The 125,810-nt window shown below is 43.0% G+C and overlaps 2 protein-coding genes across 3 annotated transcripts; one reads left to right on the top strand and one right to left on the bottom strand.

The window, feature by feature from the left end:
- Positions 1-5,718: 5,718 nt before the first annotated feature.
- Positions 5,719-42,552, bottom strand: DEPDC4 (DEP domain containing 4). The gene is made up of 9 exons (XM_082256608.1): positions 42,468-42,552; positions 38,876-39,266; positions 35,690-35,838; positions 33,875-34,055; positions 29,670-29,890; positions 23,024-23,166; positions 19,638-19,763; positions 16,299-16,377; positions 5,719-6,115 (listed from the first exon to the last, which is right to left on the bottom strand). Exons 1-9 carry the CDS (start codon positions 42,541-42,543, stop codon positions 5,922-5,924), a joined length of 1,560 nt encoding a protein of 519 aa, XP_082112734.1. The 5' UTR covers positions 42,544-42,552; the 3' UTR covers positions 5,719-5,921.
- A 552-nt stretch (positions 42,553-43,104) lies between these two features.
- Positions 43,105-120,836, top strand: SCYL2 (SCY1 like pseudokinase 2). Of its 2 annotated transcripts, XM_082254088.1 has the most exons (19): positions 43,105-43,299; positions 66,698-66,884; positions 67,647-67,804; positions 70,767-70,911; positions 72,493-72,642; positions 77,150-77,371; positions 79,003-79,119; positions 80,388-80,513; positions 80,621-80,797; positions 84,453-84,464; positions 84,556-84,678; positions 86,056-86,169; positions 91,431-91,563; positions 93,010-93,128; positions 101,289-101,389; positions 111,398-111,464; positions 115,979-116,068; positions 119,350-119,469; positions 119,794-120,836. In XM_082254088.1, the coding sequence occupies exons 2-19, from the start codon at positions 66,708-66,710 to the stop codon at positions 120,448-120,450; spliced, it is 2,808 nt and encodes a 935-aa protein (XP_082110214.1). In that variant the 5' UTR covers positions 43,105-43,299; positions 66,698-66,707; the 3' UTR covers positions 120,451-120,836. The 2 variants fall into 2 exon arrangements, with proteins under 2 accessions (XP_082110214.1, XP_082110215.1); XM_082254089.1 differs by lacking the exon at positions 84,453-84,464 and having other exon boundaries at positions 43,106-43,299.
- The last annotated feature ends 4,974 nt before the right edge of the window (positions 120,837-125,810 follow it).

The raw sequence follows: 125,810 nt of genomic DNA, 5'->3' as shown, positions 1-125,810 counted from the left end.
CTGGGGCCTGTGGTTCTGTCTTTTGGGAGTCCAGCTGGGGTGTTTCATGCTTGGGAGGTGGTTTGTGCACTGTGGAGATTGTTTATAGCAGTGGTCCTCAGGGCCCACTAACAGGCCAGATTTTAAGTAGTACCTTGGGGAGATTTAGACTAGAGTACTGCAACCACTGAGCAGCAAATTATATCACCTGGGATGTATTTCAGTTATCTTGCAAACCTGGCCTGTTAGTGGGCCCTGAGGACCACTGGTTTATAGGACCTTTCGGTCTGGACTCGTAGGTTTTGACAGACAAAGGCCAACGGAAAATTTCAAATCCTCTACTCTCTCCAAAAAGAAGTATTTCCCCCCCCCCCCTGCAATCGTACCCTTAAAGACTCTTGGTCTAAACCTTTGTGCAAAACATGCATCTTCAACCTGGTTAGACAAGAGTCTTCTTTCCAGTGTAGGGAGGTGGAAACTTTTCCCCTCTATGATGGCTAGTTTCCCAGCAATAGACCTACACTGAGCATGTTATTTTATTCAATCCTCTGCTGTCCACCTCTGCTGCGGAAGAGGAAGGCAGTATTAAGTCTTACTTTCACAAAGGCTCGTGGAAAAGAAATCAAGATACAAATTGTCATAGAAGGTAGACAACTAAAGGCAAATCGGCATTACCGTTGAAATACGGGAAGATAAGTTGTCATTGCATGATTGGATGTTCCAAGAACTGGATGAGGTAAAAGGTTGAGTTTTTCCAGTACAGAAGGTTTTTTTTTCCTGGACAGTAAGAGTGTGAAAAGATCTGTCTAAACCAGGGACTGTTTTTTCCGAAATCTATAAGATGATGATTTCCTTTTGATAAAGATAAATCTATGGTCTGGAACAGAGCTACATATAGCTTTTTCGCAAGTTTCCAAGAATACTGATTTAGCGTTTGAGGATATGGGTGTATTTAAAAATGCTATGGCTAGAAGAGATGATTCCCTTCTGAAAAAAGCTTCGGAGTGTATTTTGTCCAATTTACAACCAGCTATGGCCTCAACAGTGGTGGTCAAAAACCTGGAAAATTAGCTTTGCCAATTAAAAGACCAACTTGAGGCAGGCACCTCTAGAGAAGAATTGTTGGAAACATTCCTACACTTTTGAAAGCAGTAGGGTATAGGGCAGATTCCTCAGTCAAGTTTAAAAGGATATCACACACCTGTGTAAAGATCAGTAAAACAGAGTTTTAAATTTCAGTGCATACTCATGTTTACACGAGTATACAGCATTTTACAAAAGTGAGTACACCCCTTACATTTTTGTAAATATTTAATTATGCCTTTTCATGTGACAACACTGAAGAAATGACACTTTGCTACAATGTAAAGTAGTGAGTGTACGGCTTGTATAACAGTGTAAATTTGCTGTCCCCTCAAAATAACTCAACACACAGCCGTTAATGCAGTGTTAATTTCGTCGACTAAAACCGACTAAAACGTTTTCGTCGACTAACACAATTCAGATGACTAAAATGCGACTAAAACTAAAATGGCATTTTAGTCAAAAGACTATAACTAAAACTAAATCAAAATTTGCTGCCAAAAATTAACACTGGTGCATGCTCAAAGCATAAATAATAACATATTAGATTTTTCACTCCAGGACCAGCAGTAGTATATAATGAGTTTGGAAATTGTAGAGAAATGCTTAAATAATGCATTACAAATTACAATTGAACTACACCCATTTGATTATAGATGACTAAAATTAGTTTTAGTCGACTAAAATGTAGGGCGTTTTAGTCGACTAAAATATACTGGAGTTTTAGTCGATTAAATACGACTAAAACTAAAACACTGGCAGAAGACTAAAATGGGACTAAAACTAAAATGCCATTTTAGTCCTAAGACTAAGACTAAAACTAAATTGAAATTTGCTGCCAAAATTAACACTGCGTTAATGTCTAAACCGCTGGCAACAAAAGTGAGTACACCCCTAAGTGAAAATGCCCAAAGTGTCAATATTTTGTGTGGCCACCATTATTTTACAGCACTGCCTTAACCCTCTTGGGCATGGAGTTCACCAGAGCTTCACAGTTTGCCACTTACTCCTCCAAGACGACATCACGGAGCTGGTTGATATTAGAGACCTTAAGCTCCTCCACCTTCCGTTTGAGGATGCCCCACAGATGCTCAATAGGGTTTGGGTCTGGAGACATGCTTGGCCAGTCCATCATCTTTACTCTCAGCTTCTTTAGCAAGGCAGTGGTCGTCTTGGAGGTGTGTTTGGGGTCGTTATCTTGGAATACTGCCCAGCAGGCCAGTCTCCGAAGGAAAGGGATCATGCTCTGCTTCAGTAGGTCATAGTACATGTTGGCAGTCATGGTATACTCACTAGGGGTATATTTCACTTAGGGGTATACTCACTCACTCATTGGACCAGTGGTAATCACTGGTCCAATGCTTTCCAGGCTCCCAAATCAAAAAAAATAATAAATGCGCATTTTTTTTACCTGCAAAAAAAATGTGCATTTATTATTTTTTTTCAAAAGGTGAACTTATCCTTTAAGTATATCATATAGTAAATAATACATCTTAAAAATCACGTTGGGCTGGCTAGCACACAAACAAGTATGATGGAAACATTATCATGGGTTGGTTATCAAGTTTGCGATTGCTAAAATTCCTAACGACACGATGTTCACAATATATATATATATATATATATATATATATATATATATATATAAAAGATATATATGGGGGGCTTTTACTGTTGACCTTCAAAATCTACTAGTTTACCTTGCTGCTGTCGTGCTGATCCAATGGTTTTAGATCAGAAAAAGTTAGAACGGTTGTAATGAACAGTGCGTTTGTTTTGGGTCACTGATTCACAGTATAAGTGCCGGTTCACACTAATGCGATCACAGACATTGCATGTAATTCGGAGCGCACTGCTCCTAAAATCACATGCGATGTCTGTGCGGTGCAAATTCAGCCACACAGTTTGTATGGCTGAATTTGCACCGCAATCGCAGTGAACTTGCACAGGACCCTTTTTTTTTGGTCCACAACAGAATCGGATCGCATGGTGGTTTTCGGTAAGATTGCACTGCGATATGCAATCTGATCTGGGGGTGTCGTTAACTTTGAATTAACACCCCCAGCGTATCGCATATGGCAGTGTGAACTGCCTGTGCTGCGGATGCGATGTGGGAACACGCAGTCAATTTGCTATTTGCAGTGTTCCCGCATTGCATCATTGTGAACCGGCACTAAAGCAAGATGGTTAGAATAACAGGCAGCTAGATTTTACGTAAGGAGAGCTCAATATACTTGCAGCCTTTACTTTGTCACAACAGGTTTCCTTTAAGAAAACCTGTGGGGTGATGACTTTTGTAAAGAAGGCATTTCCAGGTGGCTACAATTTTTTATTTTTGTAATGGGAATTCCCTGGTGCTCCAAAAAAAGTGACCAGATGTAATGGGTCTGCGGTCCCATGCCTCACATCTAAAAAGGAGGGGAGCGCAAGAATCAAAGTGACCGCTATTTGCAATACAAGAACATCACGTCTTCCTGGCTTATATGGGTGTCAAAATCTGAGAGGACATACAGGAACCTGCATTTGCCTTCTTCAAAATGTGGCAAAAGTTTTCAGCTTATAGGTCCATCATAATGTCACCCGAAGAAGATATTTAGCTTTTAGTGTCTACTAAAGTGAAACATATTGTATTTTCCTATGTCTTTTGAAATACTAAATCCCAAAACCGACCATAGACTGTTCGAATCAGGGACTGCCCGAGATTCGAACCATGTATGGGCAAGGCTGATAGTACCTAGGTTGATCAATGTAGGTACAAGCCAGCCTGTTGGATTTTTCATGTGACTATTGCCATCTACAGCCACCAGCAATAATCACTGTTTTCTCTCTGCCAGGATGGGGTTGGCGATGGCTTCCCCCATGTTCACCACATAATCACAGTTTCTTCAATCCACTTAGGATGATTCATAATTAACATTGTAAAAAAAAAAAAAATCGACATATTAAATACTAAAGTACAATGATACAAATATTAAAGTGGTCAGGATCTCACAGTTACAATACATAAACAGTCAAATTACAGCTTGCTACATTTAGTTCTGTGATTAAAAATAAATTTACAGACCCTAGTTAAAGGAGTTGTAAAGTCAGGAATGTTTAACTTAATGCATTCTATGCATTAATATAAAAAGCCTTCTGTGTGTAGCAGCCCCCTCAGCACCCCCTAATACTTACCTGTGCACCATCTCTGTTCAGCGATGTCCACGAGCCCCTCGGCCATCCTGGGACTCTCCCTCCTGATTAACTGAGATACAGCCGCAGCTGTCAAAGTCAGTGAGCCAATAAGGAGAGAGAGAGGGGTGGGGGCCGAATGGCAGCTCCGTGTCTGAATGGAAAGACGGAGCTGCAGCTCGGTTCGGGGGGCCCCCGTAGCAAGATGCTTGCTGTGGGGGCACTCAATAGGAGGGAGGGGCCAGAAATAGCGATGAGGGACCCGAGAAGAGGGGGATCCGGCTGCTATGTGCAAAACCACTTCACAGTGGAGGCAAGTAGGACTTTTTTTTTTTTTTTTTTTAAATAAACAACACATGAGGCTTTACAATCACTTTAACTTATGCTACATTTGAAATTGTGGTAAACTATTTTCACATTAAAAAATGCCTACATCAATAAAATAGATTGCACTAAATCCCTTGAATTTTTAAAGAATATAAATTAATGCAAATTTTTCCTATTTCAGAACAGCTAAAATTGACATCAATAATAAAAGAAATCATGAGCAGTGTAGTTTGTTTTCTGCTTAGGCTGTGCGCCTCTAGTCTCCTCTTCCGCACCCCCCCCCCCCACCCCAGCTAGAAACGCTAAACCATCTACAATCCTTTTATTTTGTGGTTCAGTAATAATTCAGATATTTTTAGATTTTTCACAGAAAAATATAGAGTTTTAATTTGTAAGTTGCTGCAGTCTTGATTTGATTTTTACATCGCATAGCGAATTGATGCCTTCAATAGAATTAGGAACTTGCGTGGACATTTAACAGGCTACCTAGCCCAACCTACTTCAGACAATTCAGCTTGACTTTTGGAGGGATTAGGTGGCCTCTTAAAATGACCATCAACAGCCCTTTAAGGCAGCCAATTGCTGAATTGTCTTGCCTACTCTATTTAATACATCATTTTATTATGTTGAAAGAAAAACCTGTATTGGGTAAAATAATGATTTTAAACATTACCAATCACTGAAAAGAAGCAGTTTTGCTTGTACATGATTGGATAATGGAAGTCAGCACAGCTTCATCGCACTAAATCAGCCCGTAAAGTATTTGTTGATCTTGCCTTCCACTATGGGGTGGACACAATGATTACGGCTAGCGGCAGTAATCGCATGTAAAAAAAATTAGGCTGGTAGTATGCAAGTGGATCGATCGAATCTTGGCCGGTTTCTGCTGAACCAGCCGAAATTCGATACATGTATGGCCAGCTTAAAGTGAAAAGCATATTTGCTTGTAGTAAATCAACCCCAATATGTTCCATTCACCATAACCATCTTTAGAATCCATTTGTACAGATTTATTTTCACCAATTACCTAATTTCTGCTCAGAGATCACAAGCCATGTGTTAGTACCAAGCATTCATGCATACTTAGCCAACACCAGAATTAGAAATGAATCCCCTAACAAAAAAAAAAAAAAAAAAAAACTAACTATGAGCCCTCACAGATTAGTAGTTGCCAAATTAGAACCTGGGAAAACTATCCCACAAGCACTATAACAAATTATATATCCCCTATATCAGTGTGTGCAAAAAGCAGATAATGGAAAGTAAATGAGCAGGGGGAATTTCTGCATCTTTCCTTTAAGGTGAACATGAGCCTAACATCTTACAATTAAAGTGCATAGAAATTCACCACTTCAATTGGATCATTTTAGGACTGGGCCATTGAAAGCTGAAGGATGATACTTCTGGAATTCTTTCATCATTTTCTTTTTCTTCTTATCTGGAATGGCACAATTCCTGTCCACCACTGTCTTTAACTGCTGGATTTCCCTTATTGTGTACGAAAACCTCCCCCTTTCATATTCTTCAGGCGTTAAACGCTCACAGAATGTAAAGCCTGTCAGACACAAACACATGAAGTGATAAAATTCCACTATTTTTCACAAAAATATTTTGACATACAAAATCCCAGTATTTCAAGATGTTGATGGGGAAACCCAGGCAAATGGTAGATGCAATTGAAATACAAACACGTTCGTTGTTTCATCTTCCAAAGGATTTTTAGTTTTCTTTGATAGTTTGACATCTGGTACACACTTCTTTCTATGTTCAGGGATTCAGCAAAGCGTTACCAGGACCATCTTATGGGCCACAGAAACCAGTCAAAAATAGTTTCATTTTCAAACCTGGACTGCAGAATTAACAGTAGGATGCTGATTGGTTGCCATGGGCAACAAGATTTCTTAAAATACATTTTTAAAATAGCAGGTGTATAGTTCTCACTTATGTGCTGCTATATGACATCAGAACACTCATGCTGAACATACAGTATCTTACAAAAGTGAGTATGTCCCTAACATTTTTGGAAAATATTTTATTATATCTTTTCATGTGACAACACCGAAGAAATGACACACTGCTTTAATGTAAATGTAGCAGGTTTTCCAGGCATTGGGCCCGATGTGGGTCTGCCATGGTTACCGGTGACACCTTCAGCCCATTTAAGCTGAATACCCAAGTGTGAGAGTTGAGACAATGACCATTCCGGCATCTTTGTTTTGTTTATTTAAAAATGGGGATGGAAGAAGGGAATGAGTGGGATACTCCTCTGGCTCAACTAGGTACAACTGGGACACTTTACAGAAAAAATGCCTGTTAGCGCTGTCAGGACGTCAGCTGGATGCCGACCAACGTGTACGGACGCTTGAAAATTGCTTTATTACTGAACTGTGCTAGAACTTGACTTGTAACCCTCTGGTTAACTCAAAAGATCCTGGACTGTAGTGAGACTTGACTCTTGACACTCTGTTAAGCTCAAAAGTCCTGTGAACAGCTCCCTCACTGACTGAAGTAGCTCCTTGTAACTGCTTGTGCTGCTGCAACTCTCAACACTGTACACTGCACACATTAACTCTTCAGGGTCCTAAAGCTAGCTACCCCTCTGACATGTTAGTGTCCTCTCACTAGGCACCCCCTCTGACACGTCAGGGTCCTCTCACTAGGCACCCCCTCTGACACGTCAGGGTCCTCTCACTAGGTCCCCCCTCTGACACGTCAGGGTCCTCTCACTAGGCCCCCCCTCTGACGTCAGGGTCCTCTCACTAGGCCCCCCCTCTGACACGTCAGGGTCCTCTCACTAGGCACCCCCTCTGACACGTCAGGGTCCTCTCACTAGGCACCCCCTCTGACACGTCAGGGTCCTCTCACTAGGCACCCCCTCTGACACGTCAGGGTCCTCTCACTAGGCACCCCCTCTGACACGTCAGGGTCCTCTCACTAGGCACCCCCTCTGACACTTCAGGGTCCTCTCACTAGGCACCCCCTTTACCGCTAGCTCCTGGATCCCTTGGACCTTCACCGGAGCGGTCCCCTCTCAGCTAGGCAGACCCCCAGGGGCAGTTACAGTACGCACGAACTTGGAATGCCTTCCTGAAACTGGGCACCCTCAACTCCGCTGGTGCTCGGCGCACCGGATCCTCTCTGCAGCTCAGCTCTCTCTGTACCCTCAGGCAAGCCGCCCGAGGCACCCGATCCTTCTGACAGGAGGACAGCCAGCAATACTCTCCCTCCTGGGACTCTGCTTCCTGCCAAAGACGCTGCGTCATGCGCTCCCCTCAAACTTATACCCACTCCCAGAATCCTGTGCAGCAGAATCTGCCTTTCTAGTGTAGATACAGACCTGAATGTGCCACTGATTGGGTTTCCTCCACTGCCCATCGAGAACCCTTCTCATGGAGCCAGTGGGAAGACTCCCCCAGTCTCAATAGTAACACCTGGGAGACATAACAGCCCAGCTGAAAATCATGGCCCTGCTGTTAGGCAGCCAAGGCCCACTATACTTTGCCTAGCACCTACCTTGTAGGGTGCTACATAAAGTAGTGACTGTACAGCTTGTATAACAGTATAAATTTGCTGTCCCCTCAAAATAACAATGCACAGCAATTATTGTCGAAACCGCTGGCAACAAAAGTGAGTACACCCCTAAGTGAAAATGTTCGAATTGGGCCCAAAGTGTCAATATTTTATGTGGCCACCATTATTTTCCAGCACTGCCTTAACCCTCTTGGGCATGGAGTTCACCAGAACTTCACAGGTTGCCACTGGAGTCCTCTTCCACTCCTCCATGACGACATCGCGGAGCTGGTGGATGTTCGAGACCTTGCGCTTCTCCACCTTCCGTTTGAGGATGCCCCACAGATGCTCAATAGAGTTTAGGTCTGGAGACATACTTTGCCAGTCCATCACCTTTACCCTCAGCTTATTTAGCAAGGCAGTGGTCGTCTTGGAGGTGTGTTTGGGGTCATTATGTTGTAATACAGCCCAGTCTCCGAAGGGAGGGGGGAATCATGCTCTGCTTCAGTATGTCACAGTACAAGTTGGCATTCATGGTTCCCTCAATGAACTGTATCTCCCCAGTGCCGGCAGCCCTCATGCAGCCCCAAATCATGACACTCCCACTACCATGCTTGACTGTAGGCAAGACACTTGTCTTTGTACTCCTCACCTGGTTGCCACCACACACGCTTGACACCATCTGAACCAAATAAGTTTATCTTAGTCTCATCAGACCACAGGACATGGTTCCAGTAATCCATGTCCTTAGTCTGCTTGTCTTCAGCAAACTGTTTGCGCGCTTTCTTGTGCATCATCTTTAGAAGAGGCTTCCTTCTGGGACTACAGCCATGCAGACCAATTGGATGCAGTGTGTGGAGTATGGTCTGAGCACTGACAGGCTGAACCCCCACCCCTTCAACCTCTGCAGCATTGCTGGCAGCACTCATACGTCTACTTCCCAAAGACAACCTCTGGATATGACGCTGAGCACGTGCTCTCAACTTCTTTGGTCAACCATGGAGAGGTCTGTTCTGAGTGGAACCTGTCCTGTTAAACCACTGTATGGTCTTGGCCACTGTGCTGGAGCTCAGTTTCAGGGTCTTGGCAATCTTCTTGTAGCCTAGGCCATCTTTATGTTCTTTGCCATGAGGTGCCATGTTGAACTTCCAGGGACCAGTATGAGAAAGAGCGATAACACAAAATTTAACACACCTGCTCCCCATTCACACTTGAGACCTTGTAACACTAACGAATCACATGGCATTGGGGAGGGAAAATGGCTAATTGGGCCCAATTTGGACATTTTCACTTAGGGGTGTACTCACTTTTGTTGCCAGCGGTTTAGACATTAAATGGAGTTATTCTGAGGGGATAGCAAATTTACACTGTTATACAAGCTGTACACTCACTACTTTACTTTGTAGCAAAGTGTCATTCCTTCAGTATCACATGAAAAGATAAAATATTTACAAAAATGTGAGGGGTGTACTCACATTTGTGGGACACTGGATGTAGTCCCGCACAGAGAACTTTGCAGCCAAAGGAGGCATCCGCCGATGCCAGAACATCAATTTTGTAAAATTTTGAAAAGGTGTGCACTGATGACCAAGTCGCAGCCTTACACACCTGGGCCACCGAAGCCTGATGCCGGAGAGCCCAGGATGTACTCACCGCTCTAGTAGAGTGCGCCTTAACAGGGAAGGGCGGAACCCGTTCCTTCAACAAATAGGCCTGAACAATTGTCTGTCTGATCCATTTTGAAATGGTCGCCGCAGACGCAGCCATACCCTTCCGAGGTCCCTCAGTAAGGACAAAAAGAGAATCCGATTTCCGAAAGGATTCAGTTGACGACAGGTAAACCCTGATTGCCCTGACAACATCCAAGGAATGCAAAGCAACTTCCTTAGGATGCTTAGGCTTCGCACAGAGCAAAGGCAAAACAATGTCCTCATTAAGGTGAAAATCAGAAACAACCTTTGGAAGAAAGGACGGGTTTAGGTCGCAAGACCACCTTATCCCTATGAACCACCAGGTAAGGGGAGCGGCAAGACAAAGCCGCTACTCCGACACTCTGCGAGCAGAAGTGATCGCCACAAGAAAGGCAACCTTTTTTGACAGCAGAGGTAACGAGATTTCCCTGAGGTTTTCAAACGGGTAAGTTGTAACACGGACAGAACCAAGTTCAAGTCGCATGGAGGTAAGGGCACCCTTCGAGGAGGGGCCATGTGACGCACACCTTGAATGAAGGTGCGAATCAAAGAATTAGACGCCACTGGGCGCTGGAAAAGGACAGCCAGTGCAGATACTTGGCCCTTAATCGTGGCCAGCGCAAGGCGTTGGTCCACACCAGATTGAAGGAAAGCCAACACTCTCGCCACCGAGTATGAACGAGGAGAGAAGCCCCTGGACTCACACCAGGCAAAATAAGCTTTCCATGTACGGTAATAAATCTTACCAGATGAGGCTTTTCTAGCCTTGATTAAGGTAGGAATGACCTCTGAGGAGAGACCCCCTGTCTCTCAGGACCTAGCTTTCAACAGTCATGCCGTTAAAGCCAGCGATTGTAAAGCAGGATGGAAGATCGGTCCCTGAGACAGTAGATCTTCTCGCATTGGCAGCCGCCATGGAGGCTCGACGGCCAGGTGAACGATGTCCGCGTACCAGGACCAGCGTGGCCAGTCCGGCGCCACCAGAATCACCAATGTTGGTTCCGAGGCCAACCTGCGAAGGAACCTGGACAGCAACTGAATCGGAGGAAAGGCGTATATCAGACGATACCGACGCCAAGGCACCACCAGCGCATCCGAGGCGTCTGCCAGAGGATCGCGCGTTCTTGCCACAAACCTTTCCACCTTGTTGTTTAGCCGAGACGCAAACAGATCCACATCCGGGGATCCCCATTTCGCACACAGCATTTGAAATACCTCCAGGTGCAGGGACCATTCCCCCTGGTCCAGGGTCTGGCGGCTCAGATAATCAGCCTGCCAATTCTCTACACCCGGAATGTGAACTGCTGATATCGCCGGGACACGAGTCTCGGCCCAAGACAGAATACTTGCCACTTTCTGGGCTGCCCGGGCACTCCTGGTGCCCCCTTGGTGGTTGATGTAAGCCACCTCAGTGGCATTGTCCGTCTGCACCCGTACAGGACAGCCCTGAAGACGATCCGACCAGTGAAGCAGGCACAGCCTGATCGCTCTCAATTCCAATAAGTTTATCGGAAGGGAGGATTTCTCCTCTGACCAAGTGCCCTGGGCAGACAGGTTGCCCAGGACGCCACCCCAGCCCGACAGGCTGGCATCTGTGTTAATCACAGTAACGGCCGGAAGGATTTTCCCTCCGACAAAGCCGGGGACTGAAGCCACCACAAGAGATCCATTCTGGTTTGGCGACTCAGACACTCACTCTCAGGTCCAAGGACTGAGGTAGTCTGTCCCACCTGGCCAGGATCTCCGCTCGGAGAGATCGTGTGTGAAACTGTGCAAATGGTATCGCCTCGAAGGCCGACACCATCAACCCCAGGGACCGCATGCAGGTCCTGAGTGACGAGGATTCGTTATCCCTGAGGGACCTGAGCTTGGACTGCAGGGTCTGGAGCTTGTCCTTCGGTAAGAACACCTTTGCTTGAGCAGAGTCCAGAACCATTCCCAAATATGGGAGACGAACCGATGGAGAAGAGGTCTACTTCTGAACATAGATGGTCCATCCGAACTCCTGGAGTGTCTGGACCGTGGTGGTCAGACCGTGCAACAGGCTCTGACTGGCACTCGATCTTAACAGGAGATCGTCCAGATATCCCAAGACCGCAATGCCCTGTGCCCGCAGCAGGCCCAGAACAGGCGCCAACACTTTGGTAAAGACCCTTGGAGCCGAGGCGAGACCGAAAGGCAATGCCACAAACTGATAATGATCCTCCGCGGAGGTATCTCTGATGACCCTCGAAAATGGGGATGTGTAGATACGCATCTTTCACGTCGATAGAGGCCAGGAATTCTCCTGGACTCAGGGAGGCCACCACCGAGCGGAGCGATTCCACGCGGAACTTCCGAACTCGCACAAAGCGGTTCAGAGCTTTTAAGTCCAAAATCAGACGCACCTTGCCCTCCTTTCTGGGAACAGTGAACAGATTCAAGTAAAACCCCCGAAATCTGTCCCGATGAGGCATCGGGACGATCACCCCCTGGGCGAGGAGGTCCTGTACTGCTTGATGCAGGTCTTGTAACCGCCCTGGGGTCAAATGAAAATTTGAGGGAAGGAATCTGTCCGCTGGCCGCAAAAGAAATTTGATCTTGTACCCGATCGAATGATTTCCTGAACCCACCTGTCCGGAATTCAGAGCAGCCAAGGTTGGAGGAAACCTCGCAAACGTCCTACCACCCCTGAAATGGGTGAGGGCGTCCCTTCAGGCAGAGGCGGATTTTGGTTTGCCGGCCCAGGGCTTTCTCTGGCCACCCTGGCCCTTGAAGGGTTTTTACCCTTGTTCTGTGCCTTGAAGGCACCAAAGGACCTCTGATTTGGTTTAAAGGCGGGACCCCGCTTGCAGCGGAAAAACTTGCCCTTTGGATTCTGGGGCAGCAGAGTGCTCTTGCCCCCAGTGACTCCTTTAACCAATTTATCCAGGGATTCTCCAAAAAGGCGAGAACCCGCATAAGGAATGCCAGCCACCGTCTTTCTGGACTTCTGGTCAGTCGACCAGCTTTTCAACCAGATCAGTCGACGGTTAAGTACCGCGACACTGGACAGACGCGCAGCTAACGGGGCCTCATTTAAGGCCGCATCGCACAAATACATGACCCCTTGATAAACCTGGTCCACCATCTCCAAGGTAGTAGGGGGGCAGAATCAGCCACAAGGGTGCGTCTTATCTCCTTGGTCCAATCCGCCACAGCCTGAGCCACCATGACAGAGCCAAAAATAGGTTTTAGCATGGAACCCGCCACCATGTAAGCATGGCGGGCAAGTGATTCCAGCCTCCTATCCGTAGGATCCCTAAATACCGGAGAATCTTCGGTAGGAACCAGAGTAGCCTTGTTCAATCTGGCCGCAGTGTGATCCACTTGAGGAGCCACACACCAGTGCAAAACCGTAGGAGACGCAAAAGGGTAAAGAAGTTGAAACCTTTTTGGCACCGTGGAGGTGTGTTTTAAACTGCGCCATTGCTCATTCACTGTGGGATGAAACTCAGCGGGGCAAGGAAAACCCTGCGCCGTCTTGCGGGTCCTGTGTGTGCCAAAAGATGACACAATGCCCGGAGGATTGGGCTCATCCTCTAAATGTAGCGTTTCTTTCTTGTACAAAAGTTTTTATTTTGAAAAAAAAAAGGCATTAACATACATCAAAAACACGATACAAGTGTACAATTGGATAAGAAAAACTGGAACGCAGAGAACTAGATATTGGCAGAACATGTTACAGACACAGTACGTGCGCCAACCGGGAAACAACACGGACCAAATAATGAATATCGTCAGGAAAAGGTTCATTACGTTCCAACGAGCAAACAAAGGCTGAACCTGAGAGTACCAAGCCAGAAAGGAAAACATCAGTACGAGACAAAGAAAAGGAAAAAAGGGAAGAGTGTGAAGGTGGGACAAACAATAAGAGAGACGACAAAGAGAGAAGCTAAGGAAACGATGGGGAAGAGGAAGGGGGGGGGGGAAATAGGTCCTGCGGGGTGCGCGCCCAGGAGGCATTCAAAGAGAGAGAAGGGTGGTCTGGAATCTAGAAGGGGCCACGGTCAAGATCCAGGGGTCCATGTAGTGTTTCTTTCATGGCAAGAATCAGCGCATCCATAGCTGCGCGTTCTTCAGGCGTCCCAGGGGGGGGAATCATCCACCCCTGCAACCTCCGCCTCCCCCTCAGACTGAGAAGAGTGAGACCCTTCAAGGGGTACGCTGCCTACAGCAACCATGTCACATTCAGAATCAGAAGACAAAGAAATCCTAGGCCTTTTTTCTAGCAGCACATTCAGTCATCAGCACATCCATTTTGGACACCAAAGTCGCCACTACAGCAGCCAAATGTCCTGAGATTCCATTGCAAAAAAAAACAATTTTTTTTTTACTTTGGTACTGGCCCTTTAAGCGCACCGCGGATCCTTGAAGCACACCGCTACAAAGACTGTGGAACACAGACCCCCCGCAGGGACAAACTGAAAGTCAGGAAGAAGTACAAGTACGAGTAAAAGGAGGACAGCAGAACAGAGCCCCACAAGTGTGTTACCACCGCTGTCGGTCGCTCCTGAGTGAAAGAAGGAAGTGATGTCACCGCCAGAGACTGAACTGAGGCTGCAGGCTAAGGGAAAATGGTTGCCTATAGAGAGTAATGGGAGGCTTTGGTAAAATGGCCGCCGACATGTGCTCAGAACGATCGTTTGCCACACACAAGATGGCGCCGCAAGGCGCCAAAATACACTACATTTTATGCTGTATAAGCGCCCATAGTGAAGCCAGACATGCTGCCCACACCTAAAATGGCGGACAGGCGGTTTTTAACCCCCGCAGCGGTCGCCACACGTGTCTGTACCTCCAAGCACCCTAAAGTGACACAGGAGAGGGACCCCCAAAAACCCCACACAGCGCTGGCTGTGAGAGAAAAACCCCCACAGGGACCGGGATCAGGGAGCCCAAAACGCACAGACATAGGGGACACCACAGACACACAGGACTGCCAGCCCCAGACAGAGGCCCCACACAGAGTGTACTTACCTGTACTCGATGGCGTGGGGTGCCTCATATCAACGGGAAACCACCCACCCTCAGATGGCAGGGGGTGCCGTCAGCCAAAAAACGCAGGACACCAGTAGCGCACGGGCGAACCGTAGCTGTGTCCGGTGAGGTAGCCACCTCACAGGCTGCATCCGTGAGGACAGGGATGGGTCGTTTGTGAGGCCAGGGCGAACACATAGCCTATCAAACGCTCGATGTCGGGCTGGGATTCCATCTGACCCTCTGTCCTGGAGAACCAGGACGATCAGTCCGACTCCCAGCTCCGCAAACGCCGTCTTCATCCGAAGAACCGACTAACTAACACTGACAAAATAAACAGCTAGTAATGCAAAGAAAAAACACATTTGTAGAAAATAAAATCATAAAATACAAGAAGAAGGCTGAGACTGTAGCCCCAGCACAGGGAAGCCTATCTACTCCTTAACTAGGCAGAAGACAAACTGAGTTGGGATGGCTGATGCAGGGGGTATTGGACCAGTGGGACAGCCCCCATAGGTGTGTCTATGTAAATGCTTTGTTTTTTAACAAGTCTTGTGCCTAGTTACTCCTGTGGAGATTAAGTCAATACCCCATTGGTGAAGACTGTATGAGTGGGCGGCGACTGTCGGAGCACGTAAGAGAAATACATTTTTGTGCACACAGATACCATGTCAGGATTTAAAACATTGTGCATGCCTGAAATGGAGACAAACTACCTTAGCTAAAATTGCCCAGAGGTGATGCTTTAAAAGCCTTTACAGGTTACTAGTTTAGAGTTAATCCCGAATTATGGCCCTAGATTTATTGCTCTCACGCAAACCTTTGCAGCAATACCTCCTACGTGTGGTGCAATAGCTTTTGTGTGTATGCACAGGTTGATGGGGTGCTTTTAATTTTTTCTTAAATTACATTTAAATATATTTATTTTTTTGTTTACACTTTTTTTTTACCCCATTTAACTTTATTGCTATCACAAGGAGGTTAATAAGCACTTGTGACAGCTTTGGGTAGGCGACAGGTAAGTACTCTTTAGGGAGATATCAGAGGTCTCCCCTGCCCACCACAGCAGCTAAGCACAGTTCATACTTGGTTAGCTTCTTCCTTTACTGTAACAACCAGGGAGTGAGCTCTAAAACTGAAAGTGACCAAATCTTCATCACTACCAGGTTAAGCTGCTATGGAGTTATGGAGTTGGGGAATGGATCTACATCTCCTTCGTGTGAAGCTGTCCTGGCTGCCTATGGCTGTCCTGGACTCTCTAGAGGAATGGCATAGCCTGGGAACCACTACAGCGGTGGTAGGTTGGGGAGGGGGGGGGACTTTTCACAGCCCTGATCACTGATATGAAACAGCCAATCATCTGAAAAAAAGAAAAGAACAGTACCAAGATCATGGCTGCAGTTGCAGCTATAGTCTTGTACTAACCACTTGCTCACAGGACTTATATACTGTATGTATGTCGGTCAGCATGTGGTTAACAAATTTTTGTTACTTTGCATTTAAGTTCATAGACTGAATATACTGACAAAGTTAACATACCTGCATGGTCATCTGGATCCAATCCATTCTGTAAACTTCTTAATTTTGTGCTTACAAGATCCAACAACTCCATCGGAGTCTACAAAATTAAGTATTTTACTTATATACTGATTTTAAAGTACATTTACTGTTTATCACAGCTTTTATGATGCACATTCAAATTTCAAAAGAAACGTATGGAGGAAAGGTAATGTAATGGACATTTGAATTACCTACAAAACCCTTTACTTGGAGCATAATATAGGACGCAGACCTATCAAGACCACCTTCAGAGGACAGCACTTGAAAACAAAGTTGTTAGGACAGCCCATGTAACCCCTCACTCTCCCTGGGATCTTTTTTTTTTTTTTTTTTTTTTAGCAAGTCTTGTACTGTACACCAAGAAAAGAACTTTACAGGCAAATCAAAAATGCTTATTTCTAAAGCACACAGTACTGGACACTGGCTTCCATTATTACCATGAGACATCCCCAAACAATACAGCTAGATGGTGAGCAACACAGCAAACCATGCCAAAAGACCCAAGATGAGGGAATCATATTACCAAACTCAGAGTGCCTTTAAAGCACCTTCCAATCAAATCTGGTGTTAGAGACTTGCAAGAAGTCAATTTCCTAGAGTTAGGCAGCATAGGAATGTCAGAGGTTCCTTAGGACTTGGACTTCAACAGCCAAGCTGTCAACACCAGAGATTGTAAAGCAGAATAGTAGATTGATGCTTGAGACGGCAGGCTGGGTCGGTCGAAAAGTGCACACCGAGTGCATCTCAGGAGCAGAGAATGCCTTAGTACCAAGCCCCCCTGGGCCAGTTGGTGCCACCAGGATCACCACATGGCCTCCATCCCGAACCTGTGAAACAGTCGAGGAAGAATCCATAGCAGGGGAAAGTCATAGATTAGCTGGAACTGATCCCACCGGGTTGCCACTGTGAATGTCTGGAATCCCTGATCCTGGCCACAAACCTATCCTCCTTATTAAAAGCAGGATGCCAACAGATCCGCATCTGGCATCCCCCAATGGTGACAGATGTTTTTTGCATTCAGGTGATGAATAGTCCACCTGGCAACCATTTACTCTGGGAATATGGACTGCAGACAAGACTAGAAATATACCTTTTGGTGCTGCCCTGATAATTTTTGTAAGCCATGGCTGTGACACTGTCTGACTGAACCCTCTTCGGTCCTCCCCAAAGCTGGTCAGGCCATCATATCAGATAAAAAAGGTAAATGGCCCATAGCTCAGGAAAGTTGATAAAAGTCTAGACTGCATCAAGAAACACATCCTTTGGGCCATTTCTGTCCCAAGGACTTCTCTCCAGCTCAAAAGGCTGAAATCTGTTGTGAAAACTATCCAGGTTAACAGGAAAAAGGACTTCCCCAATTCTGACTGAAGGGATAGGGTAGTCAGCCACCAAGACCCTGAAATCCCAATCTTGGTAGACAGATGCATGGGCTGATCAATGTACACATTTGCCAGCACACCATTGAACCTTAAGTAACATACACATGTTTTTATTGAAAGAGATCACACCACAGTAGAAAGTGTTAATGTTTCAGGGGCCATGTAGGACCCCCTTCATCAGGCACGTGATGAGGTACATGGGCTGGTCCCTCACAGTCAGTACTTTGACCTGTAGAGGCTTGGAGTAACACTGCACCTCAAAGAAGGGCATCATAAGGCCCAGAGCTGCACGATTATTTGCTTAAAAATCGCAATCTCAATTCACCCCTCCACGATCTTAAAATGGCATGTCCTCGATTCATACAGAGCTGTTCTCTGCTCGCAGCTGTCAAAAAAAAAAAGCCTCCGGAAAATGTTTATCAACATTGTTAAGGCTGCGAGAGCTATAAACAAATGTTTCACAATGTGTCATTTTGTTCTTTTAGATCAAAGGAATGAATTTAGGTCTGTAAAGGAGGGCAGTTTAACCACTTAAAGACTAAGCCTTTGTCTGACACTTGTTGCTTACAAGTTAAAATCAGTATTTTTTGCTAGAAAATTACTTTTCGCAGAGACCCTAGAGAATAAAATGGCGATCATTGCAATCTTTTTTTTTATGTCACACTGTATTTGTGCAGAAGTCTTTTAAATGCAGTTTATTGGGAAAAAACACACTTTAATGAATTTAAAACTAAACTGTAAAGTTAGCACAATTTTTTTGTATAATGTAAAAGATGTTACACCATGAATTGTGATCTTTATTCATTATCGATCCTGATAATAGTCTGAGAGCACAATGATTGATTGCAGCAAGTATCTTTGTCAGGACCCAGGGGGCTGTAGACAGGTCAAAGGGGGAACCACAAACTGGAATTGCTTCTAACCCACCACAATTATAAGCTAGAAACCGCCTGTTAGAGAGGTCATCCATCATCAAAGGGCACTAGAAATACTAGAGCAAAAAAAAAAGGGATTTCTGGGAGCGAGAGCGATTACATGGGCTATCCTAACCGCTTTGTTTGCCAGTTTCGTTGCCCCACTGCACAGAGCAGGTAAGTATACCATGTTTGTTATTTAAATAAAAACAAAATTGCCTTTTGAGCCGGTTCACACTACCACGACCAGAAAGTCGCCCCGTGACTTGTTAAGAGACTTGGAAGAGACTTGGAAGAGACTTGGAAGAGACTTGGAAGAGACTTGGAAGAGACTTGGAAGAGACTTGGAAGAGACTTGGAAGAGACTTGGAAGAGACTTGTGCACTACTTTGAAGAGACAGGTGACTTTGTCTGTGGGTAATGCCTGGCTAATCTCTTTCTTCTTCCTGGAAAGTCTGATAACAAGTCGTGTCAATTAAGATAAGGAGGCGACTCCCATTGAAGTATATGAGACAGTCGGATCACAGGTCGCCTCAAAGTAGTACAGGACTCTTTTCTGAAGTCGGAGCGACTTCAGTAGTGCCAATTAAGACAGCACTGATTGATTAACATTGCTTTTGTTATATCAAGCGACCTGGGGCTACACAAGTCGCCTCACAAGTCGTGCTAGTGTGAATGGGCTCTTAATATCACTAGAACTACAAGAAAACCATTCTTCCATTAAGATCAATCAGCATAGTAAAATGTTGTTAAAAAAAAGCAGGTCTCACTTTCATCACAAATTCCAAATATAAGGGGTTTATTTCTCATTTCAAGATACTTAGTGGAGCCGTGCAAATTATTCAATTTTCCCCCTTGAGCAAGCTGTGCATCCAGGACAGCTGGTTTAAAACAGATACAGCCTATGACTGAGGTTTTCTTTGTCTTTACTACATTTTTTTTTTTTTTTCAATGCAAATCTCAGCTGAAAAAAGTAGTAAAGAATATCACATTTTAAAACTAGTCCACAGAACACAGGCACTTACCTTAAAGAGTTCACTGGATTTTTCTATTGAAAACACTGCAAATTCTTCACTTTGTGCTTTTGATACCACGGTGTTCTGCACAATCGCTTTAGTAAAGGTTTTCATCACTATAGCCTTGTTATCAAACTGAAAATGGAGAAGACAGACATTATTCGTCAAAGTGCATTTTTTTTTTTTTTTAATAATGGAAAAACTTATGTGTTCTTTTTATAAATCTAAAGTTTTTCTTTATTAACTATAACTCAAATGACTTCTAAATATAGGGCTTGAAGTGTTTTTTTCCCCTGATTATGCACTGCAGCAGTACCTGCAATTAATGTTACAAAGCTCTTCATAGCAACCGAGAGCTGCTTTATCCAATCCAATGAAAGCGGATGGATGGTTTAGATCTGATCAAATTGCAATTTTTCTACAACCCACAGAAGCACAATGTTTGTTTCAATTACAAGCCCAAAAGTTTTGTGGAAAATAATTGGTTTCCAAGAGCAAGTAAATAAAACAATTTCCAGTTTTGGGCTCTGCACTTCTTGGAACTCTTTAACCACTTGCCGACCAGGCTTTTTTTTTGGCACTTTGTGTTTAAAAGTTTAAATCAGTATTTTTTGCTAGAAAAACAGAGTTAGGTACCTGGTCCTTTTTTTCTAGGAAGTCTTCCAGGACAGCATCTTAAAGATAGGTCTCCCAACAAAAACAGGAAACCACTCATCTACCATTTTAAAAGGCTGTCACATACCTCAGTACCTTAGTAATATACAAGTACCGGAGGAACAAGCAGCAAATATACACTATCCTTCCATAAAACTTCTGCCTAAAAAAAAAAAAAAATTTATAGGGATGGATAGGAGTGCTGCCCTGGAAGACTTCCTAGAAAAAAAGAGTTACCAGGTACCCAACTCTGGGGGTCTATAGCCTGAAGGAACTTTCCACTGAAAGATTAGTCTTGGCTGGACAGGAAACTTTTCCTCTAATATTTGACAGGAAACTTTTCCTGTAATATTTTGTATTTTTATCTGGCAGATCGTGTCTGGCGTAACTCCTGCTTTCTCCTCATATAAAGATGGTCAGGCCCTGGTAGAATGGGCTGTGACCCCCTTGGGTGGTACCTGGTTGAGATTGGTAGATGTAAGAGATGCTAGTCTGATTTAACTGCCAGCTCTGTGGAGCCATTGAGGCAAACCCCTTCCTCTGTCCATACTGATGTCAAAGATTTTGGAAATGACCACTGACTCCACTTATAACTATAAAGAGTAGCAGGGAACCCCTAAATTAAATCAGTTTTAGGAATCATACTAGATTGATTACTATGTGGGCCATTGAAATAATGCTCCATCCACTGGAGACAATAGGGACCAAAAACCCCTTATAGCGGTGATCAGAATGCCACCCTAAAAAAATGGCCATAAAAAAAAAAAAAAAAAAAAACCTTTGCAATGATGCCACTTGGTTTGCTAAGTGTCATTGGCCCCGGGACCACCCAGGCACCATCTAATGAGCAACCAATCAGGCACTGTAAGCATGGAGACTCTGCTTTTCATCCCTGGTTGGGATGAGATCACCCATACCTAAATTGGAGTGAACCACTGTATAGACTATAGAGACCGGAGCATAAAACAGTATAGTAGAATTCCATGATACCTAGAACCTCTGAGGAAGAGGGTTCTCCCTCAAAACGCGTTAGCCATATGGACACCTTCAAGCTTTCCTGTCACAACTAAGTATTACGTTCCTGTGGTCTCTGGACAGCTGAAGGGACTCTCTCCTTTTCGCTTGTTTATAGCGTACTCTTGTGAGTAAAATATATTTTGTTTTTTACTATTTTTTTTTTATAAATATCTTATGGTATTGCACTAGGTCGGTGCGCCCTTCTCTTGTCTCTTTGCTTTCAATTGAACATGCATGGCCAGCCTTAACCCGGTCAGGCCTTGTAGTAAATTAAAACTGCTAACATCCTGAGCCTGAAAATGTAGCCAGAGCAGTCAGAAGTACACCACCTGCCTATGATAACAAGCAGCCATGAGGCACAGGTTTGTCTATGCAGCCCTTGTATAGAGGACTAGTCCAAGATGCAGTCAATTATATGTTGCAGGATCCACACCAAAACCAAGCACAAAGACCTGATTGCACCCAGACTGAAGTCTGACATTTTTTTACAGAGGAGACTAATCCTTTTAGGACTCACAGGGATTATTTTGCCACAGGTTTGCTTATGCACTTTTGGCAAAGATTTTTGGCCCAGCTGGCTGCCATTTGCCCTCATAGGAAGCATATGCTTAGGGAGGGAATGTGCGCTGCTGGTCTTAGTCAAAATTACTGCTACCACTAATTAGCATTATGTGCATAGTCATTTGGCAAGTAGAGGTCAGCATGCTCTGGCTTACCTTGGAGCAGTCCTGGCTCGTAGGCTCTGCAGGGCAGGATGGTGCAGCATCCAACATTGTCAGCTTCAAGCAAACATCCAACACATGTTCCCTGAAAGCTTTCCTGCCCCAGCCCCACCCCCAACTGCCCCACCAGTAGCATGGGTGGACACATGCCGGCTGATAGTGTGCTCTGTCCTTCCTGCTGCAGAAGGTGTCTGGCTCTGTAAGATTAAGGTTGCATGTTCCAGGTTCGAAAAAACAGCACCTTGGCGAAACCAGAAGGGATGTCACTCGCTGCACCCAATCAGGATGTACCTGCAAGTGACGCAACCAGAAGTGTGGTGTACCGCACATCCGCTCACACCTCTACCAAGATGGCGCCGGTCAGAAGTGATGTCACCACGCCCCACGAGCAGCAGGTAGGAGCCAGTGCCTGGGGGAAAAAGAGCAAGTGCCTCCTGGCTCTGCAGCAATGAGCGAGACCACTCAAGGTGCCATTGATTCGAAGCTTGTAAATAGGTGGGGGGGGCATTACTTACCCCCCCAGTGGCAAAAAAGGAGGGAGTAACCCTGAGGGGGGTCCTCTAGTTGCCCCCTATCCTGAAGCTGCCCAACCTTCCTAGACGCTTGCGCAGGCAGTTGGACGGGGAGGCCCTTGCAACTAGCAGAGTCTAGAAGAAAATAAAATGCTTGTACATCCTGTTCAAGTCACAGCAGTAGAGCCCAGGTCAAATCTGACAGTAAATCGGTCATGAAGACAACTAAGATTTTTTTTTTTTTTTTTTAAGCATCCCTCTGGATGTAGTATAACAGTTTTAGATATTTCCAATAAATAATCAAAAGAACAAACATGTTGTTTGGCTTTTAAAATATGTATACACTTTAATGTGTTGGCACAGTTGCCATCAATAAATGACATTCATGAACACGAATGTCTAGATCAGATCAGCAAGCTTGTTTCATCATACGGCAGCTACAATAACCACCAACTTCAAGTCATCAGCAACCTGCATTTGTTTTACATACCTGCTTCTGCAACCTGTAAGCATCAGATTCAGAGGCAGTTGTCATGAATGTTATTAGTCTGCGGAGCTCTTCTCTTGCTTGTGGCATTAGCAGCCTTAGACAAAGTTGGATGGCTTCCAAAGCTTGGTTTCTTTTTCCTTGTTCTAGAAAAAAACATATGGAGTCTTATTACCTGATCTTTTGGGATATGGGAGTAGGGTACAGCTTTGTCCCGAGATGGTCTCCAACTAATAACCTACATCAATCTTGGGGCTTTTTACTGGAAGATAGAACTTCCTGTGGGAATCTATCAAATAGGACTGGTAAAATAAAAAGAAGCATCAGCTACACACTTCTACCTTCATGGCCTAGGGATTCTATTACACCATAAAAATCCATGGAAAGCATCTGAAACTTTGCTGCAAAATATTCCCATCCCAGGGTTAAAATACTTTATTAATTTTCTAGCATACCAAAAATAGGAAATCCTATATGATCACTTTGCATATCCAATACCCCCCCCCTTAAAAATTTATATAATTATAGGTTTTTCTTAGACCCCCATCAAATGGTTTCTGTATCCCTTAAAATTTAAACCAGCCATCTCAAATTTCCAAAAATATTTCCATCCTATCTTCACATGAATGATAAAATTCTTCCATGTTGCAGATACTGTATATTTTACCCTTTTGAGCCAGTATTTCATTGATGGGCTCTCCTGTGAACACAATTTCTTTGGAATAAGCCCTTTTGCTGCATTCAATAAGTGAGGCATAAGTCATTTTTTATGGTTTTATATAACGTTCAGTACCGTGAAACAAAGTATAGCCATGGATCTCTTGGTAGACCATCCCCACTTTTAATCGGCATTAACTGTGCCGTTTACATAATTCTTGGATACTCCCACCAAATGGGTGTCATAGTTCCCCAACAGAAGTATGAATTTTCAGGCTGATATTTATGTGTCTATTAGGTGTGATATACCATCTTGCTAGACTGTTAAAAATAATCTCTATCGTGTTTATATTTAAATGATGGACCCCCCCTTACCAGTTTCACTTCTTTTCTTTGTTGTTCACTCAAGGCTACCCTAAGTTATTTTTCCTACTTCTCTAAATATGATGAATTTTTGGCTCCAGCATTATAGAGATCTTAAAAATCTAGGCAATACAATGCTTTGGGGCACCCTGTGCATGGAACAATTTTTTTAAAGGAAGTACATTTTACATAGCGCTTATTGGCTGTGGTACGGATGATACAAGATGTCAACTGACAGTGCCTCCCATTCATCCAAACGTAAAAGTGCCCCACTTGTGCCTTAATTTGTGAATTGTGCACATCCTTCCTCGCTTCATAACATTCTTTAACAGTACATTACTGTGCTTTGTCCAAGCTACAAAGGAATCCTAGTTTACTGGCAAAAAATCTTTGTGCCAGTAGGAGGTATTAAAAAGGTGAATTATCCTCCTATTTGGCTTGTCTATAAATGATGTCCTATATCTCAAATACATTGAGCGTGAATATACTCATATCCTTAGAAAACCCCCGAAAACTGTTGCAGAAGCAATATAATTTTCCGCAATGTGGTCTTATTTCGTGCACCTTCAATCCTCTCCCAACATTTTTACCCTGAATTATATATTCAATCTGCAATCTGTGTCAAAATCACTGCCTTATAATGCCTCCTAAAGCCTGGTGCTGCCAAACCTCCCTGTGCTTTATCTTTACTTATTATAGAATATTTTATCCTCGGTTTCTTACCCTGCCAAATGTATTTAGGAACAAGAGCTTTTAATGTCCTAAAATACATTTGGGGTAGATACCTGTAATTTAAAAGCATCTGATACCTATAAAGTACTTTAGGCGATATCCCCATCGTAATATCTATTCACCCGATCCAAGAAAGCGGTCTTACTAAACAAACACTTCACTTAGTTCATTGAACAATGGTATATAGTTGATAGATGATGAGTGGTGCGCTATATCAATATAATATGTATATTCCAAACAATAAACAGTAAATGCAACCTCAAAATATAAACAAAATATATTGGTGCAAAATATATATGGTGTAAAAGTCCCAAGACACAACCGTGTCAATAGTAGGACCACCGACAGTGGTGTATTGGTGACAGGTGATGATTAATTCAAATTGGTGACTTGAAATTCCCTCCACCTGCTGGAATTCCTCCTTACCGGACGGAATAGGGTAAGTGCTTTTCTATTGGAAAAATATACGATCCCGGTGCTCAAACCAAACAGAGTGCTCCCCACTGTGCATTCACAAGAGCCCGTCAGGCCTCTTACCAGATGAATAGGGATACCATGCACTGCTCACTGCTCTCAGATCCAACCGATACCGGCAGCCACGATGGATGTAGAAGTCATGTACCGCTCTACTGTTCTAAGTCGGGTAAGTTTCTAAATCCAGACAGTGCTCATGGCCACTTGTTATGAGTGATTTAAGAGGATCGTTTCACTCAATCAGCTGTTAGTACTCCTGGTCCAGTCATTGTAATGACAACGGCCTAACAGCCCAGACTCTATACAGAAGGTACAATATCCACAGTGACAGGTCACTTAAGCAGGTCATTCACTTCTTCTAAAGATTTATATCTAGAAGCTAGGGAACTATCCTCTTCTTCCAGACATTTCCTTTGCACTGAGGGAGATCCTTTAGTTTTAACTGTGGATTTGACCTGCTCCTCACCGCTGCTGCTGGGGGGCGTCCCCGGGAGATGCCGGACACTTACACGTGAGAAGTGCTGAGTTCAGCTTCCTGGAGCTCCAGGAAGCTGAACTCAGCACTTCTCACGTGTAAGTGTCCGGCATCTCCCGGGGACGCCCCCCAGCAGCAGCGGTGAGGAGCAGGTCAAATCCACAGTTAAAACTAAAGGATCTCCCTCAGTGCAAAGGAAATGTCTGGAAGAAGAGGATAGTTCCCTAGCTTCTAGATATAAATCTTTAGAAGAAGTGGATGACCTGCTTAAGTGACCTGTCACTGTGGATATTGTACCTTCTGTATAGAGTCTGGGCTGTTAGGCCGTTGTCATTACAATGACTGGACCAGGAGTACTAACAGCTGATTGAGTGAAACGATCCTCTTAAATCACTCATAACAAGTGGCCATGAGCACTGTCTGGATTTAGAAACTTACCCGACTTAGAACAGTAGAGCGGTACATGACTTCTACATCCATCGTGGCTGCCGGTATCGGTTGGATCTGAGAGCAGTGAGCAGTGCATGGTATCCCTATTCATCTGGTAAGAGGCCTGACGGGCTCTTGTGAATGCACAGTGGGGAGCACTCTGTTTGGTTTGAGCACCGGGATCGTATATTTTTCCAATAGAAAAGCACTTACCCTATTCCGTCCGGTAAGGAGGAATTCCAGCAGGTGGAGGGAATTTCAAGTCACCAATTTGAATTAATCATCACCTGTCACCAATACACCACTGTCGGTGGTCCTACTATTGACACGGTTGTGTCTTGGGACTTTTACACCATATATATTTTGCACCAATATATTTTGTTTATATTTTGAGGTTGCATTTACTGTTTATTGTTTGGAATATACATATTATATTGATATAGCGCACCACTCATCATCTATCACTTATTATTTTTTATCTGGGAGCAGCATATCACAGACCAGCGCACTTTTCTTTTTACATCAATGGTATATAGGTGGCTTGGTATAAAAGTCTTTGGGTTAGATGTTAACCACTTGCCGTCCACCCTATAGCAGATTTACTGCTGCAGGGCGGATGTTCTGTGCAGAGAAAGATAGCATAGATATAAAAAAAAGATGGGATGGATGCATGGAAAGATGGGATGGATGGATAGAAAGATGGGATAGAAAGAATTGGATGGATAGAAAGAATTGGATGGATAGAAAGATGGGATGGAAATACACACCCCTATAAACACACGTGATTCTGCACTTCTGGTAGGGGCGTGTCACTTCTGCTGTGATTAGTCACAGCAGAAGCCGATTGGCAGGTGCCTGCCAATGGATGTCCGCTGGCACCCACTGATCCCTGAAGACAGAGGTCTGCATTTGTAAACAATGCAGAGTTCTGTCCTGGCAGTGGGGATGTGATAGATTCTTTCGCTACAAAGCAGGGGAAAAAATCCATCACATCCCTAAGTGAAAGCAGCACACAGTGTACACCAAAAACACTGGTTAGGCCCACATTTACCCCTTTGATCGCCCTAGATGTTTAATCCCTTCCCAGCCAGTGTCCTTAGTACAGTGACAGTGCATATTTTTTAGCACTGATTACCGTATTAGTGTCACTGGCTCGCACAAAGTGTCAAAAATGTCAGTGTCATCAGATTGTCCACCGCAATATTGCAGTCCCGCTATAAGGCGCTTATTGCCTCCATTACTAGTAAAAAATAAATAAATAATAATAATAATAAAATTCTAGTATATATCCCATAGTTTGTAGATGCTATAACTTTTGGGCAAAACAATCAATATATGCTTATTGTGATTTAACCAAAAATATGTTTGGTTTTTTTTTTTTTTACAAAATTCTCTGTCTTTTTTTGGAAAACCCAGTGGAGATCAAATACCACCAAAAGAAAGCTGTGTGCGTGTGTTCTTCTCTGTAAGTCATTGTAATAGTCAAGTTCTCGGATTTCGATGGATTTTAAAATTTGACAATTCCCCATAATATTTTCATTCTTTTATTATATTCGGTAATGGTATTCTAGGGCTGGAGACAGAACAAAATTTCATCTGCATATGCAGCTACTTTGTGCTCCTCCACCCCAATCCTCAGTCTCCTTATGTCATCATTAAGTCAAATAGTAGCCAACAGGGGTTCCAATGACAACACAAACAGGAGTGAAAAAGGACACCACTGTCTCATCCCAATAAGTAATTCAAAAGGTTCTGATAAACTGCGATATACTTTAATTATATAGGGTATAGTTCTATGTAGAACATACTCTGGTTTTGATCTAACTATTGCAATAAAACTTTGGCTCTCACAAGCAAGATGACTAGTAATTGTAATGTGCCTCAATATCTTTGGAAATTCTCATGCCCCCAAAGGCTTATTTTTTTTTTTTTTTTTTTTTAAACTGATGGGCATACACAAGTGCAGGTCAGATCAGGGAACGGACGAATGCTGGGAAGTATTCCCTGGACATTTAAACTACAAAATTGGGTTAGACATTTGAACCCAAACCAGACTTTGCTGAAACAAGGAGGAGATCTGAGGAATTTCATGCAAGGCATCACCCAATGCCAGATATTTGGAATACCAATAGAAAATACTTCAATTTTGTGGTTGCCAAGTAAGTCCTTTTGTTACATGACCAACTGTATATCAAAAAATCATTCTCATTTTTATTGCAGTTTCTAGAACTTTGGATGTTAAAATGTGCCCAATATCAGTGTTCTAGGAAGCAATAAATGAGACAGCACATATAGATACTTGAACGTATTTAGGGGAATGTTAACCTGATGTTTCAGCTGTAAGAAGTTAGAGTCTGCCACTAGCTTCATGTATCGCTTGCTGCAGTTCCTGCCTTTGAACATCCCAACATGGAATCTCACTCTCCCTACTGCACCTGAGGGAATCACAGTACTATTTCTGTGTTCTATGGGGCTTCAACAGTTACGTGGGCCTTAAAAAACATAAAAAACACAACATCTCCACAGAAAATTTCCCCAACTAGGCACTGTACACGCACAAAATCTCCATTCATTGTTGTTAAAAGGCTTTTCCCACTATTGAGGCCAATGAGGAACAGCCTTTCCATGGGAATGAATAGAGATTCTTTTGCATAAAAAAAAAAGAAAAAAAAAAAAAAAAAAAAAAAAAAAGAGTGCCTAGTTGGAACATTTATTTTAGAGATGCCGTTCTGCTCCAAGGCTGAATAGCATGAATCACTATAGGAACATGGACAAGAACTTTAAAAAATAAATAAAATGTGCAGTGCTGAGGTCTTAATGCTGGAGTTCCAAACCGATGCAAAATTAAATGTCAACTAAACCCACAAGTATGCACTCACCCACTCATGCACTGAAATCCTGGTGTTAGGTAGATGGGTTTAAGATAGATTTAAGAAATAAAGTTTAAAGGATAAATTCACTTTTAAATAAAAAATAAATGCACATTTTTCTGCAGGTTTAAAAAAAAAAAAAAAAATTAAAAATGTGCATTTACTATTTTTTGTGTTGGGAGCCTGGAAAGTGTTGCCAGGCAGGTCTCTTGCAGACTGACAGTGTAAGCGATCATCATATGAGCAGGCAGTTTTACACTGACCAGAAGAATCCATGAACGATCACAGAGCTCAATAGCACCCTGGCAGTTCATTAAGAACTACAAGCCAACAACCGCCAAGGTGGTCAGGACTAGTAGTACATCAATTCACAGGGATCTGTGAATCAACGATGCGGCCGTGTGGGCGGAGCCCCACATGTCCACGCTTTCTGAATTGTGGCAGCGAGTACGGGGAGAAGATCCCTGGCTTGCTGCCATAAGTGGGGGGAGGGGGGGCAAAGCGGGGGGAGAGGAGTCTGATGCTGAACAGGTTATACCCTAAATATGGGCATAACATGTTCAGAAAGGTGAACTTATTCTTTAATGAATCTCTACCTAGCTGAAAGATATTCTTCACTAAAATCAAAGTCTAAGCCAATGGTTCTCACCCAAGAGTTGAACAACTCCAGCCAGAATCGTAACCATTTGCCCTTCGATAAATGGGTCTCTCTCTTGTGAGTAATATTTTGCAATAACATCAAACAGCATCTTCTTATAAAGATCCAAGTTTTCCTCATTACTCTGTGGTAATTGTTGACTAAGCGTCACAATCTGCTCATCTGGAAAATACTCCAAGCAGTCTACTGCTGCAGCAAGCCATTTATCCAACCTGAAAAATACACAGGTACAATAAACAAAAAAGTATGACATTCTTCAACTCTGATACAGATCATCTAGTATAGTTTTAACCTTTCTTTCAGTAAATAAAATGTGCATTTATAAAATTTCCTAAGGAGCCTGGAAAGCATTGCACCCATAATCAATGGATAGGGGGTACAATGCCAGACTTCTGCTGACAAGCCCTGCATATTTTAGCCCATACCTACATACGGGCTGAATGTTTACAAGCTGCAGGGCTTGTGAATGAATTACGAGGTTGCTCACCAGCAACCCTGCAGTCCATTCAGAACTACAAGTTGTCAGCCACAATGGATGATGGAAGTTGTAGTTTGTGTATTCACAGGAAACTAAATGAATGATGTGGCTATGTGGACCTTTCAAAAGGTTAAAAGTTCTAACACTTCCAGGTGGGGCTCAAGAACCTTCAGGGTGCTTACAGTCAAAGCAGGTGTAGAGGAAAAGACTTTGCAGCTGTAGGAGCGCTAAAAGATCCAAGGCTGGAGACAGCAGGCTGATCCAAATGGAAAGCAGTGCATACTGCATCTACACAACCACTTGTTATTCTGATGCGACAGCAGAAGACTGGGGTGCCTCCAAAACACTAATACAAAGAGAAGACTGTGGCGCGTCAGAGATATCTCTGGTGGCTTTGACCTGTTCAAAGGTCTCAGAAGATCAAAAGTTGTAGTTAACGATTGTGGACAAATTTACCCAATGCTTTGACCTATGCAAAGTCTTGTGACTGCAGTTTAAACCCCTGATGATAGGATGGGGGACTAAAGCCTAGTACACACACAACAATTGTCCGTCTTTTGTCCAGAGTGGTGTTTTGTTGGTTTGAATGTGCCTAGACTGCACACTAATTTTCTCGCCCGACAAAATTCTACTTCTGAAGTGATGTCATGTGTTGGTTTGCTTTCTTTGTGTTCTTTCTTCTCTGAGCATGCCCAGACTTGCTCATTAGATTTTTCCCTGTCGAAATCTGTACTGACTGCACGAAAATCTGCCGTGTTTCGACGGCCAACAAAAATTTTATAGTCTGCACACCAGATTTTTTTCGGCCGAAAAGTCGGTTGTCAGAAGCATCATACTAACAAGCCGAAAAATCGTCAGATCGGTCATCGGGACGAAAATTCCCTGCCGATTTTCGACGCGTGTGTACGAGGCTTTAGTCTCACCCAACGGAGCTGAGGGAGACTACAATGTGGCATTATTCAACTTTAGTCAGAGCTGCAGTTTGTTTTATCAACAGACGCCCCTATTGGGCATAGGCATTAGCTTGGTAAAAGGTGAACTAACCCTTTTATCATCTTGGTCTATCAAAAAAAAAAAAAAAAAAATTACTTTAACCACTTGCCAGCCCCCCTTTCGCAGTAGTTTTACTGCTGCAGGGCGGCCACGCTGCACAGGATCATGTATATATACACACATGATTCTGCACTTTCCGAGTATCGGGCATGAGTGCGCGCCACTGGCAGCTAATCATTCAGTAAACAGGCAGAATGGCAATCTGCCTATGTAAAGAAGGCAAATCGTCGTTCTGTCAGTAAGGAAGGCATGGATCCTGTGTTTCTGCAAAGCAGGATCATGAATGTATTCTTTTCTCTAGTAAAAGCACCTCCCACAAGACAGTAAACACCAGCTAGACACAGTTAACCCTTTGATCACCCCTAATGTTAAAAAATTCTATGTGGGTACAGTGTTGCACGACTGCGCAATAGTCAAAGTAACGCAGCGCCGTAAAGCAAAAAATGGCCTGGCCAGAAGGGGGGCGGGGGGTAAATCTTCCTCAGCTGAAGTGGTTGAAAGCAGACCTTAACCCAAGAGGGGAAGTTCCGCTTGTTGCCTGCTTCTACCTCCAGTCAGATGCGTCATGGCGATCTAAGCCTGAAGTTTGCCCCCCCTCCCCCCCACCAATCCTTCTTCCGAAGCCTTCTGAGACACATCACTACTCTCAGAAGACTAAGGGACAATTCACAAAGCACAGTGCAGCTCGTGAATAAATAGTAGAAATGAGCAGTAGGAAACAGGCCGTGAAACCGCAAGGCTTTACTGCCGAGCTCCCTTACTTACGATGCCGGCATCTGCACCCGAAGCCGATTGAAGAATTGGCTCGAGTGAGGACATCGCTGGATCCCTGGACAGGTAAGTGTCTTTATATTAAAAGGTCAGCAGCTGCAGTATTCAATACTATAGTAAATACTGCAGCTAATGACCTAATTTTTTTTTGGGGGGGGGGGGGCGTGGAGCTTCTCTTTAAAGTAGAATTACATATTAAACATAACTATCCTTAAAAAATGCTCCCTGTCCCCTCCTACCACCTATGCTGACTAACCTGTGTAAAAATAATGCATATACATCTATTTTCAGCCCACTTTGGTCTGGTCACGTGATCCAGCTCGCCTGCATCAACCATCTGTGGCTACAGTGGAGAGGAGGAAGCGGCAACAAAGGATGGGCCAAGTGAGCCTATGGGTGATTTCATTCTAGGCTTTCCCAGCCATTGTCAAGCATTCTTTCCTCTCCAACTGGCTGGCACAAGACATCACGTGACTGGACCAGAGCAGGCTAAAAATAGGCAAGTATACATTTTTTTTGCACTGGTTAGTCAGCACAGATGTTAGGAGGGGGGGGGGGGGATATTTAAAGAGGTTGTAAACCCAAATTTTTTTTTTTCAACCTGAAAGAGAAACACATAATGAGCTAGTATGCATCGCATACTAGCTCATTATTAAGTACTTACCTTAGAATGAGCCCCCGCCGTGCCGCCCGCTTACCTCTATGACGGGCGACGTGTTCAGTCGCCCGTCTTCCGGGATCACGGCATCCGGCCATCTGATTGGCCGGAGCCACGGTGACGTCACTCCCGCGCACGCGCGCGGGAGCCGACGGTCACGGCACGGGGCTCTGAAGGAATGGCACCAGCGGCCGTTCCTTCAGAGCGCATGCGCCAGTGACGTCACTGGCTGCATGTAAGGTAAATATCTCCTAAATGGTACATGTTTAGGAGATATTTACAGTACCTATAGGTAAGCCTTATCATAGGCTTACCTATAGGTACAACTTGCAGAGGAGGGTTTACTTCCTCTTTAAGGCTAGTTAGGTTTAAGCTGGAATTCTACTCTAAAGACATTAACTACAACAAATATGCTTTATTTAATCCATAAGCAAAGCATGCTGACACACATGTTAAACAAGAATAACTAGCAATGTTGTGTCAGGGATAGGACAGCTAAAGGGTGTGTATTTCACAGTAATGTTCAGCAATTGACTTACGAGGCTGTGTCTGGTTCACTGTCAGAAGAATTTCCAGTTTCATTAAGTTTACTAAATAATGTAGACATAGCTAAGGGAACTGGCTGGACTTGTTTCCTACATCTAAAAATCAAGAAAAGTTTTGACTCCAGTGCTTTAAAAAGGAGGAAAAACATTTTTTTAATGGGTTATGTATTTCTGTATAGTATTTATCCTCACATTAGCATTGCTTTTATTTATATTTCTAGCCCTCTTTTGGGTCCTGTATCTGCTCCACAATAATTAAGCATCAGAGCAAAAACAGGATTATTTAAAGCTAATCTCCAGGTTTCATTTAACTTTAAACAGTTTGTTTGGACCAAGCTGGACCAACAGTTGCAGCAGTTGGGAGTGCTGTATAAACGGTATATGGTCTCAGCTACATGCAGTATACAGAGCTGTGTTCTGGCAGCGGGACAAGACCTTCCCATAACCAACAGACCCATCTGGGACAGAACTGACTTGGGCTTAGCACTTCTCAGCCAGAGGAAGCTTTGTATTCTAGAATCCTCCAATTGGCTGAGGTGGAGTTTGTGACATTAGCCCACCTCTCCATCTCAACCAATTAGAGAAAGCTTTGTATTCATTCACAGAAGCAGCGACACTCACCATACAATGACACTAGAAAACCCCATCACTGACTTCTCTCCAGTTACTAATGTATATAAACAGTACTTACTTTGGAAGTTTTAGCGTCTGCATGATTTCTCGGTCTAAGAAAGTATTTGAAACAATATAATCTGTAAAATGCTTCTTGTAGTCTGCTTTTGCTGGGGAATCTAAGATGTCTTCCAAAATGGGTATGTCTACAAGCTGTAGAAGCCGTACCATAACCTGCTGTTTCCACACATTTTCAGTATCTGGATATGTAAAAATAAATAAAAAAAACAGACTGTTACAAAAAGCAAGGAATGACATTAAAAAAATTAAAATATGAAAATGGACGTTAAATTAAAATTTTGTATTTCCAGGCCCCAACCATCCACAGGCTAATGACATTTTTAAATGAAAGCCCTTTTGTTTGCAAACCTTATTTTAGACTCTTATCAAGTCACTGGCACTCTGTGCCTCTCCACAATCTAGGCAGATGAAAAAGGCTGGCAGAGTGCTGTACATAGCTTTCTGAAAACATCACAGCACCCTGCCTTAGTACTTCTCTCCAGATCTCTCAGCCCCGATACAAGCAGTTAGAGGGGTTATGCAATTATCAAAATGCTTTTATGGCCCATGTCAGTCTAAGGCAGTGGGCATTCCTATGCAGACTGCCCAAGATAATACCCACATGTGTGATGCTGAACCTCCATGACTACAATCCAATGAATGAAAGGGACGGTCAGAAATGTTAAGTTTGGGTAGGAGATAGCTGAATAATGCTGCATGCCCACCAGCCAGGAGACGAGGCAGGCTCTGGCTTGCTGTAGCCTCTAATTCAGACTAGATGAAGGCTCAAAGTGTTCTGTGAAATCAGAGTCAGCAATTTCAGTACAGGTGATGAACCTTTACAAATTCACAAGACTTAAGGCAAAGCTGGGGTTCAGCCTTAATTGATGATAAAACACTAGCTGCCTGGCTTTCATGCCAAGTCATTGCCTATGAGCAAGTATGCAGATCAGTTCTTACTTCACTTGCTGCATATTTACTCTGGATTAGTTACACAGAAAGGAAACAAAAATAGCTATAGCTATATTGTATAGATTTAAAGGGAATGTATAGTGGTTTTCTACAAACCAATTTATATATATAACCAATTTTATATATATATATATATATATATACATACATATACATACATACATACACACACAATATTACACATTATATATATATATATATATATATATATATATATATATATATATATATATATATATATATATATATATACACACACACACACACACACACACACACATCCTTGATAGACATCTCTCTCTAATATATTATATTTTATATATATATATATATATATATATATTATATTTTATATATATATATATATATATATATATATATATATATATATTATATTTTATATATATATATATATATATTATATTTTATATATATATATATATATATATAAAAATTATATTTTCTTTTTAATATAAAATGACATAACATGTGGTCTTCTTTGCAGCCAGCAGATGGAGCTCTAGTCTTCTTTTAATATGTAAAATATTGTATGACTCAGCTGAGTTTTCATACATACAGTATGTACACAGATTTAATATAACAGGTTATAACATATTCTCGTGTGTACCCCAGACATTGTAAACCACTGTAAGATATTTTTTTATCCAGCTTCACTGCTTGCAGCATACTGATTACCTGTGCACCACATTTCTTCTTATAGTTTCTATGTAAACGATCAGTTGAGGCAGGCTGCTAAAAGTACCTGCACTCCTACAGCTGTGTTAATTGATTAAAGAACTTCTGTGAAGTTCAGTTTTATAACACGGTAGCGAACACATTCTTACCTTAACACGTGTCTTACCTTTTTGTGACGGGGCACTGGTTTGTTTACCGAGTTCAGAGGTCATGTGTGCATTAGGATGCTCACAAATACAGTGAAGCAGTATATTTAGCTTCTCATTTGCAGAGTCCAAGGCTGAAGGGTTACATATTGTTACAATACGGTCAGTCCTACCAAACAAAAAAATAAAAACACGATATACAGTTTATGTTTAATGTACTGAATACATTTTATCAGGGCTTTTTTTTCTCAGAAAATAGCAGGAACTCAACCCCGACCCTCAACCCCGACATATACACCCTCCAAACTGCATCAAACAGTGGGTATGGCAAAATTTCAATACCAGTAGGAGGGTATTAAAGGGGCATTAAATACAAGGAGTGCATTATGTACAGAGTGCAGAGTTTGGTGGGGTTACACACAGAGTGCAGAGTTCAGGGGTGCTCTATGCACAGAGTTAAGGAGTGCGCTCCCTTTTTCCCCTCTTCTTTTCTAGTACCGCTCTGCACACTGTGGATGGCCCCATCTCTCTTACTTGCAGGGAGATCAACCAGTAGGAGTATCAGCATCCACACTGCACCCCAGGCACCTGCATCTCCCTTGTCCCCATCCTGCATTCAGTGGGAGTCGCTCAGGAGATCAGATCTAGGAAAGCTGTTGGGAGACAAGCTGTCACTTGTAAACACAGAAGCCAGACCCCGTTGTTTACAAGTGACAGTGGTGAGCAGGGAGCAGAGGACCTGAGACAAAGGTGGTGGAACTAAGTTCCACCAAGTTCTAGCTGAAAAAAGCCCTGCATTTTACTATATCCAGCTTCAAGCTATAAGAGAACTGATTACCCTAATAAAAAAGGGAATTCTTACTACTGACTCCCCATTAGTAATCACGTTTTAAAGGAATGCATAATATGCATAATATAACAAAAGCAAGAAACTATTATCAAATGGAACAACAAAAATGTCAAAGTCATATTCTTGTCTAATATTATTCAGGCCAATTTCAGATGTTATATTTTAGCAGCAGTTTATATCTTTAGCCCTTAATGATGAACAGGCCACATATCGATCAACTTGAGTACCAGCCTGCAATACCCCTTCATTACCAGGCCATTTTTTACCAGTGCCGTGATAGAGTAATTATCAGTCAAACTATCATGTCACCCAACACTGTATTCAGATTAGTTTTATATAATTTTTTGGAGACCAAGATTTATTTTAGTGGTATTAGCCACTGTTTATTTATTTTTAAAATTAGAATAAGCTAAAAAAAAGACCAAAAAAAAAAAAAAAAAAAAAAAAACACACACACAGCCAAACAAGCCTGTTTCTTTTATCGGTTATAAAATATATCCAATAAAAATGTCAGGAAACGTACAAAAACACCTCCCCCACACACCAAATTAACAATTTTCGATAATAAGACACCCCAATGTGATCAGGTGTTTATGACACAATTTTTATAGAACAACATGCTAGCGTTGCGCTTGAAAAAACATGGAGATTAGCAATGTTGCACTAGATACAGCTCATGTACAGATCACACACACACAGAGGGGAGGAGGTAAAGGTGATAATGTGCAGTATAAGGGATGTGAGGGGTTATTATACAGAGAGGCTAAAGATCAGATGTAAAGAAGAAGAGTCAGAAATGTACACAGTACACATAGTGTATTCGTAATCACAAGGTACAGAGCCACTCTGATTGGCTCAGTACACTGTTTGTGAACCTAGCTGTATGATGACCGCTTGGTTCACAACCATTAACAGGCACAATAGCTGCCAAACTATACTTTCTCCAAAGCAGTTTATGAACAGCACTGGGGAAATAACAGTACACCACTCTGCCGTTCATAAATTTACATCAGTAGCAAAGTTAGATTGCCCATTACTGTGACAGATTCACTTGACGTGAGGGAAAGTCAAAGTCATGTTTGAGGTAACAGGAGAATCTCCTCACAGGGGCCTTCGACTTTTACAACTGGTCAGAGATTAAAACTAGACTGAATCTAGTATAAAACAATTATTCATTTTTAGGTAGGCTTGCCCTGTTTACCTAAAGTTTTCTAAAGGAAATTTGCATAAATGGAGAACCCCAGCATATGGGTCTGCTGGAGAATTCAAGAATGCTGCTAAAATTTGAAGACACCACTTTAATCCATGTTGAAATAAGGAAAACAGAAGTCCTAGTTATACAAAAGGGAGTGCTAAAGACACTATTCTAATACTGATGTAGTACCCTCCTAGGTAGGTGCTAGAGAGTATAGTTTTGGATCTTTTCCGCCTACCAGAATCATTGCGAGGTAAATCTATATTGTTCTCTGCTTACCAGAGAGCAGGATCTCCTAGTGAGGTCTGCTCATGGTGCTCACACTGGTCCAATAGGGAGGCAGATTGGATAGTGGGAGGAAACCTGACAAATGAGTACACAGGCATTTAGTACAGCCCTGGTGATTGGCAGAGGAAAGTGCCTCGGTGCATGCTGGGTTACTGTATAAATGCCAAGGGCACATGTGCTCGGTTCTTTCAGTGAGAGAGCTGGGTCCTCGAGGGAGGGGGCGGCTGCTCCTCCTCTGTAGAAGTTGCTATGCGGCCTCAGGTGGTGGACCTGAGAGTCAGGGAGGAGCCGAACCTGGAGGTCCGGCAGAGCTGACTGGAAGGGAGACACTGGAAAGGATCTGATTCAGCATACAGTGAGTACAGATCTGTGTCATGGGGCCTGTCCTGAGAGGGCCATCCCTTCAGCTAGAAGAGTCAGTAGATGGGTATCAGTCTAGGCCACTAGGGGATAATAGAGTGTCCTGAAGATATTGTAATTGCATCAAGTCTGCTGCAGGAGAGAGCAAGAAGACTTAACCCCTTCCATACAAGTGGCAGTATGGTTATAGCAGTGTTACTGCTTCCACAAATAACCCAGAGAAGCCAAGTGAGTTGTCCTTATCTACTGTAAATAGTTCAAGTTGGAGTATCGCCCTATCCCATCCAAGTTCCACAATAAATACCAAAAACCAAAACCCCCTGGACTGTTTATGGAGTAACGAGTAACTGGGAGTAAGGATGGATGAGTGAACTGCCCCTAGGTGACACCCTGCAGGTAATCAGAGGAGGCCCAACAAGTCATCACACAACAAGCCCTACAGTGACAGTGCTAAACTAAAGAGAAGATATTTAGTCAGACATAACACAATATAGTGTTATAATATTGCCTCACCTGGACTGTCTCCTCTCCTTTCCAAAGCTCTTGTCTTCTGCAGAGTAGACTGTACCTCTTTTGGACTCCACAAATCGATATAAATGATTATTGCTGTCCTCAAAGACAAGTTCAGCTTCAGTCTTAAAAAGCTTTGAACCGACTGGCTCAAATATTTTGTGATCCATGAGTGCTTGGCACAGCTGTATGCCTTTAGTCCGGGATATATCATAGCTGCTTAAATACATATTTTGCATAAGATGACACAGAACAACATCTACAGCATCAGAGCCAACAAAACAGTTTGGGTATGTTCTGAGATGCTGACGTCGGCTCTTTACTTCCACCTGGGTTTTCAAGGCATGGATGATACTGTTCCACAAATGGGTTGCCTGGAAGGGTCCTTTGTAGCCTGCACAGACAGCAGAATGCCAAAATAACCAATTAAAGCTCAACTCCAGACAAACAGTGAATGAATGAAAATAAAAAGAAATAAAATGGCACTCGGGTAAAAGATAAAAATTGATACCTAAAATCAATCAGGAAACTTGAAGGTACATAACACATGAGAGGTAGTCAAGTATATAAATACATTTACTATCGCTAACACTATGGAGGAACATGAAACCAACTCTGGGGAGAAGAGTGGGGGCTTCATCAAAGAAGCACAAGAAACATACATAGTATAATCATCTTATAGGAAAAATTACATCAAAAGGAGTGGTAAGTAATCAGTCTTCGGCCATTAGAGGACTTCCAGACCATCTGCCTCCTACCCTGGCACAGTCAGTGTTATGAGTGAAGGAGACAAATAGACACCACTGGTTCAAGGTGAGAACAGACAGTGGTATCTGGTTGTGTCACTATGCTTGCTGTGGAGTACTTCCACTGCCCATTGCCAGGGTAGGAGACAGATAGTTTGGGTATCTTTAAGGCCCCTTTCACACACTCCGTCCGTCGGACGGAGTCAGTTTTTCTCAGCGGGGGATCGATCCGCCGATCCCCCGCTGAGCAGGCGGATGACAGCTGTGTCTCCGTGCTGTGTGCGGAGACACAGCTGTCAGTTCCCCATGCATCTCTATGAGGGAAATCGGATGGGAACGGACCGTCGGTCCGTTCTCATCTGATCCGCTGGACGGATGGAAAATAAAGTTTCCATCCGTCCAGATTTGACGGATCGGGTCGGGTGTCAGCGGACATGTCTCCGCTGACATCCGATGCCCCATAGGAATCCATGGGGGGACCGTTCAGATCCGCCAAAAAAAGGACAGGCGGATCTGAACGGTCCGCCTGTGTGAAAGAGCCCTAATGCTCAAAAACGAAAAAAGTCCAATGATGTCCAACTTTATTAAACAAAGACACAACACACTGCAGCCTCACCAATAACATCCCTCTAACTTTTCACTCAGTACAGTCTTGATGATGGAGATCTGAACGATCAAGCTTATGAAAACGTTCTAAAGTGGTCCAAGGTGGGGCTGTAGTGTGCTGTGTCCAGGTTTAATAAAGTTGGATGTAAGCGGTCTTCATCAGGGTGTGACTTCCTGATTTCCATCTGAGTTCATAAAATGTGACTGGGCTACCTCACTCCCATTGAAAACCATTGGGCACTCACTCCCAGCATTACAGTGAAGTTTTCACAACTTGGCAAAGCAGAACATGGGGATTGCTAAATGGGTGTTTTTTGGCCAGGCTTCCAGGGGAGCTCAAAGGGCCTACACACAACAATAAAATTAACTTTTCTTTTTTAAACATCAACTGGGGCCCCTTCACTGCATTGACCATTTTCTAAAAAAGGTGATATATTAGCCTTTAAATTCTCTTTTTCCTAATGTTATTGTATCTTTGCAATTATCACTGCAGCTTTTTTACCTTTGCTTACTGTGCAACGCTTTACTCAAACTTCATATGCAATCACTCGATGCACTGGGCAATATGAATGTGCATGTGTCCTTAAAGTGGAACTATAGGCAAAACTATTTATTTTATTTTGGATAGAGCAAGCAAGGGTTATAACCCCAGTCAGACTTTATCGCCATCTGTCCCATCGCAGAGATTTCCCTTCACTTCCTGTCCCAAAGCCAAACCAGAAGTAAAAGGAAATCCCAGCAAATTAAGGGAATTCTTTGGGGACCCGCAGGTCACCAGAACTAGTGTCCCCACTGGAAGATTTTCCCTCTATCACTTTTCTGGGGACAACCCAAAATTTGAGTTTTTCTTTTACTTTCAATGATAATGGTATACAGGAGAAACCAAGGGTAAATCTCCCTAACAGGAGCTCAGACAGAAATAAAAACTGACAGGAGTTCTAATCCCTCTCCCCTCTACTAAACTAAAAAAAAAAAAAAAAAAAAAAAATAAAAAAAATTGCCTTAAGGCCCCGTTCACACAGGCAGACCATTCAGATCCGCCTGTTCGTTTTTTTGGCGGATCTGAACGGTCCCTCCATGCATTCCTATGGAACATCGGATGTCAGCGGAGACATGTCCACTGACATCCGACCCGATCCGTCTGTACAGCAGATCGGATGAGAATGGACCAACGGTCTGTTCCCATCCGATTTCCCCCATAGAGATGCATGGGGAACTGACAGCTGTGTCTCTGCACACAGCGCGGAGACACAACTGTCATCCTTCTGCTCAGCGGGTGATCGGCGGATTGATCACCCGCTGAGAAAAGCGGAGTCCATTTGACGGACACAGTGTGTGAAAGACCCCTATGATATACTTTAACCACTTCCGCCCCGCCCCGCCCACTGTACATTTACTGCGGCACTCTGCCGCTGCTGGGCAAATAGACGTAGCCCTGTGTCGCTCGCTCAGGAGACTCTAGGGGCGAGCGTGGCGCGCTCCCGCCCCTGCCCGTTAGCTGGGGAGCCAGTGCGTGTGACCGGCGGCTCCAATGGCCGCCGGCCACTCACGATCTCCCGTGGCAGAGAGAGAAACAGGAGGTGAAATTGAAGGCTTGGTTGGACAAATTTTGAAATCAATAAAGGCACCATCGGATCGCAAAATCTCTGATTTCCCAAAAGAAAATTTGTTTGGAATCCGACCCATGTATTGGCCGGCTTTATGCACACTGGGCATTTGCCATAGTCTGCTGAATGTCTTTTTTTACTGCAAAATCAAAGCACCTTAAAATAAATAAATGCCTCTAATGCCGCGTTTTGCAGACGCATCTAGTGCTTATTCATTTCACTGGCCAGATTATTTATTTTGGCCATTTAAATGAACATTTAGGAGCGTCAGAACATTTTTTTGTTTTTGTTCAAACGCCCCTCTCCTGAGCATACAAGTTATGGGCTTTTTTCCTGCCTCCAACGCTCCTCTACGAATACACCTGTAAACGCCTGTGTGTGTATGGACACCTAGGTAGACATGGGGGGAGAAGGGTTATTTAAGGCAGGAAAATAATTGCCTTTTTTAATGCCCAGTGTGATGGGGCCAATAAGCACGGCTCTATGGATAGAGAAATGCCTTGCATTGGAGGTCAGTCTTTCCTTTGGCTGTATGTACATTGACCTCTCTATGGTGAGCATTGCAGATGCAGCACAATAGGAGAAGCGCTAGGAATGTGCCATAGCACGTATAGGAAGAACACTTCATGCCAGTACCTCTCCGGCGGGCTCGGAGCTCTCCCATACTGCGGATCCTTCGGAACCTGGGATTAGGAGTCAAATCTGCCGCCATCCCACCTGCTCGTATCACCTGCGCCTTAGGGCAGTCATGTGATAAAGCATTATCCAATCCGACGATTCAGGAGGAATCCTGCGAAACCGAATATGGCGTGTGAACGTCGGCTGCACCCGGCGGCCATTTTGCAACCTGGCAAGTGTCAATAATGAAATGACTGACTGCCCAAAGTATTTTTTTTAACAACACCTCACAGCAACTTGCATTAAATTGTCAGTCACTGTACACCTTGCTATTTGTGATCGTGTTTTCTAACCACCTATGGCTCTATAGGTGTCGTGGAGAAGTCGCCACAGACGTTTAAGGCATTCTGGGAAGTGCAGTTCTATCACGAAATATCATACCAGATTATCTCAGTCTACGGCCAGGGTTTTTTTTTTTTTCAATTGTAGACGTCAGAACGGACGTGATGTAATTGTTTGTCCGCTTCAATGACAGACGATGACTAGATAGCGGGCTGTCTGTATCTAGGTGTCTCCACTTCAGGAGCCATGTTGCTGTCGCCCAGTCGGCCTCTATTGAACGCTGGTCTTCGGAAACATGGCGCCCTGTTGATGGTGCGTGTTGGGGACACTTTTCACAATAGGTTCTCATTCAAGGTGTGCTTCTAGTGGTCAGAAGGTGTGCTCAGCTGCTGGGAGATGTGGAGCCGCCTGAAAGAGGGAAGAAGTGCTGTGGCCTGACAGGTGAAGCGGACCCCTGTATGTCCTGATCACAGGCCGAGGCCTCTTCTACAGTGACTACTGGGGACAGGTAGGGACTGCAGGGGATAGGCCCTATGTCTGGGCATGCTGGGGAGTCAGTACACACACAGGGTGGGCTCATGGCACCTGCTGCCCAGTCTCAGCTTATAGAGGTACACACTGTGGGGGACCTATATTTCTAACCTAGGCTTCCTGTTCCTGGAAATGCTCCTGAGCACTGGTGTCATACTAAATAGAGCTCATCTCCTATGCATGGCATGGGGGCTCCTTAAAGTAAGATTTATGGACATGCAGGCTTTATTATGTCTCAGTTCTGCTTTAAAGTAGCTGTAAATCCAATCAATAGCATATTATATATGCTATAACAAAGTCATTATTTATAAAAGAGGAGCTTCCACTCCCCTTCATATTTTTATTGCCAAACCCCTCTTACATTTTTTTTGCTGGATTCTCCTTTATTATAAGCACATGCCCTGCAAATCTGCTATTGCTGTGTAGTGCCTGTTGTTTCACCACTGCCTACAAGCCCCACACCGCAATCTTCCTCTTTTATCTCATCAGGGGACTGGCTGTTCCTTCCTGGTTCTTGTAACTGACCCCTGACGATGCACCATGGTGTATGCATGCTGTCAGGGGGCTGGCTGTTTCTTCCTGGTTTTTGTAGCTGGCCCCTGATGATGTGCTATGGTGTATGCATGCTGTCAGGGGGCTGGCTGACTCTTCCTGGTCCTTGTAACTGACCCCTGATGATGCACCATGGTGTATGCATGCTGTCAGGTGGCTGGCTGACTCTTCCTTGTTCTTGTAGTTGGCCCCTGATGATGTGCTATGGTGTATTCATGGCGTCAGGTGGCTGGCTGACACTTCCTGGTTCTTGTAACTGACCCCTGATGATGTGCTATGGTGTATGCATGCCGTCAGGGGGCTGGCTGACTCTTCCTGGTTCTTGTAGCTGGCCCCTGATGATGTGCTATGGTGTATGCATGCTGTCAGGGGGCTGGCTGACTCTTCCTAATTCTTGTAGCTGGCCCCTGATGATGTGCTATGGTGTATGCATGCTGTCAGGGGGCTGGCTGACTCTTCCTGGTTCTTGTAGCTGGCCCCTGATGATGTGCTATGGTGTATGCATGCTGTCAGGGGGCTGGCTGACTCTTCCTGGTTCTTGTAGCTGGCCCCTGATGATGTGCTATGGTGTATGCATGCCGTCAGGGGGCTGGCTGACTCTTCCTGGTTCTTGTAGCTGGCCCCTGATGATGTGCTATGGTGTATGCATGTCATCAGGAGGCCGGCTGACTCTCCCTGGTTCTTTTAGCTGACCCCTGATTATGTGCTATGGTGTATGCATGTCATCAGGAGGCCGGCTGACTCTCCCTGGTTCTTTTAGCTGACCCCTGATTATGTGCTATGGTGTATGCATGTCATCAGGAGGCCGGCTGTTTCTTCCTAGTTCTTGTAACTGACCCCTGATGATGCACCATGGATAATGCATGCCATCAGGGGTCTGGCTGTCGCTTCCTGGTTTTTGCAGTTGGCCCCTGATGGTGTACCATGGTGTATGCATGCCATCAGGGGGCTGGCTGTCTCTTCCCGGTTCTCACAGTTGGCCCCTGATGATGTGCCATGGTGTATGCATGTCATCAGGGGGCTGGCTGATTCTCCCTTGTTCTTTTAGCTTGCCCCTGGCCCACTAATCCTGCACCATGTTACATGCATATCATTGAAGCGCTGGCTGCCTTATAACGGTTCCTGCAGTTGGGATCTGATGATGCTCTATGTTCTATGCATGTCATCAAGGGCCTGGCTGTCTTATCTGGTTCTTGTAGTTGGCCCCTGATGATACACCATGGCATAAGCACATCATCAGGGGGATGGCTGTCTATATCTGGTTATTACAGTTGGCCCCTGATGATATGCCATGGAGTATGCATGTCCTCAGGGAGGTATCTGTTTCTGTCTGTTTCTTGCAGCTGGTTCCCGATGACACACTATTCTGAATGCATAGTATGAGGGGACTGACTGTCTCTTCTTGGTTCTTGCAGCCGGACACCAGTGACATGCATACATCACAGGGCGTCATCAGGGACCAGCTACAAGAACCAGACAGAGACAGCCACCTCCCTGATGACATGTATACTCCATGGCATATCATCAGGAGCCCAACTGTAAGAACCAGATTGAGACAGCCATCTCCCTGACGTGCATACACCATGGTGTATCATCAGAGGCTAACTACAATAACCAGATAGACAGTCATGCCCTTGATGACATACATATGCCATGGCACATCATCAGGAGCCTGCTACCAAGAATCAGGAAGAGACAGCCAGCCCAATGATGGCATGAATAATGCCATAGCTCATCATCAAAGAGCCAGCTGGATAAACTAGGAAGAGACAGCCAGCCCCCTATTGATATGCATATGCCACAGGGCACCATAGTATGTCTTTTGTGCAATAAAAGCCTACCTGGTGGCGTATTGTGAATTTTTAGTTAACGTTTCACTTTAAATTTTCAGTGTTTAGCACAACGGCACATCGCAAAAAAAAAACAATCCAGCCAGTTACCCCACTACAATTGAGGAAGCTGAATGCCTACCTGTCTTGCAGGTAGCAAGTAAAATCTTTGTGTCTTCATGTGCTCTGTGTGCTGCTGACAATTCCAGATGTAAGATAGTGTCCAATGCTGGATACTGTGGTCCCTTCGGCCTGCCATGAGGGATGGGGATAGCAGTGGTGATTACACCTCATGAAGAATGTTCAGCTTGCCATACACTGTTCATAATGTGGGTGCTCCAGCGGGGACTGGCCAAATTTGGATAATTGTGTAGGCTCCCCTGTTCATCAGAAGTGTTTAAATGACCCCTTTCGAAGGGACATGATGGAAAATTTTCCATCGATCAGTATCTGAAGTCAATCACGTGCATCCAGTGGTCAGTGTATTCTGACATTGACAGGTGCAATGTCCAGGCGGCAGGGGGATTGCTCCAGCCACTTCATTTGTGTGGATGAAGGAATCTATTCTTTTTTTATTTGCTGAATGAAAAAGGTTTAACATGTATGACCAGCACAAAGCTTCAAACACATGGGCAGCTGCCAGCAAGAATCTACAATCCTTGCCAGTGGAGAATCTAACAGGTGGAGATACGGCCATAGAGTTGGAGTCTGAGATCTGCAGCTGAAGCGGTCAGAAAGCACAGTGGGGGTTAGACTTTCTCTGCCATATAATCTAAATGGTTTGCAGGACATAAAAGTATGCCTGCATGACAGCGAGGTCCTCCCATTGAAGTAGAATGTTTGCCTTCTTGAAACCAGTGAAGGTAATTTTGCCCGGAGTTGTTCTTTAATAAATGGGTCATAATTGGTCTTTTTTGTTTCTTTGGTGCGTCAGAAAAGTGCCGTGACATAAGTTTAATTGAAATCAACTTTTGATAGATTTAGGGCCTTGTCAGGCAATTTATTAGCAGCAATCCTCTTTATTTTTAAGTGACTTCCCGCTAACGAAAGCATAATAATTTTCTGTGGAATCACCAACTCCCTAATCTTACAGCAATCGTTTGCTCATTTTGTATAGCATGACAGTGGCTCTGCATTCACCTTTTAAGGCTTAGCTGCAAATTGCTGAAGAAGAGAGATTTGTAGCCACAAACACTAAAGTAATAATAAAGCAGGAATCTGAACTGGTGACTGTAGTGTTAAGATCGCTAGCTAGAAATTGCTTCCATTAGCAATTTGTAGCTGCAAGGAATTAATGCTACAAAATTGTTTGTCTAATGTGAAGTGCCCGACCTTTTGAAGAGTGAGGGCTGCTTGTCATGGTGGTCATGGGCCACAACGAGCGGAGTGGGCGGATGACAGGTCCGTGTCCACTCCCCATATGCAGAGCAGACATGGACACAGCACACTATACTCTATGGGCCCTTCAGATCTGATCTGCCTAGACGGAAGGGGACAGATTCAGCGCAGTGCACTTGAGGCTTTCATGCAGGCTAGCTGCACTTTGCTATAGACTTCTATATCCTGGAGATGTAGTGCTCTGAAAGCTCACCAAACATGCAGGTAATAACAGAAGTCTATGGCTCAGGGCAGGTAACCTGCAGATCAGTTTGAAAGCAGCCCAGTAACCACTGCAGAACCAATATGCTCATATATAGACTGATTTTAGTAATAAACTTACCTTTAATAACAGTCTTCCACTTAGGCATCGCTGGCTGTTGCTGTCCCTGGCATTTGGTATCACTCCGCCTGTGACAGGAGGTGGCACTATACAGGACACATTGGCTCATGCGGCTCTGCTCCGCAGCCGATTTCTTCCTCTACCACCGGCTTCATTCAAGAAACTGATGCTCTGGAATGGCGTGTCTGCAACCCACGATCTGGGCTTGCCAACCAGCCATCCCAGTGTTATCTGTGTGTGTGTATATGTATATATATATATACACAGTATCTCACAAAAGTGAGTACCCCCCCCCCCCCCCACATTTTTGTAAATTTAGGGGGCAACCTGTGAAGCTCTGGTGAACTCCATGCCTATGAGGGTTAAGACAGTGCTGGAGAATAATGGTGGCCACAAAAAATATTGACACGTTGGGCCCAATTTGGACATTTTCACTTAGGGGTGTACTCACTTTTGTTGCCAGCGGTTTAGACATTAATGGCTGTGTGTTGAGTTATTTTGAGGTGACAGCAAATTTACACTGTTATACAAGCTGTACACTCACTACTTTACATTGTAGAAAGGTGTCATTTCCTCAGTGATGTCACATGAAAAGATATAATAAAATATTTACAAAAATGTGAGTTGTGTACTCACTTCTGCGGGATACTGTATATATATTTACTGTATATACAATGTTTATATATCTTCATCATAGTCTATTCCAGTTTCATTCATGAGAAATACTTTGTTGATCCTGCCAGTCTCCTTTTTTCCTTGTTGTGTACTGACCATGCAAAGAAGAGAAGCAGATATGTACTTACGTGGTCAGTTTACGTCCCACGGATTGCTTTTCAGAGGTACAGCACAACACACCATGTGCCTGGATCCTCCATAATCGGATTAGATGCTACGTCCCCTGCCAATCACTGCCTACCTTTTGTAATGCAGTGTCACCCTTGAAACATTGTTCACAGATTGGGAACTTTCCTGTCTGTAAGTGACGCAATGAGCTACCCTCCCACTTCTGAAACTGACCCAGCTAACTGAACTTTCATACATGTCTATGCAGTTGTGTGTTCTCTGTAACTTCATGCTGACTGCAAAAAATATATGTGCAGTGGCAAAAAAGGTGGGCTTTAACACTCAGCCGCACAGTATGTATCTGTCCACGGCGGCCTGAGGCTGTGTGTTTGGAGCACACTTGCTGACAGTTCTCGCCCACAGCTTCTGATCAGGAGCCAGCAGGTCCGTCTCCTGATCATGTGGCCACTGTGAGAGCTGACATGATACAGAAGCCACATTGCCTTCTGAGCATTGAAGCCCACTTGGAGGGCCCCTGTGAGGTTGCATTAAAGGAACTCTATGGTCCTAGAATATACTTTAATTTTATAATATCAGCAATACTTATGTTTGGCAATCCAGTGTAAGCTTACTTGAAAAATCTCATTTCATATTGGGAGTCCTGCTTGTCTGCAGGCCTTCTCTTTCCACAACTTCCTGGATTCCCTGCATGCTTTGCAGCTTCTCCTCTTCATTTTACCTTCTATTTTTAAGGACTAACTATCCCATGGTACCTCGCTGCCTGTAATTAGTGATTCCCATATTGACTCCCCCCTCCTGAAACTCGTGCTTTCAGCACCTCTGTAGTTCAGAAGGCAGGCTCTATGATATGTGTGACACAAGCAGGGCCTTCCCACAGGGCATAGTGATTACGTGTCACAGAATTCAAGGAAGTATATGTTTGTGGATTTTCACAAAGCTGGGTACACACGTACCGAATATTGTGCAATTCTGCAGAAACCGGCCAACTTTTGGTACATGTGTACCGCTGGCTGTTCAACATAAACCTGTCTAACGATCAGCTTCTGTCAAACCGTCATGCTGGAAAACCAGCATTCTAGCAGCGCTTGCAGCCAATGGCTGCAGTTGAGAGATCACTGTGTCCCACATTGGTGTGTTGATGCAGGAATCTGTCAGTTTTTAATTTTTTTTTTTTTGCGTTTACTCACTGGTTGAATGGTAAAAAAAAACGTGTGTATATCCAGCTAAAAGAGGAGGCCCAGCCCCCACAGGAAAAAATACTGTAGCTGCTGACTTTTAAAATATGACACCTGTCCTGGAATCCAGTGGTGTTGGCACCCCAGCCAATGTTTCCATTGGTTCTCGGGTGCTGCCACCACCATTGCCTGTAAAGCCTTGCGGCTTCACAGTAAGTTCCCTACTGCGCAGGCGCAAAGCACTTTGTGAATGGCCTGGTGGTGGGGGGAGGAGAAGGGGTACCTGTCCCCCCCCCCCCAAATATGGCACCAGAGGGGGAGGAGTCAGATAAGCGGAGCCTCCCCTTTTGAATGGAGCTCAACTTTAACCGGTTGCCGACCGCCGCACGACTATATACTGCGGCGGTCAGCCCCGGCCAGGCAGAGTGACGTATCGGTACGTCACTCGCCTGTCACTGACTTGCGAGCCTATCGCGGGCAGGCGCGCGCCCGCCGAGGCGCGCGCCCGCCGCGGCTCGTTCACAGACAAGTCAGTGCGTGTGACCGGCGGACTCGATGTCCGCCAGTCACACTGCGATCGCTCCTGTGAAGGGAGAAAGACAGAGCGGCTTGTGTAAACAAGCTGCCTGTCAGTTCTCCCTGTGCAAAAGTGAAGATCTGTCCGTTCTACTATGTAGAACGGTTGATCTTTGCTTTTACACCAATAGGAATGTCCCTACACAGTTAGAATCACGCCCCTAGGACACACTTAACCCCTCCCTGTCCAATAAAGTTAACCCCTTCCCTGCCAGTGTCATTTTTGCAGTAACAGTGCATATGTATAGCACTGATTACTGCAGTAATGTCACTGGTACCCCCAAAAGTGTCAAAAATGTCAGTCAAGGGTCCGATCTGTCCGCCGCAATGTCGCAGCACCGAAAAAAAAATCTCAGATCGCCGCCATTACGCGTTAAAAAAAAAAACACCAAAAATGACAAAAATCTTTCCCTTTGTTAGTAAACGCGATAACTTTTGCGCAAACCAATCAAAATACGCTTTTTGCGATTTTTTTTTTTTTTTTTTTTTTTTTACCAAACATAGGTAGCATAAAACAAATTGGCCGAAAAATGTTAAAAAATTTTGATTTTTACTTTTTTTTGGGGGAATTTCATATAAAAAAATGTGAAAAATATTGTTATTTTTGCAAAATTTACGCTCTTTTTTTGTTTATAGCGCGTGATCAAAAAACCGCACAGGTGATCAAATACCACCAAAAGAAAGCTCTGTTTGTGGGAAAAAAAGGACGTCAAATTCGTTTAGGTACAGCGTCGCACGACCGCGCAATTGTCTATTAAAGTCACGCAGTAAAAAATCGCAAAAAAACCCCTGGTCCTTTAGCAGCCAAATCCTCCGGGGCTTAAGTGGTTAAAGAGAAGCTTCTGGCTAACCCCAAAAATTAAGCCAGCAGCTACAAATACTGTAGCTTTTGACTTTTAATATTAGGACACTTACCTGCCCAGGGATCCAGCAATGTCCTCACGCAAACTGATTCTTCAATCGGCTGTGGGTGCAGTCATCGGTGTTCCGTGAGAATAACCTACCCCGTGAGAAATGCCTACCCTCGTCACTTCCTGTCAGGAACAGCTGAGCAGCGTAGCAGTGCGCATGCTCAAAGCCCCCTGGATACGTCATTGAACAGCTGAGGAATTGACAAGTGCGCATGCACGGAGGGTATGGATTGTTCACAACAGTGTGTGTAACGATACACAGCGGCGGTTACATTAAAACAGCTGTGCTGCAATATGAATCATCTCCGCTCCTATCCCTGTCACTTCCCTGATCTTGGCTACTAAATGTAAAAGCGGCGGCGGGTGTATGAAATGTAAATGACGGAGATGTCGGCTCCGTGATCCGCTTTTACATTTAGTAGCCAAGATGAGGGAAGTGACAGGGGTTGGAGCGGAGATGACTCATATTGCAGCGGAGATATTTTAATGTGGTGATGCGGTGTATAACACACTACCGTGAACATTTCATACCCTCTGCTGACGTAGGTGCACCGGAAGTGACGAGGGTAGGCAATTCTCACAGGTTAGTTTTTTTCACGGAACACCGGCATCGCTGGTAAGGGGAACAGGAAGTGAAGCCTTGTGGCTTCACAGCCTGTTTCCTACTGCTTATGCGCAAGTCGTGCTGCTCCTTCTGAATGGTCCCGTAATCTTCTGGGACCTGTGATGTGTCCCAGAACACTGTGTGGGAAGGAGGAGGGAGAGGGTCAAACTTTTGGCTCCGTCAAACTAGGTACCTTATTCCCCCCCCAAAAAAAAAAAAAAAGTGCCAAATGTGGCAGCGGAGGGTGCAAACAAGCAGAGCTTTCCCTTTTGGGTGGTTTCCTGTTCAGATTTTTAAGAGTAGACCAGAAATAATTGAAAAACAATGTGGAAACGATTTTACATACACTGCAAGGCAGCAGTCCCCAACCTTTTCGGCACCAGGGACTGGTTTAGTGGCAGCCAATTTTTCCACGGACCCGGGGGTGCGTTGGGTTGGCTGGGTTGTTGATATTCACGGAGTCAGTCCACAACTGTGCCACTGTGGCCTCAGTCCCCCTTTACATTACAATGCAGTTGCCTTTATAATACAGCGCCCCTAGCAATCACACCCCAATCACAGTGCCCCTTGCAGTCATGACCCCCCCCCCATTTCCTGTCTAACATCACAGTGATCTCTGTATATTTCTGCCTCCCCTTCACAGTCCTACCTTTCGCAGGACAGAGGCAGTTATCATCAGCCTGTGTGTCCTTTCCCACCTGGCCGCCAATGTCATCCTATCAGCAGAGCAGGGGGCAGAAGGAGCTGCAGATCTGGACCAAGGGCGGGAGCTGGCCATATTATCTTGTTAACAAGGGGGTGATTAGAAAAGACTCCCGCTCTCTGTGCAGATCTTCAGCTACTCCCGCCCCTGCTCTGCTGATAGGATGAGATCGGTGGGCGGGTGGCAGAGGACACGCACGCTAAGTGGGGTGGATGCGCGGCAGGAGATGAGGGGAAACCCTGGTCTGTGATAGTCCTGTCCAGACCACAGTCGCTGGTCACCTTCTGCCGTGCGGCCCGGTCATCAACAGGCCACGGCCCAGGGATTGGAGACCCCTGCTGTAAGGGGTTAACTGAGAAAGAGAATATTTAAAGGGACACAAGACTCCTTACTACTTGGGAAACAATGATATTGTAATTTCTTCTTTTTTGGTAGCGTGTACAGTTCAGAAGAAGCCCTACATACGAAGGGGACCACGTGCCTCCAATAGCACAATCTACCAAGGTGCAGGGATTGGAAAAGGATGCCATGTTTTAAGTGTCCCTGGGGCTGCATATAGTCTAAATATGATGGTATATTTCATGGTCTCTAGATGACATACAAAATTCCTTTGAGTTCACTTTATTTGATAAGGAGACACCCTGTAATAGTTTCTTGTTTCAGAGGTTATGTTTGTATAGTTTTTTTTGTAGATAAGCTATATAATTGATCACAAGACATACTATTTACCGTTGTGAAAGGCTGATTTTCTCACTTAGTTTCTACATGCCACATAGTGCTTTCTTTCTCAGGTAAGATCAGTACATGAGCACACAATCAATACAAGAAGGCAATGAGCAGGAATGTCACTTATCAGGTATCTCCTATAGGACTTTAAGATACCTAGCTATATTGTTTTCTAGATTACAGTTAAAGTGGTTATAAAGCGTAAACATGTTTTGCCTTAATGCATTCCTAGCATTGAGGTAAAAAATGTTTAGGCATCAGTATTGCCCCCTCCCCTTTTTTTTACTTAGCCAAGCCCTCATTCAGTCCAGTTCTGTGCCCATCTGCAGCTCTCCCCTCCCCTCCAAGTCTTGCAGGCTTTGCTGGGGCAACGGGAGCCATTGGCACTGCTTTACTTTTTTTTTTTCATCGAAATGTCACAAAAAGACTTTGTGTTCATTTTTTATGCACCACAGTGCGTTGCAGCATGTTGCACTGTGAAAAAAAAAAGTAGTGCATGTCCTACTTTTTTCCAGCACATACCACTACTGCACAGTGGTGTGAACAGAAGTCATAGGACACAAGGCAAATTGCCTTGTCTTTGACCTGCTTTGGGTGAGGCTGCCCAATGCAGACCAATGCTTGGGTTCTGTGTGTTGGATTGTAAAGTGAAAGTAAAGGCTTAAAGCGGAGTTCCGGCCTTAAAAACAACTTTGGCCCATCCGCTTGCTGTAAATATCCTAAAAAACAGTTCGATAGTCCCAAATTTTTTTTTTGCTTTACTTACCTTTTTTGCTTTACTTACCTTGTTTTTGCAGAAAATATATTTACCTTCCTTCCACTTCCTCCCTCTGCCGCGCGGCCTGCGCCGTCACTTCCTGTTCCGCAATGCATCCTGGGATCGCATGGGGTTGCCGATCGCATAGTACTGCTCATGCGCGAGATTTTGCGGCGCATTCTGGGTAGCCAGAATAAGCTGCAAGCAGGAAGAAGGCAAGGCATCATTACACTGCGGCTTCACATCACTACAGCAAAGATGGCCGCTCTTATACAACGATTTTAAAAGTAAGAATTTGACATAAATTATACCCTATAAAACTACTAACTATGGGATTAGCGGTTATTTAAAGGGCGATGGATCACTATTTAAGCAGTATTTTTATTTAAAAAACTTTTCTGAGGCAGGAACTCCGCTTTAAACTACTCTCATCCAAATTCTAAGTCTAATCTATCTAGCCCTGTAAAAAAGCCCTGTGTCCTTTCACACAGGCGTTCCGTATGTCCGTATATCATCCCATCCGTTTGCGGATGATATACGGACATAATGCATGTCAATGGGATTGCGGATGTCAGCGGATGACTATCCGCTGACATCCGATTTGCGTCCTTTCAGTTCTGTTCTGTTTTTTGGAATGGAACAGAACCCTATTTTTCTTCCGTTTAAAAAACGGAAAGTACGCAAAATCGGATGTCAGCGATGTCATCCGCTGACATCCGCAATCCCATAGACATACATTATGTCCGTATATCATCCAAAAACGGATGGGATGATATGCGGACATACGGACCGGATGACACAAGTGTCATCCGTGTCCGTAAAAAAAAAAAGTGCCGGAGCGGATCAAAATACTGTCAGCTCCGTGTGAAAGGACCCTAACTTGCCTATTCTGAAGCTGCCCCAGTCTGGTCTCCAGCGACGCCCTCTGTGTATAGGAGAGAACCAACAATGGCTGGGAAGTGACGTCACACATAGACTTACTATGGAGCTTTCATTGTCGGCTGCCTCTCCTATACACTCCTACACACTGAAGTCTCCGCTGACCGCTCAGCCTGGGACTGGACCTGTAGCAGCTGTAGAACTGGTAAGTATAGCATTTATTTTCTTTACATGGCTAGATAGATTAGGCTTAGAATTTGGATGAGAGTAGGTTAAAGTGGATGTAAGCCCCATTCATGAAATCTGAGCTATGCACATATATCTGTAGTGTTTACTTATCTCTCTCCAAAGCTCTGAGTGCTGTCTTTCTGCTGCTCTGTTCCTCTGTTATCAGCATGATAACTTCTGACAAGTTCTCCAATACAGGAGATAAACGCAGCTGGAAGTTTGTGTCAGGGTGGGTGCATAGCGATAGATAAGCAGACAGCTTGTCTATTCACAGCACAGCTTTGCAAGTTTCTTTGATCCTCTTCCTATGTGGAGCGGATGTGTGCCTTACCTCCAATCATCACACACATAGTGTATGCCCAGACTCCCCTCCCACTGAATAAGGAAACAAAATTTGTAACACAATTAGGGCTGAAACAACTAATCGACTAAATCGATAATAATCGATAATTACAATCGTTGTCAACGATTGTCATTATCGATTAGTTGCTCCGTCGATTAGTTGTGCTGCATTCTTGACATTCCCCGACTGTCAGCAAGCTCCGTCTCCTCTGTGAAGCTGCAGTGTGCACTCACTGTCTCTCTCACAGCTTGGCACTTCCATGACCTCCCCCCTCCCTCCTCCCCCCTCCCCCCTCCTTTCCTCTCTGCCTTCTTGCTGAGTCAGTGAGGGAGTGAGTCATATCGAGCTGAGGGAGAAGCAGCAAAAGTGAGTGCCGAGCTTAGTGTTACTGTGTCCATTCCATGCAATGCAGCCCGCCAAAAAACAGAATAAAAGCTTATCCAGATAAAAGAGTTAATATTCCTTATAAAGTGCAATATTATAATAGAAAAATAAGTGATTAAAAACGTCCATATAACACATATAGGGGGTCTTTCTTTGCTCCCTATTTCATATCTATGGCTGACATGGACGTTTTTATTCACTTATTTTTCTATTATAATATTGCACCTTATAAGGAATATTAACTCTTTTATCTAGATAAGCATTTATTATATTATTTACAGTATATAGCAGCTTAATTAAGAAAAAAAAGTTTTGGTATTAGTGCCGGTTCACACTTGTGCGGTTTGCGAGATTGCATGTAATTCGGAGCGCACTGCTCCTAAATTACATGCGATCTCATGTGCGGATGCGAGTTCAGCCATACATGAGGCTTTTTTTGAGCCGCCTCAGAATCGGATGGTTTCGAGTGGTAAGTGGTTCACATTTGGGCGATCCGATTCTGTGCGAACTTGCAGATCGCACTGCCATATGCGATACGCAGGGGGTGTCAATTAAAAGTTAACGACACCCCCAGTTGTGATTGCATATTGCAGTGCGATCTGCAAGTTCGCACAGAATCAGATCGCACAAGTGTGAACCACTGTGCGATCCGATTCTGAGGCGGCTCAAAAAAGCCTCATGTGCGAGTATGCTGTGGTTGCGCTGCGAATTCAGCCATACAAAGTGTATGGCTGAACTCGCATCCGCACATGAGATCGCATGTAATTTAGGAGCAGTGCGCTCCGAATTACATGCGATCTCGCAAACCGCACAAGTGTGAACCGGCACTAACACTCTGTTTGTTCATTATCATTTTAAATAAATGAAAAAAAAGGCATATTGATTTTTTTTTATGATTTTATCCGATTAATCGATTAATCGAAAAAATAATCGGCAACTAATCGATTATTAACATAATCGTTAGTTGCAGCCCTAAACACAATGTGCACTTTCTAAATAGTGTAGAATGTTGAAGACAGCAGATATGCAAGTAAAACTTATGTATGAGGATTTGTTTCATCTCTGTGTATCCTCTGAGGCTGTTCACTCCACTGGGTATATGTGAGGATTTACATCCACTTTAAGCCTTTACTTCCACTTTAATATCTAACACACTAAACTCTTAGAACCCATGCATTGGTCTGCGTTGGGAAGCTATATATTGCTATACTTACCTGTTCTACAGCTGGTCAGGTCCCAGGCTGAGCTGTCAGTGGTGGCTTCAGTGTGTAGGAGTGTATAGGAGAGGCAGCCGACTTTGGAAGCTCCTTAGTAATGCCTCGTACACACGTTTCGATAATCGTACGATAAAACTCGCTTTCGACCTGATCCCACGATAATCTGATCGTTAGTACACAGCTTTCGACAGCCGATCACGACAGTTGGTCCAACAAAATCCGAAGGGACAAACAGGAAAACCTCTGTCGTACGATAGCCCCGCTAACGACAATTGTTTCATCAGTACACTATGCGTCCGCTAAAAATCGATCGACAAAGACCGCGCATGATCAGAAACACTAAAATAGCACGGAAAAAGCCCGGCTGCCATTGTTTTTGTTTTGCACCATCTGATACGTAGCTAAGCAACCAGGAAGCTTTTCCCGAGTCGTATAACAAAAATCATACGGTTTGTATTGTTGAATTCGATGTTAGTATCATGCATCAAAATGTGAACGATAAGTCGTCCGATTATCTGAACGTGTGTACGGGGCTTAAGTCTATGGGTGACGTCACTTTCCAGGCCTTTCCCAGCTGTTGTCGGTTCTCTCCTGTGCACAGGGGGCCGGTGGAGACCAAACCAAAGTGGCTTCAGAATAGGTAAGTATAGAGATTTCTTTCCTTTACAGGGCTAGATAGATTAGGCTTACAATGTGGCTGAGAGTAGGTTTAGAGTTAGTTAGGTTTTACCTTTACTTCCACTTTAGGTATTTGAAGCCTATTTACTTAGGTGTTAGGTAGGTTCTTTAGTGTGGGGGAGATAGTGTTTTTTTTATTTATTGCTAGGGGAACTTCAGATTTTTCACTTGTTTTTGACATTGAAATCCCTATACTGAAAAACGGACAGATCCATCCGCAATAGACCAGTAGATTGGCGGACACTTTTGGTAGCCCCTTTCTCGGGATGAATGCATATAAATCAATGAAGGGCAAAGTAACAGCTTCTCTCCCCAGCAGCAAATACCATTTAGTAAACCTAAGACAAATGGGGAAGATGCTTTTGCTGGAAATGCTGAATACTGGAATAACTGGGGATTTGGTACTTTGAGTCACTAACCTGTTACAGGTGTACAACATGTGACGTTAGCACTCTGATGTCTATGCTTGTTCTGGAAAAAAGACTCGGATTGGCTCAAATTATAAGATTATAACAAAGAAAAAAGGTAGATGCCCAAACTGTCATAACCCACGGCAACCCAATAATAATCATCTTTGATAATTTTGACTAATCATATGCTAAACACCCACACTCTGACTAAAAATGAGCTTGTTCGACATCCAACTCTATCATAATAGGCATTGATGTGATATTAAACCAACTCTATCACAATGGGCATTGACATTGTATTAAACCAAAAGCAAACATTTATTATATTGCAGCTTTACCAATTCTTAGATGTGATGGCTTTATTGGTTTTTTGTAGGCTTTCTTTCTTCTATTTTCATCTGATGATCTGGCCAGTAAGGCTGGGTTCACATGTATGGGAATAGGAAGCCTTTTAACCACATCTAATTCACATAACATGTGAATGTAAACGGCTTTCAATGCAGCCGGTACACACATGTGTGGGGCAGTTTCAAAAAGGGTCCTGTGCATTTTTGGGTCCGGTTCAGGTGCAATTTCAGGTAAAAATTTACACCAGACTCATCTGAACCGGTGAACAGAAACGCACTGAAACCGCGACCATATATGTGTGAACCCAGCCTTAGTCTGTTATTTTTCAAAAGAACAAGCTCTCCAGCAGCATGTATCAGTAACAGAGATAAAACAAACTATTTAGGGGTGCTTACAATGATCAGATGTAAAACCTTTATTCCAAAATAAAAAACTGTTTGCTGTAACTGCTTATAAAGTACACTGCTCAAAAATAAATTAAAGGAACACTTTTTAAACAGAGTATAGCATCAAGTCAATTAAACTCCTAGAATATTGGTCTGGTCAGTTAAGTAGCAGAGGGGGTTGATAATCAGTTTCAGCTGCTTTGGTGTTAATTAAATTAACAACAGGTGCACTAGATGGGCAACAATGAGACGACCTCCAAAACAGGAATAGTTTTACAGGTAAAGGCCACAGACATTTTTTTCCCTACTCCTCTTTTCTGACCGTTTTTCACTAGTTTTGCATTTGGCTAGGGTCAGTGTCACTACTGGTAGCATGAGGCGATACCTGGACCCTATAGAGGCAGCATCAATACGTGCCATTACCAGAAGAGCTTGGAGGAGATTCCAGGAGTCAGGCAGTTACTCTAGGAGAGCTGGACGGGACTGTAGAAGGTCCTTAACCCATCAGTAGGACTGGTATCTGCTCCTTTGTGCAAGGAGGAACAGGAAAAGCACTGCCAGAGCCCTACAAAATGACCTCCAGCAGGCCACTGGTGTGAATGTTTCTGAACAAACAATGTGAAACAGACTTCATGAGAGTGGCCTGTGGGCCCGACATCCTCTAGTGAGCCCTGTGCTCACTGCCCGGCACTGTGGAGCTTGATTGGCATTTGCCATTGAACACCAGGATTGGAGATCCACCACTGGTGCCCTGTGTTTTTCAGAAGAGAGCAGGTTCACCCTGAGCACATGTGACAGACATGAAAGGGTCTGGAGAAGCCATGGAGAACTTTATGTCCCCTGTAACATCATTCAGCATGACTGGTTTGGTGGTGGGTCAGTGATGGGTTTGGGAGGCATATCCATGGAGGGACACACCAACCTCTACAGGCTGGACAATGGATCCCTGACTGCCTGGGTTCCTCCTGGTGCATGACAATGCCCGGCCTCATGTGGCAAGACTATGCAGACAGTTTGTGGAGGTTGAAGGAATTTATACCATTGAATGACCCCCATGCTCGCCTGACCTAAATCCAAAAGAAAACCTCTGTGACATTATCATTCTGTCCATCTGATGCTGCCAGGTTGCACCTCAGTCTGTTCAGGAGCTCAGTTATGCCCTGGTCCAGATCTGGGAGGAAATACCTCAGGACACCATCTGTCATTTTATTAGGAGCTTTCCCCGACGTTGTCATGCATGCATACAAGCATGTGGGGGGTGGGGCCATACATACTACGGAGTACTATTTGGAATTGCTGCAATGAAATTTCAGCAAAATAGACTAGCCTGCTGCATCATTTTTTCACTTTGACTTTCGGGGTGTTTTTGATTTTCAGGGTGTCTTTGAATTCAGCCCTCTATAGGTTGAGAATTCATTTCCATCAAACGATGTGGCCTCCTTTTGGCCCCTTTCACACATAGGTCCGTTTTGTCCGTTTTTCATCCATCCGTTGACGGATGAAAAACGGACATCAATGCATCTCTATATAAAAACAGATGATCATCAGTTAACATCCATTTTCATCCACTTCTGTCAATGTCCGTTTTTTCGAACGGATGAATGCCCTATTTTTCATCCGTCAAAAAAAAGGATCGTACGAAAAAACAGATGTAAACGGACAAACGGTCCATTTTTCATCCATTTTTGCATTGGTAGTGGATGTAAAAAAAAAAACGGACGAAAAACTGATACATTTTGATGGGACTGAACTAATGAACTTAACGGACCGTATGTGTGAAAGGGGCCTTTCGTTCTTAACACATCACCCAGTCCCTATTAGTATAGATATCCAGCATGATATTTTTCCACATTGAGATCTAATGTGTTTTTAAAGGGTATTATCTGGAGTTTTGCTTCAATTTGTTTTTGTATGTAAATCTGCTAGTACATCTAATACTCCCTCCCAGACTGACAATGCAGCTGTGCAAATCTACCCCGTGTGCTCCTTCATCTTTTGTGATGTCTGCATAATACAGGTGTGTTTCTGGCCAGAGGGGAAAGGGTTAAAAAAAAAAAGAAAATGAATGCAGCCACCACATCTAATAATTGGCAAGCTGCTATAGGGCTCTTTCACACGGCGATCCGATCAGATCCGCCTGTCAGTTTTTTAGGCGGATCTGATCGGATCCTCCATGCAGCTCTATGGGGCAGCGGGTGTCAGCGGAGACACCTCCGCTGACACCCGCTGCCATCCGCATCCGATCCTGTGCTGAAATCTGGACGGATGGAAACCCTATTTTTCCATCCGTTCAGTAATCGGAGCGGAGCGAATCTGATGAGAGCGGACAAGCGGTCCGCTCTCATCCGATCCCCCATAGAGGGCAGCGGGGGCTGAGACACCTCCCTCTCCGCTCTGCAAGCGGAGACGGAGCTGTCATCCGCCGGCTCAGCGGGGATCGCGGATCGATCCCCGCTGAGCAACACGGATCCGCCTACGGAGGCGGACCGTGTGAAAGAGCCCATATAATATTTTTTTTTATTTTGGCTTTAATACCGCTTTAATATTGAGCTGCACCAAACACCCCCCCCCCCCCCCCCCTGGCCTATAGTAACCTCCACTCTACTGCCAAATCTTTCCACAAGAATTTGGAGTGTCTCTGTGGAAATTTGTGCCTGGCAAAAGGACTGTTGTTAGATCAATTATTGATGTTGGACAAGAAGACCTGGAAAAAAAGGATACAGATACAATATTTTGTATCTGCCTGGAGATCAACATTCAATGCTTTTCAAAAGCATTAACAGTATTCTTTACTAGAAACACCTGAACTTAAACTCAATTTAATCTTGATTTCAATTTGGAAAAATATACAAGTGCATCTCAAAAAGTTAGAATATTATCAAAAATGTAATTTATTTCAGTAATTCAATTTAAAAAGTGAAACTCCTATATTATATAGATTCATTACACACAGTGAATATAATTCAAGCATTTCTTTCTTTTTGATTGAAAACCCGAAATTCAGTATCAGAAAATGAGAATATTACATAAGCCCAATAAAAAAAAATAAAACATTTAATACAGAAATGTTGGCTTACTGAAAAGTATGTCCATGTACAGTATAGTATGCACTCAATACTTGTCGGTGCTCCTTTTTGCAAGAATTTCTGCATCAGTGCGGCCTGGCATGGAGGCGATCAGCCTATGGCACTGCTGAGGTGTTATGGATGCCCAGGTTGCTTTGATAGCGGCTTTCAGCTCATCTGCATTGTTGGGTCTGGTGTCTCTCATCTTCCTCTTGACAATACCCCACAGATTCTCTATGGGGTTAAGGTCAGACGAGTTTGCTGGCCAATCAAGCACAGTGATACCATGATCATTAAACCAGGTATTGGTACTTTTGGCAGAGTAGGCAGGTGTCCTGCTGGAAAATGAAATCCGCATCTCCATAAAGCTGGTCAGCAGAGGGAAGCATGAAATGCTCTAGAATTTCCTGGTAGAGGGCTGTGCTGACTTTGGATTTGATAAAACACAGTGATCCAACACCAGGAGATGACATGGCTCCCCAAATCATCACTGACTGTGGAAACTTCACACTGGACCTCATGCAATTTGGATTCTATACCTCTGCACTCTTCTTCCAGACTCTGGGACCTTCATTTCCAAATGAAATGCAAAAGTTACTTTCACCTGAAAAGAGGATTTTGGACCACTGAGCAATAGTCAACTCCTTTTTCTCTCTAGCCCAGGTAAGATGCTTCTGACGTCTCTGGTTCAGGAGTGGCTTGACACAAGGAATACGACAGTTGTAGCCCATGTCCTGGATACGTCTGTGTGTGGTGGCTCTTGAAGCACTGACACCAGCGGTAGTCCACTCCTTGTGAATCTCTCCCAAACTTTTAAATAGCCTTTGCTGCACAATACGCTCAACGCTGCAATTTCCCTGTTGCTTGTGCACCCTTTTCTACCACATATTTTCCTTCCACTAAACTTTCCATCATTATGCTTGGATACAGCACTCTGTGAACAGCCAGCTTCTTTAGCAACAACCTTTTGTGACTTACCCTCCTCCTGGAGGATGTCAATGACTGTGTTCTGGACAAATGTCAAGTTAGCAGTCTATTGAATTGTGTAACCTACTGAACCGGTGTTTTTGAGTTAAAGCAGAGCGCCAGTCATCTGTGGTAAAAAAAAGTCAGCAGATAAAAAGTGTAGCTGCTGACTTTTTAAAAAACAGCCACTCACTTGTCCCAGGATCCAGCGGTGAGCTTACCACAGGCGGTCCCCCTTTCTGGCATCTTTACTACGGGTGCCCGGCTGTGACAGCTTGCGGCTTCACAGCCGGGTGCCCACTGCGCATGCGCGAGTTGTGCTGTGCATCGTAGTGGTGGATGCAGTTCTCTGGGACCTGTCAGTGTCCCAGAAGACTGCAGGGGAGGGAGACAGGAGAACTTCTGTTGCAGAGCGCCGCGGCATTCGGGACAGAAGTGGGAAGCTGGTACCTGCTCCTCAAAAGGGCCAATTGTGCAAGAGGAACGGGGGGACGAGCCCTTAAAGTGGATTTTCCCCTTTTTGGTGGAGTTCCTCTTTAGTTAGCTGATTAAAGTTTGACACCGTGAGTCTACAATATTGAACTTTTTCACAATATTCAAATTTTTTGTATTTTTTGAGATACTGAGTTTTGGTTTTTCACTAGCTGTAAGCCTTAATCATTAAAATAAAACAAATACATTCTTGAAATCTATCACTCTGTGTGTATTAAATCTACTTTTTTTAATTGAATTACTAAAAAAAAAAAATACCTTTCTGATGATATTCTACATTTTTGATATTCGCCTGTATTCCAGGCACATCAAAACAAAAGATTTTTAATATACTGTATTTCAGTTAGTTTTCTTTCTGAAGAGTAGAGAAGCCTTTTTCCTGCCAGCATGCTGCAGTGGTATCCTTGCTCTCAGTGGGGAAGCAGTAGTCTTAATTGCAGAGGACTGACATGCCCCCATCTGACCAATTGCTCTGCAATCCACGGAGCTCATGCTCCCTACTGATTGGCGAGCTTTGGCTCTAAGTCATCAGGGGAGATGTCAAACCTCTGCAGAGACACCAATGGTTCCATTTAGAGAGTAATGCTGACCATACACATATTGATTTTTCAGATGAGAATATTTGTACGAAAATTCTTTGCGCATTCAATGAATGGAGGAATGTTGTTCAAAAATGGAACTTGCTTTTAACAGTCAATTTTAAAATCATTGTTTTTGTGAGCGAAAACCACATACACTGTCCGAAAATTCGTTTGATCGAGCAAAGTTTTCTATTCTGCTCCTTTGAGTTTTTCCATAACTGTGGTTGGAAAGGAATGTCGATTTGACCCCACTAACGATTGGAAAATAGAACGAATGTTCTTAAAACAAAAGATCTATACATATACATATATGGCTAGCATAAGAGTCCTTCTCTGCAGTATGTTTACAGAGGTATGGCTTTTCTACTCACATTGTGGCTTGCTTGTTAAAGTGTTTGTAACCCTTAAACGAAAAAAAAAATGCTCCTGTTCCTTTAAAGCATGATCAATACCACCGTGCTTTTGCAGTGTCATTTGTCCCATTCTATATGGTAAAATACCTGGCTGATCCTGCCTTTCTCCCTATGTGTTTTACCAAGGTGATCATGGCTGCTGATTCATGATACTGTGATCATTTTACGTCCCTCAGTCATCTTGCTGTGTGTATATAGTCTCTCCCTCTCCCCCTCCCTGCCTGTCATTTTTGTAGTCAGTGTTGTGCGCCAAACTCCTCCCAGCCCCTCCCCTCCTACTTGCCTGTGGCTGTAAAGTAACATATACTGTATAAATCACTTACATCCCCTCTGTTTTATGAAGATACAGCGTGTAAATTTTATTATTATTATTTTTAAATTATAAATACCTTCTTGCACAGCGGCGCTGTGTAGTCACAGGACCTCCTTCTGCTGGCTGGCATATGTCAGAGGAGAATCTCAGCCCCTCCTACTGCTTTCCTTAGATCGGGAAATGAAAGCGGAGGGAGGTCATTGGACCGCAGAGTGGCGCTGTGCAAGAAGGTATTTAGGCTTATAATTAAAAAAAAAAAAAAACTGACAGTGTACTTAGTACCTTCCTAAAACAGAGGGGATAGAAGTGATTTATGAATCTTACTTTACAACCACCTAAAGTAATACTAAAGTCTTGTTTTTTTTCTCCTTTAAAAACAAACATGTTATACTTACCTGTTCTGTGCAGTGGTATTGCACAGAGCAGCCCGGATCCTCGTCTTCTCTGGTCCCACGTTGGTGCTCCTGGCACCTCCTCCTGTTGAGTGCCCGCACAGTAACCAGCAGGCTATGGGGGCACCCGAGCTGAGCCGCAGCTGTGTGTCTATTTAGACACAGAGGCCCGGGCCTGCTCCCTCTCTCTCCTCATTGGCTCACTGACTTTGATTGACAGCAGTGGTCTCAGCCAATGAGGAAGGAGAGTCTGGACAGCCGAGTCTCTCGTGCAACATCGCTGGATAGTGATGGGGCTCAGGTAGGTTTTTTTGGGGGCGGGCTGCTGGACACACAAGGCTTTTTATCTTAATGCATAGAATGCGTTAGGATAAAAAAACCTTCTACCTTTACAACCACTTTAAGGTAACAAACTGTATACTTACACTTTGGGTGAAGGTATTAAAACTGGAGCAGACAGAATCTGAAGCAGATGTGCATGGCAGCCAATCAGCCATTATCTCCTGATTGTTTAGTTCAACTTTGAAAATGAAAACTAAAAGATGATTGGTTGCTATGCACAGCTGCTGCAGATTCTTGCTGTTCCAGTTTTGATACATTGCCTTCATTTTGTTTGGATGCAGCTGGAAAGTTATTAGCAGATATAAACTGAAAGGTATATTAGGTATTTAATAATTTATCCAGATTTACACATACTTTTGGCCATAACGAAAGGTGTAATTGTAAGGTATCCACAAATATTTAACAATATAATGTATACAGTCATCTTCCATTGTATATGGTACCATGTATATAAAGGATTGCAATTTCAGTGATAATACCTGATGTGGTTTTGAATATGTTTACGTGACAGGTAAAATACTGAAAGGAGGAGATATTAATGTAAAATGCATTAGATACTCCGTACTTCCTGTGACCTGTATACGCAGCCTCTGTAATATTTTAGGCATGTTGTCTGTCTGGCTCCTGGAATTTGTCCAGTCTTGCTGGATTACCAAATGCCAATGTCACACATGTAAGCCCCGCCCTACATGTAATGCAAGGTAGAATTCTGGACTCCATCACAAAGCTACTAACACACTCCCTGGATATCTCTCTCGTCTTGACTATTGCAACCCCCACATTGGCCTACCTTTAAATAAGCTATCCCTTCTTCAGTCCGAGATGAATACTCCTTCCAGACTCATACCCCACTTCAATATTTCCATTGGCTTACGCTCACCTAATGAATAAAATTCATAATACTAACAACAATGTACAAAGCCATCCACAACTTTGCTCCTAGCTACATCACCAACCTTGTCTGAAAATACCAACCAAGCACTGTTTTCTCCTCCCAAGACCTACTCTCAAGCTCCCTTGTCACGTCCTTCCACACTTGCCTCCAGGACTTCTCCGGAGCTTCTCCCATCCTCTGGAAATCTGTACCCCAACCTGTCTATCTCTTACACTAGACACCTTTAGGTGATCCCTGAAAATCAATCTCACCAGAGAGGCCTATCCCACCTCTAAGTAATAAACTGTACTTTTACTTTCTCCATCAAATCATCCCCTAGTTATTATTTTTAGTATCACTTGATCCTTTCTATTGGATTGTAAGCTCTAATGAAATAAGCAGGGTCCTCCGATTCCTGTTATATTGAATTGTATTGGAACTCTACCGTATCCCTCTATTTTGTAAAGCGCTGTGCAAACTGTAGGCGGAAAACCGAATATAAATCCTGTATAATAATAGATAACAAATTCTGTGCTGTGTAAATTGCCACTTTTTTTTTAAGCAGGATAACTTATTCATTGTAAAATAAAAATGTGTTAGACTTGACACCAGTCATGCAGACACCTGATGAAAGTATTAATTATGCAGCTCGGGGACTAAAATGCTGTTTTTTTTTTCTTTTTCTCTGTTTTTTGCTTTAATGAAAGGTAAACGAAAATGGAGTCCATGCTGAACAAGCTGAAAAGTACTGTCACAAAAGTGACAGCAGATGTCACGAGTGCCGTGATGGGGAATCCTGTCACACGAGAGTTTGATGTAGGGAAACATATAGCCAGCGGTGGCAATGGACTGGCTTGGAAAATTTACAACGGCACAAAGAAATCTACCAAGCAGGTATGTGTTTAAAAAGCCGTATTTCCGGTTCAGGTTGTTTATCAGCCTAGTATAGTCAGATTTGCTTTATAGTAGGCTTGCAGAACCTATTATTCACAATTAAAAAAAACTATGGGGGAAGATATCAGTGTTTATTGATATTGAAAAACAAAATAAAACCTATATTTATTCTTCACTGTACTATGAATGTCTGACATTTTTTTAATTTTTATTGGTTTTAATTTTTAATAAGTGTGATTATAGGTTAATGGAAAGCATGTCCAAGGCATTGCAAAACACACTTTAGGCTCTGTATATTTAGCTGAATAATAATTTACATGTAACTGTATCTTAATGAATAAGCCCATTTTGTCATTTATTGCTGACTCCAAGGCAGGGGTATGGTGACTCCAAGGCAGGGGTATGGTGACTCCAAGGCAGGGGTATGGTGACTCCAAGGCAGGGGTATGGTGACTCCAAGGCAGGGGTGTGGTGACTCCAAGGCAGGGGTGTGGTGACTCCAAGGCAGGGGTGTGGTGACTCCAAGGCAGGGGTATGGTGACTCCAAGGCAGGGGTATGGTGACTCCAAGGCAGGGGTATGGTGACTCCAAGGCAGGGGTATGGTGACTCCAAGGCAGGGGTATGGTGACTCCAAGGCAGGGGTATGGTGACTCCAAGGCAGGGGTATGGTGACTCCAAGGCAGGGGTATGATGACTCCAAGGCAGGGGTATGAAAGTGCACCCATATTTGTGTTAATGGAGTTGCTCTTCTTCTTTTACAGGAGGTTGCTGTTTTTGTGTTTGACAAGAAGTTGATTGACAAGTATCAGAAGTATGAAAAGGATCAGATCATAGATTCTCTAAAGAGAGGAGTTCAGCAATTAACACGTCTCCGGCACCCCCGGTTACTTACGGTACAGCACCCTCTTGAAGAGTCAAGGTAATGTAGCTTTTGCACTTGAACATTCACTGATTTAAAGGTTAGGTTCACCTTAAAAAAAAAAAAATGCACACCTTTTTGCAGATAAAAAAAAAAAAAAAATTGTATTTATCATTTATTATTTTTTTTTTCACTAGGAGTCTGCAAAGCATGATCTGCTGATCATGGGTGCCATGCAGGACTCCTGCAGACTGTGTAAGCTATCTGCTCGTACCTTGTATGGGTACGCAGTTACACACTGATAGGAAGCATCAATGAACTACCTAGAGCGCTCAACAGCACCCTGGTAGTTCATTGAAAATTCCAACCGCCAAGGCTATCAATACTTCTTTTTTTTTTTTATTAATTGTAACAGTGGTATCGGGGAGAAGATCCCTTGCTTGCTGTCACTACAGGCAGTGGCTTGGGGAGATGCTACAGTAGTGGGAACATGTTCCCAAAGGTGAACTTATCCTTAAATTCACAATTTATACTGTATTGAGCAGATTAAACAGTAGGATCACATGCAACCAAATTTCCTTAAATTTTACAGCTTTGAACACTAGGGCTGGGGATTTGGTTTTTGTGATGTTAGGAGGGCCTGTTATTTTAAAGTAAAGGTAGTTTGCCACTTTTCAATGCCAGCTTTTTAGGGGATTGGAGGACCTAAATTATGAGGAGCTTTTACAAGCGCTCGATTTATTCTCTCTAGAGAAGAGACGCCTGAGAGGGGACATGATAGCGATTTACAAATACCTCAACGGTGATCTCAGAATAGAAAAATAGCTATTCAGTCGCAAGGAGTGTAAGAGGACTTGAGGCCATACAATGCGATTAGAGGAGAAGCGATTTAACTTCAGGCTATGCAAAGGGGTTTTTTACAGTAAGGGCAACAGGATTGTGGAACTCTCTTCCACAAATGGTAGTAATTGCGGGGAGTATGGCTACTTTTAAAAGACTCTTAGACGTACATCTCAAAGAACAGAACATTCAGGGGTATGGGAAATGAATACGTCTACACACACCTACACAGATTGAACTGGATGGACTATTGTCTTTATTCAACCTCAACTACTATGTAACTAAGCTTTCACAAAATAAAGCAAAAAGGGTTGATTTTTTTTTTTGCTTGTTTTAAGCAAACCTGTGCTTTCCTCATGCTGACATAGTAACAGGTCAGTTTTAATGCTTCCCCCGTGCCCTCAGTATCACATTCATTTCCTTCACTCCAATGCTGATCTGTTCGCCACTGAGAACTGAGAAAATCCCAGTACTTACTGGTATGGAGGAAACTCCCCTTCTTCGCATATGTCAGAGCTTGGCTGTTAACCGAGTTCTGTTACTTAAGGGCAAGGAGTGCGTCCTCAGCTATGTCTAAAATCTAACTGGACCAACTTAGAGTATGCACAGAGCTTCTTTTTCTTGCCAGCGGTGGGGGCGTGATGGATAGGTAAGTCTATGCTGTCAATGAGAGATTTTAAGATCAAAGATGGTTGCTTTGATCTTGTGGCTGACTAGTTTGCAAAGGCTTCATTCAGCTTTCTGGGTGACATTAAAAATAGAAAAATTCTATTTAAGTATGTATTTTCAAAAAATGCTATCTATTTCTATCAGCCTCATTCACAGGGTGGCTGTATTCATTCTCCATGTCCCACTGTTTGAAGAAACGTAGCCAGCCTCTTTTGCTAATTCCCAAGATGGATCATAGACATACAATGGCATATGGGATTTGTAGTGCACATGACCGCAACTAAGGTGTACTGCCCGTTCCAAACAAATAAGTAGGGGGTGAAAAAAAGTTGCAGGATGTTACAAGGAGGCCCGGAAAACACAAGAAATTATTTCAAAAATATGTTAAAGGGATATTTAAGTAGTGGATGTGTATGGATTATTTTTGGAGAATAAGGATATTGTTTAGTGTCATTTTAAAAGGCTTTATATTAAAGTATAAGTTCACTTTAAAAAAAAATGAAATAAAGAATGCGTATTTTTTTGCAGGTAAAAAAAATTGCATTTTTTTTAAAGGAGCCTGCAGAGCATTGCACCCACAATCGGCAGATCGTGAGTGCAATCTCCGGCTCCTGCAGACTCTCAGCATAGCTGTCTGCTCGTACCTCTGTCAGCAGGCAGTTACCTGATAGCAGAAAGAATCTATGAACTACCGGAGCGCTCACCAGCACCCTCATAGTTCATTGAGAACTACAAATCATCTGCCGCAATGGCTGGCAATACTTGAATGGCATTCATTCAGCAGCCACACTGTTTTCAAATTGTGACAGCGGTTGCAGGGAGAAAATCCCCCGCTCGCTGTCACAAGGGGCATGGATGGGGCGGGAGAGGCTGCAGATGCTAAAACGTTACCCTAAATAAACGGATAGAACATTCAACCTGTTCCAAAGGTGAACTCCTTTAAAAACACATGGTTTTCCATGGATACCGATCAGTTTAGCTAATATACCTCTTTACTACAACCTTGTCTTTGCCTATGCTTTAAAAAGATGTCATCACAGCCCAAAATGAATGTAGACATTGCTTTGTGTACATTCAGCTTTACAATGCAGACAAGAGGAGAAAAGAAGGTAGGCTTCCCTTTAATACCTGTTGATTCAGTGTCTTCTATGGTAGCAGTGATAAACAATGATTTCTGTGCTTCAATAATCTCATGTAATATATTGAGATTCTGAACATCCCCTGTTATGTTGTCTGTTACTTATGCTGTGCTGTGAACTGATATGTCTGTCTTCTATTCAGAAAATCATGGGGTTATGTTTAGAAAGCTGTAACAACTTGCTTACATAGCGTTGCTTCTTACTGTAAGGTTTGCATGTATCTCTGACATATATACTGTACGATGGACTATTTGTCATGTGCTTTTACATTATGTGTATGACTGTGTTGGATGTCAATAAAAATCTTTTCAAAAAAAGAAAGCTGTAACAACACATGCAGCGCAATAACTATGATTATTGATCCTTCCATACAGGGATTGCCTAGCATTTTGCACAGAACCTGTTTTTGCAAGCTTAGCCAATGTTCTTGGTAGTTGGGACAACCTTCCATCCCCTCTCCCTGCGGACATAAAAGATCATAAGCTCTATGATGTGGAAACAAAATACGGGTTACTCCAGGTAAGATTATTTTATGTATCTAATGGCAGTCTTTATAAAAAGTCGACCATATTCTCCATGTGCATTCCTTTCCTAAACAAAGCAGGGCAGGGGCGTAACTTCAGGGGTTGCAGGGGTTGCAATTGCAACCGGCCCCTTCCCCCAGGGGGCCTGTGCGGCTCCCCTGTACACCTGGATAGGAGGGGTGGCATGAAGAGAAATCACTCTTGTAGCTGCAGGAGGAAAATGAAGGACATTGGTTCCTCTGTATGCTGCCCCCCGCCACTCCTCCTATTCAGTTCACTTGTGGTCTGATGTCTCTGGGCCCCTGTGTGCTCCCTTGTCCCCCCCACTGTGCTGCCCCCCCCCCCCCCACTGTGCACCCTTCCCTCTCCTGCCGGCTGCTGCGTCACAATAGAGAACCAGGAAGGGGTCAATAAATCTGTAATTTATTAGCTCCTTCCTTTTCTAAATGATCAGAGTCATAGTCAGTGACATTGTAAAAAAATAAAATAAAATGATAGGATAGGGAGGAGAGTAGGAGACACATGATCTCTCACTGTAGTATAGTCAGAACTGTAGCCGGATACACACTATACAACTTTTGTTATTAGATTTCCTTTAGATTTACCTTTACTATGTAGTGCAAGGGTCTGCCTGATTGAATACAAATTGAAAGTATTTAGGTTTGACCTCATATTATATGGTTTTGGAAAATCTAAAGACAATTGTATAGTGTGTATGGCCCATTATGCCTCGGACACATGTTCAGATAATCGTACGACTTATCGTTCCCATTTTGTTGCACTCTATTAATATCGAATTCAACAATGCGTACTTAGCGTATGATTTTTTTTGTACGATTCTGCAAAAGCTTCCTGGTTGCGTAGCTACGTATCAGATAGTGCAAAACAAAAACAATGGCGGCCAGGCTTTTTCCAGGTTATTTTCGTGTTTCTGATCATGCGTGGTCTTTGTCTATTGATTTTTAGAGGACGCATACTGTACTGATTAAACGATTGTCGTTCGCTAGGCTATCGTACGACATAAGTTTTTGTGTTTGTCCCTTTGGATTTTGTTGGACAAACTGTCGTGATCGGCTGTCGAAAGCTGTGTACTAAGGATCAGATTATCGTGCGATCAAGTCGAAAGCGATTTTTTTTCGTACGATTATCTGAACGTGTGTACGAGGCATAAGTCTCACTTGTGTTGTTTTGAAAGGCATGGTGAGATTAGAACCTATGTCAGGTTTTATTGCTGTCTGTGTCACTGGTTGGGAGATTTACTTTATTTGTCCTGGAGACCATTGTCACCAGGACAGAATGTAATGGGAAATGGGAATCTAAAATTTTACAGTTGTCACCAAAACAGGAGGTAAGAGAAAGTCTTCCAGTGGATGCCCTTGTTCTATTGACAGCTGTCTAATAAATTATTTACTTTGTGTTATAGAAATATCTTTCTCTGAGACCAAAAGTGTATAATGAGCTTCCTAAATGGAATACAAACAGCAAAAAAAAAAAATCTTTTTGATGGTATATGTTGAAAAACACATAACCTCATAAGCTTTAAACGTGTTTATTAATCTATGTCCATTTTTTTTAGGTATCTGAAGGCTTGTCATTTTTACATAGCAGTGTAAAGATGATCCATGGCAATCTAACTATAGAAAATATTATTATAAACAAAAGTGGAACCTGGAAAATAATGGGTTTTGACTTCTGCAATCCATCTGTAAATCCAACAGAACAAGAGGTAATTTTCCCAGACAAGTAAGATGTATATGATGACATTTAAATTTTTAAAGATGTCCCCATTTTCTCAAATGAGGACTTTCCTAAGCTAATTGTAAGTGGGTATATGACATTTTGTATTTTTTTGTTAAACAGGTCTATCAATGTCATAGCAGTTTAAGGGATCACATAGCTCAGTCAGGGATTTAAATACATTTTTATACATTGTACTTCTCTCATGGCTTTCAGAAAATCTCACTGCCACCATCTCCCTGTCATCTCTGTCATTTGGCGGGAGCATTTGTTATAAGACGACAGACTGGCTTAACAGCAGGGGTTATCCTTGGGATTTCATAGTCATTACTAAGCCACAATCATGACCTTAGTTTATGCACCTGTTAAAGCCTATGTGCTCAATTCACTAAAGGATATCACATGTGGTCTTTTTGTGGGTCATGTGACACATTTTTCCTAAATATCACATGAAATACTGAAACTGTCAATTCACTATCTCTTTATATGGTATTTGCCTCAAAAAGCAAAAATGCTTTGTAAATACCATATAAAACAGCGTTAAAGTCAATTCACTAAAGTAAATGAATGCATGCATTAAATAAGCAGAGGTCCAGGCATGTGATAGTAAAAAAAAAAAAAAATGATATAAAAATACCCCCGGGACATTCAGGGCTAGTGCATTCCACAATGCCCAGAAGCTGTTTAGAAGGGAATGACGCGCGTGCCCCGGAACTGACGTCGGGGGCCGGTGCAGGCGCAATGATTCCTGGGAGCGATGACGTTCAGCTCCCAGGAATCATTGCAAGCCAGGAAGTGACGATGGGCTGTGGCCGCCGAGGGGAGGAAGAGGAAGTAAGGTAAGTATATTTTCTTCTAATCCAAGGTAAGTAAAAATAAAAAAAAAAAATGTGATTATCCATTTCTTTTTAAGGTGAACCGGACCAAGAAGATGGACAGAAGTGTAATTTTAGGGTGGAACTCCCCTTTATTTAATGTATTTCATTTCAGCGTGTTAAGGAGCTGGTACCCAATGTGTTCTTAACAACTATGACTCATCTGATGTTAGCGGGGTCAGGTGAATCAAAGTTGTTAAGGATGCAGTGCGTGACGGCTTCTTAACCACTTTCTGCCCACGATATAGCCAAAAGACGGCTACAGCATGGTCTTACCTTGTTGTGAGGCCGTCATATGACATCCTCCTGTGATTGCGCTGCCTGCATGCTCACTGCGGCACAGGGTTGGCGCGCTCTGTGATCGCTGAGTCCTTAGGACTCAGCTGACCACAGATCGGGGTAAAAGGCTGATCACAGCAGCCCTTTACCACGTGATTAACTGTGTCCAATGACAGCTGATCACGAATGTAAACACAAGACGGTTATTGGCTTTCCTTTTTTAGCGCTGACAGTGTGGAGAGAGCCGATAACTGGCTTGTGTTAAAGGGACATCAGTGATTATCAGTGCAGTCCCAACAGTGTCCAACAGTGCTGCCCACCAGTGTCACCTATCATTAGTGTCCATCAGTGAAGGAGAAAAATTACCTGTTTGCAAGATTTTTAACAAACTATAAAAAATATTTTTTCTTTTTTCGAATTTTCAGTCTTTTTTCATTTGTTTAGCAAAAAATAAAAAGCCACATAGTGATTACCACCAAAAGAAAGCTCTGTTTGTGTAAAAAAATAACAATTTCATATGGCTACAGTATAGCATGACTGCGCAATTGTCATTCAAAGTGTAACAGCGCTTCAAGCTAAAAATTGGCCTGGGCAGGAAGACAAGTGGTTAATAACCAGCTATTTGCTGGTTGTTAAGGACGCCAGCGGATGACGATGGTAATATACCGCAAGTTTTCACTACTAAAATACTGCATCGCTTAGGCCCCTTTCACACTAGTGCGACTTGTCCCGCGATTTTGGACCGCAAAATCGCATGACAAGTCGTTTTCCATTATTTTCAATGAGCCCCATTAATATCAGTGCGTTTTGAAGTCGCACCGACTTCAAAGCAGTTCCTGCACTACTTTGCCACGATTTGATTGCGTTTTGAGCCATAGCCATTGCTTTCAAAATCGCTGTAAAATCGCGACGCATAAGTTTGAAAGGGGCCTTAAAGAAATAGCGCATGCAGTATTTTAAAAATGAGATGACAACCGCCGCTCAGGTGAGCAATCCCGGTGCTGTGGGTGCTGACCCCGACTCGCCATTGCTGCAACAGTAGACATTAAGGAGAAATCGTCCGCACACCACCAGCTGCTAGGAAGATGAATCCTTTATTAACATACGTCAGAGGTACACAGGATACAGAGATAGACGCATTTCTCACTTTTAAAGTGCTTGCGGTATTTTAGTAGCATTTTTTAGTGAATTGGAAAACAAAAAATAGAAAAACGCTTTGGGCTATTTTGCCGCTGATCTTAAAGCAGTAAATACTGCTTAGTGATTTGAGCCCATTGTCAGGAAAAAAACATATTAGGTACATCTTTGGAATACATGCAGATTTTCTTTCTTTTATTCCTTTAAACACACTGCAACTACTAAAAAAAACACTTATTTGCCAGAAATGCGTTGTGCTTGAATCCCCCTCTTCAAAATGACAACAAAGCTTTTTTATGTTGAATCTTTTTTTATTGGTTTTGCAGTCACAAAAAAACATATCGACAAAAGCGATAACATGTCAGTAAAATATAAACGGATCAGAGGAGCCTGATCAAATCAGTGCTTGCATCTGTGACTAATGCGTAGACAACAATGATTTTTTATCTGTTGAATTACAAAGAACTGATTTCTATGCACAGGCAGAGAGCACTAGAGGTTATTGGCTCCCAAGGCTTCTTGCAAAGTCAGCAGGTATTTTTTGCACTTATTGAACACATATAACAAAACCTTTTCAAATGTCTATTTGACAGACCAAAAGAGAGCAAATTGTAGAAGTTTGTTGTAATGCTGGCCATACACTGATTGAAAATCAGCCAATTTTCGAATAGTGTATGGGCTCCCCCACTCAAAGAGGTTGATTTTTAATAAATCTTCCGTCGGCGGTACATGTTGGAGATTTTGGGAGGACCTCTGCATATTACCAGTGACAGCTGCGAATTCAATGCTTGGCACAAAGAAAAATACTGATTGACAGCAAATTAAAACACCTAGATCCCCAGAAAAGCAGCACACAGTACACCCATAAACACTTGTTAGGCACATATTTAACCCCTTGATCACCCTAGATGTTTACCCCTTCCTGCCCAATGTCATTAGTACAGGGACCATGGATATTATTAGCACTGATCGCTGTGATAATGTCACTGGTGATGTCAGTAGCAGTTAGTTCCCACAAAGTTTCAGTTAGTGTCAGATTGCACGCTGTCCCGCTAAATAGTATAAAATAAATAAAAATTCCAGTATATATCTCATAGTTTGTAGGAGGTATAACTTTTACGCAAACCAATCAATATATACCCATTGTAATTTTTTTTACCAAGGCATGCAGCAAAATACATTTTGGACAAAAACTAAGAAATTATTTTTAAAATTTTTTTTTTTATTGGATAAAATATATATATTTTTCTTTTTTACAAATTGTCAGTCTTTTTTTCGTTTTATTGCACAAAAAAATAAAAACTCAGAGGTGATCAAATACCACCAAAAGAAAGCTCTCTTTGTGGGAAAAGAAATTATATAAATTTCTTTTGGGTTCAGCGTTGCATGACTGCACAATTGTCCGTTACACTAACGCAGTGCCAAAAAAAAGGTCAAGTGGTTAAAGCAGAACTAAAGCCAAAACTTTTTTTCTTTCGTTTTGCAGAGTAAGAGCGGGTTATAGCCCCTGTCAGATTATTTTTTTGCCATCTTTGTCCCATTGGAGAAATTTCCCAGGTTATCACCCGAATAAGTGTCCTTCTTGGAAGATTTCCTCTATTCCGCTTAACATTTCAGAATTTGGTACTTTCTTTCACTCTCACTTTCAGTGATAACAGTCACCAGGACAAATACACAGCATGAATCTCCCTAATGGAGACACAGACAACAATAAAAACGTGAGAGGTGTTCTAATCACCCCCCAGTCTATATAAAACCAATTAGAAAGATTAGTCTGCAGTTGCGCTTTATTGGTTATAATGGAGAATACGTTTCAAAGTTCTCAAAAGATATAGAAAAATAATAAGTGTCTGATACAATGCTACATATTCCACCCAAACCTGATGTGCTTTTTATCTCCCTAATGGGGACACAGACAGCAATAAAAACCTGACAGGTGTTCTAACCTCCCTCCACTCTGAAACTAAAAAGAAAGATTTGGCTGCAGTTGCGCTTTAACAGCTACAAAGTTCTGAAAAGATGAAGAAAAATGATGTGTGTTTGATTCAATGCTACATATTCCACCTAAACCGGTTGTAAATAGGGTGGTCTCTAGATTTTATTGTGAGCTCAATAGACCAGCTTCTTACAGACTATATTATGGCTAAAACCTGTGTCAGTGGGGATGTATTGTTTTTTATATCACTTATTTTTGTTTTTTCCTAGACCAAGTTCCTGTGTAAAGAATGGGATCCCAATTTACCACCATTGTGTTTACCGAATCCAGAATATTTGGCACCAGAATACATATTGTCAGTAAGCTGTGACCCTGCCAGTGACATGTACTCGCTTGGCATTGTTGTACATGCGGTATATAACAAAGGCAAAGCCATCTTTGAACTCAACAAACAAGACATTTACAAAAGCTTTAGTAGACAACTGGACCAGGTACTTTCTTCATTCCTTACACTTGGATACATCATTTGTACTCATTTGTTTTTATTTTGAAATAATGGAACAAGTTTTAATATTTTTGTTAAAGCTGAACTCCAGGATAAGCAAATATTGTCTAAATATAAGAGGCATGTGTATTCTTACTTGAGTCTCGGTGTGCTTTGTGTATTTCTTCCAGATCTATGCAGTAATGGTGCATGAAATGTTGCCTTTGTCCTGGAGCTTGCAGTAATAAAGACCGGTCACTGCTGCTTTTTCTTCTTGTGTAGGGTGACCGGTCTTGTACCGTCTGCTCCTGTAGTTTTCTGCTGGCCGCCTGTAGTGGACGGAACCTGCTCAGTCCTTCCCACAGCTTTGCTCTCTGCACAGTCTATCTACAGCACAGTGATGATGTCACCACTACTTTACAACGCAATAACTGGGTTTACAAAGGCATTTGGTGCACATTAAGTGAATTTATAGCCTCCTGATTATATTTAGATGAAAATTCTTATTTCCAGAGTTCAGCTTTAAAGTGTCAGATTCAGTATTAAACCCTTTTGCTGCCAGGTCATATGGCCTTGCCAGCTGGGAGTTTTACACACACTTCTGCCTGTCAGATGGAAGCAGTTGGTCGACTGGGCTGACGCCCAACTGCTTCCACACTTCCCCGGTAATGTGTGTCCCAACCCCACGCACGCCCCTGCCCCTGCCATGTATCCCAGGCTCTACTTGCCCATCTGCGGGCCTAGGACTGGCATAGCGGGTGCCGCCGGGTAGGAGGTCTGAGTGGACTCCCCTTTGCTCTCCTCCCATTCTTGTTGCTGTCCCAGAAGTGAAGTGTTTGACATTACTTCTGGGCCTGCCTGTCAGTGTCCCTGGCCAGCATAGCCGGGAAAGAATGATGCAATGCATTACATTCAGTGGAGCACAGGGGAGACACGTGAACGTGTTGGGGGCGCCTACGCATGACATAGTTGATGATGATGCACATGGTACATATCGCTGTGCACGTCAGAGTTAGAGCAAAGTTTCTAGCACCAGACCTCCCCCATAATGTTAAACTGATGACTTATTGGGGGGGGGGGCTTTCAAAGGGTCACCTATGTAAAATATAGAGTATTGAAGTTTATCTCCATTTCACGGGTGCACACAAGTTTGACATGTTGGGTAACTATTTACTTGGTGCAACCTCGTCATTTATATTTTACCAAAAGATTGGTAAATTTAGTGCATTTGTATGCCCTAAAATTAACTTTTATTTAACTTTATTGTAACTTTAGTGCATTTTTTACTGAAATGTATATTTGCTGTAATATTGTGTAAAATTTTGGAACTACCGCTATTTCATTCTCTAGTGTCTGCTTTCAGAAAATATATAATGTTTTGGGGGTTTTATGGAGTCTTCTAGCCTAGTATTAGGGGTTTTATGTAGCCTTCTGGCCTAGTATTATTTTTTAATCGTGTGCAAAACGGCAGCGAAAGGTTTAAAGGAAAATCATTTCAGAATGCTCGCAAAACTTTGATTCTGACAGGTGTACCTCTGACTGATTCAAAGTGAACGTACTGCATAAAGCTCATGGTAACAAAACTGTGTCTTTTCACTATTTTGTCTTTTCATGTGTGTTTTTTTTTTTTTCATTCAGCTGACTCATTTAAGTCCACACATCCTGGTGAATATCCCAGAAGACGTCCGGGAACACTTAAAAATGGTTCTAAATGTAACCCCAGCAGTTAGACCTGATGCTGATCAAATGACAAAGGTGGGCCAGTTTACTAGGCGACTCTAATATTGTCTGTTACAACATTGTCATTGTTTAGGATCAGCTGTACCAAAGAGGCTTGTGAATATCATCTAGTACAGCCTTTTTCAACCAGGGTGCCGTGGCACCCTGGTGTGCCTCCTGGGTTCTTCAGGGGTGCCTTGGCAAAATGGCAACAAATTGCCACAGATTTTTACTTTGTAGAATTACAACTATGGGCACTGTGCTGGTCAGGCCACTGGCACCATGATAAGCCTGGGCACTGTGGGAGTCAAGCCACTGGCACCCTGATAACTCTGGGCACTGTGCTGGTCAAGCCACTGGCACCCTGATAACCCTGGGCACTGTGCAGGTCAAGCCACTGGCACCCTGATAACCCTGGGCACTGTGCAGGTCAAGCCACTGGCACCCTGATAACCCTGGGCACTGTGCAGGTCAAGTCACTGGCACCCTGACAACCAGTGACATCACTGGATGATAAGGAGAATGACTGGTGCTTTCACAGCATACCTATTTATTCCTCCTCATCCCTTCTCCATCAGCACTGGGGTCACATTAGCAAATAAAAGAGGAGAAACTGAGGGAGAAGAGAAACCCTAGAATAATAGTCCGTACAAGTTTTGCAATAGTGGAGGAATAAATCACTTCTAATGTTGGATGGCCCACGTGTATGGATGTTGCTGTGTTATGTAAAACTATTAGTTTGTTTATTTTTTTACATTTTAGAATGGGGTGCCTTGAGATTGTGCAGAATTGTTAAGCATGCCACAACTGAAAAAAGGTTAAGAAACACTGATCTAGTAGACATTCGGGAAGCTCTGACCATCTGAGTGATCTGTTAGCTCAGCGTGCAAATTTATGCACTGTACAGACACTGGTGCTAGTGTTATCTGTGGGTGAACTAGTAGCAACTAGTAGAAATTTGATGGGCATCAAAGAATACATAAGAAATTCCAGTCATATCTGTATCCACATTCAATTAAAGTATTTATATATTTTAAACCTTAAGCTAATGTCTTATTTGATGAACTTTCTGTTCTGGAAGTTGTCAGCTACGATGCCTAAAAACAGAATTTCTGCAGACATTCTCACCTTGACTGTAAAAGAGCTGTGAGGTGTGCTATTTGTGTGGCTTTCAGTTATTTTTAATGTTTAAGTTATTTTAGATGTTTGAAATTAGGTTCTTGGCATAAGACTATACATATACATTAAATGTCACCATGAGTGTTATGTCACTGTAAAGCCCTTCTTTGTTTGTTATTCTGCAGATTCCATTTTTTGATGATGTTGGTGCCGTGACACTGCAGTATTTTGATTCCCTTTTTCAACGGGATAATCTCCAGAAGTCCCAGTTTTTCAAAGGGTTACCCAAAGTTCTTCCAAAACTGCCAAAGGTTTGTATGGAACAAAAAAACCATTGTTATAGCAATGCATAGAACACAATAGAAATTCTAAAATAAAAATTAATCGGTTTCATTTTTTTTTTTTTTTTTTTCTTCAGCGGGTTGTTGTACAACGTATATTGCCAGCACTGACTTCGGAATTTGTGAATCCAGATATGGTTCCATTTGTGCTACCCAATGTTCTGCTTATAGCAGAGGAGTGCACCAAGGAGGAGTTTGCTAAACTTATCCTACCAGATTTGAGCCCTGTCTTCAAGCAGCAGGAACCTATACAGGTGTGTTTGTTATGCATCTAATTTACAGTAACAGCCCCTTCATGACAGAGGACAACTGACATGTGTTAGCAAAACTGCATATCATTGCAACTACTTTGTTTATCCAGGTGAATTATACCTTGTTTTTTCAGGATGAATTGGGATTTCATTTGCTGGTAAATGCTAATGGATGGCTCCTAATTTTTTTTATTATCATTGGAAAACTGGCCCAAAATAGTAAAAAAAAAATTTTTATCCGATGTGGCTGTAGTTTTCTTGCAACTATCCTAACCTATCACCAAAGAACAATCCAAAATAAATTCTCCTTTACCTGACAATCGCAGTGATACCCTATATGTGTATGTTATTTGTTGTTTGTACCCGTGGTAGGGCCCAGAATCTATAGTGCGCATTTTGCTTTTCGACACTGATTCTAATTTAAAAAATGCTTACTAAAAATATATTGACCTTGATCTTTGATCCTGACCTTAAATATAACTCTACCTCTGACACCGAGCTAGATTAAACTTTGACCTTGATTGACCTTTTTTTTTACACACACTTCATTCAGAAGAGAAGGCATACAAAAGGGTGAGCTTTACATTGTTTGATCACTGTGATAGCCAATCAGAGGCTGTCACATTGATCCGTTCCCAGCTATCCAATTCCCAATCCTTAGTACAGGGCCCAGGGTTCTCGGTGAGAGCCAAGTTTCTGTGCTAGGAGCGCTGTGCATATATGCATATACAGGGCTGCCGCTAGAAATCCCAGGGCCCCACACAGCCTACCTGACAGGCCCCCCCCCCCCCCACCTCCGGCGAAAATATCAAAATTATATTATCACCCCCCCCCCAATTTCTCTTCCTAGCACAAATCCCTCCCAATCACCCCTCCCAATCACCCCTCCCAGCACAACCCCCCAAATCCCTCCACAAATTCACAACCCCATCCCCCCAGCACAAATCCCCCCGCCTAACACAAATCCCCCAGCCCCACTCCTAGCACAAACTTCCCCCCCAATCCCCCAAACCCTCCTACAAGCACCCCCCCCCCCCCCCCATATTCCTCCTTCCCCCAAATCCCCATTACACTTTCTAGCAAAGAGAGCTGCCAATCCCTCAAACATCCCAAGCATAAATTATTTTCCCATCATTATTTCTGTAAGCCCCCCAAACCGACAGGGAGAAACCACTACTAAGCCAGGAGGGGGTGCACTATGTTGTGCTTTCCCCTCCTGTCTGAACAACACACAGCATAAGAGACAGGATCGCTCTTACATTGCATCAGACAGTACACTTACACACACAGTTTTATTACCGCCCCCTACCCACATTTCCTGCTGTCGGGAGAGGAGCAGCCCCTGGAGGAGGTAGGGGGTGGTAATCAAACTGTGTGTGTGTACAGTGCGATGCAATGTAAAGCGATCCTGTCTCTTATGCTGCATGGATGAGTGTTGTTCAGACAGGAGGGGAGAGCCCACAGAGCACCACACAGGGCACCTCCTCCCAGGTCTTACCTCTCCACGACTCCACCACTTCTCCAGACTGCCGTTTCCGTGTCTCAGCTCTGAGTGTGGGCGGGGACAAACAGCTGAAAGCTGGCGAGAGGAAGAGAAACCGGCTTTCAGCCGGTGGAGGAAGAGGCAGACAGTGCATCGCTCTGTCACTGATCCCTCTCCCCACCAATCCTCCTGCTGCCCGGGCCCCATACAGGAGTACTGGCTGTACCCCCCTGATGGAGGCCCTGGGTCATATATACGACCTCTGGGAAGTATACCCACTTATATGTGTACAGTCAACAGGACGAGGTTCAAGTGGTTCTAAAATCTGAAGCTTTTTTCACCCTAGTTTATTCTATGTATTATTGTGATTGTAAAGTCTCTTTTTAAAAAAAAATAAAAATAACAAACATATTATACTTACCTCCTCTGTGCTGCTGGTTTTGCACAGGGCAGCCTGGATCCTCCTCCTCTCGGGTCCCTCTTCGGTGATCCTGGCCCCTCGCTCCTGTTGAGTGCCCCCACTGCAAGCAGCTTGCTATGGGGGCACCCGAGCCGAGCTGCAGGGCTCTGTGTCCATTCAGACACGGAGCTGCCGTTTGGCCCTGCCCCTTCTCCTAAATGGCTAACTGACATTGACAACCGCGGGAGCCAATGGCGCCGCTGCTGTGTCTCAGCCAATCAGGAGGGAGAATCCCGGACAGGCCAAGGGAATCATGGACATCGCTGGACAGAGATGGGGCACAGGAAAGTAATAGGGAGTGCTGGGTGGGAGGCTGCTGCACACAGAAGGCTTGTTATCTTAATGCATAGAATGCATTAAGATAAAAAACATTCTGCCTTTACAACTCCTTTTAAGTTAAAAAAACCTTCTGGGTGCAGCCCCCTCCCCCTTTAGACTTACTTGAACCTCATCTTGATCCCATGATGTGCATGAGAGCAGCGGCTTTCCCGGGTCTCTCTCTCATTGGTTCACATAACAGTGGGAACTATTGGCTCCTGCTGGTGTCAATCACAGCCAGTGAGGCAATGAGGAGAGAGGGTGTGACCGAGCTGTACCTTGTGTGTGAATGGACAATGTCGAGTGCGCCCATAGCAAGAAGCTTTTTACTGGGGGGAGGAGCCAGAATCACCGAGGGGGGTCCAAAAGGGCAGGTAAGTATAACTTGTTTGTAATTTAAAAAAAAAATAACCTTTACAATCCCTTTAAAGAACAGTTTTGTTTGTTTTATTTGTTTGGGATAAACTAGGGCATGGTTAGGACCACTGTCAGGCTTTTTTTTTTCTTTTTTTTTTTTTGCTGTTTGGGTTTCTCCTTGGGAGATTTAGCCTCTGTATTTGGCCTGTGGCCATGGTCCTTATAGCTGAAAATAAGTGAAAAGACAAAAATGGTCACTGGAACAGTCCATTAAAGATGGTCCTCTTGGTACTATTGATCATATATCTTTTTATTGGCTGATGCAGTGGAGAATAAATAGTCTTTGGTCCATATTATTATACTACATTATTCTACAGGATATTTCCAACAGTTTGCAATATAAAGGGAGATATTACAGTTACATTACAAGTTATAACAAGAGGGTTAGGAGGGCCCTGCTTGTGAGCGCTTACATTCTAATAACCTGTCGCTGTCCTGAGTGTGATTTGTGATATGTCACATATAACGTATTGACCACCATGCAGTCTAAATGTCAGACCGTTATTGTGGTGCCTGGCTACTCTTTGTCAAGTAACTTTGTATTTCATTTATTTTGATTGCACAATAAAAAGACTGTTATATCCAGTTCAAGTGATTCTTCCACACTGATAATGGCAATCGCAATATAAAAGAGATAGGTCTTATTGTGTTTTAAAAGGAAGTGCTCCTGTAATATTCCCCTTATCGGCAACCATTCTTCCTACTTTACAATAAACAGATCTCTCTTTAATTTTGACTTATTTTGTTTGTATCATTCTCTCTTGCTTATGGTCTATAAATATGGCATCTAATATTAATACTGAATTGTGAAAAAAGAACTGATCTTAGTGTGAAATTAAAGCCATCATCACACATTAAGTACATTAAATATGCCTTTTATTTTTAATAAGTCTTTTCTTTCAGTGCTATGAAACACGTTTTGTGACCTTTAAATTTTATATCATTTCAAAAATTTGTTGTCTTTATTTTCATGCTGTCAGGCTAGCAACATGGTAAGTGAATACAATTGAGTTCTGCTATTTGTTTTACTTGATTTGTCTTTCTAGAGTAACAGTATTTTGTTAAATGCTTGTATTTGTTCAGATACTTCTAATATTTCTGCAAAAAATGGATCTCCTTCTCACTAAAACTCCAGCAGATGAAATAAAGAACAGCGTGTTACCCATGGTGTATCGGGCCCTGGAGGCGCCATCAATTCAGATTCAGGTATATCAGCTGTATTGGTCTATTTGCTGGCTCTGTGACAGTAATTTCAGTCCTCCTGCATGAAGCTTTATTGAAGGGAAAGTGTGGTTCTGCCTAGATCAGTCAATCAGATACTTCCGTTTTTTATTTCTGCGTAAGTTTGCAGGAAGTGGTTAAAGTGTAAGTCCTCCCTAAAACTAAAATCCCTGCATCTGTAGACATCCACGACCTAACACTAACCTATCTAGTCCTGTAAAGGAGAAATCAGTATATTTACCATTTTTTGAAGCCAATCCGGTCTCCAGCAGCGGCAGCTCTGCAGAGGACACAGCCGAAAAGGGCTGTGAAATTAATGGGGGGTGATGTCACCCATAGAGTTACTATGGGGCTATGTGTCCTCTGCACACGCCTTCACAGTGAAGCCACGGCTGACAGCTTAGCGTGGGATTGGCTTCAAAAAAATTATGTATACTTATTTCTTCTTTCCAGGACTAGATAGGTTAGTGTTAGATCGTGGATGGCTGTAGATGCAGGGATTTTAGTGTTAGGGTAGACTTCTACTTTAACTAAATTCATTCGATATTAATTGACTAAAATGTAATGGACATTTTAGTCGACTAAAACTAAAATGTTGAAAGACTATAACTAAAATTAAACAAAAATTTGATGTAAAAATGAATCCTGTTAACAACTTTGTTGCTTTATTTCTGCATCAATAGTTACATAAATGTTTCCTTTTTTTCGTGAACACAGAATTAAAGTAGAGTTTCAATCTGGGGTAAAAAAAAATTCAAAGTCAGCAGCCACAAATACTGTAGCTGCTAACTTTCAAAAGAAGGACACTTACCTGTCCAGGGATCCCACGATATCGGCAGCCCAAGCCGATTGGTCCATCGGCTTCAGGTGCTGGCGTCGGCATTGCAAGTAAGGGAAACTGGCAGTGAATCCTTCAGGCTTCACATCCGGTTTCCTACTGCACGTGCGCAAGTCGCACTGCAATTTCTGAATGGCCCGCCATCTTCAGGGGGACACACAGGTCCCAGAAGGCAGCGGGGGGCGGGGAGGAAGAGGGGCTGGACATGACGTAGATCGCCTTGCGGCGATCTTACCAGGAAATTGGAGCAGGTACTTGTCAAAACCAGGTACCGGCTCCACCTCCCCCCCCCCCCCCCCAAAAGTGCAGAATGTGGCAGTGGGGGGGGGAGGGTGCTAACAAGTGGAGCTTCCCCCCCCCCCTTTTGGGTGGAGCTCTGCATTAATTAATGTCTCACAAGCGATGCTATAGTATTATTTTATGTTACCACTTTTTGGCTCTCCAGTGCTAGATGGTTATTTGTGGGTGGATTTAAAAATGTTGTTTCAATGTTAAACTAAAATGATTCACTTATTCATTTTTAGGAGTTGTGCCTAAACATTATTCCTACGTTTGCAAACCTCATAGATTATCCGTCCATGAAAAATTCTTTGATACCACGTATTAAGACCGCTTGCCTACAAACTTCTTCTCTAGCTGTAAGTACAAAAAAGAATTCCATTCAGTCTGGGAAATGTGTACACATAAGTCACTTATTACTAAAAATAGTGTTTCTCTAGCTTTTTTTTTTTTTTTTTTTTTTTTTTTTTTTTTAAGCTACTCTTTATTGAATATTGCGAGCTTAGGGTACAAAACAAAGCCTATATGCCATATCCAGGCTTAAGATAAACAGGAAAAAAACCAAACGAATGAAAACAAAACGATAAAAACTGACACAATTATCCACTTGGCAACCAAGATGGCGGATTTGGATAAACCTCAATGGCACAGGCATAACTGAAAAATGATACCCCCCAATCAAGCTCTACCCTGCGGATGCTCTCATTAAATCAGTAGAATGAAATCAGGGAGGTGATCAGTTTTTCTCTAGCTTTGATTTTAGATAGAGGCTGCAAAATATTCTGTGTGCATTTTAATGCTAACATGTACAGTTCTAAAAGGTTTAATGTTCTGAGGTTCACAGCACGTGCCTTCATGTTAAAATAGTTTGCTCATCTTCACTCACCCTACTGTTCATATACATTCACCAGCCACTTTATTAGGTACACCTTGCTAGTACTGGGTTGGACCCCCCCTTTTGCCTTCAGAACTGTCTTAATTCTTCATGGCAAAGATTCAACAAGGTGTTGGAAACATTACTCACAGATTTTGGTCCATATTGATATGATAGCATCACGCAGTTGTTGCAGATTTGTCGGCTGCACATCCATGATGCAAATCTCCCGTTCCACCACATTCCAAAGGTGCTCTATTGGATTGAGATCTGGTAACGGTGGGGGCTGTTGGAGTACAGTGACCTCATTGTCATGTTCAAGAAACCAGTGGTGAGATGATTTGAGCTTTGTGACATGGTGTATTATTCTGCTGGAAGTAGCCATCAGAAGATGGGTGCGCTGTAGTCATAAAGGGATGGGCATGTTCAGCAAAAATACTCAAATAGGCCGTGGTGTTTAAACAATGCTTAATTGGTACTAAGGGGCCCAAAGTGTGCCAAGAAAATATCCCCACATCATTACACCATCACCAGCAGCCTGCACCGTTGATGCAAGGCAGGATGGATCTATGCTTTCATGTTGTTTATGCCAAATTCTGACCCTACTTCCTAAATGTCACAGCTGAAATCAAGATTTTTCACACCAGGCAATGTTTTTTCCAATCTTCTATTGTCCAATTTTGATGAGCCTGTGCGGATTGTAGCCTCAGTTTCCTGTTCTTAGCCAAGTGGCACCCGGTGCGGTCTTCTGCTGGTCTAGCCCATCTGCTTCAAGGCTCAATGTGTTGTGCATTCAGAGATGCATTCTGGTTGTAACTAGTGGTTATTTGAGTTACTGTTGCCTTTCTATCATCTCGAACCAGTCTGCCTGTTTCCTCGGACAACAAGGCATTTCGTGCACACAACTGCAACTTGCTGGATATTTTCTCTTTTTCAGACCATTCTCTGTAAACCATAGAGATGGTTGTGCATGAAAATCCCAGTAGATCAGCAGTTTTTGAAATGCTCAGACCAAGCCCGGCTGGCACCAACATTGATGCCACGTTCAAAGTCACCTAAATCCCCTTTCTTCTTCATTCTGATGCTCGGTTTGAACTTCAGCAAGTCACCTTCACCACGTCTGGATGCCTAAATGCATTGAGTTGCTGCCATGTGATTGGCTGATTAGCAATATGTGTTACCAAGCAATTGAACAAATGTACCTAATAAAGTTTCCGGCGAGTGTATAATGTTTGTTACTGCATGTACTCTTCTTATTGGCAGCCTGGCAGTGTGAACAGAAGTTAGTTACACTAAATGATATTCTTATTCTTCAAATGTATGCTATACGCATCCACTACGTAAAGGCCCTGTAGTTCAAGTTTTGTGTGTGGGGATAGAGTGTTCTGGAATATCTACCCTCCCCAACACGGTCCCCAATACGATAAATACTAGAACCCAAAAATGTGTGGGATTTTAAATGTACCTCCTTAGGGTTAAAAGATACAGACTCATAACGTATATAAAAATTTAACAATCAACTGCCAGGCTGGTTGATGGGCTGGATAATCTAGATCCAGTGGTCCCCCCAGCTCAGCCAGCGAGTGCGTGCAGCCTGCAGCTACACTCTAGGTCAGCTGCGACATAGCCTCGCGAACAGAGGCTGGCCCGCGAGTTAAACGTCTCGCAGGGTCGCTTATGAACGGGCACTGGCCTGAGTCACAGGGGTCCTTGGCCGACAGCTCCCCTGCTTCAATGGCGAGGAGTTCTGTCTGGAGCATTACCTGCACCATGGAAGGATAAGTAAAGTCCCCCCCTCTCCCCTTTTGGCATTTTTTGGGGTGGACGTGGGTACCCACCTAGGATGGTCGGGCGTGCCTGCGGGTTGCTTTCTCCCATCCTAAAGTCCCTTGGTTGAGTGGGCTTCCCCCCCCCCCTGCGGACTGGTGGGGGTCCCAGGACAGGCAGCAGAGACCGCTGAGGGTCTTTCCTACCATTCCCCTTCTGTAAAGTCTTGGGGTGGAGTGTATCCTGCCCTGATGGTATGTTTTGCCTGTCTGGTGGAGTGCAGTACCTTTTGGGGGGGGGAGTCCCCTTGCAGAGAGTGCAGTGGTTTGGAAAGCACAAGAGTGTTCCTTGCAGCCACGGCCATGTTCGGAATGTCCAATGATGTCACGGCGGCCATTTTCCCTTGGTTTGGCTGTTTTCTGGCCGATGGTCATGTTTGTGTAGCCCGATGACATGGATGCCATTTTTACTTAGCTCCTCCTCTTCCGCTTTCTCTTCGGTCTCCTCTTCCTGTTCAGCAGATGGCATCCATGGGTTGCTGGGTCCGAATTTCGGCGCTCCTCTGGTCGGTAGGGGGTCCCTGTTATCTCTCTCTCTCTCTCTGCTAATCGGTACCCTTAGCATTGGGGGAGATCCTTTAGTGGTGCCAAAAGATCTTTTGTACTGCAAGGTATTCCTTTTCCCTATGGAGCCTCAGGGTCACATCTCCCCCACTGATCCCCTCATGGAGGTGGCAGGTCCCTCGCATCCCCAGCTGCGGAAATAGATCCTTCAAGTCTTCCCTGGGAGATTCCAAGCAACCTTGGTCTGGTAAGCCTAGAGCTAGCTTTTTCCGGAACAGCCAACAAGACCACCTCCTTCGTGGGCATCAAGGGGATTCACAAAATTATTTTTTTGAGGGAGTACCAAAAGAGGGGGCAAAGTTCGTCCATTTGGGTTTTTTTTAGGCCCAGAGTCTCCTTGCGCGGATATAATTCCTGAAAAGGTTTGGGTGATGTCCGAACTACCTAAGGTCCCCCCTATTTGAATTACCTAGGTCTGATTTTAATTCTGACCAGGGTGGTTCTTCCTTTGAACAAATTTCAGGAACCGCAGGCCGTGATTCACCGGCTGCTGTCATACAGACAGTTCACTCTCCTGATTTGCATGCAGGTTCTGGGTCTGGTGGTATTCAACTTCAAGACAGTTCTGTTTGCACAGTGCTGCATGCAGTTCCTTCAGCAGGTTTGGCTCCAGAGGAGGATACCAAAGTTCGTGGCGAGGTCACTGGTTCCTCTGGCAGACGTCGCACGCGTCTTAGGGGCACGGTAAGGCCAGTATCATCCTCGGCTCAAGCTTATTTTGCGTTTCCTGCAAGGAATCAAGCGAGGGCCTTTCAATCATTCTGGTGGCCGTAAATGTCCTTTGGGAGCTACCTCTGAGAGGACCAGTCGTCCTAACAGCTGATATACCATTTTGCTTTACAGACGCTGGTTTTAATGGCTTAGCTTTCGAAAGCCAGGTACTGCGGGATAGAGGTTTGTCTAGATCAATGATCCCTACTATGGTGAAGGTGAGATAGTCATCTTCCAGCAAGATATACCATTGTACTTTGAAAGCATACATTTCTTGGTGTGAGTCGATTGGCGCTCATCCTCGACCCTTTTCTGTGGCTCGGATCTTAGCCTTTCTTTAATGGGGCGTTGAGCAGACGCTGGCCTTTAGTACCATCAAGGGCCAGGTGCCTGCCTTGGCAATCTTCTTTCAATGACCCCTAGCCACACACTCTTTAGTTTATACCTTTATTCAGGGGGTTCGACATGTGGCTCCACCTGTACAATCTCTTTTGCCACCATGGGATTTAAACTTGGTGCTCTCGGTTCTCCAGAAACTTCCATTTGAGAATATTCGGGAGTATCCATTGCCTACGTTGTCCCAGAAGGTGGCATTCTTGGTGGCTATTACCTCGGCCCACAGGATATTGGAATTGGCGTCATTATCCGGTCGTAGTCCCCATTTAGTGGTTCATAGACTCGTTCTTTGTGGTTACACAAGGACCAAGAGAAGGGCTGGCAGCTTCTTCGGCTACCATCTCCAGATGGATCAGACAGGCAATGACTCAGGCCTATTCCATTAAAGGTCGGGTCCCACCTTTTCCTGGCCTGGCGCATTCTACTCGGGCGCTAAGTGCTTCTTGGAGCTTTCGTTATCAGGTTTGCAAGGCGGCCACTTGGTCGTCCGTGCATACCTTCACAAAATTCTATAAGTTAGATATTTTGGCATCTGCGGATGCTTCTTTTGGCTGCAAAGTTTTCCAGGCTGCAGTTTAAGAGGGGCTTTTCCCTCTTGAGGGGTGTTTTTCTTAAATCTTATTTTTTCATATGGGGCTCCTGTGTCCTATGTTAGGGCTCTTATGTTTAGCCTTGGGTTATTTTCCCCAACCCTCATTTTCCTTTTGGCACTGCTTTTGGACAACCCAGTCATTCTGATTTGTGGAGCTCTGTGTTCATCGATTTAACGAAAGAGAAAATGGGATTTTTTTTACTTCCTGTAAAATCCATTTCTCTGAGTTCGATAGACACAGCACCCACCCCCTCTAGGGAGTTTTTGATACTTCTAATATTGCTTGCTACTAAACTGATTACCTAGAGAAAAGAGGGTTGTATACCAGCTGAGGATGGCCCATGGGCGTAGCCAGGTATTTTTTGTTCTGCCTAGTCCTACTCCTGGAGGAGGCAATATAACCCACCAGTTATGATTTATGGAGCGCTGTGTCCATCGATGAACTCGGAGAAATGGATTTTACGGTAACTACAAAAATCCAATTTTTTAATAACCTCAAATACAATATGACTTTGTTGGCAATTGTATATGCTATATTATTTTTTTTCTTTACTATTTTTTCCCCATGAAAGAGCAGTTACCCTTTACCCTTTTAGCCTTTAAAACCACTTAAAGCCTACTTTTTATCTTTATAATATTTTTCTCTTGTTTACTTAGGTTCGGGTAAATTCACTGGTGTGCTTAGGGAAGATTTTAGAATACCTGGATAAGTGGTATGTACTAGATGAAATTCTGCCCTTTTTACAACAAATTCCATCAAGAGAGCCTGCAGTTCTTATGGGAGTTCTGGGTAATTATCATCCTTTTTTATGTTTTGTTGTAATTGGATTATATTGTACACACATAGTTTGTGGAACCGTCCTGATACTCTCACACTGATAAGATACCCATGAGCAATTCTTTATGAAATAAAAACTTAAGCATTTCTATATAGCAAAAAAATATTTACTAAAGGTTACAGTTGGTTGCGCCACTTCTTGTAAATCGGTCCTTAAAGCCAAACGCTAGGCTACATTTTCTTATTTTTATTTCTGTTAGGTTTCATTGTTTGAGTCCTTTTTGTAGAGATTTAATTCATTTTCATGACCACTTCTTATAATTTCATGAATTTTAATGAAAGGCTAAATCTGAAATCTGACAACCATGTAGAAAACCTAATATGTTCTTGACATTTAATGAGTAAATTCTAATGTAAAGCTGATCTCCAGCTTTTAGTGAAGTTTAGTGCATTGTGCGTTTCACAGGGAGCTTTGTATATTATGAATTAATACAATTATTCAATCTATTTAAACTTCACTATAAACTGGAGATCAGCTTTAAATTATAATTATGATGAAATAATGTAGATTTGATGTTTTTTTTTTTATATGGTATTTATGTATCCATAGATATCAGTGAACACTAGAGCATCCACTGGAATTACTACCTGAGATATTTGAGATCTATGGTGAAAAAAAAAAAAAAAAATAAGATCTACTAAGATCATCAAAGGAACTAAGATAATTTTGTATTATGGAAATTCTGTTGTATCTTATTTGTTTCTTTAGATCAGGGGTGGGCAATTAGTTTTCCCAAGGGGCCATATGACAAGCTTTAGACTGTTGTGGATGGTCAAACCTTATTCTGCTCAATATTAATTCTGGACCTGGGAAGTTCCGTAAGTATGTAAACGTATAGAAAACAAACACATGGTGCTAGGAATATAGGTATAAAATAGGTCATTAAATAGGTCTCTTTCAGATGGGTGGTCAAGGGTGGTAAAATTGTGCAGCTGAGATGTTGGAGTGATGAACAGGTGCACAGATCCTGGGGTTTTTAGTAGCAGGTGCTACTACAGGAAGAACTTAACCAGGTAGCAGTTTGGCGGGAGAGTGTCAGGACATCTCCTAGGCAATGCTCTTCTGCCAGAACCAAACCTCCCCACTGTACCGAACAGCTCCTCCAGCTCTCCCCTTCCAGTCCTTGCAGCTCTCCACCTGAACATCTGTCAGTGTGCCTCTCTGTGCAGCTTCCTCAATGAGCAAGCTGACAAGCTCAGAGAGGCATGCTGACAGTGGAGGCATGGAGGGCTGAATAGGGACAGCCAGGATGCCAGATGTGGCCCTGGGACCGCAATTTGGCCAGGTCTGCTTTATTTCCTTTGCATTTAGCCCCCTGATTAATTTTGTTTGTTTAATTGTGTGTTCATTAGACAGTTTATAAAATAAAACAATATCAATGTGTTTTATCCTGGCAGGTATTTATAAGTGTACTTTTACTCATAAGAAGCTTGGCATTACCAAAGAACAAATGGCAGGAAGAGTGCTGCCACACTTGATTCCCCTGAGTATAGATAATAACCTCAATCTCAGCCAGGTGAGTTTTGCTTTCTAGAGTGAAAATAAAGTATAATACATCATAACTGTTATGTGCTACAACAGTAATATCTTTATGTTTTGCATGCCCTGGACTCTAGCTTTCTAACCAGAAACATTTTAAACAATATGTTTACCAAACCAGCATACACAGTATATTGGCTGTGTGAATGTTATGTAAAATGTACATAATTTCACATACAGGTGAATCTCAAAAAATTAGATTATCGTCAAAAAGTTCATTTTTATTTCAGTAATTTAATTCAAAAAGTGAAACTCCTATATAGATTTATTACACACAGATGATTTATTTAATGCATTTCTTTCTTTTAATTTTGATGGATATGGCTTACAGTTAGTAGAAACCCAAAAATCAGTATCCCAGAAAATTAGAATATTACATAAGACCAATAAAAAAAAAAAAAGAAGGATTTTAAATATATATAATGTTGGCTTACTGAAAAGTATGTCCATATGCAGTATAGTATGCACTGTATACTTGGTCAGGGATCCTTTTACATGAATTGCTGCATCAATGCCGCGTGGCATAGAGGCAATCAGCTGTGGCACTGCTGAGGTGTTATGGAAGCCCAGGTTGCTTTGATAGTGCGTCTGGTGTCTCTCATATTCCTCTTGTCAATACCCCACAAATTCTCTATGGGGTTTAGGTCAGGCAAGTTTACTGGCCAATCAAGCCCAGTGAGACCATGAACATTAAACCAGGTATTAGTACTTTTGGCAGTGTGGACAGGTGCCAAGTCCTGCTGGAAAATTAAACCAGCATTTCCATAAAACAGGTCAGCAGAGGGAGACATGAAGTGCTCTAGAATTTCCTGGTAGGGGGCTGCACTGACTTTGGACTTGATAAAACACAGTGGACCAACACCACCAGATGACATGGCTCCCCAAATCATCACTGACTGTGGAAACATCACACTGGACCTCATGCAACTTGGATTCTGTGCCTCTCCACTCTTCCTGCAGACTCTGGGACCTTGATTTCCAAATTAAATGCAAACAGCCCAGTCCTATTTCTCCTTAGCCCAGGTAAGACGCGTCTGACATTATCTCTGGTTCAGGAGTGGCTTGACAAAAGGAATGCGACAGTTGTAGCCCATATTCTGGACACATTTGTGTGTAGTGGCTATTGAAGCACTGGCACCAGCCATAGTCCACTTCTTGTGAACCCCCCCTAAATTGTGAAACGGCCTTTGCTTCACAATTCTGTCAATGCGGTTATCCCTGTTGCTTGTGCATCTTTTTAGACCACACTTTTTCCTTCCACTCAACTCTCCATTAATATGCTTGGATACAGCACTTTGTGAACAGCCAGCTCCTCGTGGAGGGGTCAGTGACTGTATTCCAGTCAACTCTCAAGTCAGCATTCTTCCCCCCCATGATTGTGTAACCTACTGAGCCAGACTGAGAGACCATTTAAAGGCTCAGAAAATCTTTACAGGTGTTTGGAGTTGATTAGCTGATTAGAGTGTGACACCATGAGTCTACAATATTGAACTTTTTCCCAGTATTCTTATTTTCTGAGATACTGAATTTCACTAGCTGTAAGCCATATTCATCAAAATTAAAAGAAAAAAATGCGTAAAATATATCACACTTTGTGTAATGAATCTATATAATATAGGAGTTTCACTTTTTGAATTGAATTACTGAAATAAATTAACTTTTTTATGATATTCTAATTTTTTGAGATGCACCTGTATTTGCAAAGATTTCATTCAGCCTCTGAAGTGATGGTGATGGCCTGAGAAGGAACCATCTAACAATGCATGGGGAATTGCAGGCTTATCTAACAATGAGAATATGGTGAATAATTTAAAACTGATCTCCAGCTTTTAGTGAAGTTTAAAGTGGAAGTAAACCCTCCTGTCTTTTTCAGACAGGGAAGCTGCCATCTTGGCCTCTGTTTAACCTTCAACTGCCATGATGCTGCACATGTGATCAGTTATGACAGCCATTGGATGGTTGGACAGTTTGGTTGAGAGCACAACTAATGTGACCGTTAGCATTTCTGGCAGGGATGTAACTGTTTTTTTCGAAATCGATAATCAATGGTTTTACTTCCGCTTTAAAACAGAACTAAACAAACCCTTTGACTTAACATGAATATAACTATCACATTGCTTGTGCTCTCAACCAAACTGTCAAACCATGAAATGGCTGGTGTCATAATTTATCACATGTGCAGAATCATGGCAGTTGAAGATCAAATGGAGGCCAATATGGCAGCTTTCGATAGGCGAGGTTTGTTCCACTTTAAATGGTTTGTTTGGATCACCTGCAGAGGTGCAGTTATAATGCTCAGAAAACTGCAGGAGCCCCTCAAAATGTGTTAAATGATAGTGGGCACATTCCACAAGTACCATCGCTTTTGGGAAGCACCAAAACTTGTACTAGCACCTAGACATTAGAAAGTCAATATTTTAAATAGGACCTCTTAGTGAGGGGGGCACCATTGTAACAAATGCTTTGATTGTGGTATTAAATGATGCTTGCTGTACACAAGTTAAATTGGAAGAGTTTGTAGTCCTTTCTAAGATCGTTTTACAGTAGCCAGAAATTGACATTAGTACTTTGTAGAGCTGCACGATTCTGGATAAAATGAGAATTACGATTTTTGTGCTTAGAATAAAGATCACGATTCTCAGCGTAGCATCATCTTTCTTTATCAGACATCACGGGACACAGAGCAGCCATATTCATTGCTATCTGGGTTTTACGCCACCTATAGGTGAATGGACACTGGCAACCAACAAGACAGAAAGTTCCCCTCTATATAACCCCTGCAATACAGAAAGTACCTCAGTTTTTTCACCAGTGTCTTAGAGGTGATGGTCACGTTTTGGAGAAATTCTCCACATTTTTAAAGAAGAAGAAAGAAGTTTGTGTTTCAATCCTGAGAAAGATCTCTGGATCTAAGGGGATTGGTAATTAGATCCATCTGAAAGTGGAAGACTAAAAGGATGGTACCGAAGTCTCGGTAAAGGAAAAAGCGAGGTATTGCCTGCAATGCGGCCTTATTTGGCACTGGACCCTAGGATCTGGACCCTTGGTAAAACCAACTCCAAAGGCGTTCCAGCAGGGGGCTCTACAGGTCCAAGGTTGTGGCCCCAAAAATCATGGGGACCCGGTCCTTGAAGGTTGACAAGTGACAGAACCTGCCGTGATGGGTGAAGGTTGGATTCTTGTTATAGGCAGAATCTTGCGGTGAGAATGGTAAGTTCACCTTAAAAATTATGTTGCACTGTTACCTTCTTGATTTAGCAGATGCAGGGTGCCATGTTTCATGTCTCCTTTTGGGGCAGTGTGCGTATTCACTCTTGACAAGCATAACTTGGACGACTTTCTGCTGCTCTTAAAACTGTTGCTGAGCATACAGGAACAGGCACTAAAGGTTCTGTTACCTGATGCGTCCCCCTCTGTGGCTCTAGGCAGGAGCATGGCAAAAGTCAGCATTTCTATGGCAGGTGATCGTGCACGCAAGTTATGCTTCTTTTATGTGCACGTGCGTGTCCGTGGGGCGTTGGTATGGACATGGCTTGCGGACGTGCACGTAGCACGCTGCACATGCGCAGTAAGTGGCAGAAACGGCGCTGCATTTGAGCAGTGTTCCCAGCGGCGTGAGCTTCTGTCAGAAGCTGGATGGGACACAGAGCAGTGACAGCTGGGTGCGTCAGTCACTGTGAGTTCATGTTTACAGGCATTGACAGATGGGAGAAAACATGATAGAGCCACCTCACCTGAGACCCCCCCCCCCCCTCCGTTTTAGTTCAGGATTGGGCAGAGGATGTGGAAGTAGTAGCTGTAAATGGGTTAGAAGGACAAGCCGAGGATACCACTTCTGGGGAGTCAGGGTCTGAGGATCCATTCTCTGCCTCTCAATCCCAGAGATTGTTATTCAGTCTCTCACTGAAATGGACCGGTCTGGATTTAAATTGCCCCCCTTAGAGATTTCTGAAGTCTCTTTACCTTATTAGGATCATTAAGCCCTCCTCAAAATCCTCAGGCTTTTCCCTTACATCCGCTCTTAGAGCAGATAGTATATGCTGATTGGGACCATCCTGATTTTTATTCCTCACAAAAGGTTTTCTTTGTTGTATCCTATGGAGGAAAAGTTCACAAGAAAATGGAGTGTACCTACAGTGGATGCTGCTATTTCTTCTGTAAACAGAAACTTAACTTGTCCTGTAGGTAATGCCCAGGTTTTTAAAGATCCAGTTGATAAGAAATTGGAATCTTTGCTAAAAGCTTCCTTTGCCTACTGCAGGGTCTGCAATTCAACCGGCAGTGGCAGCTATACGAGTTTATCAGTCTTTGAAAGAACATATTAAATGGGTATCCACGACTGTTTCTTCTCAAGGAGAGTCTGTTGAAGAGTTGGCATATCTACCTCCAGCTCTGTGTTTTGCAGTAGATGCTCTTAAGGACTCCATACGGCAAATGTCACAGTGTGCTCTTCTGTCAGTTCATTTGCGCACAATCCTGTGGCTAAAAAGCTGGTCTGTGGGATTACTGTGTAAAAAAAATTGCTGGCTGATTTTCCCTTTCATGCTATTTGGAGACGATCTGGATAAATATATCCAAAAGATTTTGGGGAGTAAGAGTGCACTGCTACTAGTTAAAACGAGAAGTAAACGTCCCTCTTTTAAGGTATCTAACACTCAGATGCCCAATACTTCTAATCCCAGGCAGTTTTGGTGGCCTCAGCGGTCTGAATCTAGAGCCAAGGATTCAGGTCAAGGGCAGAAGAAACCCTGGACCCAGAGACCTACCAACCCTAGCTCTAGATTTACCTTGTGAAGGGTTCTCGGAAGCCCGGGTGGAAATGATTACAAACTAGGGGTACGTTCCGGACGGTAATAAATTCAGGGGTTTTTACTCAAACCTTTTCGTACTCCCCAAGCCAAATGGAGACGTGAGACCTATTCTGATTCTTAAAGCTCTGAACCAGTTTTTAAACATTCGCACGTTCAATTCGCTCAGTCATGGCCTCTCTGCAGGGAGGAGAATTTCTAGCATCCATAGACATCAAGGCTGCATACCTTCATGTGCCTATCTTTCAGGCCCATCAAAGGTTTTTGTGCTTTGCACGAGTGTTCACAAAAACCCTAGCTCCAGCATTGACTTTTCTAAGTTCTCAAGGGATAGCAGTGGTAGGATACCTGGACAATTTATTACCTATAGACCGGTCGGCTTCTGCGCTAAGCCAGAATGTGTTCCGGGCAGTTCAGTTCTTGGAACGTCTGGGTTTGATTCTGAACTTGGCAAAGTCAGCATTGCAGCCGCTACAGAGTCTGGAGTATCTGGGTTTCCTTGTGAACACAGTACAGGCAAAGGTATTTTCGCCAAAAAGAAAGGTCGTAGCCTTGAAGGATCTGGTTTGAATAGTAAGAGGAATGAAGTGTCCTTCTGTACGTCTTTGTATGAGATTACTAGGGAAGATGGTGTCCTCATTTGAAGCAATTCCTTATACTCAATTCCATACCAGACCTTTACAGAACAACATTCTGTCAGTCTGGAGCAAAAAGATACAGGCCCTAGATTGTTGCATGTCTCTAGTACCAAGGGTACGTCAGAGTCTAAGTTGGTGGTTGGTAGCCAGGAATTTGGAGAGCGGGAAGTCCTTTCTTCCAGTAGTCTGGAAGGTGGTTACTACAGATGCCAGTCTCTCTAGCTGGGGAGTAGTTCTGGAAGAAGCCACTGTCCAAGGGAAATGGTCCTGTGTAGAAAAGAGCTTCCCCATCAATATCCTGGAAATCTGAGCTTATTTTCCATTTGGCCGCAGTGTGCTGCAGGCAGCTAGGTAGAAACCTTTCAGTCTAATGGCAGTTTTTTCATATGTTGTCCCCCTACCCTCAAGTTCATTGCTTTGGGACGTCCCAGATAGTAATAAATATGGCTGCTCTGTGTCCCCTGATGTACGATAAAGAAAAACAGATTTTTCCTACAGCTTACCTATAAAATCCTTTTCTTGGAGTACATTACGGGACACAGAGGTCCCTCCCCTCTTGTCTGGGATGTTTATTGCTTGCTACAAAACTGAGTTACTTCCTGTATGGGGAGGGGTTATATAGGTGGGGACTTCCTGTCTTGTTGTTTGCAAGTGTCCATTCACCTATAGGTGGAGTATAACCCAGATAGTAATTATTATAGCTGCTCTGTGTCCCGTGATGTACTCCAGGAAAAGGATTTTACAGTTAAGCTGTAGAAAAATCAGTTTTTTACATTATACAAAAAAATTGGGATAACTTTACTGTTTATTTTTTTTTTTTTTAAATCATTAAAGTGTTATTTTTCTCCAAAAAACTGTTTAAAATACAGTGTGACATAAAATATCGCAACGATCGCCATTTTATTCCCCAGGGTCTCTGCTAAAGAAAATATATATGTAGTTTGGGGTTCTAAGTAATTTTCTAGCAAAAAATACTGATTTTAACTTGTAAGCTACAAATTACTTTTTTATTTCTACTACAAGGGATGTTTACATTCCTTGGTATAGGAATAAAAGTGATCAAAACATTTTTTTTTTTTTTTTTAAAGAGACAGTGTAAAAATAAACAAGAAAAAAAAAATTTAAGGCGCCCCGTATCTCTGAGCTCGCACGCAGAAGCAAGTCGTGCCTATTTATGTAAACGGTGTTCAAACCACATATGTGAGGCATTGCCGCTCTCGTTGGAGCGAGAGCAATAATTCTAGCCCTAGACCTCTTAACTATAAACTGGTAACCTGTAGAAATTTTTAAAGCGTCGCCTATGGAGATTTTTAAGTACCAACGTTTGTAGCCATTCTATGAGCGTGCAAAATTTTGAAGCATGACATGTTGGGTATCTTTTTACTCGGCATAACATTATCTTGCACATTTTAGAAAAAGATTGGCCTAACTTTACTGTTTTCTCATTTTTTAATTAAAAAAAGTGTATTTTTTCCATAAAAGTTGTGTTTGTAAGACCTGTGCGAATACAGTGTGACATAAAGTATTGCAACGATCTCCATTTTATTCTCTAGGGTCTTTGCTAAAAAAATATATATAATGTTTGGGGGTTCTAAGTAATTTTCTAGCAGAAAATACTGATTTAACTTGTAAACAATAAGTGTCAAAAATAGGCCTGGTCCTTAAGTGGTTAAACTGCCCTCCTTTAGAGCCGGTTCACACTGAGGAGATCCGACTTCGGGGGCCGACCTGTGAAGTCGCGTGCACCGCGACTTCGGAGTGACTTGCAGGGACTTCACATAATGGAAGTCTATGCAAGTCGCTCCCAGGTTGCCCCAAAGTAGTACAGGACTCTTTTTCTAAGTCGGAGCGACTTGTGTCCCTCCTATTAAAACGGGTCCTGTACTACTCAATGGACCGTGACCGACTACGACTTGGTACACCTTTTAGCTAATGCTTGCAGTAAATATTAGCTGTTGCTAGCCAATTTTCAACTTTCAGTTCTGTCACACTTTGAATGCCATAGCCACAGCTATCACATGGTACAGATATGCTGTGATTGGCTCTGTCTGTACCATGTGATCACTGTGACCATGACAGAGATCATCACAATAATACACAATGAATGGCTATGAATGAAAGCCATTCATTGAGTACAGCTGACATGTGATTGGTCACATGGTAACGGGGCGGGCCCAGTACAACGATCTGTCATCTGCTGTGTCTGGTGGATAAAGTGGGTGATAGCTTGAGCCGCAGTCTGTTTGTTGGGGCCCCATATGACGCCCACCTAGGATGGAAAAGCTCCTGCTTGGCCGTCATTGGACCATAAGCCGGACGAGAAGCAGGTAAAGAGTTAATTGTCCTTTTTAAAAGCAGCATTTGGCTTTAGAAAAACAGTCATTGCAGACACATTTTAAAGTACCTTAAAAGTTTCTATTCTCTTGTGGTAAAAGAATCCTAAAGAGCCCTTTTTCCAATCACATAACCTTTTCTATTGTATGGGACATGTGGTCACCTGGTGGTGCTGTGCCTTATGGGACACAGATGTCAGCAGAGTCATTAGGAAAAACTACTGTCTTGTATTTCCTAGTTAGACTGGGTAATTCTGCAATGAATACAGCCCCGGTTAGGATGGTACAGAGACCACTACGAAAGTGATTTTTTTTTTTTTGCTTGTAATAATTGACAGATTTTACCTACCTTTTGCAGTTCAATTCATTCATGGCTGTGGTTAAAGAGATGTTGAGCAAGCTAGAGGCAGAGCATAAAACCAAGCTGGAACAGCTTCATGTTATGCAAGAACAACAGAAGTAAGTGGACGTTACCTTGAACACTTTCCATTAGTTCACCTACAGATGTCACCCTAATGCACCCGGTGGTTGGGCTGTACAGCAGATTTTTCTTCATCTTTGATCATTGAGATCTCCAAAGCACTATCTGGGCTCATTGCAAGGGGTACACTAACTGCCCAATGAGAAACATGGGGGTTAGTGGGGAGCTACATCTACACTGTGGGACCCTGGTGCTAAGATGTTATTTATTAAGAAATTCTGGCATTAATGAAAGGCCTTAAAAAGCGATCAGACTATTATATGGCATTAGAGTTGTTTTGTGCGTTTGCGTTCTACTTCAAAAAAATGTGCGGTTAAGTATATCAAGAAAATCCGGTTTCCTTTTCAGTAATTCAAGTAAGTAATTTTCAGTCGTTTTAGAGAAACATAAAAATGCAAAATAATTATTAATAAGTACAATAGCACATGTCAATGTATTTCTATGATCAATTTTAATTACATCAGTTGCTAGGCAGTTCTCTGTGGTTAACAATTCAATCTGAACTTATGTAAGTGGATGTAAACCCTCACATATACCCAGAGAAGTGAGCAGCCTCAGACGATACACAGAGATGAGACAAATCTACCTACATAAGTTTTACATGTATATCTGCTGTCTTCCGCTTTCTATATTTAGAAAGTGCACATTGTGTTACAAATTTTTCTTCCTGTTTCAGCAGTGGGAGTCTAGCCATACATTGTGTGGGAGCTGATTGGAGGAAAAGCACACCCCTTCCTCCACATAGGCAGAGTAAGGAAGAAACTTGCAGAGCTGTGCTGTGAATTGACCAGCTCTCTGCTAATCTGTCTCTAGGAACCTTCCCCGACACAAATTTCCAGCTGCTTTTACAGTGCATCCGGAAAGTATTGACAGCGCTTCACTTTTTCCACATTTTGTTATCTTACAGCCATATTCCAAAATGGATTAAATTCATTATTTTCCACAAAATTCTACAAACAATACCCCGTAATGAAAACATGAAAGAAGTTTGTTTAAAATCTTTGCAAATTTATTAAAAATAAAAAAACGAAAAAAATCCCATGTACATAAGTATTCCCAGCCTTTGCTCAATACTTTGTTGAAGCACCTTTGGCACCAATTGCAGCCTCAAGTCTTTTTGAGTATGATGCTACAAGCTTAGCACACCTATTTTTGGCGCAAGCACCCAGTGCATTACCCTTGGACATCTTCCAAAAATGTGTTTAATGCCAAAAACATACTCACAAACATGAAGAGTAAAATCGCATAAAACATATCCACCTCATGTGGAAAAGGACATGTCTCTGTGTTAGGACCGTTGACGCGTTTCGGGAGGCATGCTCCCTTCCTCAGAGTTTCTCCCATTCATCTTTGCAGGACCGCTCAAGCTCCATCCAGTTGGATGGGGAACATCTGTGCACAACCATTTTCAGATCTCTCCAGAGATGTTCAATGGGGTTCAAATCTGGGCTCTGGCTGGGCCACTCAAGGACATTCACAGAGTTGTCCCGTAGCCACTCCTTTGTTATCTTGGCTGTGTGCTTAGGGTCGTTGTTCTGTTGGAAGATGAACCTTCGCCCCAGTCTGAGGTCCAGAGCACTCTGAAGCAGGTTTTAATCATGGATGCATCTGTGCATTGCTGCATTAATCCCTCAATCCTGACTAGTCTCCCAGTCCCTGCTGCTGAAAAATATCCCCAAAGCATGATGCTGCCACCACCATGCTTCACTGTAGGGATGGTATTTGCCAGGTGAGAGCGGTGCCTGGTTTCCTCCAGACATGACGCTTGCCATTTAAGTCAGAGTTCAATCTTTGTTTCTCTATCGCTCATTGACAGACGTAGTCTTCTTGATTCTCAAGAGCTGGGTTATGTTGTCTCCGCAGGAGTAGGACTAGGCAGAAAGACAAAACGTTCTGGCTCCACCCTAGGGGCAGTCCCTGAGGGTATATCCTCCCTCTCTCTGCTACAGGGAATCAGTTTTTTTCTGTCTAGTCAGGAGTAAGGACCTAAGTTCCTTGCTGGGATCTTTTGGTCCTGGCAAGACTTTTTTTCTTTAAGAAAAAGACATTTTTTAGGTAGTTTTCTCCAGTGTTTTTTTCCTGTGAGATCTTCAAGCAAAAATGCCGGACTGGGCGACACTTGTGGTCACCCCAGCCGGCCTACGAGCGCGCGCAGACCATGGCATTGCGCTTGGTCGGCCGCGACATATTCAAGTAAGTATGCGGGGCCGGGCGACGGGCTGGATGTTGAGATCCAGTGGTCACCCCGGTTTCTGCCTACGAGCGCGTGCAGACCAGAGCTCCGCGCTGGGTCGGCCGCGACGGAGTCCCAGTGAAGGGACTGACTTTGCGAGTTAAAAGTCTCGCTTGGACGCCAGGTACCAGAGAGTCGAGGCGTCCACAAACCCCCACCCCGGTGGAGAGGGTATTGTGAAGAGAGGGTGCCTGTCGGTTCGGTATGGTGAGTAAACGTTCCCTTTTTTCCTCGTTATGAGGCAGTATGTATTATGGGCCCCTCCATATATGGTCAGTATATATCTGATACTTACAAGTCCCCCTTGTAATACAGCATGTGTTTGTGGGAAGTGGACTTGGTTTAAGAGCTAACACTCTACCCAGCAGACTGTAACATTACAGCAGACATAGGAGGTATAATCCTACCTTGTGTAGTGTATCTTCTGTAGATCCATATATCGCCTCTTAGCAGAGATGCAGGTGGATGTGCTGGGAAAACGATTTCGGCGGTCCGCCGCCATTTTGCCGTAGACCAAATGCATGTATGTCCTCAGGTCACGCCGGCCGCCATGTTTTTGGAGTCTTATGTCTCTTCTATGGGGGCGGCCATGTTTTGTGAGCCCAGCTACCTCGTGGAGAGCTGGGAACGCCGGAAGGCGTACACAGGGGGCGGAGCCACGCCTTCTACCCGGGAAAAAGCAAACAGCTCCTTCCAGTCTGTAAAGACAGACGCTGACTGCAGTTGGTTGGAAACTTCACTGCATCGGTTGGTGAGCCTTGGGGGTCCCTCTCTCTCTCTGTGGGATCGAGAAGCAGGTACTCTGAGGGGCGCTATTGCGCTAGGGGGAGACACATATAAAAAAAAAAAAAAAAAAAGAGGTATTTTTTATTTAAAAAAAAAAAAAAAAAGAAAAGTTTTTTGTGTTTTCTGGCAAAGGTGTCCTGAATTAACATGGACCCTGCCACTCATGTATCTCCTCCGGATCCCCTCGAGGGGTCTGCGGGATCCTCCAGCACCCCACTGACGATTAAATCATTGTCCGTTATTATGGAAGCTTGTGTCCCGGGTGGAAGTGGCTTGTCAGGGACAGGGCGCAAGTAAGCGACCCCCGCCTAACCCCTTATTATCTGAAACCTCGGATTCAGACTCTGAGCCTATTTCTGCAGTTGCAGGTACTTCATCTGGTATTGGTGTCTCGTGTACTGTCTTTCCAGACAGTGAGGAGGATGTTTCGGCATCAGCCATAGCCAGAGAGGAAGCGTTGGTAAACGCACTCATGGTATCTGTTCAAGAGACCTTAAGATTACAGGGTATTCCGTCAGAAATAGCTGAAACTGAGATCCCTTTTGGGTCTAAAAACGCATCTAGTGGCGAAGGTTTTTCCATTGCCCAAATGTTTTGGCAATCCAATCAAAGAAGAATGGAGTCTGCCAAAACGCATTTCTACTATTTCTAAACGCATTAACAGGCGTTATCCGTTTGAGGAAACCCTCATTAAGAAATGGACAGAACCACCTGTGGTGGATTCACCAATTGCTAGATTGAATAAAGCCACGGTTATTCCTTTAGAAGACGCTCCGTCTTTTAAAGATCCAGTGGATCGCAAGATAGAAGCTATGTCTCGCACCATGTTTGCCTTGATTGGATCAGCTTTCAGACCTATAATAGCTATTGGTCTGTTTTCGCAGGCTGTAACTGAATGGACCAAGTGGTTACGCCGGGACTTAGAAGAGGTCCCTCAGGCGGTATCAGATTTGTTGGAACAAATGATACAGGGGTTACAGTTTGTGTGTGATGCGGCGTTAGACGCCACTCCATTATTGGCGCGAGCATCGGTCTCAGCAGTGGTTCTCAGGCATACACTGTGGCTAAAAGGTTGGTTAGCCGACCAAGGTTCCAAAAAAGCATTGGCTAATATCCCCTTTTTTAGGAGAGCGTCTATTTGGAGCCAACTTAGATGAGATCATAAGGATCTCACGGGTGGAAAGAGCACCTTTTTACCGCAAAATTTTAAAGGTAGAGGAACTCGTCAAAGACGAGGGCCTTCTTTTTCTGCTCACAAGAGGTTTTTTCGTCCCGCGGGTGAAAAAACTAAGTCCTCCAAAGCTCCTGCAGGAGGCGTCAGGGGTCGTTGGTCGGGCAAGCAAAAGCCCGCCCCCTCCAGACCTGAAGATAAACCGTCCAAAGCCTGAAGGTGCGCCCCCACCCATAACTGGGGTGGGGGGACGTCTTCGCCGGGTCCCGGATCCAAGGCTTTCCAGAATCCCGGACAAATGGGTCTGCGAAGTCATAAGGTCAGGGTACAAGATCGAGTTTCGATCTCTCCCACCGGCGCGATTCTTCCCTTCCAATATCCGACTATCCTCAGATCGTTTAGAAGATCTGCGGAGAGCAGTCACAGATTTACTACAACAAGGAGTGGTAGTCCACGTTCCTTGGACAGAACGGTTTCAAGGGTTTTATTCAAACCTATTTACAATACCCAGGAAAGAGGGCAAAGTGCGTCCAATTCTGGACTTAAGGGCACTCAATTCTTTTGTCTTCATAAGAAGATTCAGAATGGAGTCCATTCGCACAGTAGCAGCCTTTCTGCATCCAGGGGATGTCTTAGCGTCCATAGACATCTAGGACGCATATCTTCACATTCCCATTTTCGCAGGACATCAGCGGTTTCTACGTTTTTCCGTAGAAGAGAACCACTATCAGTTTGTGGCGTTACCTTTCGGTCTCGCCACGGCTCAGCGGGTCTTCACGAAGGTGTTGGCCCCAATGTTGGCACTTCTGCGCCAAAGAGGCATATCGATTCTAGGTTACCTAGACGATCTTCTGCTTCATGCAGAGTCTCCTCAGACCTTGCTACAAGACGTAGAAATTACTATGATTTCTTTACAGGAATTCGGGTGGCTGGTGAACCAGCAAAAGTCATTTCTGGTTCCCACCCAGAGGCTCGAATATCTGGGTCTAATTCTAGACACAGTCAGGACAAGAGTTTTCTTCCGGTAGGGAAACTCCGAAAGATTCAATCAGCAGTCCACCAACAGCTGGTCTTCCCTTCGGACTTGCATGAGGGGTCTGGGGTTGATGGTGGCTTCCTTCGAAGCAGTCCCATTTGCCCAGTCCCATACCCGAATTCTTCAGCAAGAGATTCCTCTCAGATGGAATCGGAATCCGGAATCCCTGGACAATCAGATCCGATTGAGCAAACAGACCAGAGAGTCTCTGGTCTGGTGGCTTCGGTCTCCGATGCTCAGCCAGGGAAAGTCATTTCTGCCAATATATTGGACGACAGTGACCACGGATGCCAGTCTATCTGGATGGGGAGGAATTCTCGGTCAGTTATCTGTCCAGGGACTTTGGTCCCCGGAAGAATCCAGGTTACCGATAAATGTATTGGAACTGAGAGCGATCAGACTTTGTCTGATTCACTGGACCGAGCAGCTCCAGGGCAGCCCGGTTCGGATCCAGTCGGACAACGCCACGGCCGTGGCTTATGTCAATCACCAGGGGGGCACCAAGAGTGTCCGAGCGGCCAAAGAAGTGGCTTGCATTCTTCGCTGGGCGGAGCGATTTGTTCCAGCAATCTCTGCGGTGTTCATTCCGGGGGTGGAGAATTGGCAGGCAGATTATCTCAGCCGTCAGACCCTGGATCAGGGGGAATGGTCCCTCCATCCAGACGTTTTCCACCAGTTGTGCCTACGATGGGGCACCCCGGATATGGATCTGTTGGCATCTCGATTCAACAGGAAAGTTCAGAGATTCGTGGCTCGCTCCCGCGATCCTCTAGCAGAAACCGCAGACGCACTGATCGCCCCGTGGGGGCAATACCAGCTAATGTATGCCTTCCCTCCTCTTGGGTTACTGCCAAGACTTCTTCGCAGGATAGAGGAGGAAGGAATTCCAGTAATCCTGGCAGCTCCGGATTGGCCTCGTCGTGCTTGTTACGCTGACTTGGTCAGACTGATGGCGGACGTCCCGTGGAGACTTCCTCTCAGGGAGGATCTACTGTCTCAGGGACCGATCTTCCATCCTGCTTTACGATCGCTGGTTTTTAACGGCCTGGTTATTGAGACCCAGGTGCTGAAGGACAAGGGATTGTCAGCTTCAGTTATTCCTACTCTAGTTAAAACAAGGAAAGCGACTTCCAGAAAGATTATCATCGTACATGGAAGTCTTATATTGTGTGATGTGAATCCCTTGGGTTCCATCTACATCTTTATTCGGTAGTCCGAATATTGGCTTTCTGCAACAGGGAGTTGAGCAGAAGCTGGCCTTGAGTGTTATCAAGGGTCTGGTTTCAGCATTTGCTATCTTCTTTCAGAAGCTTTTGTCTACTCATTCCTTGGTGCGGAATTTCATCCAGGGGGTGCGACACCTGGCTCTGCCAGTGCACGCGCCGTTACCATCCTGGGATCTTAATTTGGTGCTGTCGGTTCTTCAGACACCTCCCTTTGAAAATATCAGGGAGATTCCCTTGCTTACTTTATCCCAGAAGGTGGTCTTCTTGGTGGCTATCACTTCTGCACGCAGGGTGTCAGAACTGGCTGCATTATCCTGTTGTTCCCCAGATCTGGTGGTTCATAGGGATAAGGTTGTTCTTCATCCGAATCCATCCTTCCTTCTAAGGTGGTTTCATTGAATAAGGACAGTGTATTGTCCTTCCTATGTCCTTAGCCCAATCATCCTCGAGAATTTGCATGGCATTCAGTGGATGTAGTTCGGGCGATCAGGATATACTTGAATACTACGGATTCAATTTGTAAGACGGATTCACTGTTTGTGATCACGGATGGCCCTAAGAGGGGGTTGCCTGTTCTACTGCGACCATCTTTAGATGGATCAGAGAGACGGTGGTATAGGCTTATTTTATCTAAGGGTCGGGATCCCCCGTTCCCTGTTAAGGCGCATTTTACTCGGGCGCTTAGAGTTTCCTGGACCTTCCGCCATCAGGCGTCAGTGGTTCAGGTTTTCAAGGCGACTGTTTAGTCGGTTCATACCTTTATAATATTGTATAAGGTTTATGTGATGGCATCGTCAGATGCCTCTTCTGGCTGCAAGGTTCCTGCAGGCCACTGTTTGAGGAGACTGTTGGTCTACCTCGAGGATTTGTGGGGTAGGTCTCATCTGTTTACTCGATGAGTCCTTTGATACTTCTGGTTGGCTCCGGTCGGGCCTTCTAGATTGGATTTGATTTTGTCATTCCCACCCCTCATTTGTGGCACTGCTTCTGGATGTCCCAGCTCTTGAGAATCAAGAAGACTACGTCTGTCAATAAGCGATAGAGAAAAATGGATTTTTGTAAGATCTTACCGTAAAATCCTTTTCTCTTAAGCTCATTGACAGACGTAGTACCCGCCCCTCTATCATTGAGTTGGGTTGGGTTAAATTCTCTGTACTGCTTTAAAACCGAACTGATTCCCTGTAGCAGAGAGAGGGAGGATATACCCTCAGGGACTGCCCCTAGGGTGGAGCCAGAACGTTTTGTCTTTCTGCCTAGTCCTACTCCTGCGGAGACAACATAACCCAGCTCTTGAGAATCAAGAAGACTACGTCTGTCAATGAGCTTAAGAGAAAAGGATTTTACGGTAAGATCTTACAAAAATCCATTTTTCATCAGACCAGAGAATTTTGTTTCTCATGGTCTGAGAGTCCTTCAGGTGCCTTTTGGCAAACTTGAGCCTGGTGGTTGCGATGGGAGTCACTTTGGTTGGGGGGCCCGTGGAACACCGCTTACCTTAGAGAGGTTGGGAAATATCTCTCTCAGCGCACTAGGCCCCTCTTATTTCAAAGTCACCCTGTGTCTATTAGGGACACTGGGTGACCAAGAAGCCCAGTCTGGCCTGCCCAAACCAGACTTCCTCAGACTGATCGGCTATGAGAGCTCCATGCGCCCTGCCGGGATAAACTTACAAACTATATGGAACTTTGTCAAGGAAGTTGCCATGATGGATTGACTCTTTGGGACTTGTTACCCGACTAACTCAGGCACAGACCGATTGGAGGTCTGGTACCTGGTTAGTCTACCTTTGGGGGGAAGATATGTGACGGTACTCACCGTCACTGGGTGTGAAAGACAGGTACTTAATTGTTTGGATTGCTTCAAATGGGGTCTGTATTTACACCTATGCTAATGTGTATTGTACTTCAATGTCAGACAGGCTCTCCTTATTGTTTGTGTAATGAGGTGGGATGTGTATTCTGTCCAGACAGCTAGATAATTAGTTCAGGTTAATTCTATTTCTGTATACAATTTCATCTGCATATGATAATGTAATCAGGCAACCCCTGACCTGTGTGTGGTAATTTGATCAGGAGGGGGATGTGCTCATGTGTGTATAAATTGAGCGTGAAACTGTTCAATAAAGGAGAAGGTTCCTTAACTTCTAAAAGCTAAGTTGTTGGCTAGCTTTGTATGAGGGAGGCTGGGAAAATCTGCTATATATGTTTGTGACTGCAAGGAAGCCGTATACTGACGGAAGACCACAAGTACAGTGTGGGTCGGCGGTTCCGTTACAGTGGTCATGTGCTTTTTACTGAGGAGTGGCTTCTGTCTGGCCACTCTACCATACAGGCCTCATTGGTGGAGTGCTGCAGAGATGGTAGTTTTCTAGAAAGTTCTCCTCACTCCCCAGAGAAATGCTGGAGCTCTGTCAGAGTGACCATCGGGTTCTTGGTTACCTCCCTGACTAAGGCCCTTCTCCTCCCATTGCTCAGTTTGGCCTAACGGCCCGCTCTACGAAGATTCCTGATGGTATCATTGACTTTCCATAAGCTTCCTGAAGGTATCTGTGCAATTCATTATTGGGTATATATCACATATGCTGATTTACACAGTATTTTCCTTATTTAAACCGCACATCCCAGTATATAGTGCTTAAAGCGGAGTTCCGGCCAAATTTTTATTTTTTACCTAAAAATACCCCTAGAATAGTCATTGTTTGTGCATTTAAACAATGATATACCTCTAAACTGTCCCCTGTTTAGTGTACCTGCAGGATGAATTACTTACCTTGTGAAGTTCTTGTCAAGCGCTGTCATCTGTGGTGTGGGCAGCTGAAGCTGCAGTGTCCCTCTTCCTGGATTTCACGAGTCCCAGAATGCTATACCCTCGTCACTTCCGGGGCAGGCGCGTCATCCCACAGCAGGTTCCGCGTCATTGCACATGCAGGCGCGTCATCCCACAGCAGGTTCCGCGTCATTGCACATGCAGGCGCGTCATCCCACAGCAGGTTCCGCGTCATTGCACATGCCCATATTACTGTTCTCCGTCCATATGCAGAGAATGACGCGCATGCACCGGAAGTGACAATGGACACCGGTGCAGGCGCATTGACTCCTGGGATTGATGACACTCCTCTCCTAGGAGTCAATGCAAAGCAGGAAATGACGTCGGCGGCTGCGGCTGCATGAGGAGGAAGGGAAGATATTTTTCATTAAAAATAAGGTAAGTGAAAAAAAAAAAAAATAGCCAATTCGATTTTAGAAAGGGATATAGGTAAGAATGATGTGAAGTGTAAAATTAGGGTGGAACTCCGCTTTAACCACATATCTTATATACACTTGTTTATTTATGTATATTTTGCTTTCATTTTCTTGCACATTGTTTATTTTGCAAGCGCTGAACCGTAAGGTGTCATCACCTCCATCTTTTTTATACAGATATATATGCCCAGGTCAGATTTCATGAATGGAGTTTACATCCACTTTAAAGTGAACCTGTGATTTGCCCAGTGTTAGAGAAGCTTGTAAACAAATAATGTTTCTTCTGTTCTAGATCTTTGGATATCCCAGGTCAGTTAAATATGACTTCAGATCAACAAGCTAATAAGACAAACAATCAGGTAATAACAGAAAACATTTAGTAAAAGATGGCATTTTTCTTGTGTTTCCCATAAAGCAACTTTTGGTACTATGGGCTAGGTTATATACAGCAGAGCCCCCTTCTCCCTATATGTTCATTTTGGTAGTTGCTAGCATGTTAGTAAAAAAACTACAGTTGGAATATTTTTCCGAGATAATTTTTATTTATCTTGTTTTATATAGTTGATCTGTGAAAGAAGATAAAAGTTTAATGTGAATGGTCTATTCCACAGTGATAAATAATATAGGGGTTGAATGCTTGATTTGCTTGATTAACATAGTGTTGGTAAAAACAGAAGTGACCGAAGCAGAGAGCAGTCAGGGTATGTACGTAACTCAGTGGCATTTGTTCAGTTGGCAAGATGTGCTTCTTCTGAATCATGGTTCTTCGCCAAGCCATTTGGTAATGTAAAAGTCTGATTAAACGCTAGCTAAGCCTAAACCTACTCCCACCCTCATTCTAAGCCCTATGCTTACTACTCTTTAAAATAAATATGTGTATACTTACCGAATTTAAGGGCTGTCCAGTCCGGTCACCTCTCCAGTGGCCAGCTTTAAGGGGGGGGAGATAACAGAAACAACAGCTGCAGAACATAAAAATTCTCCTGTGCTCAAGTGGTATGCAACAAAGGATAAATATTAAATGGTCTTATTTGGCATCACTTGTGGTCTTGCCGCCCCCTCAGGACCAAGGGTATCCAGAAACACTAAATAACAACAAGAGAGGGGCGCACGGACCTAGTGCATTACCACTAAAAAGGTTTATTAAAATCCAAAAATGACATAGATTATACTCACAAACAATTGTAGATAACACACATATAAACACCATTGGACAAATTGTCTCCAAAATAGCCAAGGCACTCCACCAGCTGGATGACGTGCTGGTGTCCGCACAAATCTGGTTAGGCTGATGCGTTTCGAGGGCGAACCCTCTTCCTCAGAGCCCAAAAGTGCTACTGACAGCAGCAGCAGAGCCTGGGTGGTGATTTCACCCATAGACTTGCTATGAGACATCCAATGTCCTCTGTCCCTCCTCTTCCCTGAAGCCGCCACTAGAACCTGATCATATGACCAAACTGAAGCACTCTTAGATTAGTTAAGTATACACATCTTTCCTTTAAATGGTAGCTATCATAGGACGGGTAGCTATCATAAGGGTGGGAGTAGGCTTAGGCTTAAGCTTAGTTCGCTTTTGACTGAACTTTTATTTCAAGAGAACCTGCCTATTAACTACTTAACGACCGCCTACTGCATATTTACTGCGGTAGGCAGCCGCTCCTGGGAAAAGCGACGTAGGTCTACGTCGCTCGCTCTCAGGAGGCTAGGGGGCGAGCGCGCACCGCTGGCTGCGTGCTCCCGCCCCCGCTCCTCAGCGGGGAAGCCGATGCATGTGTCAGGCAGCTCCGTTTGCCGCCTGACGCCCACGATCGCTCCCCGCTGAGAGAGAAGGACGGTCGGCTGTTGTAAACAGAGCTGACCGTCCTCCTTCCTGAAATGATCACAGAGCTCATGTGATCCTTCTATATAGGATCACATGTCTCTATGGTCATTTCAGAAGCCACGCCCCCCACAGTTAGAAATATTCCCCTAGGCTCACATTTAACCCCTTGATCACCCATAGTGTTAACCCCTTACATGCCAGTGTCATTATTATAGTAACGGTGCATATTTTGTGCACTGATTACTGTAGTAATGTCACTGGTATCCCCAAAAGTGTCAAAAATGTCAGTTAGGGGTCCGATCCGTCCGCCGCAATGTCGCAGTCCCACAAAAAATTGCAGATCGCCGCCATTACTAGTAAAAAAACAATAAAAATGACATAAATCTTTCCCGTATTTAGTAGACGTGATAACTTTTGCACAAACCAATCAAAATACGCTTATTGCGTTTTTTTTTTTTTTTTTTTTTTTTTTTTATACCAAAAATATGTAGCAGAAAACAATTTGGCCTAAAATGTTAAATAATTTTGATTTTTAAATTTTTTTTTTCTTGAGAATGTCATATAGCAGAATGTAAAAAATATTGTTTTTTTTTTTTTTTTTCCAAAATTGTCACTTTTTTTTGTTTATAGCGCAAAAAAAAAAATCACACAGGTGAACAAATACCACCAAAAGAAAGCTCTATTTGTGGGAAAAAAAGGACGTAAATTTAGTTTGGGTACAGCATCGCACGACCGCTCAATTGTCCGTTAAAGTAACGCAGTGCCGAATTGCAAAATAGGGCCTGGTCAGGAAGGGGGCAAATCCTTCCAGTCTTAAATTGGTTAAGATTAGAATTAAAATCCTCAGGCATGCATGCATTAAAAGTAAGTTATGTGGCAGGAATTGTCTAAAATGTATCTAAGCATTTTTTTTAAAGTAAAAGATCAGATAAAATATCCTCTGTCCCCTGTTTTCAAAACAAAAATTGTATAGATGCTTTTGAAATGATTGATTTTTTTTCCTCAGAGAATAGGTGCAGGTACTGATTCTGTCTGTGCACCCCTCTAGGTATGCCACTGCCCATCCCCTTCCTCTGCTATTATAGGAATGTGTGGGGTTCAGTGTGCACTGTCGGGAGAGCAGAGCTGTCACTTGCAGACACAGAAGTAGGGGCTTTTGTGTTTACAAGTAACAGCAGTAAGAGGTGAGCACGGGGCCACTGCCGGAGGTGGCAGTACTCCATTCCGCCAAGTTTCCGGCTGAAAAAAAGCCCTGATTTGACCTGTATATTTTTCTTGTTCAGGGTGTTTTTTTTTAGTTAAGTTTTGCAAATAGAGTACAAGTAATGCATGCAATTCCATATACAAAAATGGTAAATAAGTACAGTATCAATAAAAGGTCCTTGTGACTAATACAAAGAGCCAAGATCGCTCTTGACCTTCTTTTATTGAACGTACAAAATTACCAGGGTTGAGTAGGTTATTCAGTAATGTTAATATAATCTAAAGCTATGGCATATATTGATCTTTATTTTGGTACCGTCAGATTTAAAAGAGACTAGATGTTGAGGGGGAAGAAAAATAGTGGCATATGAACAGAGGGGGCCATTGAGAGACCCATTGGATCTATAAAGAGAAAAGAAGGGAATGTCCCTGGAGCCTAAAGCGGAGCACCACCCACATTTTAAACTTTTCGCCCCTGTGTTCGAAACTACTGCACGATTTATTATTGGGCACTTTTTTTCCAGCAATGTATGTACCTCATATCACCGGGCAATGCTTCGCTTCCGCTGTTCCTGGGATATGAGTTTCATCAATCCCAGGAGCCAATGGGCATCCTCTGCCTGCAGCATCAACGTATTCTTGCACCGTGCTTTCTACAATATGCGTGATCGCTGTATCCCGGAAGAAGCAACGAGTGGGCTTCAGATGCCCTCACTCAAGATGGAAGTGGGCTTACAGGGAAGACCAAAGTACTTTTTTTTTTTTTTTTACCAGAAAAAGACTACTAAAACATACATTTTTTACTCGTACTGATTTATGTGCAGCTACAACCATCACACGGGAGTTTTTTAAAAAAAATAAATAAAAAACAGCTGGAACTCCGCTTTAACCTCACCCTCTACTAATCAGTTTGTTTAAAGGGGCCTCAACAGGGTCTTTGCATAAGTTACAATTTAAGACTTTATGTACAAGAAAATAAACCCTAATCTAAAGTCTGCAAGCTTTGGTGTACAACCACCAAATATGTAACAGACAGTTGCATCTGACCTACTATCTCCTGTGCAATGTCTGGTGAGCCTCAAACACACAGCACCCAGCCTGTGAGGTCTCCGCTAACCTCCATGTAATCCATACAAAAAAAGAGAAAGGCTGGTGCTATGGAAGTCGGCTAAAACATCATTTTATTGTAGCATATGAACAACAGTCAAATAAAAAGCCAACGTGTTTTGGCCATTAGGCCTTAATCATGGCTGAGGCCTGACACCTGATGGCCAAAACGCGTTGGATTTTTATTTAACTGTTGTTCATATGCTACAATAAATCAATGTTTTAGCCGATGTCCATAGCACCAGCCTTTCTCCTTTTTTGTATAAATATGTAACATAGTTCCTTCTTGTCCACAGCCCAGAACGAAAGAGGTGAATAATTTGGGACATATTTAGGAATTCAGGCAGCAGTTTTATACCAGCAAAATATAACTTTTTTAGAGTTCTCTAAAGCTAGAATATTAAAAGCGCTCTTGGCAGCGAAATACCAGACGGCATTCCAATCTTTTTTTGGGAAGGGTATATTTAAATTATTTTCCTAGCCTACCATATAATTAAATATAGAGTGTATTTTAAAGAAACAGAAGGATACTTATATATATATATATATATATATATATATATATATATATATATAAGAGAAATGAGTCCAGGAGAATGAGGGTTTGTTCGACATTTTCCCTCAATTCCAGGAAGAACTAGTGGAGTTGTTGTATTAGGAACAAGAGAAGCTACATAATGACATAGTTGTGCATATTAAAAGAATTCCTGTGTAGGTGCTGATCTGTAGATTTTTCAACAGGCTGATAAATCATTTGACATGGGGCAAGATTTCCTTAGTGGTGCGAGTGAAAGACAAGAAAATGGCCATGTCCCAAAGCCGCCCAGCAAGGTAGGTACTCTATGGATATATGCAAAAAAAAAAAAACAATAGAAATGAAGGGGAACGTCAGATGTTTTATTTTGTTGAAGATAACTAGTCATGTGTTGTCTGTGTAGAAATAGTGTGGTAATTTGATGAGCATACTATCACAATTCACCTCTCTGTAGATAAAATGGACTAAAATTGTAATATTCATCAGTAGGTGCTTTGTAAATTAAAAGCACAAAACTTTTGTATAGAGCAGGGTTTCTCAACCAGGGTTCTGTGGAACCCTCGGGTTCCTCTTGAGGTTGCTAGGGGTTCCTTGAGCAATGGACAATTTGTGGCTCTCTGATATGTTCCCAATGACACCATTGTTTCTTTTAGCTATCTGTAAGGGGGTAATTCTTCCCAATGATAAGAGTAAGGAGCATTCTTCCCACTGACTGTCACACTAATGTGTCATGAGTTGTAGATTTTTAATTTTTAGCAGGAGTTCCCCGAGACCAGAAATTTATTTCAAGGGTTCCTCTGTGTTGAAATGGTTGAGAAAGGCTGGTATAGATTAAAACTCAATAACCAAATATTTTTCTGAAGATTGAGGCCTTGGTTCAGATATACACAACCAGGCTTGGATGTTGGAAGCCTGACTTATATGGGCTGATTTACTAAGGGAGTTTTTAAAGAGCAACTCCACTTTTGTTGAGTAAAAAACTTTTCCCTCCAGGTGATCTATGAACATTGAGATTTTAAAAAACGTTGTTGCAGATTCCTCCATTTTTTTTTTTTTTTTTATTCTGAAGAAATAGCGGTTTGTTTGTCTGTGTCCATGTGCAAAATGGAGAGTGACTGTGTTCTAATTGCTTTGTGCTGCATTTTCTTTGGACACAGCATGTTCTATTTTGGTGCATTTGATTTGCAGGCAAAGCAAGTCAAATGCAGCCTTTTTATTTTCAAATGCTGCCTTTGCCATTAGAATTCAGGTGTTCACGTTCAAATAGCAAACCCAACATTTGAAGAAAAAAAAAAAGCCCATCGACATGATGAGCACTAAATTGTGTAAATATCTGCTTCAGTTATCCAATCATGAGAAAAGTAAATTCCTGTTCGGTTTAATTACCCAGTCATGTGCCCATGAAATAAGTAAATCGTAATTTGCTTTTCACATACTTGGTTGATCCTAGTGCATATTCACACAGCTTATTGTGTGAAGATTTTTAGCTTAATTTTATCAGTGAGATGTGGCTTGCCTGGGAAACTGTCTCCTCTTCCCCATTTCAAGGATAAGCTCACCTCTTGTAACATGTTACACCCATATTCAGGGCATACGATGTTACAAATGCACCAGCCCCAGAAGCTAGCTGCCATAACCCCGGTATCATTTTGTACTGTGGGCGATTCTCTACAGGATAAAAGTGGTCCTAGCAGTGGATTTGCCACTTTTAGAGGCGGCGGAAGAGGTGCCCAACCCCCGACCCCCGTCCCACTGCTTCCCGATTGTCTCCGAGCTTAGCGAAGCCGTCGGTAAGCCCGGAGTCGATCCCTCTGATGCCTGGGCAGGAAGTCGAGTATGGGCAAGATAACCCCCACTTGGCTCTATAAAAAAACAAACACATCAGGGCTCCTCCATCTAGGTGTAGCAAATTATTAAAAAGCACAAAAGACAATTAAAATGCACTCACTAAATAGAAGTAGATCAAGGCTTGTCATAGACCCATATAGACCTCCATAGGATCACCGTGAGGCTGCAGAGCTCAGCAGGCATGTAAATGGTTGAAGCAGAGATTTTGAAAGAAGTACAGCTGTCAGACTTCAGGATGGAACATAAGCATCAGCCGTTTCCAGAAGTGGCAAGATGGCTGCAGGTTCAAATAGCACCTCTCTCGGCTGGGTGATGACAGGAAGTAGAGGGGATGTGGCTACATGTTGCGGGGCAGACAGGAGGGCCCCTTTATCAAACCAAAGGAAGGAGATTGGCCAAAGAACAAGTCTTTTATATGCTGTGAAGAGTGGAGGGGGTGGGAGTAGGAGGCCAGTACTTTTAACTCTTGTTTAACCAAAAACTAGTGCTAGACACTGCATGTATCAAGGAGATATTTAAGGTTAATGTTCATTGACCCTAGAGCGACTAATACTGTCCATACTCAAAATAAACTGAGAAGTAAAATGTGAATAAATAATTAAAAATGTAAAAGTAAAAGACATATTCTAATGATTAGATACAAAATAGGTCACACTGGGCTCTATTCCCTTGGAGGACTGGAGCGACCTCCTAAGGTTACTTCCGCCTCTTGGGCTTAAAGGGATGATTTTATTGTTAAAGACAAAGTGTGATATTTTAAATTTTTTTTTTTTTTTTTTGCTTTTAAGGGTAAATGAGAGATCTGGGGTCTTTTTGACCCCAGATCTCTCAATAAAGAGGACCTGTCATGCTTATTTCTATTACAAGGGATGTTTACATTCCTTGTAATAAGAATAAAAATGCTAAAAATAGAGACCGTGTAAAAAAAAAAAAAAAAAAAAAAATTGAAAGTGCCCTGTCCCACCGTGCTCACACGCAGAAGCGACTGCATACGTAAGTCGCACCTGCAATATGTAAACGGTGTTCAAACCACTGCTTATGAGGTATCACCTCGATCGTTAGAGCAAAAGCAATCATTCTAGCACTAGACCTCCTCTAACTCTAAACAGGTAACTTGTAAACATTTTTAAAGCGTTGCCTTTGGGGATTATTCAGTACCGTAGTTTGTCTTCATTCCACGTGCAACTTTAAAGCATGACATGTTGGGTATCTATTTACTCAGCCTAACATCAAATTTCACATTCTACTAAAACATTGGGTTAACTTTTATTTTATTTTTTTTTTTTTTTAAATTCAACAAAGTGTATTTTTCCCAAAAAAATTGCGTTTCAAAGGCCGCTGTGCAGATACAATGTGACATAAAATATTGCAAGGATAGGGTCTCTGCTAAAAAAAAAAAAAAATATATATATATATATATATATATATATATATATATATATATATATATATATATATATATATATATATATATATATATATATATATATATATATATATATATATATTTGGGAGTTCTAAGTCATTTTTTAATGTAAACTTGTTAACAAAAAGTTCAAAAAAAGGCCTAGTTAGCAAGTGGCTAAAGCTCAGGTGATCAATTTTACTCTTTGCCTAATTTTGCTTTATAACCAGAATAATATATGTTTGTCCTTTTGGATTTTCATTTCATAGGAAGAGGCTTAATATTTAATTTCTACTTTGATTGACACATGTTTTGTTTTATAAGGTTTCACTTACACTTGAAGAGAAGCAAAAACTTGCAAAAGAGCAGGAGCAAGTCCAGAAGATGAAAAGCCAGCAGCCTCTGACACCCAGCACAATGGCGCCAGCTGCTCCAGTAAAACAGGTAAGGAGGGATGTGCAGTCTTGCTGGCTGGAAATGGAAAGTCGAGCTGGGCTTAGCAGGGCGATATTCTTACTGAGCACTGACTAGTGTGAAACCTGTTGTGTTTTTGGGACACGTTGATGAGTGCTCACTTCACAGTTTATGAATTCAGACAATTATAATTCATGAATAGTATGTTTTTCTGCAGATGGGACAGTTTCCATGCATATGTTCAGGATAATAAAAGTATTCACCATTTGTTTATAGGTCTAGCATATGTATGTTTATGTAGATTGTTTTTATCTAAAGGTTTAGACTGACTTTGCGTTCTTGATTTTTCTCCAGACAAAAGACCTTACAAGGACACTGATGGAGAACATGAGCTCTCTTAACAATCTGTCAAGCACCAATGCTAAACCAGCCATGAGTGGCTTTCCTCCTCTCAGTAACATGCCTGGAAGTATTGGATACCCAGCACCTGTTGATAACATGAGCTTGAACCGAAATGTCCAAAATGGTCCTAACTCAAACACAGGGTTCCAGCCTTCTGGATTTGGGAACATGGGGCCTGTAACTCCTAATCAGAACTTCTTCACTGGAACAGTTCCCATGGGAATGAACAAAATGGCTCCTATGTCAACCCCAAATAGCATGCAGAACTTCAGTACAATAAGCAACCCTCCTGGTGTGCTGCAGCAGAACTCATTCAGCAAGCCTTCTGCTGCTATGTCACCATTGGACAGTCTGTTTGGCCCTCAAAAACCCAAAGTGAGTCTGAACCAAATGTCACAACAGAAACCGAATCCCTGGCTTAATCAGTTTGCACCCCCACAAAGTTCTCCGAATATGAGTGGCACAGTGACACAGACAGGCATGGCTGGACAAACTGGCTTTGGTGTTCAATCTAACCCATTTTTTAATCCTCAAGGCTTTACGCAGCCAGCAACCACAATGAAAAATAGCAGTTCAGCTAGCAATGATTTAAAAGACCTTTTTGGCTAAATAACTTTTTCAAGGATTGTTTTATAATTGTTGTTGACCTGCTTGGGATCTCTTGGTTCTACCCCACCATTGTGATATTACAAGATTTCTGAAATGTATGTTTTATTGTTCTTTTCTTCCCTACATTATGTGATGACCCTGTGGTTATATTAGCTGATTTCTATAGGCAGTTCATCTTTTTGTAAAAAGGTCTACAGCAAAACACAGAATATCACCAGAAGTGTACTGTTTAATCATATCTCAAAATTCTACTTGGCTATACTTTTAAAACCCACGACCCTTATCTGCATTCTCAACATTCTCAGGCTTCTTCTGACAAGACATTGCAGATTGAGGTTCCTACTACAAAGATCGTTTTTTTTTTTTTATCATGTCCGTCATTTCGTTTTGGGAAGTGGGCTCAGTTATTGCAACTAGGATTAATATACCCACCTAACCAAAATCAGATTTTTTTTTTCACATTTTGTTACATCTTCCTCAGGGTAATAACAAGTTTTAAAAAAAAAAGATTTTCCAAGAGCAAAGATGTTTGTTTTTTGTTTTTTTCCCTTGACTTGTACTACTGTAAAGGAAACATAATACCTTAGTGGTATTGAGAAGCACTTTTATTCAGCCTTAAATATCAAGATCATTTTTTTCCTTTTTTTGCACCAAATGTAAGATTATAAAAAACATTCCTTACCTTTTAGAGCATGTCAACAGATCTGCAAATGTATTTGTTTTTGTTCTTTTAATGAAGTTCCGCTTCTTTAAGGACATCTGTTCTCAACTGACCCTCTGAAGATGTGCAGCATATTTTATCATTTTAATTCCAGCAACATTTATTTTTCCCTCATTTCAGTTTCAATTGTTTTTTTTTAATTAAAAGTGAAAAACAAATGTATAAATTTTTTTTTTTTTGTGTTTTGCACATTTCCCTAACAGGTTCTTAATTTGCTTAGGACAAGAGGACCTATGCCAGAAAAGAAAGATTGTTACTTCTCTGTAAAATGTGTTGTATTGCTGTCATCTCTTTTTGTCACATTGTCACAAATTCTAGCCTACCCAAGCACTGTAAGACCCCGTTCACACTGGGGCGACCTGGTCGCCTGACAGGTCGCCGTAGGTCGCCTGCCATAGAGAAGCTGTGGACCCGTTCTAATAGGAGCGACACAAGTCGCTCCGACTTAGAAAAAGGGTCCGGAGCTTCTTTGGGGCGACCTGCATTGACTTCAATGTTATGAAGTCCGTGCCGGCCGCTCCGAGGTCGCGGTGCGAGCTGCGCGCCGTGACCTGTGAGGTCACCCCGGCAAGTTGGATCGCCCCAGTGTGAACGGGGTCTAATGGGTCCTATAATAATGGGAGTATAATATTTGGTACCCACCTTTTTTCCAAACTGTAATATTTATTAGCAAACAGTCCAATCTACAAAACATTTTAACGTATGTTTAACATGCACAAGCTTCTTTGCACATATCCTGCGAAAAAAAAGATGAAATCTGTGAATATGCTCTCATGTAACTATCTGCAATTGACCGAAAAGTCTAAACTTTCGGGCCAGTAGATCTTTGTTTTGTGTTTGATGGCTCAGGTTCCTGGTTGTTCTTATAAAATTCAAAGCATCAGAAGTTCCAAACCCTTTTCTTATCAGAGGTTTTGCTTGATGAAGTACCTTTCACAAAGTACTTCTGACTGCCTTATGTGGGAGAACTTGTACAGAGGTTAGCTCAGGGCTCGACAATCCCCGGGCGCCAGGTCGCATTTGCGACTAGAATTAGCGACCTGGCGCCTGGGGGTGCCCTGCAGAAGGTGTCCTGTCATTTTTGCCCGGACTTCCGCGCACGGAGTGCACGGACTTCCGGGCCGTCCGAAAATTGAGGCCCCGGCTTTTCGGCCTACTTGAGATGACAGGCTTCCAATGGGGAACTGGCGCCCTCTTGTGGAGGCCGGGAGTAATGACTGTTTCCACTGCCTTTTTGTTCTCAATTCATTCATTACCATCTCCCTGTCCAGTTAGTTACCTTTGACAGGGAGTGTGGTTATTATTATTTAATTTATTTTTTAAATGTAAAAAAAAAAAAAATATTTTTTTCTTTTTTTTTTAATTATTAAAAAAATAAAAAAAATTCTTTTTTTTCCAATTATTAAAAAAAAAATATATATATATAAATATATATATATATATATTTATATAGATATATATCTATATATCTATAGATATATATCTATATCTATATATATCCTTTTTTTTTCCCTCATCGCCATGCCACAGCCGAAGGCCCCTTTCACACGGGCTGTCTGATCAGGTCTGCCTGTCAGTTTTTCAGGCAGACCTGATCGGACCCTTGATTCTCCTCTATGGAGCAGTAATCTGCCGCCATCTGATCCTGTCCACTAAAAGCAGGCGGATGGTGGTTCTATTGTCTATCCATCCCGTGGATCGGATCAGATGGCATCGGATGGAAAGAGACAGACAGTCTGTTTTCATCCAATTGTGCTATAGAGGAGAGTGGGGTTCTAGTCGTATTTATGTGTAAATTTAGTATCCGTTTTATTAAATAAAGCTTGGTTGTTAGTTTAAAAAAAAAAAAACTGGCTCCTAACATTTTTAGCTGGCTCCTAGATTTCAGGAAAATTTGTCAAGCCCTGGGTTAGCTTGAGGTGGGGCATCTGCCTGTCTTGCCAAGACCACCACACTGGCTGTAATCTATTGATGATTGTTACCCGATTCAGCTGACTTTGGGGTGTCATTTGCACACAGAAGCAATTGTCAGAGTATTCGAAATTCTTTTAGGGCCCTTTCACATAGGCTTTCCGATCAGGTCTGTCTGTCAGTTTTTTCAGGCGGACCTGATGGGATGCTCCATGTACCTCTATGGAGCAGTGGATGTCAGTGGTGACATGTCAGCTGACACCCGTTGCGATCGGATCCAATCCCGTCTGTGAAATCCAGACGGATGGTAACCCTAATTTTCATCCGTCTGGAGGATCGGATGAAAACGGACAGGCGGTCCATTTTCATCTGATCTCCCATAGAGGAGAGCAGGGTTCTGACAGGTCCATCTCAGCACAGTGAGCGGAGACAGACCTGTCATCTGCCTGCTTAGTGGGGATCGGCGGATCGATCCCCATTGAGCAAAACTGAGTCCGCCGGACTGAAAGCCCGTGTGAAAGGAGCCTAAATCGGTGAGAGAGATTTTCAAACATTTTAGAAAAGAGTGGATGTTCTATTAAAAAAACATTTTATTCAGTGTTATGATTGTTTTTAAAAACTCTTACTTAGCAGCCCCAGACACACATTCTGCCATTTGTTAACTTTTTCCAGCCATTGACAATGGTTGTAATTGCTCATGTGTTAGCCTCTATACAGCCCAATAGTCCTAGGCAGTGCTTGAATCACTCACAGCACTCACCAAAATATGTGCAAGTAATGACACCCTAAGTTATTGAGATCTGATTAAAATATATCCACAAAATGTAGTAATTTATTTACATTAAAGAATAATGCAATTTAAGCATAATATTTGCACTTCCTTTGTCAGACCCCAGCACTTTAGCCTGGCTGCCAGCGACAACTGTTACATGTTTTGCAGGCAGCTGACAGGCAGGCAACTGTCAGACTTCAGGTAACCTCTGACCCACCTCAGCAGCAGCACTGCCTATAGCTCTATCCTTTCAGGCTCCTTTCAAATATTTATAATACTTTTTACCTTGATGTGATTGGCTTCTGCTTGTTATGAGGACCACAGTCTGAACACCATTGCACTATGCGGTTATCATACAAAAGATCTCTGCCTCAAATATTTTTCCATTTCCAATCCTATACCTTTTATGCTTATTGCTGGCATTCCCAGAATAATTGTTTGAATTGAATGACCACTGTGAATGTTTGTTTTTGTTAGTTTTTTTCCTAGTATAGCAGCATATTTTTATATATTTGTTTTTGTATAAGCCACCATAATGCTGATTTTTGCTGCAGTAATGACAGAATTCATGAATATTTAAAATTGTATAATTAAAATAACACAAAAAAAATTACATGAATTACTAAGCAAACAGTACAGTATACTATGTCATAATTACGCTAAATATATTTCTCACTGGTTTTTGCAACTGGCCAATGTGTATTGTTTGAAAGAAACAAAAGCCTAAAATGACCTTTTCAGAAGATAATAGATTTTTTTTTAATTACAGAGGGAAAGAGAACGTTCCAAAGAAAATCACATATTTGCACTGCATTTTTTTTTTCTTTTTAGGCAAGTACATTGCTAGTGGATCTTCTAGTCAAAACAGTTCATATTTTAATATGCTATTATATATTTCATATGATCATTGTTAACCACTTAAGCCCCGGAAGATTTTACCCCCTTTCCTGACCAGGGCCTATTTTGCGATTCGGCACTGCGTGACTTTAACGGACAATTGCGCGCTCGTGCGACGCTGTACCTAAACAAATTTGGCGTCCCTTTTTTCCCACAAACAGAGCTTTCTTTTGGTGGTATTTGATCACCTGTTCGATTTTTTGATCATGCGCTATAAACAAAAAAAGAGCGTAAATTTTGCAAAAATAACAATATTTTTCACATTTTTTATATGAAATTCCCCAAAAAAATGTAAAAATCAAAATTTTTTAACATTTTAGGCCAATTTTTTTTTTTACCATATGTTTGGTAAAAAAAAAAAACGCAAAAAGCGTATTTTGATTGGTTTGCGCTAAAGTTATTGCGTTTACTAACAAAGGGAAAGATTTTTGTTGTTTTTTTTTTTTTAACGCGTATTGGCGGCGATCTGCGATTTTTTTTTTTTATTTTTTTTTTGCGGGACTGCGACATTGGGGCGGACAGATCAGACCCTTGACTGACATTTTTGACACTTTTGGGGTTACCAGTGACATTACTACAGTAATCAGTGCTATACATATGCACTGTTACTGTAAAAATTACACTGGCAGTGAAGGAGTTAACTGTTTTGGAGAGGGAGGGGTTAAGTGTGTCCTAGGGGCGTGTTTCTAACTGTGATTGGCTGTGGCTTGATGTGTAAGAACAATGATCAACGGTCCTACATAGTAGAACCATTTGATCACCGTTCTTACACAGGGAGAACTGACAGGTGGCTTTGTTTACACTTGCCGTCTGCCTTTCTCCCGCTGTCACATCGGGTCCGCCGGGCACACGCGCAGGAGGGTCCGCGACCAAGCGGGAGAGGGAGCGCGCATCCAGCGGCGCGCGCTCGCTCCCAAAACCCTTACAGGCTAGCGACGTAGCCCTACGTCGCTCTGCCTGTGAGAGGCTGACTGCCGACGTAAATAGTCGTGTGGCAGTCGGCAAGTGGTTAAAATTTTAGCAGTTCGTACTCTAATAGTGACTCCTGGAGTGCTAAAA

The sequence above is a fragment of the Pelophylax lessonae genome (assembly GCF_965119305.1).
Source record: "Pelophylax lessonae genome assembly, chromosome: 4".
Classification (NCBI taxonomy): domain Eukaryota; kingdom Metazoa; phylum Chordata; class Amphibia; order Anura; family Ranidae; genus Pelophylax; species Pelophylax lessonae.
Note: the sequence above shows the minus strand (reverse complement) of the source record. Positions and strands in the feature narration are given on the sequence as shown.

What these genes read in the sequence shown, in the direction of transcription:
- DEPDC4 (XM_082256608.1), bottom strand. Translation starts at nt 42,543, where the DNA reads ATGGCGGCAGATTTGACTCCTAATCCCAGGTTCCGAAGGATCCGCAGT. An exon ending in CAGTGCCCCGTCACAAAAAG is followed by an intron (nt 34,056 to 35,689) that starts GTAAGACACGTG and finishes TTACATATCCAG; the next exon opens with ATACTGAAAATGTGTGGAAA. An exon ending in CTTACAGGTTGCAGAAGCAG is followed by an intron (nt 19,764 to 23,023) that starts GTATGTAAAACA and finishes CTCCATTTTCAG; the next exon opens with TTTGATAACAAGGCTATAGT.
- SCYL2 (XM_082254088.1), top strand. Translation starts at nt 66,708, where the DNA reads ATGGAGTCCATGCTGAACAAGCTGAAAAGTACTGTCACAAAAGTGACA. An exon ending in ATGCTGATCAAATGACAAAG is followed by an intron (nt 79,120 to 80,387) that starts GTGGGCCAGTTT and finishes GTTATTCTGCAG; the next exon opens with ATTCCATTTTTTGATGATGT. An exon ending in CGCCATCAATTCAGATTCAG is followed by an intron (nt 84,679 to 86,055) that starts GTATATCAGCTG and finishes ATTCATTTTTAG; the next exon opens with GAGTTGTGCCTAAACATTAT.